This window comes from Mesocricetus auratus, unplaced genomic scaffold, assembly GCF_017639785.1.
Source record: "Mesocricetus auratus isolate SY011 unplaced genomic scaffold, BCM_Maur_2.0 Super-Scaffold_100009, whole genome shotgun sequence".
Classification (NCBI taxonomy): domain Eukaryota; kingdom Metazoa; phylum Chordata; class Mammalia; order Rodentia; family Cricetidae; genus Mesocricetus; species Mesocricetus auratus.
This window is the reverse complement of record NW_024429193.1, coordinates 23,582,774-23,705,136: the sequence shown is the minus strand read 5'-3', so window position 1 is coordinate 23,705,136 and position 122,363 is coordinate 23,582,774. Positions and strand designations below refer to the sequence as shown.

The 122,363-nt window shown below is 42.6% G+C and overlaps 3 protein-coding genes and 1 long non-coding RNA gene across 8 annotated transcripts; 3 read left to right on the top strand and 1 right to left on the bottom strand.

Moving 5' to 3' along the window:
- Window positions 1–3,260: 3,260 nt before the first annotated feature.
- Bdh2 (3-hydroxybutyrate dehydrogenase 2) lies at window positions 3,261–26,565 on the top strand. 4 transcript variants are annotated; one of them, XM_005081977.4, is made up of 10 exons: window positions 3,261–3,425; window positions 8,097–8,176; window positions 10,788–10,866; window positions 12,030–12,126; window positions 14,267–14,375; window positions 18,154–18,214; window positions 19,343–19,456; window positions 22,820–22,878; window positions 23,772–23,864; window positions 26,326–26,565. In XM_005081977.4, the coding sequence occupies exons 2-10, from the start codon at window positions 8,105–8,107 to the stop codon at window positions 26,377–26,379; spliced, it is 738 nt and encodes a 245-aa protein (XP_005082034.1). In that variant the 5' UTR covers window positions 3,261–3,425; window positions 8,097–8,104; the 3' UTR covers window positions 26,380–26,565. The 4 variants fall into 4 exon arrangements, with proteins under 4 accessions (XP_005082034.1, XP_021089648.1, XP_040607695.1 ...); XM_021233989.2 differs by lacking the exon at window positions 3,261–3,425 and adding an exon at window positions 7,137–7,479; XM_021233988.2 differs by lacking the exon at window positions 3,261–3,425 and adding an exon at window positions 7,517–7,640.
- A 2,564-nt stretch (window positions 26,566–29,129) lies between these two features.
- Slc9b2 (solute carrier family 9 member B2) lies at window positions 29,130–68,848 on the top strand. Of its 2 annotated transcripts, none has more exons than XM_021233987.2 (13): window positions 29,130–29,376; window positions 39,142–39,275; window positions 42,121–42,301; window positions 45,777–45,947; window positions 49,305–49,447; window positions 50,214–50,341; window positions 51,493–51,668; window positions 53,337–53,443; window positions 54,193–54,342; window positions 55,670–55,778; window positions 58,930–59,066; window positions 63,976–64,196; window positions 66,826–67,067. In XM_021233987.2, exons 2-13 carry the CDS (start codon window positions 39,186–39,188, stop codon window positions 66,830–66,832), a joined length of 1,620 nt encoding a protein of 539 aa, XP_021089646.1. In that variant the 5' UTR covers window positions 29,130–29,376; window positions 39,142–39,185; the 3' UTR covers window positions 66,833–67,067. The 2 variants fall into 2 exon arrangements, with proteins under 2 accessions (XP_021089646.1, XP_005082033.1); XM_005081976.4 differs by lacking the exon at window positions 66,826–67,067 and adding an exon at window positions 68,672–68,848 and having other exon boundaries at window positions 29,131–29,376.
- A 2,098-nt stretch (window positions 68,849–70,946) lies between these two features.
- Window positions 70,947–73,465, bottom strand: LOC121142181. The gene is made up of 2 exons (XR_005879162.1): window positions 73,213–73,465; window positions 70,947–71,229 (listed from the first exon to the last, which is right to left on the bottom strand). It is a non-coding gene; the product is annotated as an uncharacterized LOC121142181 (long non-coding RNA).
- Window positions 73,466–76,745: 3,280 nt separating this feature from the next.
- Window positions 76,746–119,139, top strand: Slc9b1 (solute carrier family 9 member B1). Its single transcript, XM_040751759.1, has 12 exons — window positions 76,746–77,188; window positions 80,907–80,991; window positions 82,628–82,745; window positions 93,835–94,005; window positions 95,094–95,236; window positions 96,147–96,274; window positions 99,998–100,173; window positions 108,873–108,979; window positions 110,190–110,339; window positions 111,787–111,895; window positions 112,920–113,056; window positions 118,734–119,139. Exons 2-12 carry the CDS (start codon window positions 80,908–80,910, stop codon window positions 118,950–118,952), a joined length of 1,542 nt encoding a protein of 513 aa, XP_040607693.1. The 5' UTR covers window positions 76,746–77,188; window position 80,907; the 3' UTR covers window positions 118,953–119,139.
- Window positions 119,140–122,363: the final 3,224 nt, after the last annotated feature.

Sequence of the window (122,363 nt, the reverse complement as noted above, 5' to 3'; positions counted from 1 at the left end):
CAGCAAGTGTCATGTGATCCCACAGGTTCACAACCAAGGTGTCAACTTGGAGCGTGAGCAAGGTCTACTGTCATCCTAAAGCTTCCATCCATTGGGCCACCTTCACTTAACGTTCTTCTGTCACAGGTGTCCTTTGTGACTCAGGTTTAAAGCCGCTTAGCACACGATTGATTTAGCTGTCTATCAGTTTTTCCCTTAGGAATTTCAGCTTGTCACAATTCTTGCCACATCTGTCTCTGAGAATCAGACAGAACCTTCCTCTGCTTTGCCGCCTTTCTGTGTGCTCTGGGTTACAGACGCTTCCCCTGCGGTCTCAGACACTGCAGCCTGCTAAAGCATTCCCTACTTTTTTAAAGATCGTGCCCACCACAGGCTCCCCGAAGCTGCCAAAGCTCCACGAGAGCCTCCAGGCCACCCCAATTAAATGCTCTCTCTCTAAGAGTTGCTGTAGTCATGGTCTCTCTCACAGCAATGAAAACCCAATTAGCTAATGTTGGAAAGAGAAGGCCAGCACTGAAGGTCTGAATGTGAAAGAAACTGGGCTAAGGAGGGCTTCCTGTAGGCTGAATCTGGTTCACAGAACCATAGAGAAAAGTATCAGCTCAGGATCCCAAGGCCTCGCTCTCAGCACAAAGGACAGGGCAGACAGTAAGAGACAGGACAGGGAGAAGGGGGAGGGAACCAGGGAAAGGAGGCAGGGGTATTTGTTCCATAGGACAAAGGCATTCCTCTGGATAGAGAGGAGACAGACATGACACATGGGAAAATGGCAGTTTATAAAGATGGGGGGACCCTGTGTTCGAATGAGGCATTTAATATTAATTGGGCATGCTAATTAGGTGAGCCAAAGGGAGGGAGCCTTTTTTATTTAAAATTTTATTTTTCATTTTACATACCAACCCCGGTTCCCTCCCCCCCCATTGTCCCCCCATCCATTCCTCTTAGAGGGACGGCCCTCCTTGGGGAGTAAACAAAGTCTGGCACACCAAGCTGAAGCAGGACCAAGGCCCTTCTCACTGTATCAAGGCTGACTGAGCAAGGTAGCCCATCCCAGGGAATGGGCTCCAAAAAGCCACTTCATGCCCCTGGGATAAGTCCTGGTCTCCCTGCCAGGGTCCCCCCAGCAGACCAAGTCACATAGCTGTCACCCACATTCAGAGGTATAGTTCCGTCCCATGCAGGTCCCTCAGCAGTCAGTCCGAAGTCCGTGAGCTCCCACTAGCTCAGGTCAGCTGTCTGTGGTTGTCCCCATCACAGCCTAGACCCCCTTTGTTCACAGGACCCTCCTCCCAATGGGGAGGGGCTTTGATCGCTAGATTTCAATACTCTGATAGCTGAACCTTGGCAGTCAGCCTCCGGAGAAGGGATGGACCTTGGGGGCTAGTCTCAGGAATGCAATCTTAAAAGTTTTCAGCAAGGCAGATAGAATTGGGGAGAAGGGCAAGGCCTGCCAGAGCCACGTGCTGGAGTGGCCTCTGTCCCTTCAGTCCTACTTTTCTCGGGATTGAAATTGCATCTGGACGGGAATCTTCTTTAGAGAGTAGTCCTGCTGTGAAGACTTTGTCCTTGGAATCTCCTACCTTGGCCTCCCAAATCAAATCAGTAACATTAAGAAGTCATCTCAGAGCACTCTCACCATAAAGAAGTCTCTTTCAAACCCCTGGAAAGTTGAGGGAAAGACACGTTTATTAAGGCAAGGAGCACAGCCAGATGTGAGCTCACCACTGGATTCAGCACTAGGGTCTTTGTGAAACAGGGAAGAGCACCGCCCAGCAACAGGAGCCTTACACAGCCTGAAGGACCCAGGCAGAACTGAAAAGGCAACAGATACTATCAATGACATTTCAGGTGACATTTACCCAGCAGGTGTGTGTCAAACACTGGGCTACTGGGCTTGCACACCACACCACACCCTCTCCTCGACACATGCTTGGTATAATTGCTGTTTTATTGTCCTTTCCCATATAAGAACAGCTACTGAGGGAAGCCATAGGACTTCCCATAGTCTTTTTATTTTTAAACCAGGCTTTTTTTTTTTTTTTTTGCCTTTGGGAGAGGTTGGTTCCTGTTTGAGTAAGGATCTTCAGTGGTTCAGGCTGGTCTTGAAGTCACTAGGCAACCTCTGTGATCCTCCTACATCTACTCGTTGTGCTGGGATCACAGGCAGCCTGACACCATGCTGGGGCTTTATGAGCTGCTTGCTAGAGACTGAAGCCTGGGCCTGTGGCATGCGAGACCAGCACTGAGCAACACACCCAGCCCTGTTGTTTTGTTCGTTTTCACTATTCCTTAACACGTTGGTCCCAGGTTACACCCTCAGCAAACAAACACAAAACACTGACAAGCAGGGATCAGAAGTTTCTGCACCTACAGAGTGCACAGGAGTCGCCCGAGGCTGCCTTGAAGGACCAGCTCCTTGTCTTGCTCTACTCCGCCCTGCCCAGGTGCATCCAACCATTAAACCCACACCACAGCTGCTGCTCACAAACAGGGTCAGAAACCAGAACCTTCTGAGAGGCATCACCTTCTCCTTCAAGAAAGAAACCCTCAGAAAGTGCAGCCTGCATCTCCATGGCCAGATCTGCATGGCTGGCCAGCCCGGGCAACAAAGGAGGCTAGGAATTCGATAGCTTTGTTTTGTAGCCTTCACGGTGCAAGAGGCCATGGCAAAGTGTGCCACACATGTATTGAGTTCCCCGATTCATGGAGGGCATTCACACACCACCCACATCATCACTCTGCCCAATCACGCCAACCAGATTAACCCATAAGTCTCTGGTTACCAAGAGAGTTCGCCAGATCTACCCCTTCCCTTTTGGCTTCATAGCTGTTTTCTTCAGCCAACTTGATTTCCTGTTGTTCCACTCTGTTCCTTTCAAGACTCCGTTCAAGCTGGGTGTGCTCCTCCATACCCTGACTCGGCGTAGCCAGGATGCCAGTGTTCCGCAGCTGAAGATGTGTTTGTGTTAGACTTGACTACACACAACAGGGTAATGCCAGAACTAGACCTTAGCCACAGGGAAGTTTCCTTTTCCTCCCCCCAAACAGTCTGGCTTAAAGAATAGGATGACTAGAATGTTCAGTGCCTTGGGTTCCTTACATGCTGTGCTGCGGTCTTCCACCTGCAGTTTCCTGGTCATTCAACCTCACTGGCTAAGTAACACGTCCCACAGAAGACTGGACTTCCTGCTTGGCATTAACTGTTTGGTATTCTGTCCACCAGATGGCGACATGGACACGTTAAAGTGTATGACTGGGGCAATGCCTCTTCTCAAAGCTCACAAAACCAGAATAAGCAAAGGTCTCTGAAGGAACCTAAACTCCACCTCCCAGGATGTATTTAGTCAGCATGTGACTTCTGCACTAAGATCTGAAGTCTGTCTTCTGAAGGGATCCGGAGGACTGTGTGGACCCACCGCTCTGAAGTAAGATTTTCTAATAGCTTTTAGAAAAACTGTGGGGAATGAGAGGTATAATGTTTGTTGCCTTTTAGAATGGGATAACTCCTTAAGGGGGGTCAGAAATTCTCCTATATTTGAAAATAGCCAAAAGAAGAGATCTTCTCCAGTGTCTGTCCTAAGTAAGCCTTTGGCTTGTGAAAATATTTGGAATTCCTGAAAGTGCTTGAGCCTCTCCTAATAAAAATAAATCCAGAGTTTTACTATGGTCTTTAGAGTAGGAAAGCCACCGTAGTCTGGAGTTACTTTACAGTTTCTGCATGGGTTCCCACTCATTGTTCCCCCGCCCCAAATCCATGTTGCTTTGAGAATTGTGCGCACCTTACTTTGGGGCTTTGACTGCTAAATCTCAAGTTCCAGAACAGTCAGAAGGCCAGCTGGAGGGAGCTTTGGAAGTAAACAGAAAGGAAGCTTTGTACCCTGGTCACCCTAGGGGCATGGAGATGCTTAAGCCTTAGCAGGTGCCTTTGCTGGTTCTCAACCTGTGGGCCACAACCCCTATGGACAGGGGTCACAGATCATATATTTACATTATATATAGTATATAACAGTAGCAAGATTACAGTCATGAAGTAGCAAGGAGATGATTTCATGGTTGGGGGTCACCACAACATGAGGAACTGTACTAAAGGGTGACAGCATGGGGACGGGCGAGGACCACTGCTTCAGAGGGTGGTGCCAGCATCGCTGTGAAGGCACAGCATAGTAAGTTCTTATCCCGTGGCCAGAGTCAGAGGAAGAGCCCTTTCTAAAGGCACAAGTTGACTTTCCCTCAACTCCTACCGCACTTAAAGTGAACTTTATTCTTTGAATGTCAGTTAAAGCATACCGTACTGCATCAGAAGAGGGAGGCCCAGGCAAAACTGCTTTTCTGTTGCCCTACATGTGAACGGGTTTGGAGCACAGCCTGGTGGGTCGCTGGTCACCTCTTATAAAGTGGCGGTGACTATGTCAGGCTGGATCTCAAGAGCAAGGTTCTAATAGGAACCCAAGAACCATGGCTTTTATTAGGGGAGACACTGTTGTGAGAGAAAATGAAAGGGAACCGGGTGAGGATAGGGAGGGTTCTGAGCCTGGAGGGCGGGAGGAAAAAGGTGAGGGAGAGCTGGGTGACACACCCTGAGTGCTGGCTGCACCGTGGGGGTGACCTTCCATGAGGTGAGCGGGGTGCCATCCATCGTGGTCTGCCCCTGTGTGGGAATGGAGAACAAAGGTGTCCCCAGGGTCAATTACTGGAGGATGAAAGGTACACAGTAAGGGGCACCTAAATCCTGCTGGGGGCGGGAGACAATGCAGCGTTCTCTTGAACCTGCATTTGGAAGGCATTGGAACCATGGCTCTGAAACCCTGGTGAAAGTGCAGACTCTGATCAGCCCCATGGGTGACCAGGCCCTGTCTGCCATCCGGAAGCACTCCCCACCCACCCTGTCCCCATCCCTACTACTTGGCCAGCCGCTTTTAGACAACTGCAGCCATTTCCCTGCTCCTGCTGCTTCACGGCAGGGATGGACCCTAAAATATAAATCTGAAAATCCCTGTTGTTTCCCCTCGTTGCCTCCGTGCCAGTTGTGGAGCAGACGTGAAGGCCTGGGAAGAAGCAAGGGCACATGGGATATGTGGGGGAGGGGGAGGGGGCAGGGGACATCACTACAGGAGGGGCAAAAGCAGAAACAAAAACTCCTAAGGATGTTACTTAGCCAAAGAGGACAGGTAAGGTCAAAAGAAAGGACGGGTTGGGAGGGGGACGGGCGCGGGGCTGGAGAGATGGCTCAGCAGTTAGGAGCATCGGCTGCCCTTTCAAAGGACCTGGGTCCGATTCCCAGCACCCACATGGCAGCTCACAGCTGTCTGTAACCCCAGTTCCTGGGGATCTGACACCCTCACACAGACTTACAGGCAGACAGAACACAAACGCAAATAAAATAAAAATAAGTAAAACATTTTCAGACATTAAAAAAAGAGGGGACAAAGTACAAGCCCTCAAGCCAAGGTTGGCCCCCAGGCACTCTTTTGGAGGATGTTTGAGCAGAGGGAATGTGACGACTTCACACTCATGCAACACATGCTTTTTCCCTGTTTGGTGGCCGCAGCAAACGAACTCTTCAAATCACTCTTCCCTTCTCTGTGGCCTGGACACCCTTCTCTGTGGCCTGGACACCCTTCTCTGTGACCTGGACACCCTTCTCTGTGGCCTGGACACCCTTCTCTGTGACCTGGACACCCTTCTCTGTGGCCTGGCCACTGGGTGCTGTCTCAATGTAAAGGAAGCGGGCATTGCTGGCTTCCTGCCTGCACAGGAAAGCGAGGCCGCTGACAGCCTTTGCCAGTTCTTGTGCTCGTTTTCTCTTTCTTTACTGCAAACATCTCCCTGTCTTGAGCCACTGCAACATATGAGTTGTCCTGAGGCCAGAGGTTCACAAGGGCAGCCCAGCGGTCATTTGACTACCCTTAGTCATACCCTGTTCACTGGTACCCACTCCTCCCTCCCTGAGATGAGCATCCAAGTCTTGGCAGAGTGCAGAATTTCCACAGTGTCAGGGGTTCTTAACCCTCTTGTTTGGAAAACATTGGTTGCATGCTGTTCGGGCTAGTTTTATGTTAACTTGACACAAGTTACTTGTCTGAAAGGAGGGAACCTCAATAAGACTCAGCTGTAAGGCATTTTCTTAATTAGTGATCAATGCGGAAGGGCCAAGTCCTGGGCTAGTGGTCCTGGGTTCTATTAAAAAAAAAAAAAAACAAGCTCAGCAAGCCGTGGGGAACAAGTCAATAAGCGGCAGCCTCCATGGCCCCTGCAGCAGCCCCTGCCTCCAGGTTCCTGCCCTGCTTGGGTTCCTGTCCTGTCTTCCTTCAGTGATGAACAGCGATGTGGAAGCCTAAGCCTAATTAACGCTTTCCTTCCCAACTTGTTTTTGGTCATGGCATCTCACTCATCACAGCAACGGAAACCCTGACTCAGACACGTGTTCAAGTGTCTCTAAGGCATGCTGAAATTTTAAAACAACAGTCAGCACTGCAGTGGGTGGGCTGTCCTCAGAGTACCCGTCAGGAAGCCTGACTTAGTGCCTCTGCCACCTCGGGCAGGTCCAGTGTGCCTGCTAATCCCACCAGGCAAGAATAAGGCCACTACCATAATTCTGAGCCAAATTTGAAGCAAGCTTGCACGCACTCGAGTGTGTGTGTGTGTTTCGAGACAGGGTTTCTCTTGTAGCTTTGGAGTCTGTCCTGGAACTCAATTTGTAGAACAGGCCAGCCACAGACTCACAGAGATCCACCTGACTCTGCTTCCCAAGTGCTGGGGTTAAAGGCGTGTACCACCAACACCTGGTGCCGTCTTGATTTTTATTGGAGTGCACTGAGAGTTGGCCAGTGGCTGCCTCCTAAATCAGGTCAGACACAGCAGCCAATGTGCCAGCTTTATTGACTCCCCATAGGAGGCCTTAGATTGGGGGTGGGGGTGGGGGTGGGAGAGGTAGGAGGGGGAACTAAAATAAAATTTAGAAAGGAAGAGAGAGAGAGAGAGAGAGAGAGAGAGAGAGAGAGAGAGAGAGAGAGAGAGAGAGAGAGAGAGAGAGAGAGAGAGAGAGCCCTGAGTCTCAGGGTTCTTTTAAGGAGTAAAATAATCACGGGCAGTTGCAAAGCAGGTTTAGAGAACACAATGGAGCGTTAAGTACAGAATTATGTGAAAAACCCAGCAGCCATCATCATGTGGTCCCCTGTGAATTGGGAGGGTTTGTGTGTTCCCAAAAAACAAGTCAAGGTCATGGGTTGGGGCAGGTCAGGTTCCAGACAGAAACCTACCTATTTTCAGCAACGCAGCAGAACGGCTCCTGCCTTCAAAACGGAGTCAGACATGTTCCTCACGCTCTTCCACAAAGGAAAGGGATGGGCTATGGTTTGACTTTCCAGCCCTTCTAGCCGGCGAATCTTAAGGCCCACTGTGACACCTTTTCAAGGGACAAGGAAAAACCACAAGGGTCTGCCTCTGTGACTCAGCAGAAGTTTACAGACAAGGGAACAGGTGACTTAGGACAGTAAGGCTTTCATTTTCAGAGTCCATCCTCTGTGAGGTAGTTACAGGGCGTAAAAGGAGAGCAGAAAGGAGGTTGAAGTGTGTTCGTTGCCTTTGCTAGCAGTGACCAAATAATAGTGACAAGTGAAATAATGTCAGGTGATGGATGGGTAAGTGTTTCCTGTGGCCCGAGGTTATCAGAGGGTTTGTGGGGGGATGGGAGGGTAGGCAGGGAGAGGGATCTAGGAATCCTGTAATGCTGACTACTGAGGCTTTGGGAAACTGCTGGAACTTTTCAAAATGGTGTGGCTGTGGTTAATGGTTTTCAGTAGAGAAACTGAAAAACAGCCCCACATAGCAAGGACAGACAGGCAGTGGGGCAGTGAGGGAGGGAACTCTCCTCTCTGGTCCCAGCTTCAGAGGAAGGAAGCAAAGGCTAGACTCCAGTGTGCTGTGCACTTTGGTGTACGGACAACCTCCAAAGCAATACAGAGAAACCCTGTCTCAAAAACAAAACAAAACAAAAAAAAGGAGCAAGCTAATGTGTTCGTTCCAGATGTTGCCTGCACAATTGATTTGCTGCTACTTGGGCCACTAAAGGCATGTGTCTTTGGATTGGGCTGCAGGTTCCACCATGGGCCGACTGGAAGGGAAAGTTATCGTCCTGACAGCTGCTGCCCAAGGGATCGGCCGGGCCTCTGCGTTAGTAAGTTCACACCTGCTGGGGTTTACTTTCGGTCTGCAGATGTGCAGACCGGCACCAGGGGTATCTCGTTCTCATTCACTGTTTTCTGTTCCTCTTCCCCTTTCTCTCTTCTTCCCTTGCTTTGGTTTTCCTCTTAGTTTTCTTCCTTTTTGCAGCTTGGAATTGAACCCAGGACCTCAAGCATGCTAAGCACACAGTCCTGCCACTGAGCTGTGTTTGCAGCCTTTCAATTCTGTTTTTACCTTTAATATATCTTTTCCCATTTATTAGTGTGTGTGTGTGTGTGTTAGTGTGTGAGTGTGTATGTGAGTATGTGAGTGTGTGTTAATGCATGTGAGTGTGTGGGTGGGTATGTGAGTATGTTTTAGTGTGTGTGTGTTACTGTGTGTGTTAGTGTGTGTGTGTTAGTGTATGTGTGTTAGTGTGTGAGTGTGTGTTAGTGTGTGAGTGTGTGTTACTGTGTGTGTGTGTGTGTTACTGTGTGTGTGTGTGTGTGTGTGTGTGTAGCAGTGGTGGCACATGCGCCACATTGCAAATGTCAGAAGGCCACCCTGTGGAACTGGTTCTCTCCCTCCACTTTGACGTGGCTTGCAGGGATTGAGCTCAGGTCTCTAGGCTTGTATGGTTTGTGCTGAAGGGCTCTAGCAGGCCTGGGCTTGGCAAACAGGCACTGGCAGGCTTTGCCCTGCCCCCTTCCTTCCCCCTTGTAAACATAGATTGAATGCCTAAAGCTAGCCATCAAGGTCTCTTCCCTTATTTGGACACTTTCCTATGCCAGACTCATTCCTGAGGGTAACCACCGAAGTCCATCAATCAAAAGCCCCCTTTGGTTCACCTAATTAACATGCCCAATCAAAATAAACCGTCTCATCCTAGCCCACTCTAACACAGACCTCCCCTTTTTTCTCGTCTTTAAAAAATCACGCCTGCGAGGGCATTTGATGCTGATATTCTGCCTGAGCCAGAAAGCAGCCTGTAACTTTTCTTCCCTGCTTAACAAGGATCTCTCTCTGCAACAGTAGGTGTTTGGGTGTGGTTTTTGCCTAATCCAGGTGGGGTGGGAGCTGCTTCTGTGTGGGAGTTTCTTCACAAGCCTTATCTGCTGAGCCATCTTGCCAGCCCATGCATCTTAAGTTCAAGAGAAAAGTTCCCCACAGACGAGAAGAAAGGAATTCCTTGTGCTTCTGTGGCATCAATAACTTCCAACCCTGAGAATCATATTTCTCTGCCCCAGCTTATCTGCGCCAGAATGAACTGACTCATAATGACCACAGGGCTCTAGAGGACACACAGCTCTCTGCAACTGTGTCAGCTCGATTAAGACCCCCAGAGTTATCAAACTCTCTAGTCATTCTGTGCCGCTGTGCCTCAGTTTCTCCCTCGTTACACCCCTAGCTGACGGGGAATGCACTAAGAACCCATGCTGAGTGTAATCTGGCGTTTAGGAAGCTGCCGAGGTGACTGCAGTCTTTGGAGGGGATCTTCCGTTTTTTCTCTTCGTGCGTTTTTACTCATTGCTCACAAATGGCACATGGAGGCCATAGAGCTGGCCCAGTCAAGACACTGTCATCCAAGCCCTGAGACCCAAGTTTGACCCCTGGAAAGAGGAAAGAGTGAGTGACTCCACAAAGCTGTTCCCTCCCCTTCACGTGCAAACCAGGTCACGTGCCTGCACACACACAGACGCACAGGCGATAAATAAATACATGTAAAAACAGAAAAAGAAAAGAAACAAAACACAGAATAGCAACATTATTTCAGACAGGTGTTAGTGGGGTTGTTTGTTTTATCGAAATGGGGTCTCTATGTAGCCCTGGCTGGCTTAGAACTCTGTATAGACCAGGTTAGTCTCAAACTCACAGAGATCCATGTGCCTCTGCTTCTCAAGTGCTGAGATTGAAGAAATGTGCTAATACCCAGCTCTGGGTTAGAGTTTTGAGTTTTTTTTAAAAAATATTTATTTCTTTATATCTATTTTATGTATCTGAGTGCTTTGCCTACATGTATATATGTATGCCAAGTGCATACCTGGTATCTGCAGAGGTCAGGAAAGGGTAGCAGATCTACCAGAGCTGGAGATACAGACAATTGTGAGCTGTCGTGTGGGTGCTGGGAACTGAACCCAGGTCCTCTAGAAGAACAGCCAGCTTTTAATAGCTGAACCATCTCTCCAGCCTCTAGTTAGAGTCTTTAAAAAATGCTATGTTATTTGATTAAAAAAAGACAAAGTCAGCCAGGCGCTGGTGGCACACGCCTTTAATCCCAGCACTCGGGAGGCAGAGGCAGGCAGATCTCTGTGAGTTTGAAACCAGCCTGGTCTACAGAGAGAGTTCCAGTATGGCCTCCAAAACAATACAGAGAAACCCTGTCTCAAAAACAAAACAAACAAAAAAGACAAAGTCTAATGGAAAATACAATATATACCCTGCTGCTATAATGATTGACAAAAATAATTATGGTGGTGTAAGGGAAAATAAGACTAGATAGATGGAAATTCTACATATTTATAGAAAAAACAATAAAAATACTATAAAAGGAAGAAAACAGTTTCCATTTTTGAGAGCAGTTTATTCAAGCAAGCAGAGGACTGATTTGTATTTCCCTCTGGCAGGCTTTTGCAAAAGAAGGAGCCAAAGTCATAGCCGCAGACATCAACGAGGCCAAACTCCAGGAGCTGGAAAATTACCCAGGTGAGCAACTGGCTGCAGGTTCAGGACTGGCCCGATATTAGACAGCAGAGACACTGATCATGCAAAGCCAGCTCTAGCTGCTCCAGGCATCTGTCTCTTAGAGTCCAGCCCCTCCGTAAAAAGTCTGTGTTCTGTGACCTACAGAAAAGCGTCCATACAGCAGAGGCTTGCGGGGGAAATCTGAAGGGACATACTTAAGGTTTTCTATTGCACAACATGTTGAGGGATTTTGCTCCCAATTACAAAGTTCTGTGAGAATTAACAGCTGTCAGGTTAACTATTAATGACAGCATCACTATTGCTCATGACTGCCCCGAGCAGCCTTGTCCTGAGGAATGTGATACGATCCTCTTGTGTTCTTGAAAAACTGTTTGTAGCCCCCATGAAAAGCTAAACGGTGCATGGGGAAATGTGTTCACCTCTCGTTTGTTTGTCTGTGACATTTTATCATTACTTTTATCTTACTGGAAGGAAAATGGAGACATTTCATGAAAAAGTGGAACCCACTGTATAACACAGCAATTTTCATCTTACAATTTTTTTTTTGTCTTAAGTGTGTGGTTGTTTTACCGGCACCAAGTGGGTGCAATACCCATAGAGGCCAGAAGAGGGTGATGGAGCCTCTGGAACTGGAGTTGCAAGCGGTTGTTAATCACAAGGTGCCAAGAATCAGATACAGATGGTCCAGGAAAAGCGAACAGCACTTAACTGCTGAGCTATCTGTGTAGACCCTAGCCGAGATCTTATTGAAGGGTGAAGATGACACTTTAAGATCTGTACATCTTTGGAAGTTTTTTTTAAAGATGTATTTTATTGTTTGTATGTGTGTGAGTGTGTGTGTGTGTGTGTGTGTGTGTGTGTGTACAGAGGCCGGGAGGAGGTATAAGATCCCCCAGGGCTGAAGTTACAGGCATCTGTGAGTCACCTAATATGACAGCTGGGATGTGAGCTCCACTCCTCTGGTAGAGCAGTAAGAGCTTCAGCCACTGAGCCATGTCTCCAGCCTAAGATTTGTGCATGTTAGTGACACTCTTGAAATGGCCACAAGTCCTATGCAACCCACATGGAAACGCTACATTCTTCACACCACAAAACAGCCAAATCTTCACGGTTACTTACTTTATGAGTTCTACGTAAAAATTGCCTTTTATTTCATTCTTCAGGTATCCAGACTCGTGTCCTTGATGTCACAAAGAAAAAGCAAATTGACCAGTTTGCCTCAGAAGTTGAAAGAATTGATGTTCTCTTTAATGTTGCTGGGTAATTTTACATTTTTTATTTCACTCTGAGAAAGTTTTCTGATTTTATTAAATGGTATTGATAGGATAAAAGAGTGACTACTTGACAAAACATGGCATATTTCTTGGGAAGTCAGGCTAGATGTCACACATCACTCAGCAAGTGAGACAGCTACGTCATTGACGTGAACTTGGGGCCTACGGGCAATTAAAGCCAAGGAAGGGAGTGGGTACTGATGCAAAATGCGGAGAGTAAGCAAAGCAGTGTTGCCTGACGCCTCCTTTCATGAAGGAGCTGCTTGTCCTTCTACGAGGCTGTATCTGGAGACGTGGCTATTGGTTTTTTTGTTTTTTGTTTTTTGTTTTTTTGGTTTTTTTTGAGACAGGGTTTCTCTGTGGCTTTGGAGGCTGTCCTGGAACTCGCTTGGTAGTCCAGGTTAGTCTCGAACTCACAGAGATCCACCTGCCTCTGCCTCCGGAGTGCTGGGATTAAAGGCGTGCACCACCAACGCCCGGCTGGCTATTGGTTTTTGAGCATCCGTTCAGTCTTTAGCGTTGCGGAAGATGCAGGAGACAGTGTGTGGTTCCTGGTACAGGAAGCTGACTGAGTGACCTCCAGAAGTCCTGCAGTACAACCGTTCCCGACTACATCTTGTATTTGACCATGCAGTCTCAGTCCAGAGGACGGAGTCTGCAAGGATGCCGTGTTCAGGGAGTGTCCCTGAGGAAGAGTGGCTGCAAGGGGGCGAGGCTGACTGTGGGGTTTTGTCTGTTCTTCCTCCTTTGTGCACTGTGCTAGAAGCAAACAGCCACAACGTTCCTTTGCTGCAGTGACATGTGAGGCTTTGCGCACTGTGTTAGAAACACACAGCCACAGCCTTACTTCTCTACACGATATTTGGAGACACTGTTTTCCTTCCAGTTTTGACTTCCCTGTAGAACTTTAGCCTGTGCCACTGGAGGGCACTGTCGCCCTGGGAACAGGAATGAAATGGAACAGCTGTCCTCATTCACTCTCTGTTCTTAAAGCACTAGAGTTCCCAAAGCCCTTGGTATTGGGATCCTTGTGTTTGGCAGCCCCTGCTTTGTTCTGTCTAAATGATGATTGGGTTTTTCTGTTGCTGTTGTTGTTTTGCTTTGCTGCTTTTTCTTTCTTCCTTCTTTGAGTGTGTGTGTGTGTGTGTGTGTGTGTGTGAGAGAGAGAGAGAGAGAGAGAGAGAGAGAGAGAGAGAGAGAGAGAGAGAGAGAGAGAGAGAACTCTATGGCATACATGTGGAGGGCGGAAGACAACTTGCAGGAGTCAGTTATCTTATATCTGGGAATTGAACTCAAGTCTTTAGACTTGGCAGCAGCAAGAGTCATGTCCCCAGCCTATCGTTCTTTTTTGTTTAGACAGAGTCTCACCTTGGGCCTCTGGCAGGCCTGGAACTCCGTCTGTAGACCAGGTTAGCCTCATACTCATAACATCAGCTTGCCTCTGCTCCAGAGTGCTGAGATTAAAAGGTGTGTGCCACCATGCCCAGTTTCAATTCTTTTTTAAAAAATTACATTTATGTATTTTATGACTGTGTCTACACGTGTGAGGTCACACAACCAGCTGGAGCTGGCTCTTTAATTCCATTGTGGGTTCCAGAGATGGAGCTTGGGTCATCCGGTTTGGAGACTGGTATCTTTATCCACTGAACTATCTCACCAGCCATGAAAAAGGATGTTTTCACATAAAAATGTCGGCATGATTACTAACATAATATGTTAAATTATACTATGTTTGAGTTGTATAGAGCCTTAAAAAGGAAAAGGGATAATGGTCTAACTTGTATTTGACAATAAAAGTGATTATTAAATAGATTATAAAAAGTTGATGATTTTGTTGTTATTGTTGTTTGTTTGTTTCAAGACAGGGGTTCTCTGAGTAACAGCCCTGGCTGTCCTAGAACTCTGGAGACCAGGCTGGCCTCAAACTTAGATATCTGCCTGTCTCTGCCTCCCGAGTGCTAGGAAAAAAGACGTGTGCCAACACCACTTGGTTTAGGAAAATGTTGAATTACAGGAGTGTGTGTTGTTTTGTTCTTATAATCCTAGGGGTTCTACACAGGGCATGCTGATGAGTCTTTCCTGGTGAGTCTTTAACATGCTTTTTCCCTGTTTAATCACCCTTTCAGTTTTGTCCACCACGGGACCATCCTGGATTGCGAGGAAAAAGACTGGGACTTCTCAATGAACCTCAACGTCCGCAGCATGTACCTGATGATCAAGGCATTCCTTCCCAAAGTAAGAGCATCAACAGGGTGTCTGCCTTCACACTGGGTACACAGAGGACATGCATGTGTATTCGAGTGTGATCATGGCTAGCACGCTGACTCGTGTGCATGGAGCATCTACAGCAAGGCTGTTTATTGAGATCAATCTGTTCAACCTTCCAGTTCTTACATTCAGGGAATACTGATTAAGCATCTCAGCATGCCAGACTCCATGCTACACCAAGGAGACCCTCCAGTGAACCTAACTGAGTTCTTTCTTGAAGAGAGAAACTCAGTTGATATGTAATATAAATTGGAGCCGTTATGAGCACCACGCAGACAAACAGCCAGGGTAACAGTGAGGCTCTCTTGGACCTCACTGGCAACCTGGGATTCTCAGAGAGAACAAAACGCAAGGAGGCAGTGTCTGGAGAGATCCACTGGCTTCTTGTTGCCGAATGGTCCCATGAGGTGAGTGAGGTTTCATCATATCAGCTGACTACACAGAGGCGACCCTGAGAGGGGAGGAAAGGAGAGGGAGCTCGTGCGATGAGCAAGTTACTAGAGTCAGTTTATGAAGCCCAGCAGCTCACACACCCGTCCAGGTCTGAGCACACGCTGTCAAGGTGCTTACACCCAGGGGGATTTTTTCCACCACAAAGAATTGTGTGTGGGGGTTTGTTTGTTTGTTTGTTTTTTGTTTTTGTTTTTCGAGACAGGGTTTCTCTGTATTGTTTTGGAGCCTGTCCTGGAACTCACTCTGTAGACCAGGCTGGCCTCGAACTCACAGAGATCCGCCTGCCTCTGCCTCCCAAGTGCTGGGATTAAAGGCGTGCGCCACCAACGTCTGACATGAACTGTGGGTTTTTAAGAATTATTTTATTTTAATATTTCATGTGTGCGTGTGTTTTACCTGCATGTTTATCTATATACTCCCAGAGGCCAGAAGAAGGCACCAGATCCCCTGGGACTGGAACTACAGGCAGCAGGAGCAGCCAGGGCTCTTAATCACTGAGCCACCTCTCAAGCCTCTTTCTTTTATTTGAGACACAGTCTCACTATGTAGCCCTGGCTGGTGGATATAGACCGGGCTGGCCTCAAACTCACAGATATCTGCTTGTCTCTGTCTCCCCAGTGCTGGGGTTAAAAGTGCACCCCGCCATGCCCAACCTCCGTTTTACTTTTCAGACAAATCGTCACTTGCCTTTTAGAGTGCGGAACTCTTCCGGGTGCTCTGGAAGGGTGTAAATGTAGGAGGTATGTAACCCTGATCTAGCATGTAGCAAACCAGTAGTAGCAAACAGTGTCTGACGGAAGACAGAACCAGTTCATCTGCAATGAAGATACGCTTTTCCGGTCTCACTGTGTTGCTCTGACTGTCCTGGAACTCACTCTGTAGACCACATTGGCCCTGAACTCAGAGATCTGCCTGCCTCTGCCTCCCAAGCTCTGGGATTTAATGGCATTTGCCACTGCGCCCAGCCTGAAGGTATGCCTTTGAGTACTTGATCAGTGCTTTAAAAAGATCTTTGGTCAGCCCACATAATTTTGGACTCGCTGTTCCCTCAAAAGTATGTTTCCAGCCAAGAGGCTGGCTTAGAGGTTAAGAACACTTGCTGCTTTTCCAGAGACCCTGTGTTCAGTTCCCCGAACAACTACCCGTAAAAGCTGCAGCCTTCTGAGTGTTAGGACCAAAGGGGGCAGGACAGGAGGCATTGTGTCTGGCTTTATGATCCCCTTTATCATGTACAAAGGCACATTGCAGCCTGGCGTGGTGGCACACAGCTCTAGTCCCAGCACTGAAAGGCAGAGGATCTCTTTGAGTTCAAGACCAACCTAGTCTACAAAGGAAGTTCCAGGGCAGCCAGGGCTATACAGAGAAACCATGTCTCAAAAACAAACAAACAAACAAAAACCCGAAACAAACAAAAGGCGCACGTAGGTAAAATGTTTATTCTCCCCTACTGTGTCTCTTGACATGGTTGGGGACATCAGCCCCCCATGCGCTGTTAGCCCGTGCAGCCCAATGCCTTGCCATTTGTCCTGTACTCTTTGATCTTGTGTAATTAGTCCCAAGTATGGACATGGAAAGTTAGAAAACTTCCACAAGGAAGTGGATCACCGCGGCCACCCAGCTCTAGATCCATCAGTCACAAAGTCTTTTCCTAAAACCTGGTAAAGAAACTCACCCAGCAGTTTTCCCTCTCTCAGTCTTTCACGCTGCCTGTCCAGATCAGTTTCTGGAAAGAGCCATGTTTAATTAATCTTCATTATGTCACAGACATGCCAGACATCCTGTTCTCTGGCTTGTGCTGTGTCCCCAGCAGCTGTCTGGACTCTCTGCCACTGTCCCCATCCCATTGCCTTTGCTCTCTTTTCCATGCCCTCCATGTGACAAGTGATTTCACTCCCAAGCTGGTACCCAACACCGGAAGTTCCCCCAACTCCTTGTTTCTTCTCCAGAAGTATCCATGGGTGCCCATACCTTTGTCTGCTGTCTGGAAACATGTATCTGAGTAGTGGTCAATAACATCCAAATTAAAATTCATAGTAGCATTGTTCATTGTGCGTGACTTCAGATTAGGAACAGGGCCCAGCCATCTGCATTGAAAGCTGTGCCAAGTAAGTCACTGGAGTGTCCTTAAAGACCCTCCTTGTGACGACGCCACACTTTAGTGGGGGGATGGCTGTGACACTCAGGGTGCTGAGCAAGCAAGCACTCTCCACCTGTGTGTCCTGGATCTTTGGGCAGCTCAGCTTTTCCCACGCTCTCCCAAAGGACTGCTTCTGCTTCCTCTGCTCTGTGCCTGGCACCAGAGTAATCTCTGTGATCCCCAAATTGAAGATTCCGCTTCTCTTCTAGCTTACATCCTCCGTCATTGCTGTGGTGATCTCAGGGTCAAACCCAAGTCCTTCACAGCAGCCTGGGTTCCACTCTGCAGCCTTATTGTCCCAGGCCTCCGTTCCAGCCAGACCCACGCCCTGTCTCGGGTCCCTCGCTCGCGGAGACTTTATACTTGTAGTACCTCCTCCTTGAGGCACCTTGGTGTTCCTCTTCTAGTTCCATGATCCACACTGTGGTTTTGGCCCTTTTCCTCCTCCCCCATAGCTCAGAGGGGACCTTCCTGTCTCATCTTCTCCTCAGCTCTCTGCAGGTCTCCACTGATGCTGGCTTCTGGTCATGTCAGCCACTCCAGTCAGACTGGCTGTCTGCTGTAGGCGGGGACTATGTCCTTTACCTTTCAATTTCCTGGGTGTCACACAGTACCTGAGTTTAAAACCTCTTCAATGCACTCATGTTGAATAAAGTATTGTCTGGGCACATCAGGAACATACTGATTTTTTTTCATGTCCTTTTAGCTTAGGGTTCATTCTTGGCCTGCTGATAATGCTGTATCCATAGGAGGTGGTAGCATGCCTTAGAAGTGCCAGTGGGTGTTTAGACATGCCACTAGCTCCCTGCAATGCGTGGGCAAAGACTGTGGGTTCACATTGTGAGACTGTTTCCTACAGCTTGAAGTTAGTAGTTAACAGATAATTGAGTTGAGCCTGGCAGTACACTCTTGTCATCCCTGAATTTGTGAGGTTGGAGGATGAGGATTTGGAATTCAAGGCTAAAGTGTAAGAGACTGTCTCCAAAATTAAGACAAAAAAAAAAGAAAGAAAGAAAGAAAGAAAGAAAGAAAGAAAGAAAGAAGGAAAGAAAGAAAGAAAGAAAAGGGTCTAGTTGGCTAGGAGTCAATGCAAATGTGTCAGTGAGCCAGTGCTTCAAACTGCAGAATAGAGATGTTTTTACTTTGTTTTGGCAGATGCTTGCTCAGAAATCTGGCAACATTATCAACATGTCTTCTGTGGCCTCGAGCATCAAAGGTACTACTGGCTTTCTTGGTGTTGAGTACACACACACATACACACACACACACACACACACACACACACACACACTTTCATTAGCCGTGGATTTTAGAACTAAGCATAGACAGATTCAGAAAACTCATATGGAAATGATCTTAAGTGTCTTATGTCATCAGGCCTGTTGTTACTCATCAAATTAAATTTAAAAAAAATACTGTCTTTGCCTTTCCTTTTATTCTTTCTATATGATAGAAGTGAAAATTGAGTTAGGAGAAAAAAAAGATTTGTTAGTGAAGTGATTCAAAATGATATATTGAGTGCAAGCTGAGCTGAATCCCCCTCCCAAAAGAAAGAAAGAAAGAAAAGAAAAAAGTCACTGTATACAAGGGACAAGCCACATTTTCATGTGCTTCTCATAAATAGCATCTCAGGAAGCCCCTGGCCTTCACTAGGTAACCAAAGCTGGCTTCAACTCCTCCTTATCATCACACCTCCGCCTCTGAAGTGCTAGGCTATACGTGGGCACCACCAGACTCACCTTCGGATTCCATATTCTGCAGTGTAGCAGAGGTTTGCACAAACCCACCATACGTGAGAGATCCCTGTGCTTGTGAGGTTGCAACGCAGACAAGGGATCTGAGCCCTGAAAGGGAGGTCAAGGAAAAGGACTAGGACTAAGTGGAGGGAATGTCACAGCCTGAAATTGATGGATTTGTGAGTTTAAAATGAAGTCACCATGGAGACGGCATTCTTTCTCTTATAAATGTAAGATACGCATGTGAGCGGAGATGGGCTTTTTGTTTCTTCAGGTAGGAAGACCTAGAGAGGGATGAGGGTTTCCTACAGCTGTGCTGACAGTGAACAGCAGGTGACTGCTTCAAACCACGAGCAGCATCTCAACACCAAGTCTAAGTTAGGATCTGCCCATACCGGCAGCATTTTTCTGCATTCAGAAATTGTCTCTATCCGCATTACAGAAGAAGACCCAAGGCCGGTCATTCTTCAAAGGGAAAGCTGACTTGAATTTTTTATTATAAATAAATAATAAAAGGAGAGCTGATGGGAATATGGCGATGGCGAGTGGGGCAAACTCACTGCGTTCCTTTCTAAAGGAAACCGTGTCTCTAATTCCTTCACGCCCAGGAGTGGAAAACAGATGTGTGTACAGTGCAACCAAGGCAGCTGTGATTGGTCTCACCAAGTCCGTGGCTGCAGACTTCATCCAGCAGGGCATCAGATGCAACTGTGTGTGCCCAGGTGAGTCAGGAGGGGAGCGTGTGAAGCTGGCCTCCCTTGTGTTCCATTTGGCACCATAAGCAACATTCCCGCCAGCTTGTTTATTGTGTCATCACTGCGAGACATTTAAACTAAGGGTTTGGCCTAGTTAAGAGAACAGTACAGCTTTGGATGGACAGAGGTTCCAAGTCACTTGGAAGAAGCCTCGAGATGAAGAATTTAAAATCCAGCATGTGTGAGCCAGTTTAGACTCAAATGGCTGAGCCACGAAACTTGCCAGGACCTGTTGTTTTATAAGCAGACCGTGATGACCTTATCAGTGGAGAGTCAAAAGTAGTGTGTACCCATGGGACAGCAGAGGAAAACGTCAGGGAGCCTCGTGGAACACGGGGATCTGCCAAAGTCCCAAACAGCAGAATGGCTCCTAAATCAAAAGGATGCTGTGGCCTGTTTAGTAAGTAAAGCTTACTGGAGACAGTCCCACCCGGATGGTTCATGCAAAGGCAAAGTTGAGAGGTTGCAACAGATCATGTGACTCACAAAGCAAAAATATTTGCTACCATTATGAAAATAGTGTGACCGCCCTCCTATGAAGACTCAAGAAAACTGCTTTGCTTTTTATTGGTTTTGTTTTCTGACTGCCTCAAACTCACTGTGTGAACCAAGCTGGTCGATATCTCACAGGGACTGGCCCAGCTTCCCTGCTGGGTTTGATGGTGTGCATCACTATACCCAGCAAAACCACTTTTCTTAATAACTATGGGTGAGACACAGTTTCCTGGTAACCCAAAATGAATATAGGGTACCTAACAGTGCCAACTGAAACCAAGAAATTTAAGGCCACCATTTATGGGGTGGTTTTATAAAGCTTGAAATAAAACAAATTTTCTAGACTTACTGCTGCTGAGGGCGCAGTTTTGATACACCATACACTGACAAGCACTGGACAGCAGAAGATCTTTCAAAAGAGAAATTGCTGCTTTGTATAAAGGGCAGATTGTTAGGTTTAGTGGCAGGAGTATCTTGGCAGACCAGAGCCAAGGAATGTCAGAGAGATCAGACCATGTGACAAATCTCATGTAAGAGATTTATTGGTGTGGGGACAAGAGAGAGAGAAAGGATGAGGGACAGACTGATGGACGGATGAACAGACGGACGGACGGACGGACGGACGGACAGACAGACAGACAGACAGACAGACAGACAGACAGACAGACAGACAGACAGACAGAGTGGCCCAGGATGATGGGGACGTTTTAAAGAGTGTGAGTTTGAATTTGGTGACTGGTAACGACACGGCTACTGGCGCAGAGTCGCTGATGGCAGGCTGGGAGAACGCCCGATATCTAACACAGTTAAGGAAATGGGCAAGAATGGAGGTTACTAAAAAATGAAATGCAGCGAAGGTCTTTTTGATACAACTGCTCCCTCCCATTACTGCCACAAGAGAAATCTTAAAGTCAAGGAATTTAAACTCTGAAAGGAGGTGTTGTATGGCCAGGACTAGGGTTTTCAACAGTCCACAGCCAGTGTTGCAGCGGTCCACCTATTAGGCATGCCAGAATTGAGGGATGTTTGGTAGTAGATCTGTGTGTCATTTGGGAAGTCCCGGAGGAGATTCTATCTGACTCCCCGGTTAGGAATCACAGGAGTACACAAGAGAAATAATTAAATCCCCTTCATGTCTGAGCTTCAGAGATTGAGATGCCTGTGTCATTTTGTGGGGGTGGAATGAAGCCACAAATAACACAAAAAAAGGACACTCTCATCTTTCACTACACCTGATCTTGGTGGCATTGGCCATCAGAAAGAAAAATGGCAAAAGATCTAAAAAAAAAAAAAAGTGGTTTCTTCCACAGCTAGAATTTTCATGGGACCTGGAAAAATCTGTTATTAAACTCTGGAACAAGGAAGTAGCTGTGATTCACAGAGGCCGTCCCAGAAGCAAAGGAGAAGTGTGTCTGGGTTAGTGCCAACAGTTGTGAGTCCTCCCCATTGGAGCCACATGTGTAGATACGGCCCAGCAGCCACCAGTGAAGTAGGATTAATCTGAGGATGTCGGCTTGCACCAGTTTTCACTTCTTATTTATCAGTGATGGCCACGTGTAAAATATGACACCCACTCGGCATTTACAGCTACAGGGCTTTGAGGACTGCTGTGGACAGCATATGGTGCACACAGGCTGGTAAAAGTCTGCACTTTAAGTAGACTATTCTCAAGAAAATGAGGAAGATTTAGTAAGTTGGCCAAGTGGAATGTCTCTTCTGCAGAAATGTGGAGATTCAAATTGTTGCGGATGGGGTGGGTGGCCCCGCAGAGGGGGGGGTGCTGCCTATGTGCAGTAGGATGTGACTGGGGACCTGGGGACACGGTTCTACCCGGGAATCAGGGGCTGATGTGGGAGGTTCTCCATTTCTCCAGAAAAATGGCAAGTGGCACCAAAATTAAGGAACACTTCCAGAACAGAGTCCAATCTATGTATGGCCTTCTCAGTTGGGTGGTCTAGAGATAAAGAGGATGCCTTAAAGTTTTTACACCCCAAAGAAGAACAACAGAGTACTGATATTCTGAAAACGAAACAAGACAAAACAAAAACCATCAGTGTTCCTCAGACTTCAGACAGCTGTACAGGGGTGGGTACTAAGTGGGTCTGATTCATTCATTCATTCGTGTATGCATACACGGTTCTACTATGTGTATGCCCGAACACCAGAAGAGGGCACAAAATCTCATCATAGATGGTTGTGAACCACTACGCGGTTGCTGGGAATTGAATTCAGGATCCTAAAAGAACAGCCAGTGTTCTTAAACTCTGAGTCATCTCTCCAGGCCCAACTAAGTGGTTTTTAAATATCTAATCCTTCTTATTTTTCCATTTTAAGAACAACCAATTACATTTTTATTAGAACTTTGAACAACAGTTAAAAATGCATGTTTGAAACCAGTGAAAGCATGCCAATAGGCTAAGTCTATGGCGATCATGAGGTTGAGCCCAGGATCCCGGTGGTGCACATCATAAGGCAAACTGGTGAAACTGTATTTGCTGGCTTCTGCTTCTCAAGACTCCTGTGGGGACTAGCTAACATGTAAAAGTACTTACAAATCTAAACTCATCAAGTAAACACAGCACAACTATGTGTCACTGAGAATCCCTGTCAACCTCTCCAGGGTCCCAGCCTTCTGTCCCATAGAATCACTGTGTTTAAAAAGCATTTTGAGTCATTACAAAAGTTACAGCCCTTAGCAGTCACACAGGTAGAGTCCACAGTGTCCTTTAGGTGGAAGGACAAAGATTTCTCTGCTTGTTTTGCATGTGGGAAAGTTTAAGGTTTAATTCCCTCGTCAATTGAAGTAACAACAGTGGCTGTCTCCTTTGGTTTTAGGAACAGTTGATACCCCATCTCTGCAAGAAAGAATTCAAGCCAGGGACGATCCCAAAGAGGTATGTATGTTGTGTGTGTATGTATGTATGTATGTATGTATGTATGTGTGTGTGTGTGTGTATATATATATGTACATATATATACATATATATATATATGTATATATATCTCAATCAGTCTGAATGCTTTCAAACCTTTGGCCAAAGTTTTTTAAAGAATGAAAAGCCCTGTTCCTTGTCTGGAGTGGATAGATTCACAGAGACAGAAAGGACAGTAGGAGCTGCCACATCTGAGAGAGGGGAAAGTCACTGCTCAGTAGCTGGAGATGTTCATTTTTGCAAGACGCAAAGAGAGATGGGGTCTGGTGCTCACGGCACTAAGTGTGTGTGTACTTATTGCCCCTGAGCTGAGGCTTAAAAGGCCCGGGAAGCTGAATTTGATGGTCAGCTTTGTTGTTATTCTGAGGTAAAGCAGCCCTAATGGGCTGTCACTTGTGTCCCTCCTCCCCCAGCTCCCCCTGCTGGTATTACAATCTTACACCAGCACTGACCTCAATGGACATTCCTAGTGGCTTTCTGTTTGTGTTTGTTTTGTTGTTGTTTGGAATTTTTTTGTTTTGTTTTTCGAGACAGGGTTTCTCTGTGTAGCCCTGGCTGTCCTAGAACTCACTCTGTAGACCAGGCTGGCCTCAGACTCACAGAGATCCACCTGCTCCTGCTTCCCAAGTGCTGGGACTAAAGGCCTTGCACCACCACACCCAGTCCTAGTGGCTTTCTTACCTGTCACAGTGTCTGTAGACTTCAGTGTATCGTGACTAGCTTGGGTAACATGGGTGGCAAATTCACAGCAACCTCAGCTGATGGCCCTAGTCCCTCTGTAGATTCCTTGGTGATGTTACAGGGGCACAGGCACGCCAGCCACATCTCTTATCCGGAAGTGTCTCTGGCCACAGGCTCTGCAAGCTTTCCTAAACCGACAGAAGACAGGAAGGTTTGCGTCTGCAGAAGAAGTGGCCCTGCTCTGCGTGTACCTGGCCTCGGATGAAGTAAGCGCTCCTCTTCCCATTATTCAGCCACACTGGGCTACCGTGTGCTCAACCTCATCCCATGTTTGCGAGTCTGTGGTATATATTGCTAAAGTGCTTCATTCACACGATGGGGATAAGCTCTGATTTCATTTCCTCTAAGAGAAGCCGCTGTTAACTGTGACAGCAGCTCTGCCTCAATCAGTTTGCGGTGACTCAGCATCATATATCACGGATGAAAAAACACAGGGAAAAAATGTAAAGTGCATCACTGAGATATTTGCTCTTTAAAGTTACAGTTGTGGGCACGCTGATTAAATATAAAAAAAACCTCCTGGACTACCAAGGTGACTCAAGGGTAAAGACCCTTGCTGCCAAGCCTGGTGACCTACATTTGACCCCTGTCACCCACATGGTGAATGGAGACAACAGACTCCCAAAAGTTGTTTTCTGACCTTCACTGCATGCTACGCATTCACACACATAATAAATGCACACACATAGTAAATAAAATGTAATCTAAAAGAATCCTCTTGATTGTGAGAATTGAAGGGGGCTATGAGCAGGTTTGCCAACTTTCATGGGGTTTGGGGTAGAGCTGGTATATGCTGTTTTAGTTTACTAGTGGCCTGATTAGGAGGGTTCCATGATTTTTCCTGTTCTTATTTGTAATTGTGTATAGAAATGCCTAATTCTGTCTCTTTTGACTTTACACTTGTTTAATAACTAATTTCCTCCCCAGGGACTAGTGTGCATGACTGATAAAGCAAAGACTGTTACAATGTGCAGAGCTTAAAAACATCCTCTTCTGTTTGGAACCCACAATAGACAGAATAACAATTGCGCTGATGTTTAACTTGGTGAACCACTGAGTTTTTACTGGGGTTACTAACAGGAGTGTGGGTGAGGGGTTCATTACAGGAGCAGGAATGACTTAGAAAGAGCTATATCACTGAAAAGCCCGCCTTAGCGTGTGTGGGTGACCACCCTGGAGTGCTGGTGTCTGGCAGAGCCTGATCAGATGTCCCCCTCCTCCAGCAGTGTCTGAGAAGGGCAGGTCAGAGCCTTTGAGAGTCCCGAATGCTTTAACTTCCCCAGGTGTGTGAAGTTTGTGTACCAGGGTCCCCCGAGTCTCCACCCCCTCCTACAGGGACTGTTTCGTTTCTTTTGGTGGGGAGAAATGGAACCTAAGTTCCTTTTCGCAGTGACTTGGCACCACCCAGATAGTCGACGACTGTGACAGACACGATGATTTAGTTACCACTCCTCAGACTGTTGGCAGCAGTTCTCAGAATCTGGGGAATTGCTGGGTAAATTGTCACCCAAGCAATCAAGCACTTTATCGCTTTTCATGTATTTATTTAAAAAGCCCTTTCTCCTGCCTCTTCCTATGACTTCAGATCCATGTCAAACTAAGGAGACAAATGTGAGAGCTGTTTATCACCCATTTTAAGTGAATATATTTTTTATTTTTTAATTATTTGGCAATTTAGTATACCTATATAATGATCTTAACCATATTTATCCCCTATTACTCTCTCCCCATCACTCCTTTTGAGCCCTGTGTTCTCAACAAGTAGCCTCCCAGTTTATTTTTTATGACCCACTGAGCATCCTTAGGGTTGCTTTCAGAGCATGGATGTGGGATTATTTACGTGTATATGGACTACCAGTGGCTGTGTCACTGAGGAATAAGGACTCCTTTCCCCCAGCAGCCATGACTTGCCAATAGCTCTTTTGCTTAGAGAGGGGGTTTATGAGCCCCTCCCTCGCCAAGGATGGAGTGTTAATGTTCACAGTCCAGTAGGTAGCGACAGCCGCTGTGAATCCATGAGTTAAAGTCTTGTCATGTCCAAGACAACTTAAACTTTAGTTCTCTGGGAAATTGAAATGTTTACAAACATAAGCCAATAATTATTTTTAAACCCTTTAGTGTCATACAGAATTGGGCATCTGACTCTAGCGTGGAATATTATTAGACACATTAATGGATTGCAATAATTATTGCCTACAAAGGTTTTATAAACATATTCAGTGAGCTTTCATGAATTGGTCAATTAACAAGCACTCTGTTTTCCCCATTGTTAACATGACCACACATCAGAAACACTTATTAGTAGGCTGAGAGTTAGCTAGCTATAGTCGATTCTGAGTTTCAAAATGAAAAGGTTAGAGCATGTACTGTTTGCGCGTGTACTTTCTGTCACCTCTCCTTAAGTCTGTGGTTCTGAAGCCAAGCACCTAACAGACCATGTGCAGAATGTGACCTGCTCATCTGCCAAAGGCCATGTGCTCCAGGTCATGCGATGACCAGCTGTCATAAATTATTCAGACTTTCATCCCTGCCTCCCCCTCCATTCAGTTATGGTTTCCTGTTAGCATGAGTGCCAAAGGTTTTGTTATCCCAGTCATGAGAAATGTTCAAAATAGATCCTGGGTCCAGCGTGATTGACTGTTGTGTCTCCTGTGCTTGTCATTGCAGTCTGCCTATGTGACAGGCAACCCTGTCATCATGGACGGAGGCTGGAGCCTGTGACTGCAGGAACTCCTCGCTGAGAAGGCAGCTCTTCCTTCTCACAGAGAGGAAAGAAACCCGACTCAGTGATCATCTCTCCTAGGGTGACAGTCATGAAAACAGCCCCCTTTAATGATCTTTAAATAGACTCTCATCTCTTCTGAAGCTGTGGTAAACAGATTAAATAAAAGGGATAAATCAAATCCATCCAAAGAGTAGTTTTTAAAATCAGTGTGCCCGCTAGCATGCAGGGGGAAGGTGCTGAGAGACATTGTATCTAGTGAGACTGTGATTCCCGTATTCAGAGGGGCACGTTGATTCCTGTGTTCAGAGAAGGCTCATTGCTTGAGAAAGCAGAAGAGAAGAGCCCAGGCCTTTTCCACACTTAGTGAGGCATCCGTCCCTAACTGGAGAGGACACATTAGGGGCTCGGGTTTTAACACAGAAATTTGGGGAGGACACCTCAGTTTATAGCCACAAGTAAAATTAAAATATGAATAAAAAGAAAGGAGTTTTTTTCAAAACTGAAATGTTTTTGTAAAGTTCCTGCATTGTTCTGTTTGTTGACAGTACTTGATCTCTCTGCACAGCCACAAATGCGCACCACAGGTAAAAAGGACCCCGCCTCAATGACACAGGGGAGTAATTCTGATTCACAACTACATTTTTTGTCTTGTTATGTAAAAAAAAAAAATGACCAAGTGTTTACTACATATTAAACTCTATTTTCTTCGTCTAGACATTGGCTTATTAAAATCAGCAATTATATCCAATATGGGACTAAGACTATATAATTAATGTGCAATGCAGTCCATTTGAGAGGATTTTGGTAGGTTAAATTCAGCAATGTTTTTCAACGGTTTCCAGGATAACAAATTAGAAGCACATGATTCTGGAAGTAGGCTCTGCATAAATATAACTAAGTCACTAACAAGAGACAAAGTGAAGTTGAAGCAAATAGATTATTCTAGAAAAGGGGCAAGTAAATTTGTGAATGACAACTCGATAACATTGTTTACAAGTGATGTCTTTCAGCTTTAAGGCTGTGTGTGTGGGTCGTCTGTTGTCACCTTAAAAGACCCTGTGATACGAAGCCAGCACCGATCTTTGCCTTTTCAGAGACTTAACAAGCCAGGCAGAATGGCTGTGGCATCCAATGAGAGGATAACACGCTGTGTAGGCGCACTTGATGAATTTGAGTTGAAATTCACAACAAAGGGTACTTGGAGTAGCACTGCCGAGAACTCCATTGATGAGGTTAGCTAGGGTATTCTACAAGCAGGTGGTGGACTGACTTGTGTGACCTACCCCAGGACATCCAGCCTACTCTGTAGTTTAGTTGTCTGGTCTCTGTTTCTTGAGGCAGCTTCTCACTATGTAGCTCACAATGACTTTGATACCACCATCCTCCTGCCTCATGGGTGCTGGGAATATACATTGGCTAGTTTTTTTGTTTGTTCGTTTGTTTTGTTTTTTGTTTTTTGGTTGTTGGGTTTTATGTTTTTTTTTTCTTTTTTGGGTTGGGTTTTTTTTGGTATGTTTTTGGGTTTTTTTTGTTTTTGTTTTTTTGTTTGTTTTTTTGATAGGGCTTCTCTGTATTGTTTTGGAGTCTGTCCTGGAACTCGTTCTGTAGACCAGGCTAGCCTCAAATTCACAGAGATCTGCCTTCCTCTGCCTCCTGAGCGCTGGGACCACCAACGCCCAGCTAGTTTTTTATTTTATGAAATTAGGGATTTGAGCTAAATGCCTTGTCTTTCTTTCTGTCATGATCAAAATGCTGTAACTCCTTACCTAGTAGATGAGCCGAACATTGGAGTGGAGGGTAATGAAATACTGTATGTTGTGAGCAGGTTCACGTATGGCTAAAAACAAAGGAATTCCTTTAAACATGGTGAATTCTACGAGATAGATTCCAACAGCCAGCGCTGTTCACTCACTGCTGTGAGAACTTGACACCAGGAATGAATCTAGCCAAAGAGTTCAGTGCTCTCCACTCAGGCCAAGCAAATGAAGAGACATATCAAATGAGCATCATATGACCAATGGGGGGAAAAAGGAAAATATGTCTTAGTCCTGCGCGAAGAGGAAGCCGATGAGAACGGAAATTTTTACAAGTTTTAGAGAATGGGTTCATTTCAGGAAAAGAATCTTTGCCTCTGAGAAAGGGTACTGGATGGAGCCCATGTTCATCCCGAGGATGAGCCAGAAGAGGCACCCATGATTTCTGTCTGGTGTCGAAACTGACTTATACACCTGCGTCCCTGAAACCCAAGATTGAAGTTAGCACTTGCTCAAGGAGTGAAACCAGGTAAGGGATGGGAGCCGCCAAACTGTTCTTTTAGAAGCCCACACCCCCCATATTTGGGTGTGTCTTTCTTTCGCCTCTTCACCCGTGTTTAAAATCTATGTTAAAAGATCATGACAGCTGGGTGTTGGTGGCACACGCCTTTAATCCCAGCACTGGGGAGGCAGAGGCAGGCGGATCTCTGTGAGTTCAAGGCCATCCTGGTCTACAGAGCGAGTTTCAGGAAAGCCTCCAAAACAATACAGAGAAACCCTGTCTCGAAATACCAAAAAAAAAAAACAAACAAACAAACAAAAAAAAACATGACAAACTCCAACCCTGCTTTGAAAGAAAAGGAGAAAAATAGCAAAGGGGGACACCAAACTGGAAGTGATAAGCTCTGCTCCTGAAAGAACCCAGCCTCTCCACAGTCGGTGAGAAGACACTGAGTGTCCTGGAGGTGGCGAGGGATCACAGAATTCAGGAGATTCCGGAACAGTGAGGGAGTCAAACTGCTGGCCCCAACCTTGTGAGGCAGGCGGCCAGAGACTGCGGGAAGCGGGGCGCGCGGGGGCCGGGGTGTTCCTCCGCGTGAGAGCACGGAGCCCTGAGCCCGGAGAGTGCGCCCCGCCCTGCACCGCGCCCCTCCCGGTTACCGCCGCCTCCGCAGACCCAGGCTCGGTTCCCAGCCAACGGAAGCAGGGTGGCCTGTGCCGAAGACTGCTGGCAATGATGTGAGTAGCACACGCTTAGCGTGTGTGCGCGTGCGTGCGTGTGCCTGTGCGTGTTTGGTGTCCTTGTGTTACTGTTACTAGGTAATTTGAGCGGGGGTTTTCCTTGTTTTTATTTTGGGACGGCGTAGCACTTCAGGGTGCTGAGGATCATCAGGTCTGAACACGGCACCATATTAAGCTGTGGCTCTTTCACTTGCCAGGCATCGGCTTCTTGTCTCATTCTTGTTCCAGACTCGGGTGAGATTTATATCACCAAAACATTAATGGCAAGAAGCTTTAGCCTCCCAGCCAGAAACCAACACCAGCAGACAGGATGGAGCCGGGACCTGACACAGGTCTACTCTTTTCCCTAAAAGACCCACTCCCTGTGAAATGCCGAGCCGCCCACCCCCACCCCCTCCCCACCCCATGTCTGCTGCTGCATAGGCTTACTGTTTCCCTCGAAATCCTGAATGACGAGTTTCCGTTCTGCAGACTCCTACAGGTCTTTTCTGATCCAAGCAGGCACAGGGACAGGAGATACAACTGTGAATTACCTACTGTTTCCACCTACAAGAAATGCAATTCTGGGATAGAAGTATACCTAAACAATAAGTTAGACACTCAGCATCCACGAATGCCCTAGGGATGTGGGCCAAGTATCAGCCTTCTATTGCTGTGATAAACCTCAGGGCCACAAGCAACCTGGGGAGGAAAGGGTTGATTTTATCTCACTGGCTTACATCATGAAGGGAATTTGGGGTACAAACTCAAGGCAGGAACTGAGCTAGATGCCATGGAAGAATAGTGTTTACTGACTTGCTGTCCATAGCTTCCACGGTATGCCTTTTTACAGGTCTCAGAGCTACCTGCTCAGGGATGACACTTCCCACAGTGGGCTGGGCCCTCCCCCATCAATCATTAGTTAAGAAAATGTCCCACACACTTGCCTACAGGCCAATCTGATGGAGGCATTTTCTCAACTGAGATTCCCTCTTCCCAGATAATTCGAGATTATGTCAAGGTGACCAAAAAACAAACAACAACAACAACAACAAAAAAACTAACCAGCCCAATGATTAAGGCGTGTTATGTATTTTCTGGCATAAGAAATCTTTAGGGTGACAACCCCATCAACTATTTTCTCAGCAATTTTGGAGTACCCACAGAAGACATTAAGAATGAGGCCAGCTGAACCAGGTGCAATAGTGCATGCCTAGAAATACCAGCACTCAGGAGGCAGAGGCAGGTGGATCTCTGTGTGTTCGAGGCTGACTTGGTCTATACAGTGAGTTTCAAGACAGCCAGAGCTATATAGTGAGACCATGTTCAAAAAGAAGGAGAAGGAAAGGGGAGAAGGGAGGAGGAGGAGGAGGAGGAGGAGGAGGAGGAGGAGGAGGAGGAGGAGGAGGAGGAGAAGAAGAAGAAGAAGAAGAAGAAGAAGAAGAAGAAGAAGAAGAAGAAGAAGAAGAAGAAGAAGAAGAAGAAGAAGAAGCCAAGGTGTTAGTGATAGTGACCCAGGCCCGGATGCATGTTCTCTTGTCCAGCAGACTGTGGAAAACTTAAAAACTCTCCACAAACTTCCTTCCATTTGGGTTTGGGTGTAGGTCTAGAGTCTAGCAAGTAGATAATGTACTTGAATCTTCAAAGGCGGGCAAAGCCAAGGCCATTGCTATTTTTCAATGCTTCCTATCGGCAAGGAAGGCCCTGAGGGTGGCACTGTCTTGGGTCTCCTGTGCCCAGAGACTTTTAGACCCAGTCATACCATGTTAAATCCTCAACCTTGTTGCTGACAGGAGGCAGTTGGAGGAGTCGGGGAGTAGAGTAGGTCTCTCATCCCAGACTTGAAGAGACTGAGGCAGTAGAGTCCAAGTTTGAAGCCAGTGTAGGCTACACAGCGAGACCCTGTGGTGGTTGACTTGCCTTAGTTACTTTTCCACCACGACCAAGGAAGGAAACTTACAGAAGAAAGAGGTTTGGTGGCGCTTACAGTTTTAGAGGGTTAATCACCATGGCAGAGGTGTGGCAGCAGGCGGGCGGGCAGGCTCTGGAGCAGTAGCTGAGAACTCTCCTCTTAAAACACACCAGAGAGGCAGAGACGTACTGGCCATGTTGTGGGCTTTTGAAACCTCAAAGCCAGCCCTTAGTGGCACACCTCCTCCAACAAGACCACACCTTCCTTCACAGTTCTACCAACTGGGAGTCAAGTATGCAAAAATATGAGCCTCTGGCGACCATTCATGTTCAAACCATCACGAATATATTCTTGTTCTATGCAGATTGCATCCAGATCTGGGCTTCTCTAGTGGCAACTACTGTGATGTGGAAACTCTTGCCTTTGGCAAAAATAGAATATTTCTTAAGGGTCAGTTGTTAGTGTTCAGGGGCTCATCCTTGAGGGCCCAGCCTAGACCCTGCTTTTCTAGCACTTCAAAACAATCAGGGTTATCTAATTCTCTATGTAGCGCGTCTTCCCTTTAAAATGCCTTGAGTGAGCTGGACAGAGGTGGCTAACACCTTTTATCCCAGCACTGGGGAGTTAGAGGCAGGGAGAGCTCTGAGTTCCAGACTAGCCTGGTCTAGAGTGAACTCCAGAACATCCAGGGCTACACAGAGAAACTCTGTCTGGAAAAACCAAACCAAACCAAAAACAGCAACAACAAAAAATGCCTGGAGTGACTTCTGTCATGTACATGGACACTTGAGCCATCTGAACCTAAACTGTTGTTTTGGGTTTTTTTGTTTTGTTTTGATTTATTCCATTTTGGGTTTTGTTATATGGGAAGTGACGCTCTGGGGTTAGGTCTGGAGGTCATTCCTTGAACTGCTCACATTTTTGTACCTGCTATACCCTAGGTAATACGGCACATAGAATTCCCATCATGAACGTCCACATCACTCATGATCCTTTCTCCTACAGTTTCTTTGCTTGGAATGGTCTGTTCTATGACTTCTAAATGAAATCATTTTTCAGGGTCAGAGTCCAGCATCTCATGACTACCCCAGCGTTTTGACTACTAATTACCAAGAGGCTAGCCCGTGTTTCAACACTGCTTCTCATATGAAGTTCTCAGAGCTGGTTCTGTAACAAATTCACCTGTTATAGTTGCCAAACTGTGTCGGCTGTAGTAACAGGATTTATTTCTTTGTCAAAACTCCTTGAAAATAGAATTCCCTTTCTCACAGAGCATGAGGTATGAGGGGGTCGTTGTCCAGGGTTTATTCGGTAGCCCAGTGATCTCAGGGCCCTATATTGCTGTCTGTGATTAGCCAAGTTTGACTTTTTGTCTACGAAGACTGACTGTTAAGTTTCCAAGACACATTATCAACACAAATGGGCACTTAAAGACAAAAAAATTAATTTTTTCTCTTTCTTTTTACTAAGAAGAAATTTATTAATCCATTGGCAGGAATCCTTCATAGCCCTGGACCAAAATCTGAAAAACAGTCTTGTTATAGAGACCAATTTAGACCTGTCGTGACTTCATCCCTAGAGTCAAGCAAATAATGCATTGTCATATCCGAACAAGTGGCCTTTAGATGTGCAGTAAGCCATGTCTATAACACATAAGTGACCCCAAATCTAAAAATAAGACGTTAAAATTGCAATTAAAAGTTTTGCCCTTGGAAGGAAGATAGACTAGAGAGAAGCAAGAATCGGGTTCCTCCTTATTTTGCTATAATTTTCTTACATTTATATTTCATCAGTGTTTTCCATCATGAAGAATCAACAATATCTCCGGGGTAAGGAACCAAATAGTGTAACTGATGCTTTCCTTGGTTAGCTTGGCCTCCTGTGGTCCACACACCTAGAGTTCTCAGAGAAGGTCATTCTCAAAGGGAAACATTCTTAGTCATTCCAGGAATTCTCAAGGAAAGTTTTAACCTCCTCTGTCCTGGTCTGAATTCCTCACTGCTGAGTAGAGGACCTCTTGACGTGTGAACCTTACATTGGGGTTAGTAAGCAGAATCCACAACTAGAATATGTGTTCTACATAGAAACTTCCTATGGAAGCCTGGTATGTTGGCTCACTGAGGAGGGTCGGGCAAATGGTTGCTAAATGAGGTGCTAGCTAGCTTAAGCTACAAAAGGGAGTGCTTCCTCAGAAGAAACAAGGAGAAATAAACAAACAAAAGGTGCTGTGTGAGTCTGAGAATCTACTGTTTAGACACTTGACTGGATGAACACCAAATGTAGGAGACTATTACTACTGTAGTCATTGTAGAATACTTAATGAGCAGCCATGGTAATGGACTCTTAAACGTATACAGCACAGAGAGTATTCCCACACTCAGTCCACTCATGCTGCTATAGCAAAATACTGCAAGCTGGCTAATTTACTAGAGTAATAGTAGGTATTTATTCCTCACAGTTTTAGACGCAGGAAGTTCCAGGGTTATGATTCTTAAAGATTTGGTGTCTGGTAAGAGCTTTCTCTCCGTTTATAGTACCTTCTTGTTGTATCCTTGTCCTCTTGTGGAGGGATGGAGGGACAATGCCACATGACATTGCCGAATAGGAAGAGCTGTTCCTTCAGCCTCCTTTTACACACACACACACACACACACACACACACACACACACACACACACACAACACACAACACACACACACACACAAGAGAGACAGGTCTATATACCCCTGGCTGTCCTGCTGTCCTGGGACTCTCTGGTATTAGTACTGAACTCACAGAGATCCTCTGGCCTCCTGCTGGGATTAAAGATGTGTTAAGCCAGGTGTGGTGGCCCACACCTTTTGTCCCAGCAGTGGATGCAGGGGCAGGTGAATCTCTAAGTTTGAGGCCAGCCTGGAGTGCAAAGTGAGTTCTAGGACAGCCATGGCCACACAGCCACACAAAGAAACCCTGTCTCAAAACAAACTAACAAACCATGCCTGGCCCTTCAACCTCTTTTTAAAGAGCAGTATTCCATTCAAAGAGTGGGTCATAAAAGTGACTTAATCCCTTCCTAGGAATCTATATCACTTACTGATATCCCTCTTGGTTTAAGTTCCAAAATGTGAGCTTTGGAGAAATAGAGGCATTACAAATGGTGTCAAGCAATATATGTAAATTTTCAGTAAGATTCCCCCATTAAACTTTGACCTGTCCATATCACAGGCAAGAAATGTAATGGTTAATCTTGATTGTCAACCACTGAATTGAGAATTACCTAGGAGAATAGAAAAAGGAGATCTAACCTAGTGAGCTGATTAATCACTTAATGGGGTCATAAAATTATGGAATTATTAAGAGTTAAAATATGAGACCAATATGAGATTTAAAATATAATATCTCATTTAAGGATGCAGGTCATTGGGATGGATCCTTGCTGGCTATCTCTTACTTTGGCCAATTCCTTTATAGTCCCTCTCCGGCCCTCCGTGTGTGTGTGTGTGTGTGTGTGTGTGTGTGTGTGTGTGTGTGTGTGTCTGTGTGTCTGTGTGTGTGTGTATGTTAGTGTCCGTGTATGTGTATGTTAGTGTCCATGTGTGTCTGTGATGTATGTTAGTGTCTGTGTGTCTGTGTGTCTGTGTGTGTGTGTGTGTATGTTAGTGTCCATGTATGTGTATGTTAGTGTCCATGTGTGTCTGTGTCCATGTGTGAGTGTGTGTGTATGTCAGTGTCCGTGTGTGTCTGTGTGTGTGTGTGCATGTTAGTGTCTGTGTGTGTGTATGTTAGTGTCCGTGTGTGTATGTATGTGTATGTTAATGTGTGTGTATGTGTGTGTATGTGTGTGTATGTTAGTGTGTGTGTGTATGCATGTGTGTGTATGTTAGTGTGTGTATGTTAGTGTCTGTGTGTGTATGTTAGTATCCGTGTGTGTATGTATGTGTATGTTAATGCGTGTGTATGTGTGTATGTTAGTGTGTGTGTGTGTGTGTGTGTGTATGCATGTGTGTGTGTGCTGTATTCTCCTCCATTCAATCTCACCCTTTCACTCTACTCTCCGGTTTGCTCCGGCTCTCCCTCTCCTTCTTCCTGGTTACTACAGCAGACCTGCTCTGCCCTTCACGCAGTATGATGCCTCTGAAACCATGGGCTCAAATAAATCCTTCCTCCTATATGCTGCTTGCGTCGGAACTTGTGGCACAGCAAGAAAAGCAACGGCAGAGAGCATGACCAGTGGACTGTGATGCTCTCAGCTATTAAGAAAGGAGACCAGCCTTTCGAATATGTTTAGTTTATTCACACAAGCACTTCTTATAACACCATGCTAATATAAAGGTTATGGGAATCTTATGTAAACAGACATCTCACCAAGAGGGAAACAGTTGGTCAAGACAGAAAACTGCCTCAGGGTTCCACTGGTGAATCCTCTCTGGTTAGAGCACTTCCGAAGCTTGCAGGCTTAACCCAAATGTGCCCTAAAGTCCTTCAGCTGTGGTAGGCCAGAGGATGGCATTGCCCTTGGGAGCACCGGCCAGCCCTTAGCACTGACAGGTAGACCTGTATGGGAAGCAAGACCCACACGAAGGCCAGTCTCAAAGTCCCCTTGCCTGTGGGGATCAGCGCAGAGGCTTGAGATCCATGTCCCCGGAGCATGGCAGTGCAGTCCCCAGGAGCCACTCTCTAGTTTTACCCCTTAACTCTTTGTGTGTTTCAGTGCACGGTTCATCGGGCTCACCGTGTGTTTAACTCTGGGGTATTTCACACATTTTAACACAAATATTTTTCTGTTTTGTTCACAGTCAAAAACATGTTAGGTTCAACTGTAAATATTTTTTCTTCTTTTACAACAATAACATTCTTTAAGTCAAAACGTGTTTATATTCGTTTTGCCAAACCAAATTGTTATTTCATAACAATATGACATGTTTTCAACATAATTTGCAAGTTACACAAAAATTGTTTCACTTATGTTCCCATCACTAACTAATTCAACAAATAAGAAAGCAGCCAGTCTGGGGTTGGAGGGATGACTCAGCATTGAGTCCGTTCTGTGTTGGGTTCTGTGGTGTTTGAATGAGAACGGCCCCTACAGACTCACATATTTGAACGCTTGGTCCTCAGTTAGTGGAACTGTTTGGGAAGGATTAGGAGGTGTGGTCTTATTAGAGGAGATGTTTTACTGAAGATGGGCTTTGAGGTTTCAAAAGCCCATGCCAGGGCGAGCCCCTCTCTCTGTCTAAAACTTGTGGATCTGATGTGCACTCCCATCTACTGCCTGTATGCCTGCCTGCTGCCATCTCCCCTCTTCCCGTCATGGATTCACTCTCCTAAACTGTAAGGAAGCCTCTAATTAAATGTTTTCCTCTATAAGTTGTCTTGGTCATGGTGTTTCATCACAGCAATAGAACTGTAACTAAGACAGGTTCCCCAGCACCCGCATCAGGTGGCTCACAACTGTCTGTAACTCCAACTCTGTGGGATCCAGTGTGTTGTAGTTTAACAAAGCAGCACATGAGAGAAAGATGCCACGTGACAGAGTCTGGGTGGAGGGGTTTTGTACTGAGGGGAAGTGAATGGGAAAAGGAGGGAAGGGGAAGGGGAGACTAGTCTCTGGGGACAGGAGCAGTGGAAGAGAAGAGAGAGGCAGGCAGAGGCAGAGAGGGGGGGGGAGTGAGAGATAGAACAGGGCAGGACTCTTTTAAAAGGGAATGTAGTGAATGTGCACAGGTGGTGCTCTTAGTGGCTGCAGCTGAGGTTGTATCCTGTCAGAACCCCAGGGGCAGTCCAGTACAGATGACTGAGTACTAACACAGTGCCCTCTTCTGGCCTCCCTAAGCACTACACCCCTGTGCACTAACAACAGGCACACATACACATTGGAAGGGGACTCCCACACATCTTCTCCCAGACCCTGGACTAGGCACAAACTGCACCAAACACCTGTTTTCACAGACAGATCCTTTGTTAAGCAGGGAAGAAAGTTACAGTGGCTGCTTTCTGACTCAGGCAGAAAACGGCAGCAAATGACCTTGCAGGTGTCATTTTTTAAGAGGAGGAAAAGAGGAGGTCTGCATTAGAATGGGCTAGGATGAGGTGGTGAAGGAGACAGAGGATGAGGGAGAAGAGAAAGGGGACAAGGGGGGCAAGGATGTTTGTCCCAGAGGGATAAAGGACTACCTCTGGATAGAAGGGAGACAGACATGGCCCATGGGCAAATGGAAGTTTATGAAGGTAAAGAAGCCCAGTGATAGAATGAATGAGCGGTTAGTTTTGATTGGTCATGTTAATTAAGGTGGCCAAAGGGGGCTTCTGATTGCCAGACGTCGTCACTTCCATAACTGGATCTCAGCAGTCGGCCTCAGGAAGAAGCGGCCAAATTTGGGAATGGACCTTGATGGCTAGCTTTATGGGTGTAATGTAACAGGTTTTAGCAAGGCAGAGGAGATGGGAGGGAAGGACAAGGGCTGCCAGAGCCATGCTTGCCATATTCTGGCTAGAGCCCCTTCACACAATTTAAAACAAACTCATTAAAGTAAAGTGACTGACTGATCTCTGCCCGTGCAGAGCCCCTCAATATTAGTCAATTCATTGAAGGAGGCACACCTCACTTGACATTTGCAACTATGTAGCAAGAAGTAATTGTAATTTTAGTTTTAAAAAGAAGCTCCAGAATGAAAGGCTTGTTTAACAAAAACCTGACTTTATGGGAAGTATATTTATAGAAACTTTTCGCCGGCGTTGGTGGCCCATGCCTTTAATCCCAGCACTCGGGAGGCAGAGGCAGGCAGATCTCTGTGAGTTTGAGGCCAGCCTCCAAAACAATAGAGAAACCCTGTCTCGAAAAAAACAAAACAAACAAAACAAAACAAAAAAGAAACTTTTCAAAGTCTGCTTCACATGCCTGTGGAGAAGGACAAGGATGTAGTAGGCCCCTCTCCCCCCACCCCTGCCTCCTGTCACTTGTCCCATTTGTTAGATTTAAGGAGTTTCCTTCATTTGAGGCACATTTCTGTCTTAGAAATATTTGAAAACGGTTGTAAAAGATCCCTAAGTGCTTCCTCACCTGCTCTGAATAACCACAAAAACAGAAAATGATCTCAAATTGTAGCAGGTAGAATTAAGTTAGCCCCCCACCCCAGAAAAAAACAGAATAACCCAGGCGGTGGTGGCGCATGCCTTTAATTCCAGCACTCGGGAGGCAGAGGCAGGCGGATCTCTGTAAGTTCGAGACCAACCTGGTCTACAAGAGCTCATTCCAGGACAACCTCCAAAAGCTACACAGGGAAACCCAGTCTCAAAAAAACAAAAACAAATAAAAAACAGAATATATCCAAGAAAATTATTATGGCTGAGGCAAACTATATAATTTTTTTCTCCAAAGCTTTAAAATTGCACATATCCAGTTCTAAATATACTCAAAGTTTCACATGGGGAAATCTTACTGCAACCATCATAACAATACAGAAAAACAGACAAGGCAGAAATAAGTGACTCTCAGGAAACGATAGGATGGGGATCGGTTTCTGCTGGTGACTCATTTCTGGTGTCAACACTGGAAGCTTACTGTGCATTCCTGCTTGGTGGAGTCAGCCCATTAGCCAAGGCAGTCTAGAAGTGATACTGCTCTGTGTGTTTCAACGCATAACTCTCAAGGGACGGTGGGAAAGGAACTAAGATATGATAGGCCAACAAGGGTTTATTTCAAGAGCAGCCAAAAACTCGGTAAGAATGAAGATAAATATGTTGGGCTCAGAAAACAAGGGTCAGCGATGGAAAGGTGGGAGAGGTCTGACTTAGTGTGGGTCCACCCTCCAGGTTCCAAGGAAAGAGAGAAGTGGATTTACTCATTTACTTCCAATGATCTTCAATTTCTGCCGTGTTTCCTTCAATCCAGATCTTGCTCCTCATCCTGAATCATCGTCTTTGAAATTACAAGACATGGAGGATGAAGACAAGACTGTTGGATTTCATGATTCAAAGCCACCCACAGGGACCAGTCACACAGCTCCTGTGGATCAAGGACCACAGGTAAGGTTGTCAATCAAAGGCAGGAAATCTTCTCATTATAGGAAGGGCTTTCAAGGTAGCCGCTCCACTATTGCTTAGCGTCCTAGTTGGGGTCATGTTTGTGCATCTCTGTACAATTCCCTAGTGTCAGATTTCTCTTTACCTACAATGGCTCCCTCTGTTGATGTGCCTCTTTTGTTGCTCTCCTCTATTCCTCTCCCCACTGTCTTCCTGATCCCTCATGTTCTCCTTCTCCCTCCTCTTCTCCCCTCCTCTTTCTCCTACCTTTCTCCCACCTCCCCCCCCATAATCCCAATTTGTTCAGGGGCTCTTGGGTTTTCTGCTTCACTGGGAGACCGTGCATATCTCTCTTGAAGTCCTCCTTGTTTCCTAGCTGCTCTGGAGGTGTGGATTGTAGGCTGGTAATCCTTTTCTCTATGTCTAATATCCATATGTGAGTGAGTACATACCATGTTTGTCTTTCTGTGACTGGGTTACCTCACTTAGGATGGTTTCTTCTAGTTCCATCCGTTTGTCTGCAAATTTCAAGATTCCATTGTTTTTTCTGCTGAGTAGTACTCCATTGTGTAAATGTGCCACATTTCTGTATCCATTCTTTGGTTGAGGGGCATCTAGGTTGATTCCAGGTTCTTTCAATTACAAATAATGCTGCTATGAACATATTCAAACATATGTCCTTGTTGTATGAATGTGAATCCTTTGGGTATATGCTAAGAGTGGAATTGCTGGATCTTGAGGTAGACTGGTTCCCATTTTCTGGAGAAACCGCCATACTGATTTCAAAAGTGGCTGTACAAGTTTGCACTCCCACCAGCAGTGGACGAGTGTTCCCCTTTCTCCACATCCTCTCCAGCATGGACTGTCATTGGTGTGTTTGATTTTAGCCATTCTGAAAGGTGTAAAATGATATATCAGAGTTGTTTTGATTTGCATTTTCCTGATGGTTAAGGATGTTGAGCAATTTCTTAAGTGTCTTTCAGCCATTTTAGATCCCTCTATTGATAATCCTGTACCCCACATTTTAATTGGTTTATTTGGTGTTTTGGAGACTTGCTTCTTGGGTTCTTTGCATATTTTGGAGATCAGCCCTCTGTGTGATGTGGGGTTGGTGAAGATCTTTTTCCTTTCTGTGGGCTGCTGTTTAGTCTTGTTGACTGTGTCTTTTGCCTTTACAGAAGCTTCTCAGTTTCAGGAGGTCCCATTTATTAATTGTTAATCTCAGTATCTGTCCTACTGGCGTTATGTTCAGGAAGTGGTCTCCTGTGCCAGTCAGTTCACGAGTACCTCCCACTTTCTCTTCTAAGAGATTCAGTGTGGCTGGATTTATGCTAAGGTCTTTGATCCATTTGGATTTCCTAGAGCCTTCATCCAGTAGCTGATGGAAACAGAAGCAGACCACAGCTAAGCACTGAGTCAAACTCCTAGAATCCAGTTTCAGAGAAGGAAGAGTGACCAATAAAAGGGTCAAGACCACACTGGGAAAACCCACAAAAACAGCTGACCTGAGCAAGTGGGAACTCATGGACCCCAGTCTAACAGTTGGGGAACCAACATAGGACCAAACCAGGCCCCCTGAACATGGGTGTCAGCCAGGAACACTGGGAAGTCTATGGGACCTCTGGCAGTGGAACCAGGTTGTATCCCTAGTGCAAAACAGACTTGGGGGGGGAGGCCATTTCCCATGGAGGGATACTCTCTTAACCTAGAGACACAGGGGAGGACCTAGGCCCTGCCCCAAATGACTTGACAGATTTTGATGATCCCTCATGGAAGGCCTCACCCTCCCTGGGGAGTAGATGGGATGAGGAGGTTAGTGGGGGGGGGCATAGGAGCATGAGAGGGAGAGGGAATTGGGATTGATATGTAAAATAAGATTGTTTCTAATTTAAATAAAATTTATTTTTTTAAAAAAGGCAGGAAATCCAGCAGTTTCCCTAAGCACACTGCCGTGTGTTTCCAAACTGAGAGAATTGTTTCTCCTCACTCTTTCCCAGTCAAATTAACAATTCTCCCAGAAGGGCGAGATGACACTCCTAAAATGCCAGTACTCAGAAGAGTGATGCAAACATACTATGAGTATGCAGCCAGCCTGAGTTGCCTAGTGAGACCCTGTCTCCAAAGAGAGAGGGAGGGAGGGAGGGAGGGAGGGAGGGAGGGAGGGAGGGAGGGAGGGCAGGAGGAAGGGAAGGAGAGAGGGAGAGAGGGAGAGAGGGAGGGAGGGAAGGAGGGAGGGAGGGAGGGAGAGAGGGAGAGAGGGAGAGAGGGAGGGAGGGAAGGAGGGAGGAGGAAGGGAAATTCTTCTCATGCTTAATTCCGATGATCATATAGACCAGGGTAGATAATCTGTACCCATTTCCCAGTTAAGGTCACTGGTAGCTGGCCCTACCCAAGATTGGAAAAATAGCCTATGCAATGCTGTGTGTTCCTGGCCTAAGCCCTAGAAGGATTTTGTGTTCTTGCCCTCCTTGCTCTCTCTCTTTCGCTCTCCCTCCCTCACCATCTCCTTCCCTCCCCCCTTTCTTAAATCACTTTGGTGTATTTACCTGCTATCATCTTGAGTTGTGTCTTAACTATATCAATTTGGGGCCTAGTATTATACAACATAGCTTTATGTTTACGTGACTTAAACATTTAAATCTCTAAAAATAGGGACTCGTTAAGTATTCTTCAGTGGTTCTTGTTCTAAGCACTAGCTGACTTGTTGATAATAAAGTTATGTGTTTCTTTATAAGCTACTACCCTAGATTTTAATAATGGCAATTTGACTTGAAATGTGATAAGCCAAAGGCTAAAGGATGCATGAAAACATAGTTTGAAAGATTTAAAATTTTTGTTTTGAATACAGGAAGAGAGAGTTGTGAACCTCAAGGGTGTAGATGGGAACGAGCCAACAGAAGACAGCAACCTGCTGAATAGTGGTGAGAAAAAGCCACAGGAATCGGCAACAGAATCCGGTCGCCTGCAGAGCGTGAGGCGAATTCTGGCTTGCCCTCCACACGGCTCGTTGGGGAAAGTGATAACAAATGGTGTGTATATGGCCAAAAGATCAGACATGAAGTTTCCAAAACCACATGGTTAAAAGGACGAGAAGACATGTACTTCTTTCTTAAATCATGTTGTCTCTGCTCCACACAGTCACGGGTGGGGGGTGTTCAGGAAAAACTCTACCATCTCAGACTGGTTTTAAAGGTGTCTGTGGTCACCACATTTGAGCCAGTATTATGTAAATGTTGACACCATTAGAGGGAAAGCAGTGTGACTAACATTGAGCAAACAGTGATCATTTTATGCTTGAGCTCAGGGAACTGTAGACGGAGGGGTCTGTCCCACCTGGCTCCACGGCCGCTTTGCTCCAAATAAACACACAAAGATTTATGTTAAGTATAAATGTTTAGCCGATGGTTCAGACTTCTTATTGGCTAGCTCTGTCTTAATTATTAACCCATTTCTATTAATCTATGTATTGCCACAAGGCTGTGGCTTACCCATAATCCAGCATGTCACTCCTTGGGCAACATGGCGTCTATCTGGCCGCCTCTCTCTGCCTCCTCCCCCCACCGCCTTCTTCTGGTCTGGTAGACCTGCCTATGCTTCCTGCCTGGCTACTGACCAATCAGTGTTTTCTTCATCAACCAATAAGAGACATATATACAGAAGGACATTCCCCATCAGGGAAGGGAGAATTTGTCTGGACTGTTGGAGATATTGTTTCAGTTGAGATATATTTGTCTTTAGTTTATGAAGGTAACCTAAAATATTTTAGAAATTTGATGAATGCATACATGTTCATAATTAGTGGTACAATTTTTGTTCACAAAGGAGAAGAGAGGGAATGAGAGAGGGAAAGAGTGTGTGTGTGTGTGTGTGTGTGACATGTGCATGCATGAACTTTCATGGTATGTGTTAACGGTACAATACCACAAGAAAGAAGGGGTTTTAAGACAATGTTGAGAACTGTTGAGAAATGAAAACACAATTGCAGTATATTTATGACTTTCTATTTCCTGAAACAAGGCTCAATTCTCAATTCCCAGTTCCCTTGACCTTGGGGTGTGTGTGTGTGTGTGTGTGTGTGTGTGTGTGTGTGTGTGTGTGTGTGTGTGTGTGTGTTGCTTTGTTTCAATAAACGCTGTCTGTGTAGCTCAGGACTCATGATCCTCCTGCTTCAGCTGCTTCAGCGCTGGGTTTCAGGCCTGTACCACCCACCCAGCCTCACCACTCACCCAGTCTGAGGTACATTTTTTGGAGCTGTGCTTTACAAGGGAGCTCTCATAGAGATTTTTATCATTTTCATGCAGGACAATGAAAACAAATGTAATACGTTATACTTTAGGCAGTGTATGTTTTCACTGGAAAAGTTAGATTCTGAACCAGTGTGGAAAAAATATTAAACTGTTTGGAACACAGAAAACTAGGTCTCAAAATATAACTAGTTGAAGAGGCTGCCCATAATTTGATACCTCTTCTCTCCTTTATATTATTCTTAAACTTTTAACACTGAAAATACGACATATATCAAGTTTAAAAATTGTAATAAAAACAGATACTGATTGCCAGGGGAATATGTAAAAAAGAATAATGTGATTTTTATTTTTTCCTTTTTCGCATCTTTGTGGCCCGTGTGCTTCTGTATGTGCATGTATGTATATCCCATGTGTGTGGAGGCCAGAGATTGATGCCGGGCTGTCCTCCTTCACTCCCCACTTTACATAGTGAGGCTGCTGCCTCCTCTTTGCATGATTTGGCCCCCCAGCCCCAGACTAGGGATTGATCTAACTGGTGGCAAGGGAATGAGAAGAAAAGCTGGGGTCAGGTGGGCTGGGCTCTCTGACGGAGGAGCTGCACGACCTGGCACATCAGCATGTTTATTATGTCTCGCTGAACACAGAAGAGGGCTCATCACATCCAGATAAACAAGGAGCCAGGGTTATTACACACAGGTGAACAAAGAGACAGGCAGATTCAGCTAACCTCAGTGGGAGCAGACTCCGTAGGGGAGAGGTCTTCAGGCTGTGAGCTTCCAGGGAGAAGACTAGAGTAGACACAGTCAACATTTGCACTTGGTTGGGAATAAGGCTTTATCATCCCTTTGAAGCTCACTAGGGAAAGCTTTTCTACTTTGTGGGACTGGGACATTGGTCCTTGATGTGACCATGCCCAGAGCAGCAACACACACTGAGAATTTCACTGGCTCCCTACAGCAGGGTCTTGCTTGGGTCCAAAGCTCACTGATTCACCTAGTCTCTCTAGCCAGCTTGCTCTGAGAGTCTGTCTGTATCTCTGAGCGCTGGGGTTACAGGATGATTGTCATATTGACTTCAGCAATTTCTGCTAGGGATCCGAGCTCTCATCCTCACACTTGCATGGCAAGCGCTTTAATCACACAGCTCTCTCTGCCACCTGAGAACTCATCTTTAAATTTGGAATTTTCAGAAACATTCCTGGGAGGTGAGGGCTCCTGGTCGGTAAGCATGTGCAAACTGTTTTCCTGTATTTCGACTTCTGAGGTTGATAGAGTTGTTCTGTAGTCGCTCCTGCATCACTTAACATATACAAACGCTTCTTGGAAAGTAATTATTGAATGAAAGGCGTGGTTTTCCGAAATCATAAATGACAAATACGTTATTGACTGATTTAAACCTGTCTTAGAGATACCTTATAGATATACACATAAATGACATTCACAATGGTTGTGAATGAAAAGAGAGTTAGAGATTTTTAAAGTGATCTTAGCGTGGAAAAATGAAAACTCTTAGCACTATCTGTGGAATTACTGAGAAGTTCAGTTTATACTTTTAATAAAGTCAGTCTTAACAGCTGGCAAGGCACGCCTTCCATTCTGTCTGTAACATCTTCTGGAAATCTAAACCTGTATACTCTCTTGGAAAATACTGAAAGTACCATAGATATTTTATTAAAATAATAGCTTACGTCTCTGAAAATTTTTTTGAGGTTTTAGAAAAAGAGGCATTAGGTTTGGTCGCTGGGTTAATTACCTTTCTCGTTTTGTGATAACATAGCAATAGGTCGTGTCCTTTTTTTTTTTAATTCGATAATTCTAAGCAAACATTGACTGTAAAAGAAGTGATGGTTAATGTTTAATTCAAGGCAGAGCTGAATACTGGAGTATCACTGGAGTGCAAATATTCTCAAGTTTCTACTCAGAGCACAAAGACAGTGAGTTCTCTGTAATATTAATTGTTCCTGTGTTGCAAGATGGTGGTTCCTTCTGGCATTGTGAAGGGGAATGCGGCTTAGAATGTGATATAGGTGTACTCAAAGGTATTGTGCACGCCCTGGTTCTTAAACTGGTTGGTAATCACCTAGTTGTTTACATCATCATGTCCGTTATAATTTATGGTTATAAACATTTGCATATGGATTCACTGTTTACTTAAAAATTATTTCGGAATACAACAAAGCTTGCATGTAACAAGTTTTTCTGGTGTTTTGGGTTTCATTTTTTGTGGGTTTTTTAATCTTTTTTTTTTTTTTTTTTAGGTACCATGGTTGTTCTTCTGTGGGCTGTGGTTTGGTCAGTTACAGGCCCCGAGTGTCTTCCTGGAGGAAATCTGTTTGGAATCATAATCCTATTCTATTGTGCTGTCACCGGAGGTAAACTTTTTGGACTCATCAAGTTGCCAACATTGCCTCCTCTGCCTCCTCTTCTTGGTGAGTGCTAAATTCTTCCTGATTTCCTCAGAGCAAATGATAGCATTACAAAACACCCTGGGAAGCTTTGGAAAATAAAAAAATAAAAGTATTTTCTGTCTTGGAGACAAAAGCCAAATTTTAATAAAAAAAAAAAATAGTGTGTGTGTATGAGTGCGTGAGTATGTGTGTGTTGTGTGTGTGAGTGTATGTCAGTGTGTCAGTGTATCAATGTGTGTGCATAAGAGTGTGAGTGTGAGAGTGTGTTGTGAGTGTCAGTGTGTGTGTGTATCAGTGTGTGTGTATACATGCATATGCTATGTGTAACAGCTTTATAGAGCCATTTCTGTCCTTCCATCTTTATGTGGGTTCTGGGGATCAAGCTCAGGTCTCCAGGCTTTCTAGACTGGCACATTACCAGCTAAGCCATTTGTCTGCCTCCAGTCGTTAAAGGAGTTTTGTGATCCAGTTTTTAGATGTGGTGGCTTTTTTAAAATTAAGTAATATAAATTTACAATGAAATAGTTTATATGTAAAAAGATCAATGAGCACTCAAAATGTACCATTTTTACTCTATTTCCTCTTTTCTAAGCTCTTGAGGTTATGGCTATACCATTTAATCATGTGTCTGTGCCCATTTTTTTCTGAACTCCATAAACAGTAACTTCACAGTCATACACTAAAATAAGCTTTGCTATAAGTGTCTGTGATGCAGAAATCAACAAATACTGCAAGGTGGAGCTTGTTAAATTTGTTTTGTTTTGTTTGTGTTTGGTTTTGTTTTTTGGGTTTTTTGTTTTGTTTTGTTTTGTTTTTGACACAGAGTTTTTCTGTGTAGCCTTGGCTGGTGTGGAACTCACTCTGTAGACCAGGCTGACTTTGAACTCACAGAGATCCACCTGCCTCTGCCTCCCAAGGGCTGGAATTAAAGGCACACACCACTACTGTCCAACGAGGACTTGATAAATTGTAAGTCACTCATTAGCAGAGTGACATTTTGATGTGTAATTTTGTTAAATTCTTATTTTACCATCAGGGTTAGTAAAAATGCCAACCTGGACCCAGGGCAGTATCCTGTCTGCTGGGTAGTATAGGCTTCTTTGCTGAGACAGTTAGGTGTAACTTTTTATTTCACTTTGAGGTTGATCAAACTCTGTTGAACTTGGTCTGTTTTGGTTGTAAGTACAGGAATCTGGCAAGTTGGAATGAAGACAATCTGAGAATTTAGTAGGACTGAGATGAATTGCGGTATGACACTGTGACTTTTTTTGCTGTTTTTTGTTTGCTTTTGTTTTCCAAGATAGGGTTTCTCTGTATAGCCCTACCTGTCCTGAAACTCAGAGATCCTCTCCTGAATGTTAGAATTAAAGGCATGTACCACCATGCCTGGCTACTGTGACCTTTCATTCCTCAGTGATGTCTTAGTTTTAGCTTCGAGTGTGTGTGTGTGTGTGTGTGTGTGTGTGTGAGAGAGAGAGAGAGAGAGAGAGAGAGAGAGAGAGAGAGAGACAGAGAGAGAGAGACAGAGAGAGAGAGACAGAGACAGAGACAGAGACAGAAACAGAAACAGAAACCGAGACAGAGAGACTCTTAACATTATCCCTTCTACAAACAGGGTGGTCTAAATACTCCTGATGTGGACAACACAGGTTGGACTTGATTTGGACTTGATGGGGTTAAGAATAAGCATAAATAAACTTAATAAACACAAATAAACAGGTATTGCAGGCTTCTTCATAGTGATCTAGAAAGACCAGAACAACAGAATTCAGAACTCAGAGTTGTTTTTTTTTTCCTAGACTGAACACCATGTTAGTGTCTGTAGCAAGTCACATTTTGTCTCTATTTTTATACAGTGTCCTAACTTTAGTTAATGTGTTTATCACAGTGAAGAAGTACCACAGAACAGGCATAGAGGGCAGAGACCTCAAGGTCTTTGATAGAGAGATCAGTCCCTTCATATGTACTGGTGCCCTACATGTGGGCAGAATTCCCTTACAAGGACTTATAATTCCCTTACAGAATCCATTACAAGGTTTAGTTACATTTAGTTATCCGAGGCTACTGTGATGTGAAACTTCTTATGCCTTCAGAGTATCCACTTTGTGTCCCAGAAACATTACACTTCACTCCCCCTAACCATCCATCCCTGCCCTGGGCCTCCTATTTGTAGCACAATTAATGAAAATCACAGATTGATATGGGGGTTCAAGCTTTAAGATGAAGATCAGAGAAACAAAGCAGCCAAGTCAAGTAGCTCTTACCTCTACCCAAGCTGAAACAATCCTGCCCTCAACACAGCAAGAGACTAATTGCCCAAACGTGGCTAGACACCAAAATGCCCCAGACTGAATATCTGTTCCTATTTTATTTACTTCAAGCGCTGGAATTAAAGGCGTGTGATCCCAAGCGCTGAGATCACCTTTGTGTGAGCTGTTTCTCTTTTAGACTGAATCAACTTCATGTAGCTCAGTGTGGCCTTGAACTAGCAGAGATCCATCTGCTTGTCTCTTGAGACCTGGGATTGAAGGTGTGCGCCACCACTGCCTGGCTCTATGGTCAGTTAGTATGACTGCTGAGATTAAAGGTGTGTATCACCATTGCCTGTCTCTATAGCTTTGCTTTCTGTACCCTCATGCAAGCTTTATTTAATAAATAATAAATAATAAATCACCACACCTATTCCCCTGTCTTTTCTCAGTCTCACACAGTTGGGGCTGTTGGGGTTGTTTCTCTGAAGGCAGCTTGTTGCTGTATTGTGGTTCCTAGCATTCGTGTATAGAAACGGTGTTCACAGTCTTCTGTCTACAGCTGATTCCATGTTCATCGTCTTGTATGAAATAACGAAGGCATCCAGTAAATGGTAAACAGTAAATAAAGGAAAAGGCACTCTCTGCATGGCAGGGCAGTGTCCGATTACCTTAATTGTCTTCCAAACCTTTACAAAGTATGTTGCGAGTATCTTACTCAATTGTCTCCTGTGAAGGTAAAATACCATCCATGTAAGCACTTATTGATAGCTCAGGTAACCTGACATTGCAGAGAATTTCAGCTGTTTGCACTAGGGGATAACTGAACTGACATTGAATTATAGCATCTTATTTGGGATTTGATCATTTTTCCTTCTAATCAATCTTTGTGTGTACCTTCTATACCCAATTATTCAGACAATATTAATTATTCTAATCATTAGTACATATGAAGTTCTTCTTTGATCCTATTATTTATTCTGTTTTTTAAAATTATGAGTTTAACTTCATTTCATCCAAAGATTAAGCATAAGGAAAAACTACATTGTAGTCCCTGTCACATGTAAAGTGTTTAAAAAAAAAATCTACCTGTTTGAAAACGTAACTAGTCCTGTTTGATCCATTCAAGGCATGCTGCTTGCTGGGTTTCTCTTGAGAAATGTCCCAGTCATCAGTGATAACGTCCGGATCCAGCATAAGTGGTCTTCTTCTTTGAGAAGCATAGCCCTTTGTGTCATTTTGGTTCGTGCTGGCCTCGGTCTGGACCCAAAGGTATGGAGTATGAATTTCTAATCATTGAATAGTAAATATGTTCTTCTGATATTACAAGCATTTATAATTATTAAGCTTCAGGAGATGAATGGATAATGCCTATGCCAATCTCAGGAAGAGGGAGAAGTTGTTTCCAGACAGGACCACTCTCACCCTGTGCCTCACTGGAGTCCAGATGTTTCCATACTATGTTTTGAAGGAACAGGTGTTACTGTGGAGGGCAAAACACAGATATAAGTTACAGTGAGAGGTAATGATTATGGGGAAATGGTGTGTCAAGTTTAATACATGTGCGTAAGGCTAACTACATGGACTCAAGGAACTGTCTTCCAAATGGAATGATCTTAGGCATGCTTTTTTTAATGCTAGTTGCCCACATACCTTTGGATGTGCAAATGAGTGTTCTTTGGAGACAAACACCCTCATCTGACCTCATTCTGGGACTGCAGGCCACGAATCAAATAGTCAGCTAGTATATGGGTTGTAAACACCTGAAGTCACCTGCATGATGGTAAACTTAGCCCCAACACTCACCAATTTCATGAGCTGAGGCCACGGACTTTAACTTGTGCCTTCTGAAATGACAACATCTGTAAAGAGGACCATTAGGTGCCTCTTGCAGGGTGTCTGTGAGAACTGGGTGCACTGTCTCCCAAACACATCAAATGCAGAAATACCTGCTGAATGAAACTAGCTGGAAAACCATGATGACCAAGCGTGGTCTGAGAAAGTGCTGGAGGTCATGTGGTCCTCTCTTGTTTTTCAGGCACTGAAGAAACTGAAGGGTGTGTGTGTACGACTGGCCATGGGCCCCTGCCTTGTGGAGGCCTGTGCTTCTGCCCTCCTCTCTCACTTCCTGATGGGGTTACCATGGCAATGGGGCTTCATACTGGGGTAATGACTTTTTTCTTTTCATATGGAGATGTCAAGGGGCATTCAGGACTTTCTGGTTCCATTTAAGAGAATATAAAATAGCATTTTCTTAAGAGAACCATAAAATACATCATGGACACTCCAGAATCGTCTAAATAGTCTAGTTTTAAGTTACAGTTTGTGTCTCTGTAGTTATTAACTTTGCAGTGACTGCAATAGTATAAGTTGCTGAAGAAGTTCTGATTTTGATTTTGTGTGTGTGTGGTTTTTTTTTGTTTTTTGTTTTTTTTACTATGTCCAATTCCAAGCCTAGGAGTTAGCTGCTGGAACACCAGAGCCTCCATAAGCAGTGTGAACCACTGTGTTCCTCTGCCAGCAGACATTGTGACTTGGTGGTTCTTCTGCATTCTTCCTATTATGTTTTCATGTCCAGAGGGTGCGAGCCATGAGACATGCACATGTCAAACGCACACAGCAAGCATTTAGTGTTTACATGTGGACAAGAAGAAATCCTTACCGTCACAAGTAGGAGATTCCAGCTCTAGCTCTGTGATTTCCAGTTATCCACGCCCTCTGTGCCTTGATGCCCTTACTTGTACCTGTTTCTCAGTGTTGTGGTGATGAAATGAGCTCATGTGTGAGGTCCTCAGAGTGGGTGTTCAGAGCCCCGTGTGTGAAAAGGCTTTGCAGCCCTATGCCTGTTGCTGTTATTAGCTCTCTGCCTGTCCTCATAACCTCCTCATTCAGACCTGTTGTCTTAGTTCACATTTCAAGATCTAAATGAAGCTCTGTTGTACTTGAGAATGCCCATGATAATTTTTCAGACCTTAAAACATCACACACACACACACAAATATACATGTTTTTTAAAAAACACCTACTATGGCCTAACTCCGTTACTGACTCAATATTTCTCATGATACATATATTGAAGGCAACCCAGGTCATTGCAAACAGATTGTCCATGGATATACTTCAAAGAGCAGTGTTTTACAGAACTTTCTGTGTACATGTTTCTGGTTTGGAGTTTCTGGACTATTTGACAGACTACAGTACTCCAAAGTCTAACCTTTAAAGGTATAGGAAAAAAAGGAGACATTGTTATGAATTCTGAGGTCGTGATATAGCAAGTAGCTTCCTTAGACCACACTGTCTGATATCCGGCTGCTTAGTTTCGTCATAGGTGCTGTGTCTCCAGCTGTCGTGGTGCCCTCGATGCTCCTTTTGCAAGAAGGAGGCTATGGTGTTGAGAAAGGTGTCCCAACTTTACTCATGGCTGCTGGCAGCTTTGATGACATTTTGGCCATCACTGGCTTCAACACATGCTTGGGTGTGGCCTTTTCCACAGGTAACGCCACCTGTCCAGGACATGCTGTTCTCTTGTTCTACACTGGTGGAGTTAAAGTGTTTAAACTAGGGCGTGGTTGCTTAAGGCAATGCCCCAGCGCATCACGAAACGGAAGGTGCCTGTCTCCCCCTCTTTGGCCTTATAGACGAGTACGAGAGAGGAGGGTACAGGGTAATGAGGCTTGTAGAAGAGTCGTTTCTTGCGGGAGAGGTCTACGGTTTTTTTGGGGGGGTGTCTAGGAAAGTCTAAGTGTGTAAACCACACAAAGGTGAGTAGGCTTTGCAGTAGGCACACAGACACAGCCCTTCAGGTGGGAGAAGCAGCGTGATTCTAAAATGGAGCACTTTCTGTTCTCCTGCCTGCAGCCTTTTGTCAGTCCCTTGTAAATCAGTCTTCCATTACAACGCTGCTTTCTCGTTCTGTAGCTAACAATGTTCCCTGCTTCCCTAGGACGACCTAATGATAAGTATCTTTAGTTTAACTCTACCATACCACTCTAGGTGGACTTATATTCCCACTGTTTCCTTTGTGTGAACCTTGAAAGCAACAGTTTCTCAGCCATGGCTATATAGCCGCCTTACCCAGGGAATTTTAATTTTCTTTCTTTCTTTTTTTTAATGTAGACATTATCTTAGGCCAATTAAAATAGGTACCCTTGGGAATGGAAGTCAGTGTAGCCATGACTAGGAACCATGGCTTCAAAGCAACAGGGTTTGCCTTAGGGTCACAGAGGAGATAAGAACAAACAGCAAACAGGAATTCTTAGAGGGTCTGTTTTCAGCTTTCCATACGGCAGACAGGAATTCTTAGAGGGTCTGTTTTCAGCTTTCCATACCTTTAGAATGTTCCCAGCTGACTCTGTTGTCTTGCCTCTGCCAGCCCCTTAAGGCCGGCTTGAAGAGGTTTTGAATTTGAACCTAATAGAATTTTTAGGTAGGAGCCCAAGGATTTTTGTGTGTTTGTTTGAAACAATGTTTTAACATACTGGAAACTGTACTAGTTATTATTAGTTATATCCTAGAGTACATTTTTTCTTCCTTTTTTAAAAATAGGTTTTTGTTTGTTTGCTTGCTTTTGCTTTTTGTTTTTTTGTTTTTTGTTTTTTGTTTTTTTTTTTTTGTTGTTGTTTTTTTTTGAGAAAGGCTTTCCTTGTGTAGCCCTGGCTGTTCTGGGCACTGTACACCAGGCTGGCCTCGAATTCAGAGATCCTCTGGCCTCTGCCTCCAGAGTGCTGGGATTAAAGGTGTGCGACACCACACCTAGAAGCAATTTAATAGATATTCAAAGTCATCTATAGTAGAAATGTGGAGAGTGTAGGGCTGGAGATATGGTTGACAGCCGAGAGCACTGGCTGCTCTTCCAGAGGACCAATTACCATCCCCCAGTACCCGAGTTCACACTGTCTAGAACTCCAGGGCCAGGAGATACAAGGCCCTCTTCTGCCCTCTTTGGGCACTGCATGCATGGGCTACACAGCCATCCACCCAGGCAAAACACCCATGCACACAAAATAATATGGAGCATTTTAACAATATGGAGCATAGGAAATGTCTGTAAGAACTCCCTGATGCCTGGTCATGTGATCTAACTTGATGATGTTTGACTAAAGCTTGTGTCCTTGTGGATTTAAAGTCCTGGCTGAAGATTTTCTTTCCACATGTTTTTCAGGGTCTACAGTTTTTAACATCTTCAGGGGCATTTTGGAGGTGGTAATTGGCATGGCTACTGGATCTTTCCTCGGTTTCTTTATTCAGTATTTTCCAAGCAGTGACCAGGTAAGAGAAACAATCTGAGAAAATCGTGCTGTCAATGGAAGAAACTTCTAGAACACCTTCCTAAAAACTGGATGTGCAGAACATAGTTGAGGAAATGGTCCCTTTTTTAAAGTTGCTGATTGACCTATTGGTGCTGTGCATGAGACTGAGGACAGCTTCACACATGACGTCCTAATGCTGTTCTGGAACTTCCTATATATAGTTATGTACATTTATTTAATCAATATAACTATATAACATATTTATCTATAATACATAATATATGATTTATATTGTGTACATTTAAATTTTCATTGTGAAACAATATTACAAAATAATAGGATGTGTATTTTTTCAGGAGATGTGTAATATTCAACTAAATCAAGACTTACAGTGGATTTTTACACCCAGTTTAGTATCAAAATACCTTAAATTCTAATACTATCAAACAGATAAGACTTCCAGCATCTCATTGTAACATAGTAAAATATGTCTCTTCAAGATAAACTTTCTTAGTGAGAAGCAAAAGCTTATTTCTCTTCACTCTCCTAATTCTTCTAACATTAGAAAAGCACATGGAAATTCTATCTTTGTAAAATTTACATTATTTTGATATTCCAGAACATTAATAATGGCATTGGAAATTTAGCTAAAGTGAGTGTTGTATTCAGAACATTCTTGTTTCCATCTATATCCTAGGTATAGAATAAGCAATTGTTAAAAATTAGTTGTTTGAAACAATCGGCCTGATCAGTGTTTTTCTCCTCCAGGTAAACCTTGAGTGGAAGCGAGCCTTCCTGGTCCTGGGCTTCGGTGTGTTGGCTGTGTTCAGCAGTGTTTATTTTGGCTTCCCGGGGTCAGGAGGACTGTGCACATTGGTCATGGCTTTCCTTGCAGGCATGAGATGGAATGACAAGAAGGTGAACTTCATTGTAATTTCATCTGCTCATGACTCTTTGATAAAAGCCTTTCTTTTCAGCTTTCTTAATGTTATGTTAACAAACCTTTTCATCATAAGCACCATTTTCTGTACATATACAAATGTACACCCACTGTTCATATGCATATGCCTTTTGTCCATACATACTAATCAATCTATGACTTAATGTCTTTACTTAAAATATACTACAGTCATATGATCATGATCCATCTGTATTCCTTTATAAATGTAGTGCATTGTACTAGATGGCTGGACCACATTTAATGTGACCCCTTCCTTCCACCCTTCCATCCATCCTTCCTTCCTTTCCTCCTTCCCTCCCTCCTTCCTTCCTTCCTTTTTTGGTTTTTCTGTGTTGCTGGTTTCCTGGCTGTCCTGGAACTCACTCTGTAGACCAGGTTGGCCTTGAACTCAGGCATCTGCCTGCCTCCCAAGTGCTGGGATTTAAAGCATGTACCACCACCAACCCAGTGTGACTAGTCTCTCTCCAAATCATGCTATGTTGTATTTCTGTGTCACAGTAGTCATTATTTCAATAAATGAACCCTTACATGTACCGTATTTCTTAGATGCTTAGACATTAACAATTCTAAAAGCCACTCTGCATGCTTCTAAGGAAAACATTGACAAACTATGTGTGTGTTTAAGGTTCTCCTTAGAGAACATCTCTAAAAATAGAATGGCTTTAGGGAAGAGAATGCTTGCCTATACATTTGGTCATATTAACTTGCTCACATATACACTTGGTGGTATTAACTTGCCCTTTTAATAGATTGAGCCAGTTTTCATTTCTAGTAACACTTTGTGGAGAAGCAGTTTCTGTCTTGGGGTATTTTATTAACCTGATAGGTGAAACGTGTGTCCTGTACTGATCTAATTTGTTTCTCCATGCATGAATCAGTCACCATTTCATAGGACAACGAAGCGATGCAAAACAGCCTTATCTGAGCTATATTTGCATACTTTCCTTAACTATAACACCAGGCAATCTAAAATTACTAGTCTGTATTTTATTTATTTATTTATTTGGATGCAGAGAAGCATATCATATTCTGGTCTCAAATATACTGTGTAATTAAGGCTGGTCTTGAACTTTTGATCTTCCTGTCTCACAGAGCTAAGAGTTCATCTGTTTGACTTGATTGTCTACATTTGGCTAGGTTGGCTGCCTGGCTATGGAGCTCCTGGGATCCATCAATGCCTCTGATTTATTACTTACAGATCTCAAATTTCTATCCCAAATCAAATAATTCAATTTTTTGGCAAATTAACTCTACATAATAGAGTTTTCTTTGCTTTTCTTTTAGTCAGAGGTAGAAAAGATAATTGCAGTCGCCTGGGACATTTTCCAGCCCCTTCTGTTTGGCCTGATTGGAGCAGAGGTATCTATTACGTCTCTCAGACCAGACACGGTTGGTAAGAATTTCTCACTGGTTCTGGTGCTAAAACTATATCTTTAAATCCTGATTTGGAATATCTCAGTGAGTATTTGTTTACCATTGTCACAATTATGTAAAGAATCAGTTGTGATCTAAGTATTTAGAGAAGTTGGCTAGAGAATAATGCTTGTAATTTTGAGTGAAAAAAAAATCACGCCTACTGCCTCCAACATAAAGATGTTCACCTAGCCCAGTCCTGACCAAGAGCTAGAATTTTAAAGATACTAGTTAATTCTGCAGTGTGTTCTCGTGGGTTGGAAGCGCTTGCTATTCATTCTTTATTCAGCCTTCAGACAGCATCATAGTAAGATCATCTTGATTAACAGCACCGCACTGGCAATTATCTAATTCGTAAATATCATTCCCTCTCCTTACACCCCAATATTCTTCCACCCATACCAGGAATCCTATTCCTTGCTGCTCCCTACTGAGTTGTAAATATTTCCCTTTATTCTTCTTCATCCTTAAAAAATGTGTGTGTGTGTGTGTGCGGAGAGATGTAGCGCTGAGTGTCTGAGTGTGAGCACGGGCACACGCACGAGCAAGGCGCACGTGTCAAAGTTCAGGAAGCAGGGCTCACTTTCCACTGTGTCGGAGCAGGGTCTTTCATGCTGCTGCTGCTGTGCTGCACGTCCCAGGCAAGCTGGCCTGAAAGCTTCTGGGCCGAAAGCATCTCTGCCTCCCATCCTCCCTGAGGAGTGCTGGCGTTACAGATGCATGCCATGGTATCTGGCTTTTTGACCGAGTTTCAAGGATTGAACTTGGGGCCTCAGCCCTGAGGGCCTTGTGCTTTTACACCATTTCGCTGGCCCCCTTTATATCTGTTAATATGCCATCTACAATTTCCTTCTCTTTAGAAGTTTCAAATGTCACGTTACTGAAAATGATATCCTTTCTTTCTGATGAATAGCAGACATGGGTGAAAACTAATGACATGCTGAGTGAAATAAGACAATCACAAAAATGCCATTCCCCTAATATGAGCAATATGTAACTAGACACCAGGCATATTCATAATGGAATAAAGTAAAACTATGGTTTCCAGGACTGGGGGCTAAGGAAAATAGGAAGTCGGTGTTTAATGGGTATACAATTTAAATTTTGCAAATGAAAATGTTCTGGAGTTTGGTCACGCAATAGTATGGATATACTTAACCCTATTAAAAGTGCTAAAGATGGAGAATCACCAAGATGGTACAGCGGTTAAAGGTGATTGCTAGCTACACAAGCCAGGATGCCTGAGTTTGAACCCAAGAATCTACATAGAAGTAGAAGGAGAGAACCAACTCTACAAGATTGTCCTCTGCATGTCTGACCTCTAAATTCACATTGTGGCACACAGACAGACAGATGATGTGTTTTTAAATTGACAAATGTGATACATGTTATTAATATTATTAAAATGAAAATATACTGGAAAGTATAGATAGATGATAGATAGATAGATACATACATACATACATACATAGATGGATAGATAATTTCTCCATTTCACTAACCCTCTCACCTGCCACATTGCCTCCCCTTCCCATCAATTCCCTTTCTCAGTGCCTATCCACCGAGCTTCTACTCCACCACACAGTCAATGGTGCTCATTGAGATTACCTAGCTAAACCCAGTCTTTGAATTGAACGCTCATCCACATTCGTTGTTTTTGTCAACATTCCTCCACTGAATTCTGCTGTTTTCCACAGCCCTGTGAGTCCCCATTTACACTCTACATAGCTTAAATACTGGCTTTAATCTATTTTTTTTCCAACACCCGCCAATGCTGTGCCTCTCACCAAGATCTCGGCTTTAACCCTATACACACCACTGACGTCAACTGTAACCAGTCCAAATCAACTTGTTCATATCTTGTGCTTCAAGCAGCAGATGCTTTTGAAAATCTACTAATCATGGAACTGCTGTCTGACAGAGAATCATTGCTCCTTCCATCAAGGCCCATAGTGCAGACTTGCAGAACAGCTTCTTATATGTGTACACTCTGGTCTTGAGAAAGGAATTTCTCCTTCCTGGGCTGCTGTCTCCAGCAGTCTGGTTGGATCCTTCCTTCTATACTAGTTGATAAGTATCTTGAATAATATGTCCAGTCTTTTACTCTGTGAAGAGCTCACAGCTACTTTAATGAAAAGACTGTTTTTCACATATCTATGCCTGCTTACTGGCTTATTTGTACTTGACTTAACCATACCAAATGTATAAAGATTTCCGTTCCTGACTTCTTCAATCTTTGAGGCTGATCAGGCTATAGAGTATATATGTTGTCTACCCACCACCTTGCTTAAAGCTTGGCATGCATTATATCATCAATCTTTATATTACTTTATTTTATGTGTTTTGCCTACATGGATCCATGTGCGCCACATGTGTGCCTGGTATCTGAAGAGTTCAGAAGAAAGTACTGGATACCCTAGAGTTACAGAAAGTTGTAAGCCATCATGTGTAGGCTGGGAACTGAACCTGGGCTCTGCAAGAGCAACAACTGCTCTTAACCACTAAGCTGTCTCTCCAGACTCATCTTATATCATTTAATATAGTCATATTAAAGCGCTGGTCCTCAACCCTCCCGATGCTGTGACCCTTCAATGCAGTTCCACATGCTGTGGTGACCTCAACCATAAAATTAATTTCATTGCTACTTCATAACTGTAATTTTGCTACTGTTCTGAATTGTAATGTAAATACCTGATATGTAGGATATCTGATATTTGGCCCCTGTGAAAGGATCATTCGACCCCCAAAGGAGTGACAACATAAATGTTGAGAACCACTGTGTTAAATAAACACATGGAAGAAAATGTAGATCTTGCTATAAAGTATAAGATATTGTTTCCACCTCAGTATATAATGTACTGACAGTGGCTTCATAGATCTCAAAATATGAGGAAGGCAGAAGCATCATCTAATTTAAATTTCCTTTGTAAGAATTCAAATATTTGATTAAATCCTGGCTTTATAAAGGAAAATTTTTAAACAATGTTATGATTGATCTTACTGATTTCTTGATCAATTTTATGCAACTATTTTTATATTTAATGTTTTAACATTATTCCTATGAATAGTATTTGAAATATAATTTTTCCCAACATCTCATTTTTTTTCTAAAACCTGAGTATTTTTTTCAGGTCTTTGTGTTGCAACCCTCGGCATTGCTGTACTGATACGAATTTTGACTACTTTCCTGATGGTGTGTTTTGCTGGTTTTAACATAAAAGAAAAGATCTTTATTTCTTTTGCCTGGCTTCCAAAGGCCACAGTCCAGGTAAGTAATGATTGTAGAAAGGCCTATCATCTTAACTGTTACTTCTGTATGACAACCTTAAAATATTGAGTAAGAAGACTTGTTGTCTAAGTTAGTGGAAGTAAACAGTTGATAAATGATAGAAATAAATGAGTGAATAATCGTTGAAAAGTTGGGTTTGTGAAGATTTTACACTAATCTTCTCCAAAAGTTTCATTTGTGATGACCCATTTAAATTTCTTTGGGTCACCAGGGTGAAGGTTAAAAGTCCAAAACCTCCAGTCATGGCCATAGAGGAGAATTTGAGTTTTTATCATGTAAAGCACTAAGTCACCTAAAAGGAACTATTTTAACTCATCTCAAAACTCTCAAGAAGACTTTCTCCTCCCTGCCCCCATTCTTCCAATTTGTTCAGTGGCTCTTGTTCCTTTCTGCTTCACTGGGGAACCATGTGAATCTATCTCTCTTAGGGTTCTCCTTGTTTCTTAGCTTCTCTGGCAGTGTGGATTGTAGGCTGGTAATCCTTTTCTCTATGTCTAATATCCATATGTGAGTGAGTACATACCATGTTTGTCTTTCTGTGACTGCGTTACTTCACTTAGGATGGTTTCTTCTAGTGCCATCTATTTGCCTGTGAATTTCAAGACTCCATTGGTTTTTTTTCCACTGAGTAATATTCCATTGTGTAAATGTACCACATTTTCTGTATTCATTCTTCAGTTGAGGAGCATCTAGGTTACTTCCAGGTTCTGGCTATTACAAATAATGCTGCTATGAATATAGTTGAACTGATATCCTTGTTGTATGAATGATGTGTATCCTTTGGGTATATGCCTAAGAGTGGAAATTACTGGATCTTGAGGTAGACTGGTTCCCAATTTCTGGAGAAACCACCATACTGATTTCAAAGTGGCTGTACAAGTTTGCACTCCCACTAGCAGTGGAGGGGTGTTCCCCTTTCTCCATATCCTCTCCAGCATAAACTGTAATTGATGTGTTTGATTTTAGCCATTCTGACGGGTGTAAGATGATATCTCAGAGTTGTTTTGATTTGCATTTTCCTGATGGCTAAGGATATTGAGCAATGTCTTAAGTGACTTTCAGCCATTTTAGGTTCCTCTATTGAGAATTCTCTATTTAGTTCTGTATCCACTAGAGGAGGGAGAGGAGAACTGGAGGGATCAGGAAGATTGAGTGGAGAGTGGAATACAGGAGATCAAGAAAGGAAACACATCAATAGAGGGAGTCACTATGGGTTTAAAGAGAAATCTGGCATTAGGGCATTGTATAGAGATCCACAAGGATGACCCCAACTAGGAACTTAAGCAATAGTGGAGAGGCCACCTTAAATGCCCATCCCCTATAATGATATTGATGACTACCTTAAACACCATCCTAGAGCCTTCATCCAGTAGCTGATGGAAGCAGAAGCAGAGATCCACAGCTAAGCACTGAAATCCTGGAATCCAGTTTCAGAGAGGGAGGAGTGACTAACAAAGGGGTCAAGACCATGCTGGGAAAACCCTCAGGAACAGCTGACCTGAGCAAGTGGAAACTCATGGACCCCAGTGTGACAGCTGGGGAACCAACATAGAACCAAACCACGCCCCCTGAACGTGGGTGTCAGCTAGGAGGACTGGGCAGTCAGTGGGGCCTCTGGCAGTGGAACCAGGACGTATCACTAGTGCATGAACGGACTTGGGAGCCATTTTCCATGGAGAGATACTCTCTTAGCCTAGATACACAGGGCCCTGTCCCAAATGACGTCACAGATTTTGATGATCCCTTATGGAAGGCCTCACCCTCTCTGGGGAGTGGATGAGGGATGGGAAGGGGGGATCAGAGGGGGACATGAGAGGATTGGAGGGAGAGGGAACTGGGATTGATACGTAAAATAAGATTGTTTCTCATTTAAATAAAAATAAAATTTATATAAAAAAGAAATAATACAGAAAAAACTTTCAAGAAGAAAAGGAGAGAGGGAGTGATGGAAGGAGGGAGGGAGGGAGGGAGGGAGGGAGGGAGGGAGGGAGGGAGGGAGGGAGGGAGGCAGGCAGGCAGGCAGGCAGGCAGGCAGGCAGGCAGGCAGGCAAGCAGGCAGGCAAGTAGGAAGGAGGGAGTGAACATGGCTCATCTTAATGCTTGGAAATCTTTCAGTAGCCATATGATTGATGATAAATTATGCTTGTCCAGATCTTTATACATAATGAAAGAAAGAGTAATTGAAAAGGAATTAAGATATTTTTGTTTTGTTTTTCTGAGGCAGGGTTTCCCTGAAACTCTCCCTGAAGACCAGACTGGCCTTGAATTCAGAGAAGTTGTCTGCTTCTGCTTCCTGAATACTGGGATTAAAGGGGTACACCATTTTGACCAGCCTGAAAAGGAATTTAGAAATGCTTTACAGTGGTTATCCTTCATCCATGGTTTCACTCTTTGTGGATTCTTTCACCCAGGGTCTTTGTGGGTTCTGGTAGCCATGGCCTAAAATATTAAATGGGAAAATGACAGACATGCACATTTAAGTTTTAAATGCAGGCCATTTTGAGCGTCACAGTGAAATGTTGCACTGGCTTGGCCCATCTCACTTTGACTACCATGGGATACGAGTGTGCCTTTGTCCACCATGTCTACCTTGTAGACACTGCTAATCACTTCATAGCTGTCTTAGCTATCAAATTGACTGTTGGAGTATCCTAGTGCTGTGCTCCAGTGATCCTTATTTTACTTACTAATAGTGCCAAAGGGTAAGTTGTGAGTATAACAATTTGCACATACCAAAGAGAAGTCATGGGGTTCCTTCCTTAAGGCTAACAGGTAAAAGTTCTTAATAAGGTAACAACAAAATGTCAAAATTTTGATGCTATCCATGTTTTCATTGATCTGCTGATGGACCTTGTAAATATTGTTCATGGTTAGAAGGATGTAGCCCAAATTCTAACTGTTCTTAATAATAAAAACTCGGAGTCAAGTATCAGGGAGCAGAGCCACCAGTCACTAGAGTTCTTACTTCTACCAATGCTCAGACCAAAGGGGTGATCCTGTCCTCAGTCTGCATTCTCAGACTTATAAAAGCTTATTGTCTGCATGTACCTTAAGCATATCTCCTATACTCTTTCAATCATCTCTTAATTATTTGTCATAGCTAATACAATGTTAGTAGTTCTTGTATTATTTAGAAAATAAGGATGAGGAAAAAGTCTGCATATGTTCATACAGATGCAAATTTCTGAGCTGCGGTTAGTTGGATTTACAGATAGAGAATAGTTGTAGAATGAGTATGTTATCATGTATGGAATTTTAGTCTTTTTTCTATTATCACTACATAAAAAACAAGGAAGCTATGTGTATGTGTATGTATACAAATATATATAAATATATGCAAAAATATATGTACTTCTTAATACTTTATGATCTGTCATAAGATACATGTATATATATTTAAAGGTTTTTAAAAATGCCATATTTTTATATCACAGTTTGGCATGCACACATGACCTAAAATATACATATACATATATACAAAACAGAACTTGAAGAAAAATGTATATTGCAATGCAACAAGTTGCCAAAATTCATAAAATATTCAATTATTTATTACACAGGGTAAGCCATAATAACAAAGAGTCTAACAAGTAATGAAGGAACTGAATGAGCTAGACTTTCTTTTTGTAATTTCCAGAAGTCTAGGATAGACATTTCAGAGCTGATAGGGTGGCTATCACTCTCAACATGTGCCTCTTGCCCAGAGGTTCAACCTGTGTTGCCATTTTTTTTCCAGTGGGAAGAGGGAGGATACAGGTATTCTTTCTGTTTTGGATAATGATCCATGTCAGTGTTTCATCTCCACCAATTACTCAATGGACAGAATATAGATATATAGTTACCCTAGTTACTAAAGACACTAGAAACATGAAATCTGTTTTATCAACAATGTGACCAGCTGAAACCCAGGAGCTCTGGGATAGAAGATTGAAGGTGCATCTAGATCTGTCATTATGTGACCGATACACATTTTCTCTTTTGTTCTATTATGTTAGAAGCAATCATTGCTCTTCACTTGGGATAAGGAATTAACCAGATGGGTTAATGTGCCTTTCCCTTTGTGAACTAATAACACTGTATTTTGCCTCTAAGAGAAAATAAGAATTTTCAAATACATTTCAATAGATAAATATTAAATAAAACATTTCACCAACTCTTGGGGAAAAGATTCACCAAATAACTAATAAATTTAATATCAATTTGAAGGTCTCTACCACTCTCATGTTTCATACTGTTTGAGAATTAGTGTATGCTCCAGAGAAAACATGCTGACTTAAAATATCACCTACTTCTAATAAATATAACCACCCCTTTAAGCTTTTTATTAAAGTGATGAGAACAGGCACCAGACTTGATCTTAACCAAAAGACCAAGTCAGTGTTTTCTTTATTAATACAAATTCTTAGTTAAAATATAAAACAAACAGTAACTTCCATCTTTTGTAAGAGGAATTTGTCATGTACAGCAATATTTGACTAATACTGTGGGTCTGTTTTCCCCCAATATTTTGAAATATACAGACCTACTAGTACACAATCCGTGTGTACCTATCACATAAGAAGGTGTTACTCTAGCAGGGCATTGGTGGCGCACGCCTTTAATCCCAGCACTCGGGAGGCAGAGGCAGGCGGATCTCTGTGAGTTCGAGACCAGCCTGGACTACCAAGCGAGTTCCAGGACAGCCTCCAAAGCCACAGAGAAACCCTGTCTCGAAAAACCAAAAAAAAAAAAAAAAAAAAAAAAAGAAGGTGTTACTCTCCTTGTAAGGGCAGGGAGACTTTGTTGATAAAACAACTTCAGTACAGTTTGAAAGAAGACTTGTTTGGATTAATTGAGCAAAAGGAAAAGCTTGTCTGACATTTCCAACCTTGTGTTAAAACTTTCCTAGGCTGCTATCGGGTCTGTGGCTCTGGACACGGCGCGATCCCATGGAGAGAAGCAGTTAGAAGAGTATGGGATGGATGTGTTGACCGTGGCATTTTTGGCCATCCTCATCACAGCACCAATCGGAAGCCTACTGATTGGCTTGCTGGGTCCCAGACTTCTTCAGAAATTTGAGCATCAAAATGAAGAGGAAGTTCAAAGAGAGACTTCTGCACATGTTCAGAGGTAAGGAAAGGAAAATGCTGAGTGCTGTTCCCAGAAGCTAACTGTATCAGACGGAAATGGAAATATATGGTGTTGAGGTTCTAAATGTATTAGGACCAAACTGTGCAGCGAAGAAACAAAGGAGAGACTAAAATCCATACTCCTACTGTTCCCCGGACCTTGGTCTCAGTTGCTGTTGGCTGTCAATTGCATGGTTGGTGGTCACCAGTCTCATGCCATGAATCGATTTTGGTTCCTCTTCCTTGCTTATTTTTCTTACACCAAACTTCAGTCATTCAACAGTTTCCATCCCTACTGCCCTGCCGCTCTCCTCTGTTCCTAGCCTGTTTGCCTTGCTGCATTTCTGTGAAGTGTGGTCTTGCTGACATTTTAAAGTAAATGAAGAACCTTCATTGACATTTGACTCTTAGCCCTTCAGATGTCAAAAGACAAGATGGACAGATGGGGTGGGGGGGGAGAATGACAGGGAGAGAGGGAGGAAGGAAAGAGGGAGAATGGGAAGGCAGGAGGGAGATCTAGGATGAAGGGAGGAAGGTCACATATAGTAGCTCACATCTGGAATCCCAGCACTCTAGAAACTCAGGAAGATTTCTGTGGGTTCATGAACCACGTGAGCTACATTCTGAGTTCTAGGCCAGCCAGGGATAGTCTCAAAAACAAACACAAACACAAAGCAGAAATCTTCATCACCTAGCTGCCTACCCAGCTGTCAATTGCTCAATTTAGTCTTCCTTCCTCGATAAAGGTGTCTTGATGCAATCTCTTTTGTTTGTTGTGACTGGCATCTCCTGGCTCCTTTAGGTCTCTAGTAGACAGCATTAATTTTCAATTGTTTGCTGGCCCCATGTATGTGATAATTGGGGAACTACACACAGATTTAATGAGGAAAAGTTAAAGTACTTAACAGAAAACAGAATTTTACTTCTCTCCCTCTTGAAACTGGCTGTTTGATTAATGCTGGCATGGGCTCTCTGCTCACGGGACTTCTCTAAGCCTTGTCTCTAGCTGCCATGAGGCTCAGCCATACCGTAGTTCAGGACAGAGGCTAAAGATAAATCTGCACCACTTGTCCTTCCAAGGCCCCAGGAAGCAGAAAAAAAAGATGAAACTGTGTTATTTATATTCTTTTGAGACAAGGGCTCAGTGTATAGTCCAAGCTGGCCTGGAATTTGTGGTCATCCTGGGGCTCTGAAGTGCTGGGACTATGGGTGTGCTCTGTCATATACATCCTAAATCAGTTTATTTCTAGGGAATTGATGTGTATTTGGACATAGCTTTCCTCTCCCTTGATTGATGAGTCTATCAACTACAATGACATGGGAAAGAGTCTCTGGCTTGCCTATTGGTAAGTCTACAAGGAGCAAAAGACTTGAAGGTCAGAGATGTCATTACATTGAGTGCTACCACCACTTAACATAGTATCTTACTAGACATGGTGACTTATTTCTATAACCCCAGCTCTTAGGAGATTGAGTCAGGAGGCTTGCCCTCAAGTTTAACGCCAGCTTAGGCTACAGAATAAGTTCTAGGCCAGCCTGGCTACACATAGAGAACATATCTCAAAAAAGCTTATATGGACTAGGGAGATAGCCCCATCACTAAAGTGTTTGCTTTGCAAGTATGGAGACATCAACACCAATAGAAACACCTCAACACTGGTTAAAAAAAATCTGGGTGTAGCAGTGTAGGCCTTTAACTCCAGTGCTGGTGGGAGGTGGGAGTTGGAGGATGGGCAGAGATAAGTGAATCCCAGAGACAACCAGACTAACCAATCAGTGAGCACCAGGTTTAATGAGTGCCTCTGTCTTGAAAACTCAGTAGGGAGTGATACAGCAAAATGCTCAACATTGACCTCCAATCTCCACACAACCATGCAGAGCACACATACAAATACACATACACACACAGAGAGACACACACACATGTACAGACACACATATACACACAGCAAAACCTTTACAAGAGCCCTTGGAAAATGATACCTTGTCTCCCAAGAAGTTATAACATTATAACACACCAGAAGAGAAGGAATGAAGGGAAAGTCCTACTTGCATAGACCACGATTTATCCCACATTCCAACACCCATTGTATATCACCAACCAGTTCCTCATCATTCTAGGTCACCTGTTGCTTAGTGAGTAACCATGTTCAAGTACAGTTTTAGGTTTTGTGGTATTGTACACATACCTCAGGTGTTTCTTTCTTACCTTTCATACCCAAGGTAATTTTTTTCACCTAGAATTCAAGGTGTATTTTAATCTTGCAGTATATTTGACATAGGTGAATTGTGGCTGTTCTAACCCCATCCTGTGAACTGTAAAGGGGGGCCATGCATGGTAGCTCACATCTGTAATCCCAGCACCGTCTGATCTTCTCTTATAGACTACTGTTGTAGCCTGTTCTCCTGTGACATTAGATTCAATATTATGGTTCTAACTGGTTCATTTAGATGACAAAAAATATTTTGTGGCGTAGTGTTTTGTATTTTCTGAGTGCTGTGCTCACAGTATAGACTAGATTTATACCAAAGGTTGGGTATGTGGTAAAGGGTGAAGCAAACATCATAGGTCAGGTGCACTTTGATGGTCACCATAAATCTAATACCCATCTGTTTATCTGCTTTTTCAGACTCTGAAACTACATCTGGTCAACAAATAGAGTTATTTCTGGATATCAGTAGGAGATTAGCTCCAGAGCCCCCTCAGATACTAAGATCAATGGATGCTAAAGTTCTTTATATAGAATACTGCATTGACTTATAACATGTACATGTTCTCCTATGTGCAACTGTTATTTATATTTTAATAGATTTCCTGTATAATTAACTATTTATTTGTGTGGGGGAAATAAACATGACAGCTAATTGTAAAGGTCAGAAGAGACTCTCTCTGCCCACCAAGTGGAGTCTGGGGATGGAATTCAGGCCACCAGGCTTGGTGGCAAGCACCTTTACCCAATGAAACAACTTGCAAGCCCAATATCACATTTTTTAACACACATGGTGGACTAACTCGTGTCAAGCCTGGCTCTCAGGGTTTGTGAGAATTCCAAAACTCCGCTTTTTGATGAGCCCTTCATCTTCCCTACATAGACCTAAAGCATTTACATCTCTAAGAGTCCATCCCTTCTAGAGCACAGAACAGCGCTCTGCAAAAGGTCAATCTTCCCAGCTCTTCCCCAAGGTCATCTTGTTCTTCCTTCAGGAACTACCAGTTAAAGAAGAACAAAGATTTGCTTGACACCATTTCAACAACCTTATGTAATCCTTTTTTAAAAGTTCTCTTATTAAGCCAGGTGATGATGGTTCATGCCTTTAATCCCAGCACTTGGGAGGCAGAGACAGGTGAATCTCTGTGAGTTTGAGGCCAGCATGATCTACAGACAGAACTCAGGGACAGGCTCCAAAGCTACAGAGAAAGCCCATCTCAAAAAACCAGAAAAAAGAAATTCTTTTATTGCATTTATTTGGGGGGGGGGGTTGGATGTGCGCGTGCACTCATGAAGGATAGAATTCAAGTTGGTAGTTTTCGTGACGAGTACCTTTAACTGTTGAGCTCTAATTTTTTAAAACAAGGGAGAAAACAACTTCCAATCATTACACACATATCCAAATCATGCTGAAGGTGGAAAGGCATTATAATAAACAAGAAAAGCTCTCATTGTCACTGAAAAAAATGGTTGCAATTTGAATTAGAACTTATGTTGGTCGGCTTTTCATAGATGTTACCACCTACCTGAAAAACAAATCAACTTACAAAGAAGACATTTTAACTTACAGTTTTAAAGGTTTCAGCCCACAGCAGTTAACTCTATTGTTGTTGAGCCTGGGGTAGAGGAACGCAGGTGGCATGGAGCGTGGATAGCGAAGCTGCTCTCCTCACTCCACGAAAAGAGAGAAGAATGAACCTGGGTTCCCAGACCCCTTCAAAGACTCATCCCCAGGGAGCTAACATCTCCCTCCAGGACCCACTTCTTATAGCTTCCCATCTCGAAGCAGAGCTACAGGCTAGGGATCTGCCCTTTAGTAAATGGGTCTTTGGGGGGACATTTTAAATCCAAGCCATAACAGATTTTTATGATGAATTTAAAAAGAGACGGGGCCAGTATGGCGGTTTAAAAGAAAATGGCCCCCAAAGGAAGTGGCACTACTAGGAGGTGTGGTTTTGTTGGAGTGGGTGTGGCCTTGTTAGAGGAAGTGTGCCATGGTGGGGGTGGGCTTTGAGCTCCCCCTTGCTCAAGCTATGCGCAGTGCTACACACACAGCTGCTTCTGCTGCCTGAGGATCAAGACGTAGGACTCTCAGCTCCTACCCCTGTACCATGTCTACCTGCATGCCACCATGCACACACAATAAATAATAAATAAATTGATAAATAAGTTAAGCTGTTTCGTGTTGGGAAAAAGATAGAAAATGCAGTTTTCCATCTACGAGGTTTGGTCGTTTTCCAGTAATAGTTGCTTTCATCTATTTTAGGAAGCCTGGGGATTCCATTACAGAAGCTTGATGGTTCAAGTTTACCATCCCAACCGAAAGGTTTTGGCTCCCCTTCAACCAGGGCAACTCTACTTCTCGTTGCTTCAGATGAAAAGTTTCTCATGAGATTTCATATGATACACTTCTTATAATATTAAAAACTTTTCATATCAAAAAGCAATGACTTTTTTAATTAGAACTTTATTGTACTTTTATGAACATCCAAAGCAGAATTTTTTTTCTGTTTTTAAATCTATGTGGAATGACAGTAAAAGTAAAAGTGTCTAAGGGAACAATGGGGACTTATGGGAGGGGGAGGGGGAAATTAATAGGGTATGGAGCACACACACATATATGAAATTTTTTTAAATTAAAAAGTTGAGGGGCTGGAGAGATGGATCAGCGGTTATGAACACTGACCGTTCTTCCAAAGGTCCTGAGTTCAATTCCCGGCAACCACATGGTGGCTCACAACCACCTTGAATGAGATCTGGTGCCCTCTGCTGGCATGCAGGCAGAAGGGTGTATACACAATAATAAATAAATAAAATATTTTTTTAAAAAGTTGAAAAATCCTTGAACTGTAAAAAAAAAAAACCACAGAGAACATGAAAAGGATGAGAAAAGTAGGAGACAATGGGATCTAAAATCAGAAACACACTGTTTCTTAGGTGAGAACAAAACATGGCTATGGAAAGTTTCCCAATTTAAATTTTCAACTCAGTATAATTCAAACCAGACACTAAGGGATATTTTCTCCGGTAGAACAAGAACAGTTAATAGAATCTACCTAAATTACAGGTGCTGAACAATTCCTACCATATTTCCCTAGGCTTTTCAGTTTGTTCAAAATTCCTGAAGGCTATCGCTATTTCCATGCATACATCTTTGCCCGGTGTGATGTGTCTGGGACATGGAGTTCTCATTCTACTTCATTGTAATCAGTTTCCCCCAGTGCCGATTGCTCTGAGACAGGACATATTTGGACAGATGTTACATGACTATTTTTTTCCTCATTACATCATGGTCAAAAAGACTTGTACAATTTCTTTAAACTTTTAGCACATAATGAAGTTTTCTTTTTGGTATCATAAATGGGGTTTTAAAGGTTTGTTTAAAATCTTAAAACATTTGTACAAGATCAATGGGAAGGAAAAAAATAACCTGCAGATGACTGGAGGTACTCAAAGGCAGCCATGTGATCTTAGAGAAAGGAGCAAAATCACCTCAGTGGAGAGAGGATAGTCCATCAACTATAGGTGATGGACACCTGGACACCCAGGAGTGACACAGCAGGCATGTAGTCCCCATTTCTCAGGAGGCTGAGGTACGGGATGGCAAACTTTCACCAGCCCAGGACCTGCCTGACCCACAAAACAGGAGCCCAAATTAAAAGACAAAATAAGTCATAGTTATAAATGTAAATAATAAAGATAACACAGGAGAAAACACACATCACCTTAGGTTAGGCAATGACTCCTAATACAAACCATAAAAGCACAGTCTATAGACTTAAACACAGATATATCAGACCCTATGACTGCTCAGAAGCTCTGCTCTCCGAAGACTCTGGCCTGGGCTGATGGTGGCTCAGCAGTTAAGAGCACTGGCTGCTCTTCAGGTGACCCAGTTTAGTTCTTGGCACCCACATAGTGTCTCACAATCATCCGTAACTCCAATCCCGGGTAGCTGGCACCCTCTTTTGACCGCTGCAGGTACCAGGCACACATGCAGTACACGGGCACCAGTGGTTCTCAACCTTACTAATGCTTCGACGCTTCAATACATTTCCTCGTGCTGTGTAACCCCAACCATAAAATTACCTTCATTGCTACTTTGTAACTGTAATTTTGGTGCTGTTATGGACCTTAATGTAAATATTCATTTTTTCTGATATTCTTAGGCAATCCCTCTGAAAGGGTTATTTGACCCCCAAGGGTTCACAAACCTCAAGCTGAGAACCACTGACACATACACATTTATTTTTTGCTGGGCAGTGGTGGTGCATGCATTTAATCCCAGAACTGCGGAGGCAGAGGCCCCCAGCTTGTTTGAAGGCAGAATGAGTTCCAGGATAGCCAGGGATGCACAGAGAAACAACAACGAAACAACAAAACAAAACAAAAAAAAGTTGTTGTTTGTTTTTTAAATAAAAAAGAACTCTGGCTAAAAGAATTTAAAAAAAAAACCTACAGATTGAGAGAGAACCCATATTTATCTGATAGGTTACTATTATCCTAAATGCACCAAAAAACCCACTTTCTCTGTAATGAGATAGTTTTTGAAATTTTTATTAAGTTTACAGAACTCTTAAAACTCCACAGGAAGGGAATCAAACAGTTTGATTTGAGAATGGGCAAAAAGGCCTGGGCAAGATGGTTCGCCAGGTCAAGATGTTTGCCACCAAGACTGACAGCCTAAATTCCATCCCCCGATCCCACACGATGGGCAGGAGAGAACCAGCTCTGCGTAGCTGTCCACTCGCCTGTGCAGACACACAAATCCATGTGCCCACCTTGATCTTCCCACAAAACAAATGAATAAATGATGTAATGAACCTGAGAAAAAAAGATGAGAATGGATTAGATCTCTCACTCTGAGAAGATACACACGTGACAGGTAAGATGGCCACATATCATGAGGGAGTTACAAACTAAATAAAAAGTATCATACACTTCTTGTTATGTTATTACGTTAGAAAGAGGAAAATCTAACTTGTAAGCAGTAAATTCTAGCAAAGATGTGGTCAACAGCCGATAGGAATGCAAAATAGTGTGGCCACTTTGAGAACAACTTGATGGTTTCTTAGTAAAATAGACATTTGTCATGGTATTTTTACTCAAAGGAATTAAAAATTGTATATATACAAAAACTTATTCATGTGTGTCTCTGGTATTCATAACTGCCAAAACTTAGAAACAATCAAAACATCTTCCCACAGATGAGTGGATAAACCTACAAACACTACTAACAAGAAACTGTTTAAAACAGCAAAACCAACCAAATAAATAAATGAAAATGAAAGAGGTGGGGCTGGGCGTGCAGCTTAGCTGGTAGAATGCTGGACAGCAAGTATGAGTACAAGCGCTGAGCCCAGCGTCACAGAGACCACATATGGCGGTCCAAACAAGCATGTGCAGCATCTTGTGACTCTTAGAGAGAGACATTTATTGTTCAAGATGCTAGCGTAAAATAAGACTGAAGAAAACAGCCTTAAAAAGTGTGTGGGCCGTAGGGGGGACTGGAGTTAATCTCAATTAGAGAACTCTCTTATTGATAAGTCTCTTCCAAAGCCCTCAGGAGTTGAAGGAAAGACGTGTTTATTAGAGCAAGGACTGGGCATTAGAAGCCTTGTAAAACGGGGAAGAGCAATGCCAACCATCGAGAGCCTTGTGCAGACATGGGGAAACACTAAAGGCCTGGGCAGAACTGAAAAGGCAACTGAAACTCAATTACACTTCAGTTCCTCTGCGTGTCCTCTGTAATAAGTTGCCATTTATCCAGCAGGTGTGTGGCAAGCACTGGGCTCCCATACTTACACCCCACTCCCCGACACATGCCCAGCAGAGCTGCTGTTTTATCCTCCTTTTCCTCAGAACACTGATAGCTTTGCCATTTTGTAGGTCTTGTTTACTCAGCTACGTGTTTTGAAAAAACTGTACTGGTGCTGGTTCTTATTGGTTTGAGTAAAGGTTTCACATAACCCAAGCTGGCCTTGAAGTTGCTAGGCAACCAGGGATGATCTTGCACTTGTGAGCATCCTTCAATATTGGGGTTACGGGCATGTACCACCACATGGGGCTTGATGAGATGCTGGAGACTGAAGCCAGGGCCTTCGGCATGTGAGACAAGAGTCAAGCTACTGAGCACCATACCCACTCCTGTTAGACTGGTTGTGGCTTCTTTTTTTCCTCCTCCTCCTCCTCCTCTTCCTCCTCCTTCTTTTCTGCTTCCTTCTGTCTCCCTCCCCCTCCTGCTGCTCTTCCTCTTCCCATTCCTCCTCATCTCCCCATGCTCTTTCTTCATCTCTAACCAGTATGACGGTTAGGAATCACTCAGCTCTAGGAAACACCCACAGCAAACAAACACAAAACACTGACAAGCAGGAATCAGAAGTTTCTGCACCTACAGAGTGCACAGGAGTCGCCCGAGGCTGCCTTGAAGGACCAGCTCCTTGTCTTGCTCTACTCTGCCCTGCCCGGGTGCATCCAAACATTAAACCCACACCACAGCTGCTGCTAACAAACAGGGTCAGAAACCAGAACCTTCTGAGAGGCATCACCTTCTCCTTCAAGAAAGAAACCCTCAGAAAGTGCAGCCTGCATCTCCATGGCCAGATCTGCATGGCTGGCCAGCCCGGGCAACAAAGGAGGCTAGGAATTCGATAGCTTTGTTTTGTAGCCTTCACGGTGCAAGAGGCCATGGCAAAGTGTGCCACACATGTATTGAGTTCCCCGATTCATGGAGGGCATTCACACACCACCCACATCATCACTCTGCCCAATCACGCCAACCAGATTAACCCATAAGTCTCTGGTTACCAAGAGAGTTCGCCAGATCTACCCCTTCCCTTTTGGCTTCATAGCTGTTTTCTTCAGCCAACTTGATTTCCTGTTGTTCCACTCTGTTCCTTTCAAGACTCCATTCAAGCTGGGTGTGCTCCTCCATACCCTGACTTGGCGGCGTAGCCAGGATGCCAGTGTTCCGCAGCTGAAGATGTGTTTGTGTTAGACTTGACTACACACAACAGGGTAATGCCAGAACTAGACCTTAGCCACAGGGAAGTTTCCTTTTCCTCCCCCCAAACAGTCTGGCTTAAAGAATAGGATGACTAGAATGTTCAGTGCCTTGGGTTCCTTACATGCTGTGCTGCGGTCTTCCACCTGCAGTTTCCTGGTCATTCAACTGGCTAAGTAACACGTCCCACAGAAGACAGGGACTTAGAGAAACTAAAGAATATGATTTCATCATCTCAGATGGGCTATGAAGAGTTCTGAGCCATCCCCCTAGTTTTGTTTCTCTGAGACAAGATTTAAACAGTATGTTTATACTTTCTTTCATTACATTATTGCCAAAAACATTATACATGGTGAGAGACAGGATCTATCTTCTTTCTTCCGTATGTGAACATCCAGTTTTCCCAGTGCCATTTGTTGAAGCTTTTTTTTTTTGTGGTGTGTATTTTTAGCCTCTTTGTCAAAAATTAGGTGACAGTAACTGCATGGGTTTATTTTGGGAGTCTCTGTTATATTCTATTCAGTATTTCTGTTAGTGCCAGTAATATGCTGTTTTTCTTACTAGAAACAATATATGGTAATATGTCCATCGTTTTAGATCAGGTTGCTTTGACTCTCTAGAGTCTCTTATGCCTGAATTCTACATTTTTTTCTACTTCTGTGAAGAATGGATTTGGGCTATTAACAGGGCTGCATTGAGTCTGTATTTTCCTTCTGGCAGTATAGACATTTTCACAAGGCAAATTCTTCTAATCCATGAGCATGAGAGAGCTTTCCATCTCCAAGTATTTTCCTGAGGTAATTACAAATGGGATTCTCTTTCTTGTTCTTCAGTATGTTTATTTGTTAATATGAAGATTATTTGATCTTTGTATGTTAACACTGTATTCTGCTTCTGCTAAAGGTATTTATCATATCTAAGAGTTTTCTGGTGTAGTCTTCAGAATCTTTTGGGTATAGAATAATATTATCTGTAAATAAAGATAATTGGATTTCTTTGTTTACTGTTTATATCCCCCTTATTTTTAGGCTTTTTGATCGATTCTTTGTGGATTTCACAGCATGCATCCTGACCCTACTCATCTCTCCATCCCATCATGCCTTCCCTCTGCCCTTGTAACCCCCCCCACACACACACACAAAAGAAAACTTAAAAAGAAAAACAAACCTTTTCAAACATCTGATATTACACAGAAGAGCTTTCAGGTCCAATTCAGGTGTGATGGTCTTTATGGAACATCTATTACGCATTCACTTGGTGTTGAGAGAGGGAAGCATGACTCTCTCATGGCTTTTTAAAAGGAGGCTTTATTGACTTAACTGACAGATGTTCCAACAATGTGGTTATCAAATTGCAGCTGAATCATTATCTTTCCATATTGAGATTATATTGTCCTCTATGGCTACTTAATTCTTCTTCATATTTTTCTTGGGATTCACAAGGATTTTCAATGTCCAGGCATAGCAGCCCCAGAGAAGGAGAGCCTTTTCACAGTGATTTCCATAAACACTACACACTGTCACTCACTAGGCAGGAGTTATGACTCCTGTGTGAAACCTTTTCTTGATGGGAGAAGCATCTGTCTCATTACCTGTGCTGTCCTCATCCCTGGAGCACTGTTAGAGTATGGGAGCTGAAGTGGGGGAGGACAGCCTCATATGGATCATACGGATGGAGAAGAGAGGGTGTGTGGATTCCAGGAAGTTTGAGGCTGGGGCTCTCTGGGATGCCAAAGCTACAAGTACGCCTGTGAAAAGCTACTCATCCCTGCACTTCTGCTCTAAGATTATTCTTTCCCATCTGACATCAGGCTGCTCATGGTTGCCCTTTATCATCACACTCTCTTCCCCCAATTTGGTTTTTTTTTTTTGAGACAGAGTTTCACAGTGTAGCACTGGATATCCCAGAACTCGCTCTGTAGACCAGGCTGGCCTCAGACTCACAGAGATCTGCCTGCATCTGCCTCACGAGTACTGGGACATTCACCACTACTGCCTGGCTCCAAATTTTAATTTATAAATCCCTTCCAAGTGTTTGCAAACCAGGTGATCAAGGCCATTCAAATTATTTCCGGAGGAGAGATAATGGGTCCTGAGTAGAGTCTTCAGAGTATCTCTATGAGAAAGAATTAAAGAATCTAATGGCTTATTTTATGGATCTTGAAAGTCATTTTTGTGCTTTAGGACTTTTCTTTGCAAATCTGCCTTCATAATAGAAATGTAGTAATGTAAATCCAAAACCCAACAAGCAAGAACAGCAGACATCATGAACACAGTTGCTTTAACTAAGGAAAAGACTTTTGATATTTCCCTAAATTTAAGTGGGTTTTTTACAAGATAGATATTTCATTTTACCTTTCTGTTTACAGTACCTTTCTGACTTCAAACACACACTTTGACATCCAGGATTATTTGAGAAGATTTAAAATAAATAAAAACTATAAATTCCAACATATAGCATACATTGTATAGCAAGTTAAGTTTTGATTGTCATGTTTAGAACAATCACAATTACAGGAAGCTTTCAAATGTTTCATGTTAAACATCCCTTTCTGTCTTTAAATAATGCTATACCTGTTCTGCAGGGGTGGCCAAGGTGGTTGATGCTGAGTATTGACAGAGGTGATTTGTTGGCCCTGTCTAAGAATTCCTATGTAATTTGACTAACAAGAAAGATAAAGAAATGAAAACAGTGGTTGTTTTATCTAGAGTTGGGTTTGAATCCAGTGAACCTATTGCGGGGAAGCTGCCGGTGAACCTAGTGCGGCAAGGCCACCTATAAACCCAGCACTTGGGAGGCTGAAACAGGGTGCTGGTGAGATCTGTTCAAAACAAAACAAAACAACAACAGAAAGCCCCAAAACCAGAAAACAAAACAAAATGAAGAGACGTTGGCCTTGAAATATGGTTAAAAGAAATAATAAAACGAAATCCATGTGATTAAGCATTTCGGAGCCACATTCTTGGCCACGAAATCCTTTAAGGACCTGACCCTTCTGTTTCCGGGAAATTCCAGCTCAGTTTCCGTCCTGGAGGTTGGGTCCCTGGCTCTCCTGACGCCCTACCCTGCGCGTGGCTTGTGCGATGACGGTTGCTGGGTCCCTGGGCCGGTGAGACTCGCTAAAGGACTTGTAGGCACGCCCAGTTTTCTCCATCTTCTGCTCCAGGCCCTCCGTTACTGTTCCTGCTGTGGCCTCCAGTTCGATAGCTAGGCAAGGCTGCCTCCCTCCCCTTCCCTTCCCTTCAGATCCCTTCTCACGTAGCTCCATCGCATCTCCTTCCTGATTCATTTCTTTCCTCTCTCAACGTGTATCTCCGGTTTTTCTTTCTCTCAATAGGTCTTGCAAGTAAGAAAGAAGAGATCTTTCCATCAAGACCGACGGCAAAATTAACCCACTGTGCAGATGCTGTTTATACAAATTGCTAATCTGGGGAGATGAAGCCTCACGTGCACCTGTAACTGCAGATGTGTCCCAGGATTGGTTTCTGATTTCCAGAAGGCTTTCGTTTCTCCCTCCACACCCCTGACCCGGATTCCTCTTGGATTTATTACAGTAGACAAGCAATTAACATCAATGCTTTTGAAGGATTAAGGACTGTAATTACACACACAGTGAGTGTGTCAGGCACCAGCATTCACAAGTCCTGCTCTGTGGTGGCGTTGGTCTTGGAATACTACCCTCTTAAGATGCCTTAAAAGCTTGTCACCGTTAGGTTGTAAGGTTCCCTGCAGGAACGCAAGGTATCCTAAGACTGCTAGCAAATTCCTGAAAAAGATCAGGTAGGTTGAGCAATTTTAATACCGTCAAAAAGAATGCTAAGTAGTTGCCTTTAAATTGTTTTTGCATATTTAATAGGTAGAATCCAGTCATCTGTATATTTTTCACACAGTACCCCAAGCCCCATGAAAGATCAAATTAGTTGATGGAGATATGCAGCTGTCACCTAGAAAGGGAATCTCTCATACTTCTGATTTTCCACAGGAATAAAATTGAGTTCAATGACTCAAATAATTGTGAAACAGTACCCCAAAAAAATCCTTACTATTGCCTGTGGGGAACTCATTCTCCATTTTCATCATCATGCCTATGAAAGGTACATACTGGGAAGATAGCTTAGTCTATAGAATGCCTGTTGTGCAAATAACAACAACAACAAAAAAAAAAAACAGAATTTGAATCCCTATCTCCTACATAATGCCAGGCATCATGGTGTGTATGTATAATGATAGCTCACGGGATAAAGACACATGGACAGCCAGTCTAACCAATGGGTGAGCCCCAGGGACAATGAGAGACCCTGGCTCAAAAAAAATAAAAGAAAGCAGCTGGGGAGATAGTCCAGTGAGTAAGAACATTTTCAGCGTAAGCATGACAACCTGAGGTCAAATCCCTGGATCTCAAAAAATGTTAATCAGCCCTAGTAATTAGGGGGGAAAGTCGCAAGGCATATTATCTATCTATCTATTATCTCTCTATCTGAAATTACATTTAGTATATATGAGTATACACTTATACATAGTTTAGGTGAAGATTTCCTATTTGGAATGACAGTGCTTGTAGACTACCTAACAAAACCCCCAACATCAGGCATGAGAAGCCCCTCGATTGTTGGTCCGGTTGTCCAAGAGACTTCCAAAACCTTATAGGCTACTGCTTTTGCCCTTGGTTGCACCCAGAGGGGAAAGTTGAGTTTTTATTGCTGAAGACACCACGTGCTGCAGACACAGTGCCTTGATGACCTGGCCTGGGTGTGACCTGAAACCTTCCTACCTGAGGAGTAGCTAAGAAATATCTCAAAGAATGTGCACCATTCCTAGTAATTAGGGAAACACAAAGCAAAACAACTGAGATTTCACCGTATCCCAGTCAGAATACCAAGGATCAACAAAACAACAATAAATTCTGGAGATGTGTGGAAATGGGAGCCTTCATTATTTTTTCTTTTGACAACTCTCTGTTTGGATCCTAAATCCATTTATGAATGGATCATTTTTTAACCATTGTTTTCTGAATTCTTTATATATATTCTGGATCTCAGCCCTGTGTTAGATGTATAGCCAGTAGAGTCAGTCCCGTTCCATGGGCTTCCTCTTCACAAAATTGTTTCCTTAGCTATGCAGAAACTCTTAGTTTCATGAGGTCCCACTTGTCGGTTGTTGGCTTTAGTTCCTAGGAAAGTGGGATCCTGTTCAGAAAAATCACTTCCTGTAGGGTATTGCCTATGGTAGTTTCACATTTAAGTTCTTGGTCTAGTTAGCCGTACCTTTGTGCGTATGTGGTGTGTGTGTGTGTGTGTGTGTGTGTGTGTGTGTGTGTGTGTTTGTGTGTGTGCAGGATGATATATACAGGTGTAATTTCATTATTCTGTATGTGGGCATCTAGTTTTCTCGGCTCTATCTGTTGTAGATACTCTTTTCTCCAGTGTGTGCTTTTGGCTTTTTTGTTGAACAGAAGATGACTGTAATTATACATGTTCATGTTTAGGTCACTGATGTCAGGAAGCTCACTCTCTCCCACAACTCCAGTTCTAGGGGGAGTCTAGTATCTCTGGCCTCTGCAGGCACATGCACACACATGCACAAACCCACGTGAAGATACAAATGCATATCACATAAGTTAAAATAGTGAAAATAAATCTTAAAAAACAAAAACTCCTCTTACTGCTTTCTAGATTTAGGCATTGTCTGTAGGGAAGGCATGTGCTATGGTTTCTACTTTTTTAATTTGCTGAGGCTTTTTTTGTGGCCTGACATATCCTTGAGACTATCCCATGATGAGAATAATGAGTATTCTTCATCCTAAAGAATCTTTTGGATGAAATCTGGGATTCTTTGAAACTCTTTGGTCTAAGCACTCGTAATATCTTTCTCAAGTTTTGTTTCTGTATCTCATTTTATACTTTTTCTATGCCTTCCCTCTTTCTCTGAAACAACGATGCCAACGTTTGGTGGCAGTGCTAACTTCATTGTTTTTCAAAGTGTTTTTGAGACAGAGTTTCTCTGTGTAGTCCTGTTCTAAAACTCACTCTGTAGTCCAGGCTTTCCTCAAACACAGAGATCCACCTACCTCTCCCTCCCAAGTTTTGGAATTAAAGATGTGTCCCACCACACCCTGATTTTTTTTTTATTAATTGACCTCATAAGATCTGCATGAACTAGTGTGGCTGCTGGGATTAAAGGTGTGTGCCACCACTGCCTGGCTTACTAGTGTAGCTAGCTTTGTTTGCACTGTGATCTTCAGGCAAGCTTTATTTGTTAGACCATAACCAAAATATCACCACCACAAGGTTCCTCCCTTTTATGTTCTGGGGTTGCAAATAGGGTAAGAGAATACATTTTCAGGGTTGGGATGTTTTCAGTGCCAATGCCCATGTAAGTGCCAAGTACCGTGTCCCCGCCTATGTGTTGCCATGGTAAATGGCTCTGCTCCTTATTGCTTACCCAAGGAATGTGCTTTGAGCAAGAGATGTAACTCTTATAGCCTTTGTTAATATTGCCTCAAGCCTCCTGGAAAATGTGTGTTTAAGCTAGGTGAACAAAGAAACAAGGGAAAATTGAAACAGAGAATTGAAGCTGAGAATTAGAATTGAAGAAAGAGAATTAGAGAACAGAAGACCAGACAGAACAATAAAGAGCAAGACCAGAACAGCACATGTGTGAATCCATTCCGTACCATCCACATAGAAAGCCCTTAAGCTCAGTTTCACTATGCTGTGGAGCTTTTCTGTGAACCCTGGGCATAGCCTTGAGGGCTGGACTTTCAAGACTACCCATATCATTTTCATTTTCTTGAAGTCTCAGAGAAGCTTGAAACACACTAGGTAGTGGCTGAAATAAAGAACTTATTATCTCCCATATCCTTTTGATATGTTGCCCATTATTATGAAATTGGTGTGAAATAATATATTTCTCTAGGTCAAAAACTTTTAAAACGTAGGTGCTTGGGGCCAGTGAAATGGCTTATAAGATAGAGGTATTTGCCAACAAGCAGAAATGACCGGAACTCATCCCTTGGGATCCACATAGAAGAAGAGGACTGACTGCAGCAAGTGGTCCTCTGACCTACGCACACACATGAATAAATAAATGTAATAAAAAATTTTAAGCCTGGGTTTGTAGCTTTGGTTAATAACCTTAAGTGAATATTTAAAATTTTTATTACTCTGTGTGCTGTGTGCGCGCGCGAGTCACGAACACAAGTGCGTGTCACAGCACACATAGGAAGTAACTTGTGGGAATCAGTTCCTGCCTTCTATCATGTGGTTCCCAGGGACTGAACTCAACCCATCAGACTTGGCATCTGGTACCTTTACTCACTCGCCATTCCACTCGCCTTAAGCAAGTATTTAGATTTTTTTTTCTGTAAAGGTATCTGACTTGGCTATGATAAAAAAATGTATTTAAATATTTTAAACATTAATGTTACTTAACCATATTTGTTTTCATGTGGATTTATAGATTTGCCTTTTCTTTCAAATTATTTTTCCTTAAATATCAGCATGTATGACACAGAATCAGTCAAGAAGGACAATGAATCCCAACTGTCTACATTTGCTACTGTACAGTCTACTACAGTTACTCAGGTAAAAACGTAAAACTACGCTGTATGTTGAGTTCTGGGGAGATGACTCACTGTGAGAGCCTGAGGATCTTAGCACCCACCTGGAAAGCCAAGTGTGGTGCATGTGCTTAGAAGCCCACACACCAGGGAGCAGAGACAGGCAACAACTGGCCTTCCTGAAACGGAAAGCCTCCTGTTCACTGAGAAATCCCAGGCTACGTAGCAAGATACCATTTGTTTGGTTCTTTTATATAGATGTCTCTTAGATATGCCTGTAAAAAAGTGAAAAATATAATTTTGTAATAGCTGTTAGATTTTAATGGGTTCTAGAAAATGAACGGGAAGGATGAGACAGATGAAAGGAATTATGACAGTGTTTTGGACCCAGACTGGGTAGGTTTTTGGGAATAAGGCAAATATGGTGTACTTCCTTCTGTGTGGTAGAAAATTTAAGCAATTGAAATCAATGAAAGTTAAGTATTTTGAAGAAACCAGAGGGAGGGTTGTCTTCTAAGCATATAGAGTAAGCCATTAAGCCTTTGTTAGAATTATAAATTGCTATTTTTTAAGTAGAGGTGCCAACAATTCTTAAGCCAGAAAGCCCAATGTAAAATTACAAACATCCCACCTTGCTTCTTATTGCTTTATCAGTAATTAATTCATCCTAGTCTACATCCATTTATTGTACTCTCTGAAATTATAAGGTAGGATGCTCTGATTTACTGTGTGTGGCTTGTGACTTTCCATAACCCTAATAAAAGCCAGCTGTTGTGCTTTCAGCATTCCATACAGTGATGGAGACGCCAGAGAGTACCTCTTCCCCAAACACAGCAGACTGGTCATTAGATCTGAGAACCTTGTCTCAAAGAGCGGCAGTGTGAGTCCTTAGCCATCAGGTGCAGAGTTGGCTCAACGATTCTTTTTAACCCTCTGAGCCCTCCATTATCTGCGCAGTCTAGCCTTTTCTACACTTCTGCAAAAGTGCACTCAGAATGTTAGCAGCACACACAGTGCTGGCCCGTATGTCCACCCACCCATCATGACAATGGTACGGTAGACACAAAGGTCACTATTCCAAGGATAACTCTGGGTTTGTTGTTGGAATTGTTTGTTTGCATCAGGAGAAGCTTCTCTGCATTGTCACACACCACAAGCATCTCACTAACTCAGCAGTTTCATAGTTACATTAGCATTCAAAGGTTGGGAGGGAGGACTGATATATACCATAAATTATCAAAATGTTACGTATAAATATTAGTGGAGGCAAGCTTGAATTTCTGAGCATGTGGCCTCTGATTTTCTCATCTTTTCAGTTATATTACTTTTCACATTTAATGTTGCAATTTAGTTACAATTTTATTTCAGGAAGGTTTCAGTGATTAGTCTGAGGGAGATAAAGGGTGGACAGGTTCAGTCTTTGAGCCTGCACTAGAGACTCACTTGTTCCGTATATAAATGCTGACAATAATGGAGATGCAACTGTATTAACACGGTTCCTTGCAAAAAGCCTGCTGTTACATCCCCTCGTTCTGAAGAGTGCAATGTGTGTTCCCCTTGTTGACAGTAATGCGAATTTAGTTATGAAATGTAGCAATTGCCTACATTCATAAAATTATGTGGAGAGTACAGTTCTTAAAAGAGTTCTTGTTTTATTTCAGATTTCCAGTAATACCAGTGATGTTTCTCACGAGGAAATAAAGAGAACGAAACAAGTGAACAGAAGTACAAATAGTTATTGTCCTCCACAAGGAACACTCAATAAACTAATTACAGATGGTATGTGAAATAAATGTACATGGGGAGGAAACGAGGAGTATATGTGCCTAATAAAACGCAGATAATAAGGCCACTGCAGAAGATGTATATCCTAGATGGCAAGCTCAGGTCTGAGCCATATGTAGATGAAACAAATATTTCCTCATCTTTTCAAAACCAAAGTATTGCTTGATTCTTTTCCATGTATTCTAATGTTAAATTTGAGAGTTAGAAGCCACGTTAATTGAAGATGCTTGTTGGAGACTTCCTTTTGATGGTCTTAGCTAGAAGTAATATTGTCCCTGGCAATATTAGGTTCTTAACATTAGGCCCCAGATTTTAAAATAGCTGTGGCCTTATGTAAAATTCGCATCTTATTGTTGCCAAATTTTTATGAAGAGTTTTTTCTTATTTCTTTTTTAATTTGTTTATTTTTAGTGCATTGGTATTTTGCCTGCATGTATGTCTATATGAAGGTGTCAGATCCCCTAGAATTGGAGTTTCAGACAGCTGTGGGCTGCCGTGTAGATACTGGGAATTAAACCTGGGTCCTTTGGAAGAGCATCCAGTGCTCTTAACTGTTTGAGCCATTTCTCCAACCCCCTGGTTTTTTATTTCTTTATGAATATTCTACACAATTAAACTCGGAGAGATTTTGACAACCAACTATATATAACCCATACAGAACAAAAATTAGACTAAACACAGTGAAGCATAAATAACTGAAGTTTTATTTTCCATGCATTCTAACTTGGTCTTTGCCAACTTTAAACTTTCTAAGGACCACGAATTAAGCTTTTCTCTGCACTTGAAAAGTCCTCGTGTGGCTGTAAGTTACTGGGCTCCTGTTGACATTGTGGTTTCTGCACATAGCTCTTCTACATCTGTTGGCTCCCATGTGGGCAGTTTCTAGAGTGTGGCTGTTACAAGAGAGGAAAAGGAATGTTCTTATGAGCCCCAAAGGTTACCCTTTGCAGGCTGGATTGCAGGCAGAGTTCAACACCAGTACTGAAATGTCAAACTTAGGTCAGTGACTTAGTTCCCTGTCCCCTTTTCTTTTGGTTTTGGTTTTGTAGTTTTAGGAACATTTGTAGAAAAAGATTTCGTAGCTTTCTATTTTTCAAGCCTCTCTCCATTTCTTTGGCATACACATCACCTAGGGTCTTACTGGTTCCTTAATACACACTTCCAAATCAAATTCAGAAGCACATTAAGAAGATTATACATTATGATCAAGTGTGCTTCATTTTAGAAAGGCAAAGTTGGTTTGACTTACGCAAATCAATAAATGTAATATACCCTACAAATAAACTGAAGGAAAGAAACCACATAATCACTTCAGTTGATGCTGAAAAGGACATTTGAAATTCTTTCGAATAAAAACAAAACAAAACAAAAACAGTTGAACTTAGAAATCCACAAAAATGACTCAAACACAGATGAGGCCTATCGTCGGCATTAAAGAAGAATGTGGGTCACTTCGGCGACTTTCCTCTGAGAAGGCGGGATCTAGTCTAAAGAGAAGGAAGAAATGTTGAAAAGCTTGGGGATGATGTGCTCTAGCACATCTGAGGTTCTCGACTGGATGAGTGTGAACGGTGAACTAGTGAAGAGACTGTTGAATTTCTTACCACAAGCCATTGCCAAGATCTGAAACACCTTCCAGCAAAGGCAGTAAAAAGGAGCGGAGAGTTCTATAATGACAACAGAGTCAAAGCAAACAGATTTGTTGAAATTCTGTCAGATAAATCCAGTGGTGATGAGGATGAAATGTGGAGTCTTTAGACGGTTGAGATAAATAAAGAGGAGCAGTCACTGTTTAAAAAAAAAAAAAACCTAAAAAAGAAAAAGCCAAACAGAAATCTACTGCTAAAAGAAAAACAAAAACCAAAACAAACAAACAAGCAAACAAAAAAACATGCTCCAGAAGAGTGGAGGCAATTGGAAATAGTCTGGATCTAAAAATGGTTCAGATGACAAACCACTAATTCAAACATTCAAGAAACCACCTCCAGACGACTAGTTAAAGGAAATAGCAAAGAAATTATTGGCTGATGCTAAATTGGAAGAAGTAATAAAGAAGCAGATTTGCTGAGTGGCATATAAAAATCATTTAATGGAGAGAAAGCATCTCATTAATATAGCAGTAAAACCTGGCGGGAGTGATCCAAGCCTTTAATTCCAGCACTTGGGGAGGTGGAGGCAGGCAGATCTCTGAGTCCAAGGCCATCCTGGTCTACAGAGTTCTAGGACAGCCAGGGCTGCACAGAGAAAGCCTGTCTTGGGAAACAACAAAAATCTAACAAGTAGAAACAAAAAGTTGTAAAGACTGGTTCCTTGTTATGGAGGTTGGGAGACTTGTTCTCTGATTTGAAGAACAAAGAGAATGTGCTTTCTTTCCTAAGCCTACTGAGTTGGAGAACCCACTGCTGACTTTTGGGTGTCACATACATCTGAGCCTACTGTTGTAAATTGAAATTCTGTGCAGCTTTTAGTTTCAATCTTGCATGGTAGTAATTGTGTTTTGCTTTTTATGGTTGCATAAATCCAATTTTGGATTTCTTTATGTAATGTCATAGGTTCCTGAATTTTAGTGTATTGATGTTAGCTTGCTTAAGACATACTTTTAATCAAGTAAAGCAAAAACTATTATAACCAGCCTTTATATGTGCAGAGAATAATGGAGTACTTACTATATAAAATATTTTGAATATATCTCTTCTGTGGTTGTGAAAACTTAGTAGCAGTTTGCTCATATTGGAGCATGGATGGTGGTGTCAAGTTGTTGGCATGGTAGAAGTGACAGATGTTAGTTTGTATTTTTAAAAACCAATTTAGGGATGAAGAGATGGCTCCACCATTAAAGGCTAGGCTCACAACCAAAAAAATATAAAAAACAAATTTGTTTTATATGACTTCTTGTTAGTATTTTGTGTGGATCAGTTTTTAAACTCATACAGGTAGGTGTCTATGCACTTATAAACTAAAGAATGTCAGTGTTGAGCCGGGTGGCAAGACAGAGCAGTCAGAGTTCAGGGATGGGGACACTAATGTACTGTCCAGTTCTGCTTTGCCCTGCAAGTGTCATCAGTTTGTGATTGTGGCATTAAATGTCATAGAAATTTTATTTTGAGGACAAACCAAAATCAGTACACCAGATCTCCAAAAACCGGGAAAGGCTGAAATTAAGCACCTTGGACTTATCTGTAAGTGAACGGGTAACTTCTTTTGACCATCTAAAATATTACTTAGGAAACCTGGCTACCTTCATATAATTATGATTAAAAGTATCAGATGTAATGCCCAAAGATGGTATGTAGTCAATGTAAGTATCCCTGACAAAGCAGTTCTCAAAAAACCATACATTAAATTTCCTTAATATTAGAAGCAAATATTTGCAGAATCAAGGTTACTGGATTTTAAATTTTTGTCAGTCAAGATTTCAGGTGGTAAACATGGTTCACCTAGACTAATTTTTTCTTTTGACTATCTTAATAAATAGCCTATTTCTGAATTATAAAAATAGGCTGTTTGGAAAAAATGATATTTTCTGTACTGAGTGTTTAACCTTTGCATCGTAGAGCAGACATAGAAAAACGATGTTGAGCATTAACAGGTATTTTCACATATCTGACTGGAATAAGTAACTAAATGGGAACTAAAAAATGGTCTTTTCTTTTTCTTGGTAATAAAGAACAAATCAATGTGAAGATGTTAAAGCCAGAGCATTGTAAGATGTTTTCTCTCTTTTGGGGGGCCACCACCCAGTTCCCAAATGAATCACACTTGGAGGCTTAATCTTAGTTATGAGTGCCTTGTCTTAGCTTGGCTTTTTTCTAGCCAGCTTTTCTTACTTAAATTAACCCTTCTTCCCTTTTCCTCTAGGCTTTTATCTTCCTTACTTTTCTATATCTTACTTTCCTTCTTACTCCGTGGCCAGCTGGGTGTCTGCGTGGCTGTCCCCTGATGTCCTTCTCTCCTTGTTCTCTTCCTGCTTCTTCCTCCTCTTCTTCATTTCTCCTTCTGTTTATCCTCTCTGCCTGCCATCCCCGCCTGTCCTTGCTCCTGCCTCACTATTGTCCGTTCAGCTCTTTATTAGGACCACCAAGTGTTTTAGACAGGCACAGTAACACAGCTTCACAGAGTTAAACAAATGCAGCATAAACAAAAGCCATAAATAATATCTTACAACACCAGAGTGAAACTCCAGAGCTTCTAAATGTATAAAAGTTCAACACAATGTACAGTCTTTGGCTCTGGTGAATTTCAGTGCATGGTGTTTTTTATTTCTAAGTTCTCCATAATGAAGAGTTTTGTTGTTGTTGTTGTTTACTTGTAAATTACAGAGTTCTATTTTTTGAGACAGGGTTTTTCTGTGTAGCTTTGTAGACCACACACACACACACACACACACACACACACACACACACACACACACACAAAGAAAATTACAGGCAATTTCCTTGATGAACATCAGTCCAAAAATTTATAATAAAAATACCTACAAACTGAAATCAACAACACATAAAAAAATCTTATACTGTGATTAATTTGATTTTATCCTAGGGATACAAGGATGGGTTCAACATGTGCAAATAAATGAATCTGATCCAGTACATAATAGCCTCAGAGACAGAAATGACATATGATCTCAATAAATACTGAAAAATCTTTTGACAAAGTTCATCATTATTTCCTAATGGAAACTGTGAAGAAACTAGGAACAAATGTAACATGTCTTGACATACTAAGAAGATATACAATAAATCTGTAACCAACATTATATTAAGTATGAAAAACTGAGAACATTCCCTCTAAAATATAAGGATATCCAGTGTTTCTATTCTTATTCAACATAATTCTTGAAGCTTTAGTCAAAGCAATAAGAGAGGAGAAAGAAATAAAAAGGATACGAACAAAAAGTAAGCCAAATTACTCCATGTCTTAGATTTTTATTGCTGTGATAAAACATCATGACCAAGGCAGCTTATAAAAGAAAATGTTTAATTTGGCTCATAGTTTCAGAGGGTTGAGAGTCCATCATGGCAGGGCAGCAGGGCAGCAGGACATAGACACACACAGCTATCTATAACCATCCTGTTTTCTACAAAGGTGTCATGAACACATTAGCGAAACCATAGCTTCATCAAAGTATGGCAGTAAGCGAATTTCATATCCACATGTAGAAGAATGGAAATAGATGCTTATCTCTCACTCTTTGTAAAAAAAAAAAAGTATTTTCAGATTGTATCCAAGAATTGGAAACTTCGAAAGTGCTAGTCATATTAAGAAAACATTTCGACCGGGCGTTGGTGATGCATGCCTTTAATCCCAGCACCCGGGAGGCAGAGACAGGTGGATCTCTGTGAGTTCGAGGCCAACCTGGTCTACTGAGCGAGTTCCAGCTCACACTCCAAAACAATACAGAGAAACCCTGTCTCAAAAAAAACAAGGAACAAAAACAAAAGAAAACATTTCAAGATATAGTCGTAGTCATAGGCAAGAACTTTCTGAAAAGATACCCACAGCTCGGGGGATAACAGCAAGAATGATCAATAGGATGCCATGAAATTTAAAGTCGTCTGCAATCAAGAAAAACAAACAATAGACATGGAAGAGACAACTTACAGAATAAGAGACCTTCTCTATCAGTTATACAGCCCTGGGAATTATATCTAGAATGTATAAGCTTTAAAAACTGAAAGCCAAACTCAAATTATCCAGTCAACAAATGAACAGTTCTCAAAAGAAGAAGTATACATGGGCAATAGATGGAAAACGTTCATTGTTTTTATCTAACTGGAGGAGGTTCTTCTACTAATGATGCCCAAGATAGAGACAGTTTGGTTACATTGCAACTTTTTTTAAATGCCCAGACGGTTCGTTTTCAGCCAGAAGAATCACCTCTTCTAGTTGGCAGTCCTGATGCTAGGTCAAATTTTTTGCCGTCTATTTCCAAAGGAACTGGCCAAGAGTATCAAGAATCTTTGTATAAAAGATTCCTAGCTTCTCATGAGTAATGTTGCGTGCAGGCAATTCCACCAGGCTAGTGGTCTTCAGCATGGCCACCATGACAGTGCTGGGGACCCTTAATATTGTGGTCAGTTTATATTATGAGAGGAGCTTTTCCCTGGCTGCCTTCCACATTGCCGGCTGTGCGTTGCCCCCCCCCACTCTCATCCTTCATCCTAATTTCCTGTGGTCAGCTTTCAGAACAGGGTGATAATTGCTCTCTCTCTCCTTCCTCAGTGCACCCCCTTTTAACTTTCATCTGCATTTATTTCAAGCTGAATTTGTTCCTGTGCCCTAAGTTTTTGTTTCTTCAGTTTCTTCTGGGATATCTGTTTCTTTTGTGCAGCCTCCTCTTCTGACTTTGAAACAGTTCGTTCCTTTCCAGTGAGCATCATTTCAGTGTGGCAGGGGAGCTCAGGTGTGGGCTAATCCCTCCGGCCATTAGCTCTGTAAATTCATGGGCAGTTCTTCGGTGCTTTGTTCTCCTGGGTGTGTCAGTGACTGGAGAATCTACGTCTAAACACTTCCATTCAGCATTGTGTCAGTGACTGGAGAATCTACGTCTAAACCCTTCCGTTGAGCATTGTGTCAGTGACTGGAGAATCTACGTCTAAACCCTTCCATTCAGCATTGACCTCTGCATTTTAAAGCATGTGCTGCAAAAAAAATCAGCATTCTGTTTTGGTCACCGACCCTGTATCCATCACCACTGTTTGGCCTGGGTACACCTACCATCTCTGCTGTTACACTACCCAAATGACACATATTGCATCTTTAATGACATCTTTTAGATACTTGGTGGCTTTCTGGATATGCATACCCTCAGTGGGCTGGGCAGTTTCACTGTGTTCTTAAAGTGAGCATGAAGAGTTGATCCTCTTGATTTGCATGATTTTGTAGGGTTTTCTAGGTCAAGGGAGCAGCAAACCATCTTCATGGGTCATCTCAGGCCACTTATAGCCCCCAATTCTCCTTATGATGTCATATTTACTCCTTTTATGGTTTTTTTCTTTTTTAAGTCCTGTTCAGTTTTTAAAATTGTGCACAGTCCTGAGATACATGAGGGCATTTTACACAAATACACTTGGATCCAATTCCCTTCATCCCTGCCAGCCTCACCCTTCTCAAGCTTTGCCATCCTGATAATTCTCTTTGTTGCCATAGACAGTTTTGTTTCTACTTTCATATCATACATACACATATGATTTTATGTATCTATATAAGACCCATAAATCAGAAATGAGAGAAAAGTGATATTTTTCTTTCTGAGACTCACCTAATTGATTGTCTTGAATTACATCCATTTTTCTGCAGATGGCAACTTTGTTCCTGGTTGATTACATTTTTGTTTACTTATCCCTCAGCTGCTGGACACCTAGGTTGACTCCATAACTTAGCTATTATGAGCAGTGCTGCAGTAAACATGGGTATGCAGATCTCTCTGTGATATGTTGATATGTAGTAACATGGGTAAACACCGAGCTGGGTCATACGGCTGATTGATTTTTAGTTTCTTCAAGGAACCCCCAAGCTGATTTCCACAGCAGATGGAGTGCTACACATTCCCACCAAGAGTTTGTGTTCCCTTCTGTCTGCATCCTCACTAGCATTTATTTGTTTGTTTTCGTAATGACTGCCACTTTGACTGGGGTTAGATGGAATATCAATGTAGTTTTCATTTGCATTTCTCTGGTGGTAAAGGGGGCCAGGTGTATTTCAGCTTTTGAGGACTTTCAACTCACTTCAATAACCTGTTTTTTTATTAAGTTGTTAGATTTCTTCTTTGGTTAGATTTACTCCAAGATTTTTTGAGGCAATTATGGATAGAATTCTTTTGTCTGGTTTCTTTTTGCATGTTTTCTGTGGGCACATTGGAAGGCAAATGATTTTTGTGTGTTCATTTGTGTTGTTTAATTTTGTTTTAGTGACGTTGTGTGCATGTGTCTGCCATGAGGCCCCTGCCTGACCTTGCTTGTATTTTCTCTTTCTCTCTTCACTTTTTCACCTAATCAGACCTTGCTCATTTATTTTGTGTACGCGATACTTGATGTTGGATTTATTTAAAAAGAACTGCTTATTTATTTAGTGAATGTTAACTGATAAAATTTTGTGAAATATGATTAAATATTGGAAAATATGTGGGTACATATTTATTTTATAGCCTTGCTAGAAGGAAAATACTAGGAGCATGGCAAGAGCCAGGATTTCCTAAGACTCTTTTGTCATTCTGCCTCTTGAACAGTGAGGTCCTTCTATCCCATAGCTCCCTGTACCTAATGTCTTTTATAAATGTCCACTGTCACTGTTGTCTTGTTTGTCTTCTCGTGGGTTTGATGTGTACCTATTATGAAACGTAGTAGACATCTGGTGATTTGGGGGGCATTTTATTCAGGTGAGGGAGGGAATACTCTGAGGTGAGTGCATTTTCTCCTTCTACCTTGTTTTGGAGAAGAGACTCTTCTCATTTCAGATCTCCAACTTCTTCAGCTTTGCTGACTGCAGCCCACTTCTTCCTCTTGGGCTGGTTCCACTCCCTGTTAGCAGCTCTCCGTGGCAGGCATCCCATGGTTCTGGCATCGCCAACACCCTGGGTTCTCTAAGGCAATCCAGACTTCACCTCCACAGCTTCACACAATGGGCTCTACAGGCCTCCATGCACCCCTGGTGCATGCCTGGCCTCAGCAGCTTTCACTGGTCTTCTGTCCTCACCTCTAAAGTCAGAACCACATGGCTGACGCTGCCAAGTTCTGCTGCTCGCTGGGACTGGAACGTGATCCCTTCATTCAGTTACATCTTCATCAGCTTTGTGTTTTCCATGGTTTCCTTTATTGCCTAAGATTGGCTGTCCTGGAACTTGCTCTGTAGACCAAGCTGGCCTTAAACTCAGAGATCCGACGTCTCTGTCTCCTTGATGCTGGTGTGTACCTCCACACCTGGACCTAAGCTATTCTTTAGTTACTTTTTACAAGTTGGAAGCTTAGCTGGGCGGGGTCTTGTCTTGAGGTCACCACACTCTTTATTTCTTTTAATATCAGGTTTTTCTTGAATCTATCTCCTCAAACACAGGACTTAGACCATTTCACCTGGTACCCCTTTTCTCTCAGATTGCATATTTTGTAGCTTTCCCTGCTCAGCTTGCTCCTTTTATTATAGATTTGCATGAGTGACCAATAATAACCACACAACAGAGTCAATACTAGGCTGTTTTGATATTTCCTCTGCCAATGGAATTAATCTAAAACTCCTCACTTTAGCCTCAGGCAGACTTTTCAGACAAGGGCAAAAAGCAGCCAGATTCTTCACTAAAATAACACAAGAACAGTCTCTAGCCCACATACTAATATTCTCCTCTTGAGCCTAGCCCCCACAGTTCAAATCACCCTTGGCACTACTGTCTTCTATGTCCCTGCTAGGCTGGCCCATTAAGTAGTGTTTAAAACATCCCACTGCTTTCCAAACCCAAAATTCACATTACTCCAATCATAAACATGGTCAGAACTATCACAGCAATACCCCAGACCCTGGCACCAACTTCTGTCGTAGGGTTTCTGTTGTGTGAAGAGACACCACGACCTCAGCAACTCTTACAAAGGAAAAACATTTAATTGGGGCTGGCTTACAGTTTCAGAGGTTTAACCATTATCATCATGATGGAATGCAGGCAGACATGGTGCTAGAGAAGGAGCTGGGAGTTCTACATCTTGAACTGCAAGCAGGAGAAGGAGACTATGTGCTATACTGGACGTAGCTTGAGCATATGAGACCTCAAAGCCTACCCTCAAAGTGACAGACTTCCCACAACAAGGCCAGACTCCCTAATAGTGGCACTCCCTATTGGCCAAGCATTCAAACATATCAGCTGATGGGGACCACACCTATTCAAACCACCACACCATGGCAGTGCTAGAGTTGGGATGCTGATGGGGACCACGCCTATTCAAACCACCACACCATGGGAGTGCTAGAGTTGGGATGCTGATGGGGACCACGCCTATTCAAACCACCACACCATGGCAGTGCTAGAGTTGGGATTGGATGTGAGCCACAGCATGACACTGTTCCTGGGATGCTGACAGCCAAACCTAGGTAGTCAGAGTGGTGTGGCAAATACTCTCACCGGCTGAGCCATCTCACCTGCTCTGTACCACCTTTGTTGACTCACCCTGACCACCAACACTTCCTGCACGTGGGTACCTTGTAACTATCTCCACAACGTCCAGGTTCGTTTTCCCTCAGGCTTTGCCCCTTCTGATACTTATAAAAATATTACCCAAGTATTATTTTCAGTACTCAAGTTTAAAATTTTTCTCTGCCATTGTGATCATGAATTAAGTTGAGAATTTGTATCACAGCCAGTCAGGCTTTTCTTCCTCCTGGGAAAACTGTTTTAAGACTCATGAAAATCTCATCATATTTTCATGACATTTCTTCACAATGTGACATTATGTTGTGGGTCATAATGGCTCTATTAGGGGCAGAGGCGAGAAGACACTTGGAAGCCAGCCTGGGTGACAGAGCCAGACCCTACCTTAAAACAAGAAAGAAAGAAAAAAATACTAAGATATTAGAAGAAACCGTTTTGCTTTACAGAATTCAGGGCTATCGGTGGTAGAGTACTCGCCTAGCATATGTGAGACCCTAGGTTGAATTCCCAGCACTACAAAGAAAAACAATTCAAATAGAGTCTGAAATTTTTTATTTTAGTGTCTGTGTATGTGTGTGTGTGTATGTGTGTGTGTGTGTGTACATGCATGTGTAATGAGAAAGAAGTGTGCCATCGCACATACGTTGAGCTCAGGGCAGGTTCTAGTTGTCTCCTTCGATATTTACATGGGTTCCAGGAAATGACCTTAGATCATTGGGTTTTATGGCAAACACTTTTACCTGGCCCCCTTAAAATGATTTTAAAAATAATTTAAGACTTATCCTATAAACGGATAGGGTCTCTGAAATATACGTTAATAACTAACTTCAGCTATAACAGTATGCAATATGAATCTACACTGTGTGTAACTATATAAGTCTGCATATTATTATATTTGATACATTCATGTTCATCACATTTGTCTATATGGAATTAAATATTTTTATATTTCAGGAGTTGCACTCATTGTATTTTGGACTCTACTCTGGTCCCTTATGGGCGAAGAAGTTCTCCCTGGTGGAAACTTGTTTGGACTCATAATTATTTTCTACAGTGCCTTTCTTGGGGGGAAAATTTTAGAGATCATTAGAATACCTGTAGTGCCCCCCCTTCCTCCTCTTCTTGGTAAGTACAGGATCAGCTATATTCTTTGTTGAGTATTTGTAAGTTTTGAACATTTTCTACTTGGACTGGATATTTTATAATGTGTATCTGGCATCTAATTATAAGTATTTACTGTATGTGTTTATATAGGTTTATTCTCTAGACACAGATTTCTTTACAGTCTGTTTTTGAAAACCCTCTATATAATTTGTGTTGCTTTATTATTTAGTAAGTTTTAAAATTCGTTTAAATGCATTCTAGAAGAAAGGAAACTTAGAAAAGGCTAAAGTCTTGTACATGTAACTAATACTTTGCACATATGACCATTACGACAAATAGGGCACTAGTATTCTATGATAACTGAGTACACTGTGTGGGCATCCATCTGTATGTGTATGCCCATCTGCCACTCCTGTATTATGTATTGTTTCTCCTTTTGTTCCATGACTCTCCAGGTGGAGTTTTTTTTTTTTCCTGAGGTCTTATGTCTTCTAAGTAACCAACACATCTAAATAGTCAAAGTACCATCTGTAGAGATTGTCTCAGTATCTTTTTTTTTCCCTTTTCTTTTTTTTTTTTTTTTTTTTGGTTTTTCGAGACAGGGTTTCTCTGTATTGTCTTGGAGGCTGTCTCTCAGTATGTTTTTAACATGTACATGATGCCCTTGCATCCAAAGCTCTCTTAATACTCACTGAATCTTTACCCCCTCCTTCTGTCTTGAGCTGTTCCCTACTTCCCCATGGCATATCTTCTTAGAGGTCTCTGAGGCCTGCTTTATCACCGTCTAATTCACCAAGACCAACACGTAAAAGCTGCAAGATTCTTACATCAATTCCTCTGTGGAACTGTCTCATAGCCCCTGACTCTGCCAAAGAGGAGACTCCGCCCACCACCTGGCTTCTACCTACTGTCTGCACGCTCATCCCTGCTCTGTGTGTCCCAGAATCACTGAATTGTGTACTGGAGCACTCCTGTGTTTGTGTTTCACGTTCCTGTATGCATTCCACTTCCTCGCCTATGTGACCTACCCCTGTGTGTCTCTCCTGGGAACGTTAACTTAGTCGGATATGCTTTGATTTCTATTTTCTTTCTCTTCCCTCCCCTCTTAGGGATGTTACTGGCTGGTTTCACCATCAGGAATATTCCGTTTATTTATGAATTTGTCCAGATTCCTACCACATGGTCTTCAGCTTTAAGAAACACCGCCCTTACTATTATCCTAATACGAGCTGGGCTTGGACTGGACCCACAAGTAAGTTTCCTATTCAGTTTTGAGTAAAATTCTTTTACATATTATAAAATAGCAGAGATTAAAAGAGATAGGATTTTTGTTAGAGTTGTTCTAAGTAGAGTCTGCATGTAAACCTGAGATAACAAAGACTTGACCAAAATACTGGTTTTATAATTTCTATTTCCAGTCATCATTATTTATATGAAATCACTATAGGATCTCTATTAGACATCATATCCAATGCCATGCATAGAAATAGATGTATCTTGGGCAGTATCACTATTAATTGGGAGGCTTTTCTATGGGCACTATTTACTTCCAGCTAAGAAAGTAAAGCTTCCTTGTCTCTCTGTCTTAAAAGAGAGATTAAAATTTCAATAATTTGTTTTATGACTAGCTAGAAATATGTTCCTGATTAACTTTACATTACTGTAAAAGCTTATTTAAAATATTTATTAAAATAGTTAACCTGGGGATCAGAAATTCGTTTGAATTATTGAAAGGTGACGTCATGGGTATGATAGCTACAGAATCAAGTGTGGGAAGCATATATAGATTTAATGAAATTATACCAAGAGGGTAAATAACTATTACTTGTGACATCATGAACCATTAAGAAAATAGAAAAGTATTTCCTTTTGAAATAAATAGATTAAATTTTACTGTGATACGTTACTATTTTTATTATTATTATTATTAAATTAAATAATTCACCACTAATTAACTGGTGGGGGAAATCCAGTGAGATATTATCACTGTAGTGTGTAGTGGGAAAATTAAAGAAGATAGCCCTTTGAGGTTCCTATAAGAGCACTTTATCAAGTGTGAAGTCGCTGTCCTTCAGGGAAATGCTGTGTCACGGTGTGTGCTTGGATGGTTTTCTTGTTAGCCGTTGTAAGTGCCTCTGAATGCTGCCCCTTTTCTGTTTCAGGCTCTGAAGCACCTGAAGGGCGTTTGTCTGAGGCTGTCATTCGGTCCCTGCATCATAGAGGCCTGTTCCGCTGCCTTTTTCTCCCATTTCCTTATGAAGTTTCCTTGGCAATGGGGGTTCCTATTAGGGTAATATTTTTCTCCATTCCCTCAGAACATGAACTTACACAGTTAAGTGTGTTTGGTTAAAGCTCTGGATACTCCAAATAGTGCATAGCCAAGTTCTCCATTAAAATCCCTTTATCATGGGTGGGCAGGGATCCCTGAAAATCTGTTGACAGAAGACAGAGTCATGTTCTGCTTCTACCAAATGCAGCTGGGCATGCTGGCACACTCCTGTAATCCCACGCTAGGGATACTGAGGTGACATCATACTTAGTTCAAGGCCAGGCAGAGGTGTGTAGCAAGAGCCGAACTCTGAGAAGCACTCTGCTGGTCAGTTTCACAAACAGTGATGTTCCTCAGTGTTCAGGGCCAAGTAGTCCAGTCTCTCAACTTAACCCCTCTCCCATCTCTTCTGTCTTGTGTCCATGTTTTTAATATGTCAAATGACCACTTTTTCATACAGTATTTTATATATTTATATGGATAAATATATATGAGAAATTTTATTAATGGACACATAAATAAAAATACTTACTTTTAAAGCAATAAAAACAAACACAAAAAAGTTACCCATTGCATCCTCACTGCCAAAAAGGGTGGATTTCAAACTTTTATTGTGAAAAACCCCAATACATACATACATGCACACATTTATCTCCTGGAAATCAAACCCATTGTCTCAAGTATATGAGGCAAGTATCTGATCACCAAGCTACACCCCAGTCTTGTTTTTATTATTTATATTAAAACACATCCATAGGAAATGCCTTCTGATTGTACCTTTAGTCCTAAGGATCACAGGGCACTGCATCCTCTGCACTAATACTGTTTCCTGCGTGCAGCATCTTCTAGAGACTGTAAGTGCTAGTCTGTCCTACCTTAGCGTCTATTCCTCTAATAGCCACTGGTACTGAACATCGTTTCACACACTGGAACTATTCATACAGCTTATTTGGTAAAAATGCCAGTTCAAATCTTTTGCCAGTTTTAAAATTTGAGCTCCTTGAGTTCTTGCTGAATTTTAAATTATGTATAACCTTTAATATGTGAATGGATCTTCTGCCTGCATGTATATGGACACTGCATGTGTGCCATACCCACAGAGGCTGGAGGAGGGTGTCAGGTCCCCTGCAACTGGAATTACGGGTGATTGTGAGCTGCCATATTGGTTCTGGGAATCAAACCCGGATCCTCTGGAAGAGCAGCCAGTGCTCTTAACCACCAAGCCATCTCTCCAGCTCTCTGTTTTTATATTCTAGACTAAATTCATTCATCTAGTATATACATTATGAGCTTTTCCTTCTAATATGTGACTTGCCTTTTAATTCTTTTATTAACCAGTTAAATGATTACTGGCTGAAACATCAGAAATTCATTTCTTAATGTTAGGAAGGCTGGAAGGCCAAGATAAAGACATTGGTAGCTTTGATTTCTCTTGACACCTGTCTGCCTGGCTTGCAGATTATCACCTCCTTCCTGTAACTTTGCATGACCTACCCGCTCTTCATCGGCATCCTTGAGATATTTGTATTCTTATGAGACATTGGTCATCTTTGACTTGGTTCCATTTAACTTTAAATAGTTTTTCAAAGGCTTTGTCTCTGAATCCAGCTTCACTGATGGTTAGTTTCACTTGCGAATTTGTGAGGATGGGAACAGAGTTCAGTCCATAACAGTTTCTAACTTGGCAAACCTTTCTTCCTATTTGCCCTAATAGTTATCCTTTCCTTCTAGCATTTAAGTAAAGGAATAATGTAGGACTAGTACTAGATCTCATTTTTTAATCTGATTCTTCTGTAGTTTCTAATGATTTCAAATTCTACCTATAAGCTATTAATTTCCAAATACATAATTCAAGTCTAATTTAAGCACAGGAGGCACATACCAGCTTCTCCAAATGAGACTGTCATGTGAAAAGAAGATCCTATCTCCTGAGTCGGATGTGCATGCCCAGTTCTCAAACACCAGAAATGCCCGGCTGAAATTGTTAGTTACCGCAGTAATGCATGGATTTTTGTCATATTTGCTGTCTGCGGAGATTCTTCTGTGAGCTTTTGCATAACTCATCTTTATAATTCTCGTGATGGGTTCACTTTCACATAATCCCAGTTTTACAGTGCACAACTGTTAAGTTAAACGAATCTCTTCAAGTTATACAACGAAACGTGCTGTGATTCACGTGTATGTCAAGTGAAGTAAAGACTTACACGTAAAATGAACATTTTTTAAAGGAGAAAATATTCAGATTTATTTTTTTAAAGTTTACAAAAGAAGCCATTTGTTTTAAATAGGCAGGTAAAGTGATCTGTAGTGACATACAGCGTGACACTTAGAAATATATGTGTATCGTGGAATGGTTAAATCTAATTGTATTACCTCACAGTTATCGTTTTGGTGGGGGAAAGATTACCACCCACTTTGTTAGGACTACTCAACAGCATCATACATCATCCATTGTCTCTGTGCACCTCAGCAAATCTCTTGAGCCTATTCCTCCTGGCTGGCTGTATTCTGTGTCTTGACCTGTGTCTTTCCAATCTCCCCATTAATTTTTAATGGTGTCTCAGAAGAGATTTAAAATTGATTTCATAGATTTTTGCCAACTCCAACAAACACCTCTTGATTTTTTTTAATCTCGTAGAAGTTTCATAGTACAAGATTTTAAGCTTAGGTAGGTGCATTTGCCACCAGGGTCAATTTTCATGTGTGCCACAAGATAGGAGCCACAATGCTTTTGTTTTGTGTTTCTCTAATGCTGTATAGTTGTTTCTGTACCAATTACTGCATATGGCATCCACATTATGTCACTGTGACAGCTTTTCGGCAAAGTAGCCTGTGCATGTGTTCAGGGTTTTATTTCTAAATGTGTCTTCTATTGCTTTGATCTGGATGTCTGGTCTTACTACATTTTCTTGATTGCTATACCACCCAACTGAGTCTTACTTAATTTTTCAATCAATGTTTTCTAGTTTTTAGATATTTAATGTAGATATTATACGTGCTTTTAAAGTTGATTCCTAAGTATCTCTATGTTTTAATACTCCTGTAAAGTTTTTTATTTTAACTTCCAGCTACTTGTCGCTATTTTATAGAAAAATGGTATATATATTGCATTTAAAGTGGATTTTGTTTGTTTTAAAGATGTGTGTGTATGTGTGTGTGTGTATGTTTATCCACAGAAATTATACAAACGGTCAACAAATATCTGAAATTCTTGTCATCTGCAAGTAGTAGAAAACAGAAGGAAAAAGGGTATTATTGCACACACATTGGACTAACCAAGATATGTGTGTAGTGTTGGCAAGGATGCGGAGAATCTGGGTCTGCCGTGCCCCGCTGGTGGGGCTGTGAAGCAGTGCCGCAGCTATGGAAGAGTTCAGCGTACCTACTGTGTGCGGTCAGTGTGCATTGAAAAGTGTAGCGTGACTAGAATACCCTTGGTTTCCTATCCGCTGAGGATTCTCCTCTTGTCCGCTCCTTGCATTATGAATTTTCTTTTTGTGTTGATATGATACACAGCTAGAGGGGAAACCCGCCTTTGTGCCAGTCCAGTTTCTTTCTTTCTTCTTTTTTTTTCAGTCCGGCTTCTTAAGACACATCCCTATGAACTTTTATTCAGCACTAAACGACATGCAGAGTGCATGAGCACCATTGGGTGGCTCTCACTCAAAAGCAGAATGATGCCATGTGAGAGCAAAACTCTCGTTGCTTAGAAGGACGCCTGGGTTTTCAAAGTCTGCCTTTCAGTTTTGTTCTAGGCGCTGTCTCTCCTGCTGTTGTCGTTCCCTCCATGCTGTTGTTGCAAGAAAATGGATACGGTACGGAGAAAGGCATTCCAACCTTGCTGGTGGCCGCTAGCAGTATGGACGATGTTGTGGCCATCACTGGATTCAACACGTTCTTGAGCATAGTCTTTTCCTCGGGTAAATAAGAAATGTTTCACTTACGTCCTTTTGCTGTAGTTCTTTAAGCGGGGTTTATTAGCCAGGACTTTAATATCTCTTTATTCTTCATAGAAAGCTCATCTTGACCAGGTAAGATGCTTCAATGGATTTAAAATTAAATTATAAAATTTAAAAATAAAATGAATGTTCCCCAGATAGTACTTAACAAAGTGACCTCATTTTAATACTGAACTTTTCATTACTTTAATTACCCGAATCCTTGCCATTTGTCTGATTTTGGTGCTTTGGAAATTTTGTCAGTTTATAGTGTTACTAATACATTGACTCAAGTGGTTTTGAAATGTACTTTTCTTACCATCCTAATAACAGGCTTCTTGGTATTAAGACAATTCAAACATACAAAGCTAAGACAACAATGTGTCCTTTTGGTAGTGTTAAGACAAAATCTTATTGCACCAGCTCAGATTTGCAAGGCGACATTTGGTCTTGACCAGCACTACAGATACTGTGAAAGTGGGAGCTGGCCTTACAGAGCCCAGAGTGCAGTCAAGTGGGAACAGCCACCTATCACTAGAGCCCATGCTACCCTTGGTGCTGGTAGTGCCCATGCTTCACCACTGCTGAGAAGAGCCAGAATCACCAGGGAGACATGGAAACTAAAGTGTTAGACCACACAGCCAAGGTGAGTGTGGCCAGTTATGCCAATACACTAGAATTCACAGTTGATCGGAGGCTCCGGAGAGGCAGTATGATGAAAGCATTCCTGAGGAGACAGATGGCACATAGCATTCAGCCTTGTCAGTACAAGGAGCTGAAGCAATATTCAAAGGAGGCTGGCGTCGTCCCCACTGCCTCTGAATGAATGAAATGGCAGATGAGTTTCTGTCTGAGCTGAATTCTCCATTTTCCAGAGTTGGGTTAGCAGACACTAACAACCTTTTTTGGAAAAGACAGCGAAGGAAGCCCCTGATGGTTGCCCGCAAACGCAGCCGATGGACACAATGAAGACAGTCTATCACAGCCTGAAGCCCCTCAGCCCCAGCTTCTGCTTCCTATAGTGTCCCAGTGTCTGAGGTCACCACCTCCTGCTCACTCATCCCAGAATATCAGACGCTCCTTCCTCACATCCCCAGAAGGTAGTCTAGAACTTGAAAAAGTGTAGTAATGTCTGTGGCCACGGTGGCTCTTGCGGTCATGATATTGGAACATCACGTAACTCTGGACAAGACCTGGAAGAAGAGTGACTACTCAGCCTTCCTGGAGCTTGGGGAGCTGGGAAAACATGTGGGGTCAGGTGGGGAAGGCACTGGGCCTCCAGCCACATCGCTGCTGCCCTGTGAATGAAATAACCTGCAGCGAATGGCTGGGAAAGTCCATCGTGGCCAACATGAAAATGCCAGAAGGCACCGTTCTAATGCTGGACATGCTCACTGTAAAGGTCAGTGAGCACAATAACTGCCCTCCTGAAGACACCTTTATGTCGTTGTTGGAAAACGGACGAAGATGACACAGTCACAGGAGAGTTGGGTAGAAAACACATAGCAAGAAAATCAGGTCTCAAAAGTGCTACTTGGAGTTCTTCGCTTTAAAACAAAGTTTTCAAATGGTAACATTTCCACAGTCAGTGATGCTCTGATTATCGGCAATATTTAAAATTCAGTTGTCAGCCGGGCGGTGATGGTGCACGCCTTTAATCCCAGCACTCGGGAGGCAGAGGCAGGCGGATCTCTGTGAGTTCGAGGCCAGGCTGGACCGACAGCCTCCAAAACAATACAGAGAAACCCTGTCTCGTAGAACCAAAAGTAAAAATAAAATAAAATTGAGTTGTCTATCTCCTAGAAATATTGAGGTCGTTTTAAAGGTGGTGTGGATCAGAGCTGGATGTGATAGTGTGCTTATGTTAGCATTTTAGGAGATTAATAATGGATCACATGAACCCAGGAGTTCAAGGCTAGCCAGACTCTGTCTCTTTCTTAAAAATCAGAAAATATATTTATATATTTAAATACAAAAGATAAAAATAAAATCTGTAATGATCATCCCTACTAGGTAAGAATAGTTTCTCAATCTTATTATATAAATCTCTTTCCCCCTTCTCTTTCTCTCTGTCTCGCATTATTCTGTGTTTTTCTGTGTCTAAGCATGTACATGTGTACATGTGTGTATGTATGCTTGGGTGGCTATGTGCACATATGCACATGTGGAGGCCAGAGGTTGACAGTGGATGTTTTCTTCCATTGTTCTCCAGCTTATTTGTTGAGACTGATTTCTCCGTGTCTAGAACACAGTAGTTTTGCTAGGCTGACTGGCCTTTGGCAGGATCTCTTGGTGTGTCTGGAACTCAACAGTTTGACTAGGCTGCGTACCAACGAGCTCTAGAGATCCTCCTGTGTCCACCTTCTCATTGCTGTGATGACAGATGCCCAGAACTTTACGTGGATCCAAATTAATTTCTCAGGCTTGTTGTCTAGTATTTTACTAATATTGCCATCTTCCTAGTCCCTCCCATCATGCTTATGAAAATCACTGAACACTGACCATATTGTCAGCACGAGTACCATGAGCCAAAGGCATATGAATAACAGTATTTACCAGACCAGAAGGACAGCAAGCTAATTCTCAGTAAGAAAGTGTTATATCCTTGAGAGGGAATGTTCCTTTTCATATAGCAGTTAAGAGAAGTTATCTGGCCTTGCCTTCTGGGCCATTTGTGTGGAGCAGTATTTTAATAGAGTTCAGGAGGGCAACTCCCTACATTGAAGTAGTCAATTGCATAAGGTCAATTGCCTTTAATACCAGCCATTAGGAATGAGGTGCATTAATAGTTAGTCTCTAGTTGTTTATGGCATCACAATTGTTTATGTATGCCGTGCCGTGTGTATGTGTGTGGGGGGGTACCCTTAGAGCCCAGAAGATGACACTGGATCTGGAACTGAAGTCACAGGCAATTGTGAGCTGCCCATTGCGATGCTAAGGACAACTGTCATCCTCTGGAAGATCAGTGTGTCCTAGCCATTGTCACCTTTCTACCATGAGTCCTGGGAATCGAACTCAGGCGGTCAGGTTGCATGGCAAGTGCTTTTACCTGCTGAGCCTTCTCAACAGCCCTAGTTTTTAAAAACTGATTTTTTTATGTATATGCATGTTTTGTCTACATGTATGTTTGTGTTGGATCATCTGAACCAGAGTTACAGATGGTTGTGAGCCTCCATGTAGTTGTTGGCAACTGAACCCAAATCCTCTGCAAGAGCAACAAGTACTCTTAATTGCTGAGCCATCCTTCCATCTCTGTTGATAACCCCAATTTTTGCCTTTCATCTCTGCACATAATCTAAATTATTTTGCTGTTAACTTTTATCATCACAAACATACTTTTCACATAGAAAAGAATTTGTTTTGAGACAGGATTGCTGTTGTTACTCTGGCTGACATGGAATTCATGATTCTTTATGCTTAGCTTACCAAACCAGTGCTAGTTACATACAACATCAAGGCAATTTCTGTGTCCATTTTGAATAGTTGTGTAAGTATTAGTAGACTTCTTCAGAATTACTGACCTGTACACAATTGTAATTGACTACAATATTTACTATTGAAATAATGCATGGTTGAATATCTTGTGTAGAAACATTTGTGCCTGTATTTAATGTTTTCTTTCCTTTTGTTTTATTTTTGTTTTGAGACAGGCTCACTGTGTGTGCAGGCTAGCTTTGTGCTTGCTATAATTCTCCTGTCTCAGGCTCCCCAGTGCTAGGATAAAAGTGTGAGCCACCACTCCTGAATTCTTAATGGATAAAGGAAAGTTTCTTCTACAAACAGTGATGGGAAAACTAGATGTCCTTATGCAAAAGAAAAAAATTAAAGCGAAGCTTTATGACCCTGAACTTGGCAATAGTTTCTTTGATGTAACACTAACAGTCACAGGCTACAAAAGCAAATATTGGTGAAATTTGGATATCAAACTTTAAAACATGTGTGCCACACCAACCAGAGTGGAAGCAGAGCACTTGGAATTGGAGACTGTCATCACAGGAAGGTTGATAACGGAAAGATTATATGGAAGAACTATAACCCAAGAACAAAGAAATGCCTCAGGCTAAAATGAAGGCAGCCTTTTGCTGAAGTCTGAAAGCTTATGTGTCTCCAGAATTCAAATTCTGGAACCTAGCGCCAATGAGATGTCTGAGCTTTGGCCTATAGGGAATGCTGAGGACTATGGCAGTCCTCATGGATGCTATTAGGGCTCTTACTAAAATTGTGTCTGGAGCTCTTCCACCACATGAGACCACAGAGAAAGTGGCCTATGAGGAAAATCCCCTTACCAGACACCAGAGCTGTTGGTGCCTTGATATTGACTTCTTGCTCTCCAGAGTTGAGAGAAGTAAGTTTAGGGTGTTTGCAGATGACTAATGATAAAAGAGCAGGAATTAAACTTGAAAGAAGATACACAAATGACTAACAGGCATCTGAAAATTGTTCAGCATATGTAATCGTTAGAAAAATACAAATCAAGAACAGAGTATCCGCAGCTCTCCTTTGAAGCACCCACACTTAGTGCTCCGCAAGTCTTCTTTGAGAAGACCACAACCATGCTCTTAGGTGTGGCTTACTTTCTTCTGTGTACCCCTTTCTCTTAACCCCTGTGCTTAAGTCTGTACTAAAATACTTAAGCTCCAACTGTGTTTCGTAGAAAGAACAAAAGTCAAATTGCACATGTATTAAGATCACTAGCATATGGTTCTTCACTGTCCCTCAGTATTCTATATAAATTTTAGGGTTCTCTTTTTCCATTCTTAACAAACCAAACTATCCTTTAGAATTTTTGGTAGGATTCACATGGAATAAAGAGGTTTCTTTGCTAGTATTGACATTGTAATTATATTGAATCTTTTAATCATGCACAAATGTATTTTCTACTTGTGTGTCTGTAACTTCTCTCAACAATGTTTCCAATCATCAGTACAAGCCTTTTGTCTCTTTAATTGCATTTATTCTTTGTTTCTTTTTATGCTATTCAAAATGAGTTTCATAATTTTCTTTTCTGATTTTCATTGTTAATATATGAAACAACTGATATCTTAGTGTTGATTTTGCAGCACACAACTTTGCTGGTTTTGATTATTAGTTCTGACAGATAGTGTGTTTGGAGGTTATGTGTGTGTGTGTGTGTGTGTGTGTGTGTGTGTGTGTGTGTGTGTGTGTGGTGGGGGGAAGGCATGCAGGCGAAAAGCATGAAGGAGTGTACATGTGGAATCAGAGAACTACTTTGAGTGTCAATCTTGACCTTCAACCTTGTTTGGAGATAGTGTCTGTCATTGTTCCCCGCTTTGTACACCGAGCTGGTGAGCATCAAGCTCTCAAAATTCTTCCTGTTTTCTGTCTCCCCTTACTGGTTGCTGCGGTCAAACTGTATCTGCCTTTATAGTGTGGCTGCTGGGATCCAGACTCAGATCATCGGGCTTGCTGGGTATTGACTGTACCCACTGAACCGTCTCTTGAGTCTCAGATCTTTAAGGTTTTCTGTATATAAGGTCAATCTGCTCATAAAGAGGGATTTTTTCTTTTCCATTTGGCTGCCTTTTACTTCTCTTTTTGCCTTATTTCTTTGGCTAGAACTTCCAGTGCCTTGAGACTGGCAATGGGGGAACATCACCTTATTCCTGATCTTTAAAAGAAAACTTTTCATTTGCCAGTCAGTATAAAGTTACCTGTGAGCTTTCTTATAGCACTATCAGGAGATAAATTGCTTCTCTTCTGGCATTTATAGGCATCAGATTTATACATGGTGTATTTACATACATGCAAGCAAAATGCTCATACAATAAATAAAATCTTTTAAAAATCCATTTGCACCCCCTTGTATTCCAGGATTAAATCCAACTTGATCATGATGTATAATCTAACTGCTATGCTGTTGAATTCAATTTACTTATATTGTATTTAGGATTCTTGAATAGTTATCAGGAATATTGATCTGTGGTTTTCTTTTGTAATTTAACTTCTTTATTGATTCTTTGGGAGTTTCACATTATGCACCCCAATTCTGCTCAACCCTGCAGTGGCACCTCCCCACAAAAGAAAACAAAGTAAGCAAGCAAACAAACAAACAAAATAAGAACAGAACAAAACACAAAGAAAAAAAGACTCTGCTTCTCCTCCTTTCCCATCTCTCCAACACCTGTTCATTCGTCCTGGCGGCACTGGGGGCCTCTGTGTGTCATATAGTCTACCCTTTTGTCCTATTGACTCTACTAGCAAATTTTCTTTTTTTTTTATCACTTTTTATTTTAATTTTAAATAGCTTGTTTTACATGTCAATCCCAGTTCCCTTTCCCTCCCCTCCTCCCGCACTCCCCATCCCCCCTAGCCTCCCACCCTATTGCCAATTCCTTCCACATAGGGGATATCTAGAGTCTGTCATTTCCCTCAGGGTAGGGTCCAGGCACTCCTCTAAGAGTCCAGGCTGAGAGAGCATCCCTCTTTGTGCTATGGGCACACGATGACTGTTTGTATTCCAGGGATAGACACTGATCCACTGCTCAGGACCGCATTGGTTGCCCAGGCCTTCTCACTGACACATTCGGGGGGGTCCAGATCAATCCCATGCTGGCCTCCCCGCTGTCGGTCTGGGGTCCAAGAGCTCTCCCCTGTTCAGATCAGCTGTCTCTGCTGGTTTTGCCAGCCCATTCTTTGCCAATTTGCTCATCACTCCTCTCTCTCTGTCACTGGGTTCCTTGGGTTCAGTTCGGTGCTTAATTGTGTGTGTTTGCCTTTTCTTCCATCAGTCACTGGATGAAGGCTCCCGGATGGTTATAGACATCAAGTTCATTATCAGGAATGGGCATTCGAGGTGGTCTCTCCACTATTGCTTAGCTTGCCAATTGGTGTCATCCCTTTAGATCACTAGAGGTCACTCTGGTGCCTGATCTGTCTTCTAACCTATGATTCCCTCTTTCCCCTATTCTACCCCCACCCACTCAACTTCCTGTTCCCAAATGACCTACTCTCTCTTCCTCTTCTCCCCCCTCTCTTCTTCCCAGCTCCCACTCCCCCCCACCCCTCGCCGTGTTCCCCATCCATTCAGCGGATCTTGTCTCAATCCTCTTCTCTTGGGTACTATGCATATATGCATATCTTTTAGGTTTTTTCCTGTTTCCCAGACTGTCTATCAGTGGAAGTGCAGACTGACACTATCCTGATCCATGTCTAAAATCCATATATGAGTGAGTACATACCATGTTTGTCTTTTTGCGACTGGGTTACCTCACTCAGGATGGTTTCTTCCAGTGCTATCCATTTACCTGCGAATTTCAAGAAACCATTTTTTTTTCTGCTGTGTAAATGTACCACATTTTCTGTATTTATTCTTCAGTTGAGGGGCATCTAGGTTGCTTCCAGGTTCTGGCTATTACAAATAATGCTGCTATGAACATAGTGGAGCAGATGCCCTTGTTGTATGAATTTGCCTCATTTGGATATATGCCTAGGAGTGGAATCTACTAGCAAATTTTCATTGCAGTAAGTCACTGGTCTGGTTCAAGGCCTCTGGTTTCTGGTACACCATCATCACTGGATAGTTTTCTTACCATATGCTTGGCTTTGGCATCAAGGTTGCAATGGTCTTATAATATGAGTTTGGAGGTTCTTCCTCCTCTTCGGCTTGTATTTGCAAAGTTGTGATGTTTTTCCTTTAATGCCTGGCAGTTTCAGAAGCTCTCTGGTTCAGGAGCATCTCCAACCTGCCTTTTGTTGGTGACAGCTCTTGGGTATCAGGTTAGAAGCAGGTGAGACAAAAGCCAATGCTTTAGGCAATCTCCAAAACCATCCCTGTCTTCTCCTTGCCTTTCAATGGAGAAGTGGTAAGTGGGCTACCGCCCCGTCCCTGTGCCAGCTTGAGGTTGAGCTTCCTGCAGCACAATACATGCTAGCTGTTTCTACTTGTTTCCATGCCATCTTCTAAACTGGCATATGGACTTCCATGAAGGCTCTTAGGATATTTATTATTGTTCAGTTGGTGTGTCTGTTGGGGGCCAGGCTCAGTATTCCCATTCCAGCATCTTAACCAGTATCCCTCTATTCTTTGGAGTGGAAATATTTATAACACTTACATATGTTTAGCTAATTCAGTGCTCAGAGTAAAACCAAACAATTACTTTAAATTGAGGATCAAGGGGTGGGGGGTGTTGTTAACTTTTTTTAATTCACAATGACTTGTAGAAAATATTCATATTGAAACGTTGAAAACCTACTTGACTCATCTATACCTGGGATTAAGTGGCATACAAATGTTTTATGTGGTTGTTATTGGTAAGTTTTTCCTTTCAACATTTAACTGGATAGTTTATTTTGCATACAGCATATCAGAATTGTCAGCATGGCCTAACCCAGCCCATACCAATGCTCCTGTCACTTGCTCTCAAGTTTTCTCCCTTACTTGGTCTCATAGGTTGAGTGTAAGGAGAATACATGATTTCTTTGTTTTCTGACCCATTTATACAATGGATATTTTTAGTTGTGTGTTTATATTAAATTATTAGGAATAGACATTTAACTTCAGATAGCTCTGAATACATTTTCACACATCACTATAAAAGGTCCAATTTTGTAATTTGTTCTATGAAATGTACTCATGAACCACATAGGTCTTATTCTCTAATGTATAATGTATGTGAAAATACGTCTCAGTGAAAAGTTTCTTTTATTTTGTGCCCTTACAGGTAGTGTAATTAGCAATATCCTATCATCCTTGCGGAATGTATTTATTGGTGTGCTGGTAGGAATTGCTATGGGATTTTTTATTCAGTATTTTCCAAGTGGAGATCAGGTAAATAAAAAAAAATCTGGTTTGTGGAATTGTAGTGTGTTACTCAGCCTGCCGTTAATATAATGAATTACCAAGGACATTCTTAATCTGCAGAACAGCAGGGTTAGTTAGCCCACAATTTTGAAGGGTGTAGTCTGCTGTCCACCTGCCTCATCACCCTGGCAGTGGACCATTGCAGGAGGGAGTGGCACAGTAAAGCCAACTATGTCATGAGCCCTGGAACAAAGCGAAAGGAAGAAGGGACTTAACAACTCACTTAGAAGCATGCTTCCCTGGTTTCCAGAGGCTCTGCCATGTCCCGCAGCATTACCTGGAATCAAGCTTTTAATACAAGGATGTTAGGGGACAGTTCACATCCAAGCTTACAGCATGGGTGTAACATAAAACTTTCTGAGACAACTTTAGAAAGAACTGTGAAACATAAAATCCCGTACTTAAGACTCTTTCCCCCAAAAGTTGCTTCTGATGCCTACTGTACACTTAAAACTGAGTCTAGTAGTGTTTGATTCCAAGTAGTCTTGGTTAATGTCACTGTGTCCTTATCTGGTAAATTAAAATTCTGAGAACAATGTATGTGACTCCCCTCTCCCTTCCACTCCTCCCCCATTTCCACTAAATCATCTATTGTTGCTTGACAATTTTCTTCGTCTTTTTTTTTTTTTTTTTACAAAACTTGACCCTGAACATCTTTAAAACAGAGATAAATTCTAATTCATCTGTCCAGATTTTCTGGTTTGAATTTTCTGACACTCCCTTTGACAAAGATTTTAGACCTGGTTGTTTTTGGTGGTGGTGGTGGCAGTTGTGAGACAAAGTCTCACTGTACAGCCAAGGCTGGTTTTGAACTCAACAATTGTCATTGTCCTGCCCTGCCCAGTTTGTAGTTGCATCAAAGTTACCAAATCTTTTAAACAAAGGAATCTTCAAAAGATGTATTTTTCACAACTCCTGTTCCCCTTACTTTTTGGGTGGAGCCTGGAAAGCATTTTGCTGTTGGTGTCAATTCTGTATAAAGGGTGAAAGTCTCATGTGTGATACATTGCTACTTGCTTCTGAATCTGCCAAAAAGTTTTGATGCAAAGTCAAATCAGTATTTTGGAGACTATTTAATAAAGCCTTTACAAATATTGTAGCAAAGGGTAAAAAAAAGATAGATAATGCCACATGTTGTATGTTTAATGTAAAACAACTTCTAAATGTGTATTTCTAGGAGAGACTTGCACAGAGGCGAGCCTTCCTTGTTCTGAGTATGTGTATTTCTGCTGTCTTAGGCTGTCAGTACTTTGGCTTACATGGAGCTGGAGGACTGGTCACACTAGTGTTGTCGTTCATGGCAGCAAAAAAATGGGCTAAAGAGAAGGTGAGTATTTCTAGTTTTTGTAAAGATAAAATAGCTGAATTTTGAAATATCTAATGGGCATGCAGGAAATTGTCTCCATCTAGTTGGAAGATGTTCTAATTCTCCCAGGAAATACATGGAGTGAGGAATTAAGTATTAAAGAAAACCACTTTGACCTATAGTAAAATGCAGTTAGAAGCTGTGTTCTTATGTCAGAATTTCCCTCCAAGTTTTACAGGATTTGATTATGTAGTTCTTACTAATTATTTTATTTTTAAATTTTTAGTACTATAATTTATCCATGAAAACATGTTCCTAAAATTTAGCACATCTGTGCCCCAAATGCTATATTGGGTTTTGTTTATTATTGTTATTATCTTACATTTATTTATGGGGAGGGGCATGGAGGTCAGAGGACAACTTATAGAAGTCAGTTTTTCTACTGTGTGGGTTCTGGTAATCGAATTCAGGTTGTCAAGCTTTGTGACAGGCGCCTTTACCCACTGAGACATTTTACCTGCCCAATTTATATTTTTTTAACTGATGGCATAAAAGTAGACAAAAAAGAAAGCATGTTCATAATTATTAAAACATATAGGCTGAGTGTAAAAAATTCCTGTATTCCTTACTCCCCCTAAATATTCTGCTTTGTCTCCAAAATTAATCATTTTAACCAATACTATATTTGAAGATGTGTGTGTGTATATATATATGTATATATATATATTCTGTTTTTAAAATAAAAATGTTAGTACAATGAACAGATTTCTTCATGTAGCTTTTTCATATATACAAGTATCCTGTAGGAATGGATTCATAGAAATGGGATTTCTGGGTTAAAAAAATAGTCTTTATTTTGACAGATACTGTTAAGTTATCACTCGGAAAGATTTTCAGTAGGTATACTCCTGACAACAGAATAGGAATCTTACAGAAAACAACTTTGAAGTAGTCAACATGAATCTGAGGAAACAGGCCTAAGAAACTACCAGAATATTTTCTTCCTACCTGTTTGTGGCCTGTCTCAGTTCACTTCCTGGACTGGGTTCCTGTGCTGTCATTAGGACAGCAGGTTTCCCGCTCCTTTCTGATGGACCAGGAGGTTGCATGAGCTGTGCGTTCTCATCCCACGTACTGTGTTTCTAGCCCTGCTTCTGAATGTAACAAGGTCTCCAATGACTTTTTCTTTTCTGTAACAGAGTGATGAGATAATGCTGCTTATTGTATGGCTTTGTGTGTTTCCTTAACCAAATTCTGTTTGGATAAATGACATTGCTCAATTTTCATAAATTAAGTTTTAACTTTTTCCCTAAAATGAAATATCATCAGTTTATTAAAATTTTTAAATGACTTTAAAATTCTGAGATGCAGTCAAATATATGTGCACAATAACCAAACAATGTAAAATTCTGAAGTGCAGTTGCCTTTACATGTCATAATAACTGAAATCTATTTCTTTTTCCTATAGGTTAGAGTCCAAAAAATTGTTGCAAACATGTGGAATATTTTTCAGCCACTTCTTTTTGGCCTAGTTGGAACAGAAGTATCTGTTGAAGCTCTTGAATCGAGAACTATTGGTAAGAGTACATAAAGCACAGGAGAGATAAAATCCAGCTTTTGAAAATGATGAGTACTTTATTTTCGTGCGTACCATAACTTTGAATACCCTTAAACACCTTCGGAAATTACACTGATTTCATCTGTTCTCTTTTCCTCTACCTTTGTACATTCCTTTATTTTTCAGTCAGAGACAACCCAAGTGATGAAAAGAAGTGGATTACAGGAAATATTAGATATCCTTCTATGCTTCTGTCTGCATCTCTGCAAACATGTCCCCCAAAAGACAGTTCACAATTAGATGCCGTCCATTCCAAGCCGATCCCCTCAGACGAACCTAATGTCATGAGACCGGTCTTTCTTTTCTTCACGCCCCCACCATCACATACGCTCGTCCTTCAGGAGGGACCTCCGTGAGGGCCAGGGACACGGCTCAGCTGCGAAACTGCAGTCATGCAATCCTTAGGACCTAAACTTGATCCCCAGTACCCATGTAAAAACTAGTCTCAGCAGCATTGGGAGGCGGAGACAGGAGGATCTCTGAAGCTTGCCAGTATAGTCAATTAGTAAGCTCCAAGGTCTGTCACAGACCTTGTCTCCAAAAGAAGCCATTGAGGGCTGGACAGACTGCTCTTCCAGAGGACTCAGGTTCAGTTCCAGCACGCACATGGCAGTTAACAACTGTCTGACTCCAAGATCTGACACTCTCACACAGACATACATGCAGGCAAAATACTAATGCAAATGAAATAAAAGTAAATAAATTATTTATAAAAAAAGAAGCCATTGAGTAAGACATCAAACATAAACTCCTGGCTTGCATAAGTGTGCATGCATACCCCAAAACACCCCTACTTGTGTGTACACACACAACAACACCTCATTTTTACTTTGTACTGTTTATAATTACTATGTTTACTCAAAAATAGATATAATGAAGCAACAGCCTCAAACATTTTCAGAAATTTTGGAATTCATCTCTCTAGGCAAAAATGGCTCCCTCCCAAATGCTTTGCTTTTCACATTTGTTTATATGTGTTACAGGCATGTGTATTGCTACCTTGGGTTTGGCATTATCTGCTCGAATTTTAGCCACTTTTGTATTGATGTCTTTTGCTGAATTTCGTTTTAAGGAGAAAGTATTTATTGCTTTAGCATGGATCCCCAAAGCTACAGTCCAGGTATGAATATATTAAGTCATTCATAATAATTTTAGTTTTGGCAAGTTTTAAAAGTTCTAAATGAGGGACTGGAGAAATGGCTCAGTGGTTAAAAGCATTGGCTGCTCTTCCAAAGGACCTGGGTTCAATTCCCGGCACCCATATGGCAGCTCACAACAGTCTGTAACTTCAGTTCCAGGGAACCCGACACCTTTACACAGAGTATATACAGGCAAAAAACACCAGTGTGCATCAAATAAGTAAATAAAACTTCTTTAAAAAAAAAAGGAAAGGGTTTCTATCCTCCCCAACACACACACACACACACACACACACACACACACACACACACACACACACACAAAGGTTCTAAATGAAAAATATGTCTCTAATGACAACTTGTGGCCTTATTTACTTTACTTTTACCATGCTTGGCTGACAACTACTTTTTAAAACCTAGAGCTGGGGAGAATGCTCAAGGGAAAAGAGTGTTTGCTTTGCAAGTGTGGAACTTGAGTTCGGATCCCTAGCACCTACATAAAACCTACATGAAATAGGGTTGGCCTCAATGCCCTCAGTCCTCGTGCTGGGTGTGAGGAGAACAGAGCAGAGATGACAGGAATAAGGCAGAGAGTGACCGAGGAGGACAGCTGGCACCTGGCCTCCCCATGAGCACAAGCAGGCACATGCACTCATGCATGCATGTGCACACACATGTACACCACACACGCACACACACGCACACACACACACACACCATTTAAAAGATTTGTTTTTAAAGCAGTTGCTCTGAAATTTAGAAGAGCACTTTTAAATGGCAAATGATTTCTAAATTTTATGAAAATGTTTTTTTTCTATTTCCCGGAAGTATGAAAATAAGCCCAGGCATGGTGACACACACCTTTTTCCAGCACCTGAGAGGCAGAGGCAGGCCGATCTCTGTGAGTTTAGGGCCTGCATAGAGAATTCTAGGGCATCCAGGGCTGCATAGGTAGAGATAGACCCAGTCTCCAAAAAAAGTCTAAAATAAAATAAGAGCATATAATATGGGACTATTTTTATATTGCTGAATGCTATAGAGGCAAATGCATACCTTTAAAGACACATTGGTTTTTGTGTCTTTCCTCACCCTGCCACCCATCTTTTTTTTTTTGTTTGGGTTTTTTTTTTGTTTTTTTGAGACAGGGTTTCTCTGTGGCTTTGGAGGCTGTCCTGGAACTCACTTTGTAGACCAGGCTGGCCTCGAACTCACAGAGATCCGCCTGCCTCTGCCTCCCGAGTGCTGGGATTAAAGGTGTGCGCCACCAACGCCCGGCTACCACCCATCTTTTAATTAGATCTTTGTTTTTATGATATACGACTACATAGGAAAGACAGAAATAGTGTCTTTTGAGGGCATTTTGTTTGTTCCCTTTTGCATTTTTCCCTACTGTTTAGCAATACCTGGCAGGAAGAAGTTGTGTTAAGATTTTTATTGCTATGCTAAAACACCATCATCCAAAGCAATTGAGGGAAGACAGGGTTTATTTCATCTTACACTTCCATCATCAAGGGAAGTCAGCACAGGAAGTCAAGGCAGGAACCTGGCAGCCGGAACTGAAGCAAAAGTCGTGGAGAGCCTCGCTGACTGGCTTGTTTTCCATAACATGTTCAGTTTGTTTTCTTATATCATTCAAGACCATAGCCCAAGGGTAGCAGCTCCCTCAGTGGACTGGCCCCTCCCACATCCATCATTAATCAAGAAGATGCTGTACAGAGTCGCCTACAGGCCATCTGATGGAGGCATTGTCTCTATTGAGTTCATCTTCCCAGAGGACTTTAACTTGTGTCAGACTGACAAAATACAAACAAACAGAAAAACTAGCCGGGGTATCGGTAGACATGCTCTGCATAAATGATTGAGTTAATGAAGACCTGGAGGCTTACCCTCTTAATCTATAATAATTTCCTCCTTTTAAAAGGTATTGCTACTTATTGTTCAACCGTTAACATTTGATGGCAGCATAAAGCCTTGCTTTCCTGGAATTTTTGTTCTCCATTTTGCTGTTACAAAATAGAAGCTTGTACATTTCTATGAAACAGAATTCTCTGTTAGGGTTGTTGTTTTTTAATACTGTGCTGCTTTTCTAGGCAGCTACTCGTTTGTCTCCCAAAGCAGAGTGAAACCCAAGAAGGTATAAAGAAAGAACCCACTGCCCAAGCTGAAAGAAATGTAGACAACGGAGGCCTGGTTTATAAAGTTTCCGAGGAAATTTTGAGAGTCCTTCAAGGATTCTGTCAGAACTGTTCCTATGCTATCTTTCGGTTTTGAAGAATCAGTTTTGACTGATAAGGGACTGGTATTAATTGAAGTGGAATTTTTGGAAGGAGTTCCTTGGCGTCAGCATACCTACGGTGGTAGCTAGGGGGAGGGGTGGTGCAGAACTGCATCTCAAGTCGGCAGCCGACCTAGGAAAAGTGTGAGAGCCTCCTGTGTGATACTGATTCTTGCACCAAGAAAGACGCAGGATTGAAGAGGCCGTTGGAGAGAAAATGGGGTGTGGCGTCATGTGACAGGTTCTGAGTCCCCGAAGAGACCAGGAGAGGCTATTAGTGAAGATACAGCCTCAGTTGCAGAAGAGACCCCAGGATATTTGATGCTGGCACCTCGGGACATCAGCCAAAAGCAGTGGCAGTTGTGGGGTGGAGAGCTCTGGATAGAACCAGCCTGAGCCTACTGGGCAAGCTGTGTATACTGTAGAGGTGAGGCGACCCGAGTCCTTTAGATCCAAAAGATCATGAGTGAGGCTATGACGTTGGAGCTACAGAACATGGATTTATGCTGATGGACTTTGGTTTTGCTTTGATCTGATTGTAACTGTAGCCTGGTTCTTCTTACCTTCTGGAATAAGCCAGTATATAACTTTTTTGGATGTGTTTATTTTCGTTTTATGTGCATGAGTGTTTTGCCTGCATTTATGTATTTGTATCACATGAGTGCCTGGTATCTGCAGAGGCCAGAAGAGCATGTTGCACCTCCTGGAACGGTCCTGAATGAGACACTGGACCTTTGAAGTATTGAATTTTTTGTCTACAGCCATACCACCCTGAACGAGCCCGATGTTGTCTGAAGTATTGAATTTTTTAAATACTGTGGGGCTTTTAAAATCATCCTATATTATTATGATGTTAATTATGAGATGCTGGGGACAAGAAGGGAAATTATGGATTACAGTGTTACGCTTGTCAAAGCTGACCAAGTGTGAACCCATCCCAGCTGTCATCTTGACACAGCCTGAGAATCACCTGGGAGGAGGGGACTGCAGCTCTAGAGACTGGCTTGTGTCCATGTTTGTGAGGCGTTTTCTTGATTGCTAACTGGTGTGGGAAGGCTTAGCTGACCATGGATAAGTAGTACCATCTCTAGGCAGGCTGGCCAGAGTTACGTAAGAAAAGTGGCGGACTGTGAGCCAGTCAGCCAAGTTCTCCCCTGATCTCCGCTTCAGTTCCTGCCTCCAGGCTCCTGCCTGAGTTCCTGCCCTGACTTCCCTTCACGACGGATGACAACTGTACGATGGAATAAACCTTTTCCTTGCCAAACTGCTTTTGGTCATCGTGTCCATCACAGCAGGAGAAAGCAAACAAGGACGCCAAGCGTTCTCTCGTGCCTTTATTTAGAGATATTGGTGAAAATTAGAGTGGAAAAATGGTAGAACAGCAAAAAGAAGTTAGCTCACAGATGTAAACTCAGCTTGCTGATTGACTTTCCCAGGGAAATGATACTAAATTTGAGATATTTAGTGAGGATCATTTTTCTTCTAATAGTAGTTCCCATGTGGCAAGTTTGCCAAAAGGAGTAAACGAGTTAATACATGTAAAGCTTTGATAATGACACTTTCTTCATGACAGATGCCACATAACTGTGTAAATATTACCGTCGTTGCTGTTGTCATCTCTTACCAAATATGTTTCTGGCAGTCCTCTGATGTTCAAAACCTCTTATAGATTTTAGGATTCTTTAGAACCTGCTTTCTGTCTGATCCTTTTCTCCCTGTCACCTAGCACACTGGCCTGTGTACAGGAAAAATGTTATTATATGGTATTATATGGTGCTGGAGAGACAGTTCATTGGTTAAGAGGACTCATGGCTCTCACAAAAGACCTGGGTTCACTTCTCAGTACCTAGACTGCAGCTCCCAACTGTCTGCAACTCCAATCTGGGAGATTAATGCCCTCTGCCAGCTTCTGAGGGTGCCTCTGCTTTCTGCATGCACATGGTATGCATACACACATGCAAGCAAACACTCATATAAAATAAAACTAATTTAAAGGTTATCGTTAAAAAAAATTAGGCCGGGCATGGTGGTACATGCCTTTAATCCCAGCTCTTGGGAAGTAGAAGCAGGTGAATCTCTGTGAGTTCGAGATCAGCCTGATCGACAAATCGAGTTCCAGAACAGACAGGGCATGGCACAGAGAAAATCTGTCTTAAAAATTAAAAACCCTTTAATGATCTATCTTCAGTTGAGGGGGAATTCCACATCAGAAGTAATATTTCTGCCATTATGCCATTACTGTACAATTCCATAGTTGGTATTTATTTGTATTTAATTCCTGAAAAATTTAAGGCAATTTCTGATTTGTATATGTAAATAATAGGTAAAAATAAGGATAATAAGTTAAAATATATATACATATACATACATATGCCACAGTAGCTTATGCCTGTAATTCTAGTACTCAGAAGGTAGACATGGGCTGTACAGTGAGACCTTGTCTCAAAAACAAAAGAAAATAAGTAAATAAATGATAAAAGATAAGTGACTGAGCCAGGCATTGGTGGCACACGCCTTTAGTCCCAGTACTCAGGAGGCAGAGGCAGGCGGATCTCTGTGACTTCAAGATCAGCCTGGTCTACAGAGCAAGTTCTAGGACAGCCTCCAAAGCAATACAGAGAAACTCTGTCTCGAAAAACAAAAACAAAAAACAAAACAAAAAAAAAGGTAACTGACTGGGGTTTGTAGGGGGACAGGGCATGGGCACCCATCTAGCTCAGCAAAGAAGAGCAACTGGAGAAAGTCAAATCACCTGCATCCCTACTGTGTGCCAGCTGTCCTTTGTATGCTCCTGTTTCATTGTCACAACCATCCAGTGAGGTGTTAGGCTGCAGACACATCGTTAGGGTAATGACTTTGACCCCCCTTTAAGGAATCACTCACCTGGTTGAGCAAGAACAGAATTCATAGTCAGTTTGCCAGATTCCAGCTCTGGCCAGTGTCTCGCTCAGCCCACAAGGGAGGGACATGGGAGGAGCACACACCCCTGGAGACATCAGTGTTTTGTGCTGTCTTGTTGCAGACATGAACCTAGGGGCATATGACAAAAACGTGCAGGCCATACTGGTCCACGTGTGAGCCCTAATTTCTGTGTGAGCACCCAGAAGAGATTCTGAGGTGGGAATTCCAGCGGGAGAAGAGTCCACAGTCAGCCCCCAGATGTCTGCCCTTTGGTTTGTCCAGGTTGCTTTCTTCCAGATATATTTGCTAGAAAGAATATGCAACTAATGATTAAATCATACAAATCACTCCACATTTGGTTTCTTCTTTCTAGTACTTTATCATGCAATTTCATCGTGTGTGTTTGTTACAGAGCCACTTATGTGTATTACATTAACTCTGAGTAACATTTTCCTTTTGCCCTGTGTCCTCCCTAACTGCAGGCTGTCTTGGGTCCTCTGGCTCTAGAAACAGCAAGAAGAGTCATGGCACCCCACCTCGAAACATACGCCAAGGATGTGATGACGGTAGCCTTCCTAGCCATCCTGATCACAGCTCCAAATGGAGCTCTCCTCATCGGCATACTGGGACCCAAAATACTTGAGCGTAGTGATGTGACGGTTCCTTTAGAAGTGGAGCTGTCAGATTTTCAACATCAGTAAAAAGTTTGCCATCACCCCCGTTTCGTCTAATGAATCGTCTCACATGACAGAAAAAGTGTTTATAGTACAGAAGTTTGGAGATCGTTCATAGAACCTTGGAGTCAGTAAATGCACAATTTCTATACAGGGTTTTCCTCTGATTTATACATCAGAAGTAAATTTAATAAAAAAATAGTATTAAATGCAATGCTTTCTTAGTTTGGTATTTTGCATATTTCAAGAATAAAGTTGCCGGGCAATGGTTGGGCACACCTTTAATCCCAGCACTCGGGAGGCAGAGGCAGGCGGATCTCTGTGAACTTGAAGCCAGCCTGGTCTACAGATGAAGTTCCAGGACAGGCTCCAAAGCTACAGAGAAACCTTGAAACCTTGTCTCCAAAAAAATAAAATTAAATCAATCAATCAATAAAATAAAGTTAGTCAGGAAATACCATAGGAAAATGCAAAGTAATCCTTAAGGCTGAATTTTATGTTGTAATACAAAATAAGCATAATAAAAACTAAATTAGCCTAAAGAGAGAAAACAAAATCCTTTGAGTTGTGAGCTTGGTGAGATGAAAGGCTAAATTTCAAATAGGAGGAACAGAACTCCCATCAGTTCAGTTAAAAAATTAGTCAGAGGCCAGGCATGGTGGCACACACCTTATTCCCAGCACTGGAGAGACGGAGGCACTCGGATGTCTGTGACAGATCCAGCTCCAGGCCGGTAAGGGCTGCACAGAGAGACCTACGCACAAACAAACTACTTAGGAGAAAGGAAAGCTTGATGCAACACAGCACTCAAGTTTCCTGTGTGTCCTCTGAGTAGATTTAATTTTGGTTTTAGTGCTACCTGGGTACACTGGTGACAGACAGAAGAGCCACTATATTCTCATGCCACTTGTATGATAACCTTATCAGCCTTAGATGAAACACTAGCTGTATTCTTTATTTGCAGAAAGAAGATGAAATCACAAATAGAAATGAACTGAATATTTTCTTTTTTTGTTTTTTGTTTTCAGAACAGGGTTTCTCTGTGTAGCTCTGGCTATCCTGGAACTAGCTCTGGCCTCCAAGTACTGGTAGTAAAGGTGTGCACCACTACCACCCAAGTACGAATTTTTTTTTCAGGGGAGAAGACCGAATATTTTCAACCTGAGCATTAAAAGCAGTCTACAGAAGTGAAGGCTGGTCGGTTACAGTCTTCGTTTGAGCAGCCCGTCATTAGCAGTCCTTTTCAGTGTTAGCAGGAGGGATAAGCCATGCCAATCAAAACTTTGCTGCAAGCACAGTAGTGCAGCCTCAGCCGACTCCGAGATTCTTTAAGAAGAGTCGTGTAACAGCTTCTCAAAAGAGGCAGCTAAGATGGCTCGGTGTCCGAGGATGGAGCCCGGTCCTCAGGCCCACGTAAAGGAGGATGGAGAGGGCCGACAGCACAGAGTTGTTCTCTGCCTCTATGAGTGTGTGTGCCATCACACATCTACTAACAATTGTACAGATTTGAGAAATCGCGGGGCAGACGTTAACTTCAATGCAGTCGCTCTTCTCCTCCCTGGCATAGCAACATACTGAAGTGGCACAGAATGGAGACAGGATTACACAAACGTGCTAGGGGTGCAACGGAATTAAAAGCAATCAGCAGTGATACTCCTATTATGACCAAGGCATTTATGAGAGCTATGTAACCAGACCCAACAAAAAGTTAGACAATTCCAGATAGTTCTGGGCAAGGCAGTAGCTACAATTGTCTCATCGATTTTTAATGCACTTTTATGACACAACACAGGTGATAAAAGATTTCTCTTGTTTACGAACAAGCAGAATCCGTGCGCAAATACTAAAGGACAAATGGAGAGCCTGAACGGAGTCACAGCGCCTGCTGCTTACACCCACAGTTGCGGCCCTCATCCCCCACCCCCTGTCTCTTGTTCCTCAGTGGAAAGGGCCCGCCCACCTCTTCCTCAGGCACATCCATCCCCAATGAAAACTCTGCCTCATTGGCTAGCAGACTGGTGACAGAATTCCAGTAACACACAGACTTCTCAACTGCCAGCACTTTTGGTGAGTTCCAGGCCAGCCAGGATCCTGTCCAATCCAGGAAAAGCCTGTCCCCACACCTAAATGACTCAAAAGACTAGAGCAGGGGAAGTAGTGACAATCAAAGCCAGCCTGTTCCATACAGCAAGTTCTAGGAGTGTCAGGACTCCACAGTATAAGGTGTTCCCCCAAATAAATCAACTTTCTATTTTAAATTTTTATATTATTATTATTTATTAATATTATGTGGCCTGCAATTTATTATATACACCACTCTGGTCTCCAACTAAGACATACTGCAGACAAAACATCCATACACATTAAAATAGTAAGTAAAATGTTCAAAAAATTATGAAGCCAGGAGTGGTAGTGAATTTCTATAATCCCAGCAGTCAGGAGGATTGCACATAAAGGGCCACCCTGGGCTACATAGTGAGTTCAAGGTACGTGTCAGCAACCAGGTCTTTAAACTTAACCATTTTCTGCTTTGGCTAGGGCAGGGAGGCAGGGGGTGCTGGGAGAATAGCCCAGTTGGTAAAACACTTGCCAAGTGGAGTCCAGAAGTCAGTCCCAGTACTACATAAAGGAATGAATAAACACTCAGGAGGTAGAGGCAGGGGGATTGAAGGTTCAAAATCATTCTCAGTTACGTGGGAAATTCAAGGCCACGTGCTTTTCCTGGGACTGGAGAGGTGGCTCAGCAATTAAAGCCACTTATTGCAACAGACCCCAGGCAGGCAGGTGCCACTGTGATAAGAAGCAGGGGTGTGGTAGGGAGATAGGAGGGAAGGAGAAGCTGAGCAGTTTGTCCGCTGTGGAGAGAAGCAGAACTAACGACAAGGCAGTGGTGAGGAGCCGGCTGACATGAGTGGTCCATGCTACCACCTGGGACCATGTGATGTCTGGGTCTGCTACTGCCAAGGGCCGTGTCTGGGTTGGTGGCCCAGTTGCAGCTGAGGGTGTGTGTTCATGCCCATGACCCTTGTTACCACCAAAGGCCATACAGAGGGTCTGGGCCACCACCCGAGGCCACGTCGATGTCTGAAGGCCATGCTGCCACTGGGACCATACCCATCTGAGTGGCCTGTACTGCTACATGAGGCCATGGAGATGTCTAGGGCCCGAGTTGCTGCCAAGGACCATGTCTGGGTCTGTGACCTTACTGAAGCAGGGATCTGAGATAATGTCTGTGGCTCATGTTACCACCCAGGGCCATGGGAGAGAGTTGACCCTGACCCTCGCTTGGCAGGGGTGGTCCCGGTGGAGGCCCAGACTGACCAACTCAGATACCACCCAGGCCCACATCCAGGGCTTTGAGTTGACAGTCCCCAACATCTACCCCATCTATGACCCACTGAGCACATGAAGGGACCTGTCCTGCAGAACAATAGCAGC

Coding starts and splice junctions, on each gene's coding strand:
- Bdh2 (XM_021233988.2), top strand. Junction 14,376..18,153: donor TCAAGGCATTCCTTCCCAAA/GTAAGAGCATCA, acceptor TTGTTTTGGCAG/ATGCTTGCTCAGAAATCTGG. Junction 18,215..19,342: donor TGTGGCCTCGAGCATCAAAG/GTACTACTGGCT, acceptor CTTCACGCCCAG/GAGTGGAAAACAGATGTGTG.
- Slc9b2 (XM_005081976.4), top strand. CDS start 39,186: ATGGAGGATGAAGACAAGACTGTTGGATTTCATGATTCAAAGCCACCC. Junction 45,948..49,304: donor TCCTCTGCCTCCTCTTCTTG/GTGAGTGCTAAA, acceptor GATCCATTCAAG/GCATGCTGCTTGCTGGGTTT. Junction 51,669..53,336: donor GGGTGTGGCCTTTTCCACAG/GTAACGCCACCT, acceptor CATGTTTTTCAG/GGTCTACAGTTTTTAACATC.
- Slc9b1 (XM_040751759.1), top strand. CDS start 80,908: ATGTATGACACAGAATCAGTCAAGAAGGACAATGAATCCCAACTGTCT. Junction 94,006..95,093: donor CCCCCTTCCTCCTCTTCTTG/GTAAGTACAGGA, acceptor CTCCCCTCTTAG/GGATGTTACTGGCTGGTTTC. Junction 100,174..108,872: donor GAGCATAGTCTTTTCCTCGG/GTAAATAAGAAA, acceptor GTGCCCTTACAG/GTAGTGTAATTAGCAATATC.